Here is a 110667-nt window from a genome sequence, read left to right on the forward strand (position 1 = left end):
GATTCCTTCTTGATTTTTAATTGTAATTCTTTTAATTTTATATCAGAACAAGATACAATCATTAAAATCCAGATCATTAACATCCACCATTTCAAAGTCCCACCAAATACTGAACCAAAATATTCTTTATTTCTTGCTTTGTTAAAAATGCTTTCACTTCCGAAATATCATAATGTCTAGCAAACTCAAACAACTCGTCCTTTACAATAGAAAGTAGTTCCTTTATGAATGCAATATGAAGTTGCGCGCGAGTTCAGTATCGTAAAATGCTGAACGATTCTGACAATGCAAAGTTAACGGAGAAAAAAATGAGCATATAATAATTTACGATATTAAACACCTTCATATTGCACGCACGTTCACGACACGTGTGGCTAAAGATAGTATATTGTATTAGGAACTACTTTGTAAACAAACCATATACACTCGTATAGTAGACGCTTTAGGTTTTGGTTGATTAAATTTGTTTGTGAATGAACTAAAGCAGCTGTTTCGTCGGTTTGAAAGTATAGATGATAAAGTTAACGATGTAGACGAGTTCACTTAGTCAGAAACGAAACTTTCAAAGAAGCAAACGAATGAACGTAATATTCGCAATGTTAACAACAAACGTGAGAGACGCAGCAATTGAAAATACCGTTCAGATCATTTAAACAGATATTTAAGAGAATATTCATATCTTTTCGCAAATAGAATGGTTAAGACTATGACGAGTGTTTTCTAAGGTCTACAAACTGTAACATAGATAATCATATTGAGGCCAAGGACTATCGCATATCTATCAGAGACATACAGTTTTATGAGTCTGTCAAAATACTGGGGAAAAATACAAATGAAGGTTTTGGTAGGAAAGTAAGAGCCTCAGAGCCAATAATTCAAGACGACGAAAAAGTATCATTTCCGCTGGGTAAATGGAGTGTCACACAACAGCTGCTTTAAATTTTCCCAGTGTAACTATTTGGATACAATGTTAAGCTAGCGATAGAAGAAACGCTGTATGATACAGGTCATAGCTGGGGTCCCACCAACAGCGAGATGCAAGTGACAGGCCATAAGCATGTTTTCTTTAGCTGGTAATAAGAATGGTAATAAATATGCTTAGATGTATGCATCTTGAATTTCCTCAGATTGTACTTTTTTAGTTAGTTCTTCAAATCCGACAGACATGTCCTGCAAAACCTGATAGAAATAGAAGCTGTATTGGAGTTTCGAGAAGCCTTCATTTCCAGCTGTTTTTTGTTGCTGACTTGACCGAATAATTTAGCCCATCATAACAAGAAAAGCAGAATTGAGTTGGATCAACATAGAAGAAAATCCATGCGCATTCATTCGCAATATGACTCAAAATTTCGATTTTAAATAGACCAAAAGGAAAATCCTTTCTGAAACGGATGTAGAGCATGAGACTAAGTGAAAAGGTCGCTGGGCGGAGCTATGTGCGCATGAATACTGTTATTGTATAGTGATGAATCTACGGTTATGAATTTATTTTGGAATAAAGCATAAATTCAATTACATTGTTTCTTGTAATGTCTTTTATTGTTAAGCCTTAAGTAGTTAGACAAAATAAACATATAATAAAAAGATTACTGCATTTGTATGGGAAAATATGAACTTGTTTCTCTGCAAAATACTTCACTCCGCAAGGTCGTGCTAGGTACAGAAATAACTTAATAGGAGTAAATAAATTTAAATTTACAGTTTTTTAGATGCCTTGTTTTTCAATTTACCTCTAAACAAATTTCAGATAAATATATATATTTTTAAGCGGCTGTTCACAATAGTGCTGATCTTAACATATTTAATTGCAAACCCCGTAATGACTATCCATCGAACTTCTAGTACTTGAAATATACACATATTTTTAATTCCCAGAGACATAGACCTTTGGGAAGGTGACAAGCTAATACGCAAACAAGAACCTTTGTGTCATTTAAGTGACGAATATAGGCTCTCGCTGAGTTATTGGGGGTGGGGTGGGGTGGCAAACATGTAACGGTCAGCTATTAAGTTTTACGGATGTAGACCAAAACATGTCTAGAAGTGAAATCGAGGAAGGGGGGGGGGGGGGGCTATGTCCGGGCGCCCATTGACGAATACATTTACGCATCCACTGTAACTAGGTCAATCCAGCTGCCTCAGAATACTGAGATAGGACGTGTCATAGAATATTGTGAATATTACACGAATCTTACACCCCCGTACCAAAGTCTGGATTAGCTGAAATTTGAAAGAGATAAGGCATGCGGACAAGAAATAGGGTAGTGAACATATCTTATATTTGTCACAAACTTATAAACCTAAAATGTTGACCATATTAACAATAGCTGTTGTGTTTATCTGGACAGGTAGGTTTTAATATCTAACATTTTTCTACATGCACAGAAAGGATCTTTAAAGATCCCAGAAGGTTTTGAGTATATGATGGTTTTGTTAGGAGTTTTCTTTTGCTCCAGCTGTGACTATAATATGACTATATTTTGTTATTTCTTTCCTATATAGTATCTGTCATTTTGCTATTATTTGTTAATAGACGTGTATGATAATGCTAGAGCGCTTAGGAAATGATTGAGAAGAAAGAAAAAAAACACAACATAATACCCCCTCACCACTACCCCAAAAAAACACACACGAAATTAAAATCAACCTTATCTAATAATACATTATCTTTATTTTTCTTATTTGAATGTCAGAAATACTATCCCATAGATCATTTGGAAATTATATAAAGCATGTTGTTTATTTTGTTTGTTTGATTTTTTTTTAAAGCCAGACAAAGTTCGAGATTATACTGCAAGGTCACTTTGTTAAACCACATAATTTATACATTTTTTAAAAATATTTTTTAAAATTAAACATCACTGGAATAAAATACACGTACGAAACGTTTGTTTTTTGTTTGTTTAGTGCCATGTAGGGGCACCATATTCCTAATGGGTCATCGCTTATGTGATGAAGGCATAGGCTGTAAGGACATCTACACACCTGTGTGCGGGTCAGACGGTCAAACATACAGTAAGTAGAGTACAAAAATAATCCCATCAAAAGTGATCCACTGCGGATATGAAATTTAAGCCCATCGCTCGACGCGCTGTCTTTAACTGTTGATTAACTAAGTCGAGATACACTTATTAACTCTCGACCTCGACGTACTGATAGTTAACCAATGCCAATCAACACTAACTCGAAATAGTAATTTGAGAGCTTAAGATACCTTAAATGTCATGCACTAATTATGAAATATATCTGACACATCTTCTTTGACTATATCATATAAATAAATAAATAAATTACAGGTATACTAGAAACTTCTTTTTTCCATTCAAAGCTTGGATTCCTAGATGTGTTATGCTATTGATTATCTGTTATAAGGCAATGAAAATATCGTAACATTATCTGTACTGCAGCAACGTGCCTTAAGCAGTTCAATGCCGTGTATAACGTAGGCAAGAAGACATATTCAAGGGATACTTAAAAAGAAACGTATCTATCTATACTTTATTTCCCTCAAAAACGAAATCTATGTTGGTTTTGGCCCGTGTTGTTCAAGAGATTATTCGTTTGAAAATAACAAGTGAGGTTCGGCTCCATCTTTGCTAATCACGTGTCGTTGTTGGATGTGGAAACAATGTGAATCGATGACATTTGGCTTGAGAAGTTGTTTGAACCCAGGTTAATTCGTTCTTTTTTTTTATTTTATTGTTTGTTTAATTTCTGTGTTTTTGTTTAAAGAAATGCCTCTGTACACATTGAAACCTTAGTCGCATCTTCTGAGAATAATCACCCTGCTTAGAAAGCACAACATTTAAGAGCCGCTTTATATCAGCTTCCTTATATATTTCAGCTGAATATGCATTTACACATTGTCATAAATACACTGTAATTCAATGAGTGTCGTAAATACATTGTAATTCACTGAGTGTCATAAATACATTGTAATTCACTGAGTGTCGTAAATACATTGTAATTCACTGTCATAACTACATTGTAATTCACTGAGTGTCATAAATACAATGTAATTCACTGAGTATCCTTTACAAGATATGTATAAATATAGGTAACTTGTGATTTTATTTGCTAGTGTTAGACCAAAGATATCTTCGCGATCAAACTATTTCCTCTATTTCCACAGAAACAGTTTTGATTAGTAAACAAGGTGTGGTGATTATATAATATAGAATCAGATATGTCCTTCCATAGTGTGTGTGTGTGTGTGTGTGTGTGTGAAACCACTCTTTCATTCTTTTTTTGTATTTTTCAGGTAACTATTGTTACATTGGTATAGCCATGTGTAAGAACACCTCTCTACATATTGTGCACACAGGGCAATGTGAGTAAAGCACCGGTGACACGAAGCGTTAACCTGTAAATGGAAAGTGTCTAAAAATGGATTCTTCTGAAATTGAAAATTATAATTAATTTAAGACATTACGGTAGACGTACTCCTTTCTTCGTATATATCATATATTACCTGTATGTTGTTACATCAATTGAAATAACAATAAAGTTTTACAAATCTCCGTCACTTTTCGTATATTTTAAATACGTTTATGCGAACTTACAACTAAAATATAAAGTTGGATAGAAAAAAAAAATGCTCAACGCAAAGGTAGATGCAAATCAATGAATTACCTAAGTACAAAACAAGTACTATCCTAACTTTACCGAGAACAAATTGGCCATGTAGTAATAAGTAATTATAGGTGATCTGGAAGTATACAAAAAGTGAGCGAATATCGAGGGCATATTTGTATGAACAATATCTATATATGACAGACAAGATAACATACAAAGTTGATAAGATTTTGAACACCATTAGAATGAAAGATACTAGAGTAATGGAAAAGATACGATGAATCTGTTAAAATCTTTAGTCGGCAGATAGAAAGAAAAAGAAGAAAAAGAAAAAAAACCCAATAAAACACCGAAACAACTTATGCCTTTAAAATAAATGCTGCTTCAAAGACACACCTTGACTTCGGCCAAAGAAGTACATATATAGCAGTATGATGGCGCATGAAAAGTTCGTGCTGTTTTTTTTTTAAAAATATATTGAGTTTATTGAATGTGATATATGTGGAGAAAAAAAAACAGAGCAAAGCTTACACATGCATCTTTGCATTAATAAAAAAATCGAGGAGAAAAAGAAAGCACATTAAAAACATCACAGTTAAGACAACAAAATGGTACACATGATAAACGGGATAAGGCGACTACAGTGTAGGCAATGTCCTTGCTTTTTAGTAAATTACATAAAAAAAGAAACTTTAATAAAGTAAAATATGTGAAGTTAATTTTCAAAACATTTAAATCAGAAGACAAACAAATGCAACGTCAAAAATTACAAACTGGTCAATGATTCGTCTTTCGAGATGGCAGCTAACCATGATTTTACTAATTGTTTTGGAGTTTTGTGAGTGGCTGATCAGGCCAATTTGTGTTCTGAATTTTATGTGGCACATTGGACATGCGATGCCACTTGGACCTGCTTGATCAATAAAGGACATGCTGCAGTTCCAAGCTTTACCCCGCTCGCGCTTCTGCACTGTCTTTGCAAGTTTCTTTATCTCACAGAAATTGCGCCAGGTTAAATGATCATGTGCGACATCTTCGCAAGACTCAGGGTCAATAGTAAAGTGTTTTAGATTTGATGGAATATTTTAAGCATTTCACTTCCCTGATATCGATTTCCATCCTTCAAATCGCCATAGAAGTTCGTCTTTAGTAGTCGTTCGTCGGACGTCCTGGTAACGTAGCCTCCCCATCTCAATTATGATACTTTTAATGCCTGCCCGTGGGAGAACCTGTGTGTCTGGTATCTACCATCAATTTCCTCAAACAGCATATGTGAAGATGGCTAAGCTTTTTGTCATGTAATTTATACGCCATCCATATTTCGCACGCAAAAAGTTTGGTCGGCAGCACGGTGGCATTATATAATTTCATGTTTGTTCGCAGACTGATGCCTAGTGCCGATTTAAGGCCTTCCGGGGCCGTAAACTAAGAACTGAAAATATTATGGTGCCTTCCCCCATACAAAATGTGAAAGAACAAAAAAGAAGAAAAAAGACGATATTAAGAGCTAAAACAGTGTTGTCATCATTCCAAATCAAAATACTCGTACACGCAGATCGAAATGGTCATATCCAATTCATTAACTTTTATCATCAAATATTAATTTGAATTTTTTCTGATCGTCTGGTGCCCTAAGCACGTGCTTAGTGTGCTTAATGGGTAATCTTGCAGCCTCTGAACTTCCATTCATTTGCACTTTGTCTGCCAAAGGCCTCACTTAAATAGGCAATTCTGACGATAGTTTCGGCATGAATATACTGCCGAGGTAGGCGAAGTTGTCCACTGCCTGCAGTGTTTGTCCATTCACTGTGATCGTGGGCTCGTAAGACTTTCGTGGTGAAGGTCGATGTGCTAACATACCAACTGCGTTAGCGTGATAAAATTGATTACAATGAAAAATATATTGTCGCATACATCACACTTAAACATGGACTCCGTGAAAAATACAAGATCACAGTCTGACAAGTAAGTTGGCAGAATCAACTAAACCAGTCAGTGTGGATGGCAACATCTGATTACGGAATTTCCTTAATGTGTTTTATAGATGAAAACATACAGGATACAAATCTCATGCTTTCTTAAAAATTCAGACACTTCTGTCAGAATGTAAAATACAAATTTTTCGTGGTAACCAACTCTAATTAGTATATTGTTTTGTTTTGTCATATTGGTTTGTGGATGGGGATTAATATAAAAGAAACATTTGCCATCGATATATTGTATATATGATCATATAAATTATATAAACTATATATATATAACCAAAATAAATTATGATAGTTTATAAGATATATGGAAAAATTATTAACATATTTTATCAACTTATTAGGATATCTTTTAAACTTGTAACTTGTAAGATATCTTATAAAATGTATCATAAGACAGCTTATAAAGCTTAAAATATATATAGTTTGTGACATATCTTAATAAGAATATATGATGCCTAGTCCCTGGAATAAATTTATTTCAAAAGCTAGACATCTCATAAACTAATTAAGATATCTTACAAACTAAATATACAAAATGAATCAAGATATGACACAGTTTGTAAGATATCTTATATAATTTAAAGATATCTTATAAAATGTATATCTTTTAAAATTTGATGTTATTTGTGGACATCTCCAAGTCAATCCTCTGTGACCTTTGAGGTTTATTAGCTTTGTTATTAGTTTCTTTTTTGCTTTACACATTTATGTGCTGTTGTTACTGTTTTAGAAATAGGGCTTTATTAGACCAAATTTTCTGTTTTATATCTATTACTCTTGTTGTACTTTATAGTGTATGTCATATATTTACCCATTTCATTTTATCTCCTGAACAGCAATATATATATATATATATATATATATATATATATATATATATATATATATATATATATATATATATATATATATATATATATATATATATGTATGTATGTATGTATGTATGTATGTATGTCATGCTCTGTCATGGTCTCCAATCTGGGATTTGGCCTATATGTTAGCATTCTGCATGTCTGGTATTTCCCTCTGGTTCTAGCATCTGATGAATTCTGTATATTGTTGTATGGTAGATTTTCGCATGTTTGGCACTCATCTTCTGGATTTTCAAAGTGAGTGTATGATTAGGACTTTTAGCGTAGCTTTTAAAAAAATTCAGTCATATCGCCATGATGTCTGCAGTGTGGAAGTTTATAGTGATGTCTAGCACTGGGGCATCATGCTGCAGACACATAGTATGATGTCCCACCCAGTCACATTATCCTGACACCAGGCCGACCAGTCCTAACACTAACCTCTTAATGCTGCGTGCCTAGTGAGGCAGCTGTTAGTACCATTTTTGTAAGTTTTTGGTATGACTTGGCCAGGGTTTGAACCCATAACCTCCCACTTCTGAGGTGGATGCTCTAACCACTAGGCCACTGGAGCGGTTTTTCAAAGTATAATCTATAAAGCTATTTCTTTCTTTTTCTTTTTTGTTTGTTTCCTTTTTAAATTTTAAAAATGTTACATTTGATAACTCAATTAGCTTCATTTATAAGATGTATGATTTTTGGGGATAAGATATCTTATAAAATTCATATGGTATCTTAGAAACTTTCTGGGATATCTCATTAACTATATACTCTGTGGCTGAGTTAGTATGTAGTAAAAAAAAAAAAAATTATTTTAAATAAATATGAGTAAAATGACAGGCCAATAATACATGTATATATTTTCTGATAATGAAGCATAATATGTATTGAATTGTACAGCAAGCCACTAAAAACTGCAAGAGTATCACAAAATTCTTTATCAACTGTACCCAGGTGAAAGTCAAAAAGAGCAACAACGTATATAAAAACCATGGGAGCACAAATATTTGTCAATAAGTGCATTTTTAGATGATGACCATAAATATGTACCAAGATCAGTAAAAACTGCATCACAAGCTGCATTCTGAAAATTATGTCTTATACTGCATTCAGCTGCAGAACATAAAGGGCAATTGTGATAGCAAAGTGATTTGTCGATATGCACATCTTCCAATGATGACCATAACATGTACAAAGTTTTGAGGTGATCCAGTGAATACATGATACTAATTGTGTTCACAAGATTCTGTCATACAAATCATCAGTCTCCAAGTAAATGTTTTTCATCCTGTTATTTACCTGTAATGCTTCAATATAAAGATGCTGACACTAATCATGTATATTCTAAAACTTTCTAATATTCTAGATCTAAGGCCCTTTTTAAGCCAAATGATTACATAATAATAACAAAAAAAACATGCCACAAACTGTATTTTTTTCAAAATATTTAACTATGCTGCCACTTTATGTCTGCATTTCTGAGCTGTATAGTCTCCTCCAGTTCAAAGGCCAATAATTGCAGTTGCATCAGTTGATAAATGTAGGGACAATTTCCACTGGTCAGAACAAAATCATGTGATCAGACCCAGTTGCATTTATTTCAGTATAAACGGTACAGAGATAATACTATGTAGAAACTTCTATAAGTAGAGTCTTGCTCAAAATCTGCCCAGAAGGACGTCGGGGCTACAGCACTTTCACTGTGGCTCGTTACAAATGAATTTACAACTACAGAGAAATAGATATAGTAATTGGGATGGGTGTCAATAGACTAACATTAGAATGATTGGACTCACAGTCCTACAATGTAAGAAGCCGACCCTGACAGTTATGATGTGGGGGTGGGTGGGATATAGATCATGTTGCTCCCCATCATAACTGTCAGGGTTGATGTCTTGCACTGTTTGATTATTGAACTCCCATCACTATAACCAGTCACCAATAATCTAAATTTCAGTTTTCAAGTAGCCCCCATAATTAGCCTAAACTGATAATAAACACAAAAATAGATTAAAGGAAAGAAAATTGGTTACTCATATGTCTAGGCAATAACAATCAGGCCAAGTCACAATGAACTCAAGAAAGCATCAAATCCAAGAGTCATTTATATGTCACACAAAACAATACATCCTTTGCTATAAATAATGAATTTTACTCAGATCATTTATGCCAATTTAGATAAAATATTAAGACCATGCTGTGGAATGTTCAAAACCTAGATCACCTGCCATTGGAAGAATTTGTTTGATGCTGACATAGCTATTACATTACAGATGGAAAATCACGTTCTATAAATAGCTATATAGCAGATGCTCTCAACAAGAATTCAATAAGGCTGTATAACTGATAGAAAATATTTATAATAAAAAACAAAACAATGCCCTCCAGGCATTATTTGCTGTGTGATTCAGCAAATGGAAGTCTGAACCACAATAAAATAAATAAAAACTTTATTAAACTCTTAAATGTATTACAAAATCTGAGCCATTAACAAAATACCATATTAGTTGTGAGATTCTGATGTATCATCCATTACAAAGTGTGTGTGATTTGGATTTGTAAGGTAGCTTTAAAAAATGTCAGTCATATTGCTATGTCTGCAGAGTGGCAGTTTATAGTGATGTCTAGCACTGGGGCATCATGCTGCATTCTTGTGGCATCATGTCCCATCCAGTCAAATTATCCCAACACCAAGCCAACCAGTCCTCACACTAACCTCTTAATGCTGAACACCAAGCAAGGCAGTTGCTAGTACCATTTTTGTAAGTCTTTGGTATGACTCTGCCAGGGTTTGAACAAGCGACCACCCACATCCAAAGTGCCATTACAAAGTAAACCAAACATTTACAAATTCAGTTCCTTACAAAGATCACATATTCAGTCACTTATAAAATAATATTATGGAATAATGAATAGCAATGAATACATATTAGAAAGAGCAAAAGATGAATACAATTATAAATGTGTGAAGAGGAAACTGATCCACAAAACCAACATGGGTTCCAAATGAAATGGCAAATTTCCAAATGGAATATGGGGCCTAAAACTCAACTTTTTATGGAAAAGGTGAGAACAAAAGACACCTAGGTCTCCTTGATTATAGTCCAATTCTAAATTTGACTCCATATATATATATAAATTAGAGCTGTATTTTTTCTATCTATAAAACTTTGGGCTGGGGTGGTGGTGGTGCAAAAACAAAATGGAGCACTTTCTTTTTTTGGACCTTTTAAAACTGAATTGACTGAGTAATCTATAATTTACCATCTGTAAAAATACTGGTGTAACATCAACAAACATGATATATAATTTGCCTTTTAGACTGAGCGCACAATTAGTACATGATAGGCAGGTAGTGAGTGTATCCTACAGAGCTTTCTTGTGTCTACACTTACCAACACCCTGTGACACAGACTCTCTCAAAGACAAACAATTGCCCAAAACAAGATACCTGAACAAAATAATGGATTTAACACTGAACAGAAGCACTGCCTGCTAAGCATTGTAAAAAATCCTTCAAAAATTATCAAATGGAACATAAAAAAATACTCAGATAATGCAAAGACTGGGTTATAAAACACTCAACTGACACAAACAGGTTTAACACGGGTCAAAAAGATGCTTAAAAACACTAATGAGGGCAAATAATAATAAGCGATCTTGGCATGCATGAACTCATGTTACAGTCCAAAGAAAAAGAGTAAGGATCACAATGTACTGGTTCTGACTAGGGAATCAGACTGGGATTATGTTCTTTTAAATTCTGGGTCTCCAATTACTAACTGGAGGAGAGGAAATTTACTTTGGTCTGGGGACTTGACATCCTGGAAAAGGTAAGCAATGCAATAGTAGCAGGTAATGTATTATTGAATTTAAGTTGCCTTTTAGAGAATTCTGAAGCAAGGACTGAAAACAAGACATTACATGGCATTTTATGTGCCTTTTAAAATGACCTTGGACCCATAAAAGTTGCCTATAAATACATCCTTAAATACAAATACAAATATTCATTTGAACTTCATACTTATAACAGCATGCAAAATTGCCTCTGGCACACCAGGGCGATTCCAGCTAACTTCACAGCAGACTGGGGCAAAAGATGAGCAGCCAGTTAAATTTTTAGGAACAGTGAGTAAATTTAATCTAGAAATTATATATTTTTAAGCTATTAAAATAAATATTAAAAACCAAGTGAGAAATCAGTAATTGTGGATTGTTTCTTATTAACACTTGTGAATCTGGGTTGTATAAGATAATTAAAAATCAATGAGAAAAGAACTACCAAAAGGAATACAACACTATCAAATGAAAATTATGTACAAAAATACACCATGAACATGGAAACAGAATGCATGCTAAAACCATAACAATACTGTTCTAGTTCATTCAGCTCAGCATTGCAAATGATATCAGAGACTGTAGCTCACTGAATTTTCAAGTAACCATCTCATAATGTAGCTAAAGTGAACAAATTAGTTTCGCGCACAAATAATTTGAACACCATTTGTATTAACATTCTGAGCAACACTATTCATTATTTGATGCATCCTGAAAACGAGTGTTCTGCATACATGTAAATAATCATATTTGCCAATGGAGTTATGGAAGAGTTCATTTGTGATACAGGACCAAACAGTTATGGGAGCCATTGCATGCCACAGGTAATAAACAAATTATAAAATGCAATAAATAACTAGTACAAAGAAAACTGGACAATGCAGATGATGTTTTAATTAGGTAAATTTATCTACACTTCAAAATGCTGAGGTGAGAATTCACTGAGCTACAGACATGGATATCATTCATGACACTGAGCTTAAGAAACTATAATTGTTCAGTTACATTCTACTTATGTGGCTGAATTGTGTTCCAGTTCCAGCAACCACTTCTGGAGCTCGTCTTCCCACAGAACTAATCTCAAGAGCACTATATGCTGGACACTACAGACATATCTTTACAGACTGGGTATAGTTCTGATACCACAGACATATCTATATAGACTGGGCATAATTATGTCATTGATGAAAGTGAAAGGATGAAAATCCTGATTGTTATTCACTCTAATTCAGACTGTTCATCACTTGTTAGATTAAGGGTCTCAAACTCAAATCACCATGAGGGTCACAGGAAGACTAGTACATTGGCTCAAGGGCCGCATCATTGAAAGCTTTGCATACAGTGAAAGCAGCTCCTATAAAAGGTAGCCAGTTGAAATGTTGGAAACAAGAAGTAAACGATGTAACAATCAAATTTTATCAAAACTGGCTGGCTGTGGAGAAAAAAATTTGAATTATTATTTTACAAATTTCAGGTGTAGTTGTCAGCCAAAGGAAATGTGTGTGATTTTTAATTTTTAACGTAGCTTTAACAATGCTGAAGTCATATCGCTATGATGTCTGTAGTGTGGCAGTTTATAGTAATGTCTAGCACTAGGGCATCAAGCTGTGGACATTTAGCATGATGTCCCACCAAGTCACATTATTCTGACACCAGGCTGACGAGTCCTAACACTAATCTCCTAATGCTGAGTACCTAGCAAGGCAGCTGTTAGTACCATTTTGATAAATCTTTGGTATGACTCAGCTGGGGTTCGATCCCACAACCTCCTGCATCCGAGGTGAATGCTCTAACCACAAGGCCATGCCAAAGGAAATAACTCCATGGGATGCATGTTTGAGACCTCAGTGTTGATTATGACACCCAGCTTCTATATGACTTTTTTATGGATCTGAATCAGTTAGACCATGGGCATTATTTTCCTGGTCAGTAAACATTGGCTATATTATACCGAATTTAATACAACTTATTAACGTTGACATATGATTTAATTATCTCATTTTGTGTTTTACTTCATTTTCCATGTTTCATTATGAAAATAACTAATAACCTTAATACAGTCTGATGTTCATGTCTACCTGATTTTACCATCGAGTCACTGACTGCAGTTTGTCTTCTTGTATGATAAAATATAAGACGCAGTAGTATTTTCAGGTTAGGGTAGGCAAGTCATTGAGGAAAAAAAACCACCATATATTTAATGTGCTTTTTGCAAAAAAAAATTAACATACATTTTTTGTTTTTACCATGGGTAAAAAAGTGCTAGCATCAGCAATGAGAAACAGTCGGCTGACCAGAAACTCGCATGTTTTTGGGTTTGGCCTAACACAGCTTGTGCTGAATGAGTTCAAATGATAGGATGAGATATTTGGTATAAAAGAAATTTAGCCTTTCAAAACTTGCAGAAACACATGAGACATGTAACTTGTCCTCTGTTTTGGCAATCCAGATAGTTTTTGGGCCTTTTGCTCACCCTGAGAAGATGGCCAGTGAGTATATAAATCTATTAATTTTGTAGTACTGTTGATGATTGGAGAACAGCATAGAGGGTTGTATCACAAATAATCTATTATTTAACCACATACTACAGACCTAATCTCTAAAACAACTTGTAAATTTTAGACAGTTGTATCTCCTATACTATTATCATATAACTAATATTTTTAGGGTTGTATTTCCTATATGGTTATCATATAACTGTAAATTTTAGAGGGTTGTATCTCCTATACTATCATCACATAACTGTACATTTTTTAGGCTTGTATCTCTGATACTGTTATCACATAGGTGTACATTTGAGAGGGTTGTATCTTCTATATTAACATAACTATGCATTTTTGAGGGTTGAATTTCCTATACTTTTATGAAATAGCTACATTTTAGAGGGTTGTATCTTCTATATTAATAACTGTAAATTTTAGAGGGTTGTATCTCCTATGCTATCATCACATAACTGTACATTTTTTAGGCTTGTATCACTGTTGTCACATAGTTGTACATTTTAGAGGGCTGTATCTTCTATATTGTTAACATAACAGTACATTTTAGAGGGTTTAATTTCCTATACTGTTATGACATAGCTACATTTTAGAGGGTTGTATCTTCTATATTATTAATATAACTGTACATTTTAGAGGGTTGTATTTCCTATACTGTTATCATATAACCATAAATTTTAAATATACATGCATGCAAAAGGGTTCGTATTTAAATGTGGCCCCTTTCTCATAAGGCCATCATTCAGCAAAGAGAAGATGGCCCAGAAAATGACTTACATGAGAGTACAAATATGTTAATCATTCACCAATTTGGTGTTAATCAAAGCACCCTCTGATTAGGAGTGGTCTTGTTTTTAGAAAGGCCCCTCAAGCGGGGTCCACTGTAACATGCAACTTGTTGAGGGTTTGTATCTCTCTTACTCTATTTTGTAGCGAATGCTACAAACATAATCTGGACAGTAACATGTATAACATCAATTCCTGCAAAGTAATTAGGTCAGGTGTCACAGATGAGGTATACCACATTATGGTGAGATGATGTACAAGGATACCTTTCCTGTTGATCAAATATGTAACATTTGAAATTGAAATTTTTTGATTTTGAGTGAGGCTATATCTTGAGAGTTTATTATCTGATGGAAAATTAAACAAAAACAATTTCTACTTTTAGGTAAATGGAACTCCATGTCAAATTTCAAATGTCATTATGATTCTTCAAATGGATTAAATTTACTAATGACTTATTCTAACAAAAAGCAGCCTGAATGCTTTCTATACAAGACACTACAATGAAATTAAGCTTATGCAATAACATTTCTTAAGCTTCATGTATTAGATATATATTAAGGCAAAAAATAAATCACTAACAAGAAATATACAAAAATGCACATAACGCTGTCATAAATTGTTTGGTAAAACATAAGTTTGATGTCGGGTTGGATGGGTTGCATCTGGGCATATGAACATACAAACGAGGGTTCAAAACTGCTAATTTTATTATTTTTATTAAGATCATGTACAAATCAAACTTACTTGCTGTACAAATATACTAAAGGTGTTTTCTAAATACAGAAAACATAAAAAGAACAAGCAATTCCAGAAATTTATGTTCCACACTTGTTGTTGGCAGTAGGGAAATGCAGTTTTGTATAGGAAAGGGCTTGATAACAAGGGTAATACAGTAAATGACACAGAACATTAACATTCAAACCCACATGGGATCTCATCAATGTAAATCTTTAACTAAAAACATGATTAAAAGAGTTAATGTGCTGAGAAAATTATATGGGGTCAACATTTTACACCCACAATTCCACTAAATGAAAGCTGGTAATAAAATTTGTCTGAAGATGTATCAACATAAAGCTGCATATAATATTTGTTTGAAATACAACTATAATTGAGGAAATTATTGTGGAAACAAAAGCAGGTAGGTCTAAAATCAGGGTCCATAACTCTGCTAAGCAATGATGAAGATCACTCATTGAATGATGAAATTCAGTCCAGGGTGTCATCCACATCAAGTTACAATGGGAGTTACTGCATAGAAGGGGAAGTGGGCAAGCCCAACAATAAGGAGTCATAAAATATAATGATCCATGCTTAACGTGTAGCTAAGCAACAGAGTCTGCAAGACTTTATCAATATCATGAAGTCTTCTAAATTTGCTTGAAATCTAAAAAGAGAATTATTGTGCAGACACTGTAGAATATTGTATTTTATGAAGAAAAGAGACTAATAGTGACGAATTCATAGCCTATGAGAAGTACAATATCCCTGAGGATCTGGCACTATCGTATATATATGTACATTGTATAGAGACTGTTAAAACCTCAATTCACTATATTTTTGTACACTGAAAGCATATCTAAAGGCTACCGTAACTTGTAAAACCCTTGTATATGTACATCTGTATGTGCAATTAAATACATACAGAATGAAGGCTACTTACAGTCTTGTATATGCTGTATGTAAATATATATATATTTCATAGGCTTTAGAACTCTCACATTCAATGCCTGCAGCATAAAAGCAACTGAATTTGCTGGAAAGTGTAGGATGAATATCCCACTTATGTTGACCTCAGTGTTGAGGCAGGGAGCACATATCACAGGTTGTTTTTGTGGACTGGTTGATGAATGTACAGTGTGCGCAAGTCCATCGATCACTTGCAGATGCTGTTGCGGAAGATGAGGCACCAATGGGGGGGAGTGGAGGTGCACCAGGACCAACATATGATGTCTGTCTAGATGGAGGAGGTGCTGGACCTAATATAGAAACATTAAATTGTGTCAGAAAAACATACTTTCATCTGTAATACAAACATATAAGAAAAAATTATCTTGCCATAAAATTTTCAACAAAGGCCAATGTGGGCATGATATCACCCACATGGCATGTATAACAGTAAAGCACTTCACCAAGTATGGCAATATATTATTGTAAGAACACAATCCTATGTAAGAGATCTCCCCACCTTTACACCATTTCAATTTTACCAATTTTACTCAACCTATTTTACAATAATCTTATACAATCTTTTCAAAGCAAAAGGCATAATTAATATGCATAGATCTGCTAATAACTGAATACATCAAAGAGCTGATATAAAGCTATTTACCAAGTTTTTCAAAGTCAGATGAGGAAGCCAATTTTTAAGTAAATTATGTTTCTCCTAGAATACTTACCCAATCACATTACATTAGGAATATTAGCCTGCTACCTCGCGAATCCAGCCTTTTTAAAAAACAAAAATTGTCTTTTCCTGTCTATATCCATAGACAAAGGGCAATAATGCTTGCCCATTATCTCCCCTTGGCACTGTCAGCTGTCGCTAGTTTTTAACTGAGCAAGATACTAATGAGAATGCTCGCATGGCGGTGTGGTTGGGAGGGTTTTTAAGTAATGTAATTGGGTAAGTATCCTTGGAGAAACATAATTTACTTTAAATTTTCTTTCTACTTTGAATACATTCCTCAATCAAATTACGTTAGGAGAATAAATAATAGGAGGAGGGGATGCTAAGCATCCAACTTCTACCTCGGGTATCCTTATAAGGAAGAATCGCTGGATTCCATCTGTGAATGATAATCAAATTCTCAGAATTACATCAGCAATACAACCAGGGGTCACAAGACCTGTGACCCTAACAAACAGTTAAGAAGATGAAGTTTGAAATCTTCTTACATAAAAATTTCACTGGCAAATCCAGCAAAGCTAACAGGCTGTGTTGATTGATATAGTTGGTTCTAGTGGCAATCTGTGCTGCCACCACTGGACCTACCAGATTCAAGGTTTGCCTCTGTGGCATTAAGTCTCAGAAATGAAGGCTTGAGAAGGTTGACTCTGCATGCCAGCCAACAGCTATTAAATCTTGGATCAAAATGTTGTGTTTGAACATGAGGCTCACAGAGATGTCTTGAAGCTTCTGAGCAGTACTTTTTGTAAGGTAACTCTGATTTGGTTAGATGTCAGAGTACACCAAGCATACAACCCACTTTGGCCACCAAGCAAAGGTTTGATGGGTGGTATCCTGTTTTCCGTGTCACACCTGAATGAAGAGGCATTTCTGCATGCCATGACCTTGCATGGCTGCTGTTCTCAACCTATCTAAGGAAGAAAGCAAGCGAATGAGAACTCTCTGGTTAACGACAATCAGTAACTAATTTGGGATACAATGTCTGGTTGTCTCCAAAGAATAACCAAACCCTCTGATTTGAACTGAGGAGAGTTCGGTTTGACAAAAAGGGATTGCAGCTTGCTTACACTCTACGTGGAGCTAAGGCTATCAGGACTTATATGATAGTGACTTTAGTGGAGTGTGAGGTTTGAATGAATTTGAATCTCACTATGTTAAAACCCAGGATTAGTTCCATTTGGAAACAGAGTGAGAGATTATGGCTGATTGAGACCAAAAAGGTCTATATCCTGCCCAAAATGTCTGCTATGATGCTGGAATGTGTTCAGTATCATGGAGCAGTAACCTATGACAGAGATGGGCCCAACTGTTTCTCCTCAAAGAGCCAGAGAAAAAAAAAAGTTGAAGGATTGAGGCACATGGAGGGACAAAGTTGTTGGTATGGCGCCAGTCCCTGAAAACACACCACTTTACTTCTTAAGCTTTCAAAATGGAGTTCCTTCTTGCACTGGAGATTCTCTCCAAAATCGAAGGTTTGAATTTACTCACAGGGCTGTCCTGATAAGAGCCAAGCACATAAAAGAAGAAGATGGTTTGGGCATGGAAGAACTACCTGTGACTGTTGTTTTTGGTAATAAGATTCCGGTTGGCTGAAATGTTCACGGGCATATCTATTACTAGAATGAATTAGACTGGTAACCCTGGACTTATCTCATCTGAGAGGGGCTATTAGAACCCTCTTGCCACTCTGTCCCTGTAACTTCTGGATTATTTTCAGTGTCAGCACCATGGAAGGGTAGGCAAATGCCCCCAATGACAGTACAGCCATGGTCTGGAAATGGAGAGGCAGAAGTGGGTAGCTATGACTCCACAAAGAGGTCAAACATCGGATGACCCCACAGTGCACAAATCCAAGTGACGACTGATCAATGGAGAGACCATTCTGCATGAAGGACTTGACCACTTCTGGATAGGGTGTTGGCCAAGACTTTGAATCTGCCAGAATGTGTCTGATTTGTATGTTAACATGGAGACTGTTGCAACAATGTAGAAACTGTAAAATCAGAATACATAGGTCAAGTGATTTGGAGCCTCCCTGTTTGAGGAGGCTGATGGTAGTGAAGGTCAGCAACAGGTGGTCACCCCAACTGTATGCACTGGCATTGATAGATACTATTATTTCCGCTTGAGGCTTCTCCAGTGGCATTCCCATGGTCAGCCAACCTGGGTTGCACAACTGACACAGGAATAATCAAAGCTTAGGTGTGACCATAACTGTTTGAATAAAGGGACTTGAAAAGAGGGGCCATTGTGTTCTGCACGCAATGTCTGCATAAAAAAGACAGCAGAGCGGGATAAAGTATGCTGCTAAATTGAATAAACCAAAAACTCTCTAGCTGAGATCAACAAGCTTGACAATTCTGATTACGTGAACATGAAGTTGCACCAAATTATGGCTGCTTAAAAATTCCAGATGGACAAAATTATGGGATGGATGGAGGGCTGACATTTCCTGGATGTTCTATAAGAGATCATTCCTGCCTTGGGGTAGAATTGAACTTACCATATGTTTCAGGTGAATGTTGTACAAGTATGCTGCCATAAGTTATAGATGACATTGATCAGCACAGGATGAGAAGGTAATCCTTAATCTCAGTAAAGCCCAAGGGAGAACTTTGAACTGATCAGCTGTGTTACGGTAAGCAAAAATTAAGAAAAAATGTGTGACAAAGGGGTGGTTATGGATATGAAAGTAAGCGTTGATCAGATTGAGGCTAATGGTACACTTGTCCCATGGAACAGAAAGGCAGACTGAATTTGCTGTCTCCATCTTGAATTGCTTGAAGTGACTCCAGCCGATGATGGGTTTCAACTTGCTTTTGGAACAAGAAACAACCTTGAATAAGACCTTGGGGATCATGGTCTTTGCACAAGCGCCACCACCATTTTTTTTTGCTTTTAATTAGCAACTGTATCTCCTGTTGTAGAAATGCACCCTTCTCCTGATCTGACGGTGACTCTGTGAAGAGGGGTGAGAGGAGAGGGTTGTTGACTAACAAAGCCCAAAGCCCCTCCGAATGACCTGGATCACCACCCTCTTTCTGAGGGAATAGGGAGATCCAGTGAGCTCAAAAAGTGGTTTCTTACCATCTCTCTATGAATGCTTCATAGAGACTGATGTTGGTGCAAGTGACTAAGAAGATACCCTATCCTGAGGCCACTTAACCTCCCTTATCACTGGAGATTGTCGAGTGGTTCCAAACACCCGTGTGGATTAAGTAGCAAGGTGAAGTGGCAGTTCCTGATCTGACTGCCTCTAAACTTGCTCTATTCTTCCTCCAAAGCAATGATGATCTGAACAGCATCATTCAGAAAGGGAGGGTATGACAAGGTTTGAGAGATGTGGATTGCAGACATGCAACACATCATATCAGGAGTAAATTGGTCAAACCCAACAAAATCTGGCCATGGTATGGTGTGCAGCCCTCATCAATGGCCCTATCAATCCTGGCCGTCACCTCCAAAGCATGGCTACTGCCAGGTGTCTCTGTCGAGTCTGAAAGGTGCCAAAGAAGCCAAATCCAACAATGAAGAAGGGACATCTCAAACCAGCTCGATGGGCATGGAGCACACTTGTCTGCTATATAAAACAGAGAAGTGGACATATGAACAACTGCTATATTCTTTTCATGTGCAGGGAGATCAGTACTGAAGATATCTGTTGCCTTAAGCCCATCTCTTCCTCCTCGTCGAGATCTACCATTCTGCAGAGTAGCCATAGGTGGTGGAGGGCATTCTGAAGTAGTCAACACCCTATAAATTTCCCTGAAGGTGTCTTGAAAGCTAAACTTAAGTCTGTTCCATTGTCAGATCTGAGTAAGTAGGAGTTCCGTCGCACTCACTGTGCACTGAGGCCAAACTGGGTCTACTTGCAGCACTAGAGGAGACATACCAGGTGGTATGAAGACTGAATTCCATCCTTATGAAAATGTCACTAGCTCTCCCTAGTAGACAAGCAGAGAACATATGGAAGTCCGACCCAAGGAATCGTCAGACTGGAAGCTGGTGGTATAAAAGACGATTCTGTTATTACTGGTACCAGTCACTCCAAGGGCCTGGCTGGACAGACAGATTCTTTTTACTGAAACCTCTGTCATAAAAGGGGCATGTCACCAATGGTACAGTTAAATGGATGGATCTGTCACTCAGATCCCTGTAAATCATATTTGGCTGGACTGATCCAACAGTGATGGCTGGATGGCTGGCGACAGTCTGGTTTTATTACGCATTAGATCCATATATCTGGACTTGCAGGCCTGAAGATCATGCTTAAAAATGTGAGGGGGTCTTCTTTTGATCAGTGGCCTTGGCATTTGACCCTATTACCCTGAAATCAACAGGGTTCTTCTTTACCTCCAAGTGCATGTCATCTGCAAAGTTTGTCAACTGTAGATGATGGAATAACTCGAGTTATTGTGTGGAAATCAAATTGGTAATGGACAAAATGGAGAGATGACAGACAGACATATGGACAACATATAATATGCTCTGCCTTTTGGCAGGTGCATAAAAACAATGAAAATGATGATAATGGCATTATTATTATTATTATTAATTATTAGAATTTTAATTAATTCTCAAGAACTATTTGTCAGGGAAATGAGGCTCTCTTTAGGGAAATGAAAATCTGTCAATGTACTATTGTCCATGCAGAATTTGTTATATGGACAAGCGATTATATGCATTACTTGTTATTTGAACTCGCCAATAAAGATAATAGAGGGGTATATGGTTAAATAGATTTGCAATAAATTGTTAATTATATCCAAGTCAAAACAGAACAAACACTTAAAAGATAGTATATGTATATATACAAACTGATTTAACGGAGTCCGTGACTTTCAAATTTACGATAGAAAATGACAAAGTTTTTATATTTTACGCTTGTATGACTATAATGAAACAATAAGACTAGTTGATCAAGGGCCTGTGGTCTTTACTTTAGCATGTACTGAGATGTAGTTTTTGTTGGATAAGAAAATATCAAAGGGCTTCCAAATTCATCTGAAAATGCACATAGTGTTTTCTTATGGTGGCAGACTTCAAACTGAGAACTATTTAACGATAATATTTAAAGGTATCGTCTGTGAAGTCCTTTGTCCATTTGTTAATAATCACCAGTAGATATTGTAATGACAATAAGAGAGCTTATGCATCAATCACTGTATTTTCTCACCAACTATTAATTATTAATTTTTGTAAAAACAAATGGTATTGTCATGATAATGTTCAAGGCTTTACATCAATGGTATTGTCATTACAATGTTCAAGGCTTTACATCAATGGTATTGTCACTGTAATGTTCAAGGCTTTACATCAATGGTATTGTTATTGTAATGTTCAAAGCTTTACATCAATGGTATTGTCATTACAATGTTTAAGGCTTTACATCAATGGTATTGTCATTACAATGTTTAAGGCTTTACATCAATGGTATTGTCATTTTAATGTTCAAGGCTTTACATCAATGGTATTGTTATTGTAATGTTCAAAGCTTTACATCAATGGTATTGTCATTACAATGTTCAAGGCTTTACATCAATGGTATTGTTATTGTAATGTTCAAGGCTTTACATCAATGGTATTGTTATTGTAATGTTCAAAGCTTTACATCAATGGTATTGTCATTACAATGTTTAAGGCTTTACATCAATGGTATTGTCATTACAATGTTCAAGGCTTTACATCAATGGTAGTCACTGTAATGTTCAAGGCTTTACTTCAATGGTATTGTTATTGTAATGTTCAAAGCTTTACATCAATGGTATTGTCATTACAATGTTTAAGGCTTTACATCAATGGTATTGTCATTGCCATATTCAAAGCTTTACATCAATGGTATTGTCACTGTAATGTTCAAAGCTTTACTTCAATGGTATTGTCATTACAATGTTTAAGGCTTTACATCAATGGTATTGTTATTGTAATGTTCAAAGCTTTACATCAATGGTATTGTCACTGTAATGTTCAAGGCTTTACATCAATGGTATTGTCATTGCAATGTTCAAAGCTTTACATCAATGGTATGTCACTGTAATGTTCAAGGCTTTACATCAATGGTATTGTCATTGCAATGTTCAAAGCTTTACATCAATGGTATGTCACTGTAATGTTCAAGGCTTTACATCAATGGTATTGTCACTGTAATGTTCAAAGCTTTACATCAATGGTATTGTTATTGTAATGTTCAAAGCTTTACATCAATGGTATTGTCAATGCAATGTTCAAAGCTTTACATCAATGGTATGTCACTGTAATGTTCAAGGCTTTACATCAATGGTATTGTTATTGTAATGTTCAAAGCTTTACATCAATGGTATTGTCATTGCAATGTTCAAAGCTTTACATCAATGGTATGTCACTGTAATGTTCAAGGCTTTACATCAATGGTATTGTCACTGTAATGTTCAAAGCTTTACATCAATGGTATTGTTATTGTAATGTTCAAAGCTTTACATCAATGGTATTGTCATTGCAATGTTCAAAGCTTTACATCAATGGTATGTCACTGTAATGTTCAAGGCTTTACATCAATGGTATTGTCACTGTAATGTTCAAAGCTTTACATCAATGGTATTGTCATTGCAATGTTCATGGCTTTACATCAATGGTATGTCATTGTGATGTTCAAAGCTTTACATCAATGGTATTGTCATTGCAATGTTCAAGGCTTTACATCAATGGTATGTCATTGTGATGTTCAAAGCTTTACATCAATGGTATTGTCATTGCAATGTTCAAAGCTTTACATCAATGGTATGTCAATGCAATGTTCAAGGCTTTACATCAATGGTATGTCATTGTGATGTTCAAAGCTTTACATCAATGGTATTGTTATTGTAATGTTCAAAGCTTTACTTCAATGGTATTGTCATTGTAATGTTCAAGGCTTTACATCAATGGTATTGTCATTGCAATGTTCAAAGCTTTACATCAATGGTATGTCAATGCAATGTTCAAGGCTTTACATCAATGGTATGTCATTGTGATGTTCAAAGCTTTACATCAATGGTATTGTCATTGCAATGTTCAAAGCTTTACATCAATGGTATGTCAATGCAATGTTCAAGGCTTTACATCAATGGTATGTCATTGTGATGTTCAAAGCTTTACATCAATGGTATTGTCATTACAATGTTCAAAGCTTTACATCAATGGTATTGTTATTGTAATGTTCAAAGCTTTACATCAATGGTATTGTCATTGCAATGTTCAAAACTTTACATCAATGGTATTGTCATTACAATGTTCAAAGCTTTACATCAATGGTATTGTTATTGTAATGTTCAAAGCTTTACATCAATGGTATTGTCATTGCAATGTTCAAGGCTTTACATCAATGGTATTGTCACTGTAATGTTCAAGGCTTTACATCAATGGTATTGTCATTGCAATGTTCAAAGCTTTACATCAATGGTATGTCAATGCAATGTTCAAGGCTTTACATCAATGGTATGTCATTGTGATGTTCAAAGCTTTACATCAATGGTATTGTCATTACAATGTTCAAAGCTTTACATCAATGGTATTTCATTGCGATGTTCAAAGCTTTACATCAATGGTATGTCATTGCAATGTTCAAGGCTTTACATCAATGGTATTGTCATTGTAATGTTCAAAGCTTTACATCAATGGTATTGTCATTACAATGTTTAAGGCTTTACATCAATGGTATTGTCATTTTAATGTTCAAGGCTTTGCATCAATGGTATTGTCATTGCCATATTCAAAGCTTTACATCAATGGTATTGTCACTGTAATGTTCAAGGCTTTATATCAATGGTATATCATTGTAATGTTCAAAGCTTTACATCATTGGTATTGTCATTACAATGTTTAAGGCTTTACATCAATGGTATTGTCATTGCAATGTTTAAAGCTTTACATCAATGGTATTGTCATTGTAATGTTCAAAGCTTTACATCAATGGTATTGTCATTACAATGTTTAAGGCTTTACATCAATGGTATTGTCATTTTAATGTTCAAGGCTTTGCATCAATGGTATTGTCATTGCCATATTCAAAGCTTTACATCAATGGTATGTCAATGCAATGTTCAAGGCTTTACATCAATGGTATGTCATTGTGATGTTCAAAGCTTTACATCAATGGTATTGTCATTACAATGTTCAAAGCTTTACATCAATGGTATTTCATTGCAATGTTCAAAGCTTTACATCAATGGTATGTCAATGCAATGTTCAAGGCTTTACATCAATGGTATGTCATTGCAATGTTCAAAGCTTTACATCAATGGTATTGTCATTGTAATGTTCAAGGCTTTACATCAATGGTATTGTCATTGCAATGTTCAAAGCTTTACATCAATGGTATGTCAATGCAATGTTCAAGGCTTTACATCAATGGTATGTCATTGTGATGTTCAAAGCTTTACATCAATGGTATTGTCATTACAATGTTCAAAGCTTTACATCAATGGTATTTCATTGCAATGTTCAAAGCTTTACATCAATGGTATGTCATTGCAATGTTCAAGGCTTTACATCAATGGTATTGTTATTGTAATGTTCAAAGCTTTACATCAATGGTATTGTCATTACAATGTTTAAGGCTTTACATCAATGGTATTGTCATTGCCATATTCAAAGCTTTACATCAATGGTATTGTCATTGTAATGTTCAAAGCTTTACATCAATGGTATTGTTATTGTAATGTTCAAAGCTTTACATCAATGGTATTGTCATTACAATGTTTAAGGCTTTACATCAATGGTATTGTCATTGCCATATTCAAAGCTTTACATCAATGGTATTGTCATTGTAATGTTCAAAGCTTTACATCAATGGTATTGTCATTACAATGTTCAAGGCTTTACATCAATGGTATTGTCATTGTAATGTTCAAAGCTTTACATCAATGGTATTGTCATTACAATGTTCAAGGCTTTACATCAATGGTATTGTCATTGCAATGTTCAAAGCTTTACATCAATGGTATGTCACTGCAATGTTCAAGGCTTTACATCAATGGTATATCATTACAATGTTCAAGGCTTTACATCAATGGTATTGTCACTGCAATGTTCAAAGCTTTACATCAATGGTATGTCATTGCAATGTTCAAAGCTTTACATCAATGGTATGTCATTGCAATGTTCAAGGCTTTACATCAATGGTATATTACAATGTTTAAGGCTTCACATCAATGGTATTGTCATTGCAATGTTCAAAGCTTTACATCAATGGTATGTCATTGCAATGTTTAAGGCTTTACATCAATGGTATGTCATTGCAATGTTCAAGGCTTTACATCAATGGTATGTCATTACAATGTTTAAGGCTTTACATCAATGGTATTGTCACTGCAATGTTCAAAGCTTTACATCAATGGTATGTCACTGCAATGTTTAAGGCTTTACATCAATGGTATTGTCATTATAATGTTCAAGGCTTTATTAAAACGGGTATACCATATGCCTACTGCTTAAATATGCAACTCTGATATTGGATAGTAAACTAGAATAAATGATCATCCTTCATATAGAAAATTAAAAATATCTTATAAATCTTATAGTTTTTTTTGTATCTGCAAAGAAAGAGGATTTAAGAAGTGTCATATTAATAACAACTGGATATATGGTGTGTTGCTGATATACAGATATGAGTTTACCATGAGCTGCCATCATTTCCTCCACTGTTGCCCAGTTCTCTGTCTTCTTAAAGTCCAGAGCAAGACGCTTGTCCTGAAATCTTACTGCCTCTAGAAGGGTCTGCATTTTATCCTGAATGAAAATAGACAAATATTATACTTGCAAGTAAAACCTTAAGTGCTGATTACATTGCAAACAATTTTAATTTGGAAGAAAGTATGAAGGATTAGATCAACTGAAAAAATTAACTCTACAGTCAAGTTTACAAACTTAGACTAGCAATTGTGCCAAATACTAAGTGCTTCTAAATTGGTCCAAAAACTTAACAAATGTTGGAGCTGAAAAAGCACTTTGCTAATAATCAAAGAAAACATTAAATGGAGCATATGTAGGAACAGCTGTATAACAAGGATTTTGTGGAACACAGTATTTAATATGCATAGTGTACTATGACGTACTCCCAATGTATCTGAATTCCAAAAACTCTAAAGTAGTAAGTTTCTGAAAAAGCAATACCCAATGTGAGATTGAAATAACATTATCAAGTCATCAAGATGACATCACTTTATACAACTGTTTATCATAGTGATACGAACTGTGAAAGAGAATAAACACACACTTATGTGGATGCAGCATTTGTCTCTTATTTTATAATTAAAAAAATATTAATGTTTAAATAATTTTAATCTCCATAAAAGTCCTGTAAAAAAAACCTGCCAAATCAGTGCAAACTATGTTTACTAATTATCATAGTAATTTCTTTAACATCAAAGATTTTCTTTTAATGATTACAACACTTGCTTATAGCGTTAGGTTTTGTTCATAGTGAAAATTCCTTCAAAATTTGTTGAAAGATGAAGCTATAACAGTGTGAATCTGTACATGTTATATCATAGAATGGCCAATGTGACAGACCATCACTTATCCAGGCTTATTCCCAGTCTGTCTAGCTATAACAGTGTGAATCTGTACATGTTATATTGTAGAATGGCCAAGGTGACAGACCATCACCTATCCAGGCTTATTCCGAGTATGTCAAGCTATAACTAGGTATTCTAAACAATTTAGGATATTAGTAAAGACAATTAAAAGCACTAAGCTGTTGTTACCATCCCAAGACCTTAATATAAAAATAAATGCTGAAAAGATTCATGGAAATCAGTCAAATACTTTTCAAGATATGACCTTTCAAAGTTTACGAGGGACTTAGGAAATTTGTGATCTTCTACGAAAATGCAATTTTTGTCAAATTTGGATGGGTAGAAAAGACTTTTGAAGCTATACAACAGTGACATTTACTGCAGAGCTAGACAGGTTTCTTGTTATTCAAGGAATGCACACACTTCAATCATACACAAATATCCTTTATATTAGGTTCACTCTAAAATGGTCAGACTAAAGAGGATAGACTTACTGAAAAAGCCAAAAATTGAGCTTTTCCATGACTTTACAAAAATAAGATGGAGACATTTAAAAGCAAATTAAAGTACGTGCCTGAAAGAAAACCTTCTGAAGACAAAGCCCAATTTGTTTCTGGGCCAATGGGTATGAAACATTTGCTGAACCAGAACAAAGAAGTTAAGAAAAAGCCAAAATCTGAATGTCCCAAAAAATGTAATTATGACAATTTTCAGAAGCTCACAGTTTTAAAATTATTAACTGATTTTAATAATTCTTGTAGCAAAATGCAGGGTATTATATGAAAAATTCATGCGATATACAAAGAATGTCAACATTAGTGTGAAAATAGGTTTTGAAACTGAAGAAATAACTGAAAATAGGCAAAACTGGCAGAAACAACAATTTTCAAAAGTTTACAACTTTTTCAATTATGATCTGATTTTGAAAATTTTTGCAATAAAATGGAGCATTTTACAGCCATAATATAATTATGATAAGGCAAGATATATTACAAAGCAAGATCCATTGACAAAATATCACAATCTTTCACTATGACTACTGTTTTCAACAGATTTTCATAAAGTACACTGCAAACAGTACATCTAATTGAAAAATGTCATAAAGGACTCCTTTGTTAAAAATAATCAGAGAAGTAACAGCTTTTAAAAAACTTTAGCTTGAGATTTTGATTCTATGGTGTTGCTGGTCAATGTGTTGGATATTTTCAACTTTCCCAAAAATTTGCCCATCACTTGAGACTGGTCGAACCTTAAAGCTCCAATCAAATACAAACCTAGACTTAACCTTAGCAATGTCATCACTGGCTGGCCATTTGAAAAGATCACTTTTTGTTTTCATCTGGAATAAAAACTGAACAAGTGCCAGATTAGGTGGCTTACTTCCATCACTTGTCCAATGTAATATGGTCATCATAATATACAGCTGCCATTGATGTCTGAATGCAGAAGTTCACTTTCCATTTGAATGTCACTGTTGGCTTCAGTACAATTAATCTTCTGATTCAGACAGTGACAAGGAAAGCTTTCTCCTCTGATCACAATGGTTGTATTTGATATCAGAAGACTCTAAGGATGGATGGTTGCTCAGCTGTTTGATTAGCTGAGGAATGCCTCTGCTAATCATGATTGTCTTGAAGCCCATTATTGTTTTCTGCAGCCATAACTCATTCTGAAGAGCTTCTTTTAACTCTGATCTTGCTGATATGCATTTTATAAGTTTCTTCATATCTTCAGCGCAATGGCAAGGGTCTCAATGGGCCCTGACTGCTTGAAGCAGATTAGTTTATTTTGTTTCCAACTACTGCTTTTCTAATTTTTCTTTCATTTTCCAAAATTGTTTCCTTGATCTATAAGATAACAGTCTGTCTTGATTATTGTGCACTGCTCGCAGTTGTCTACAGTGTCCCATTACTGTTTTTAGCACTTTCTTGTTTTCATTTAATTGACAGTCAGTCCCCGGTGCTGTTTGTTTTAAGGATTTTAATGATGGTGTGGTGATGAAGGGAAGAGTGTCTCTGCTTATAGAAATCAAAGTCTAAATCACCCAAACAACTTTCTCCCAACAAACTGGTCAGAGGAAAGTAGGCTACTAAGGTGTCTGCTGGTTGATCAGGCTATGCATCTTCCATTCTCCAGAAAATCATTTAGTTGTCGTTCTGTGATTTTGACAACAGTTTTCAAACTGTTCCTGTAGAGCTGATTTCAAAGTTACAATGCGCTCCTCATTTAAACTTTGCAAATACCTGTATACAGAGTCTTGTACAGAGCTGTCCTGAAGAAGCTTGTCATTAAATTACCTGTATACAGAGTCTTGTACAGGGCAGTCCTGAAGAACCTTGACATTAAAATACCTGTAAACAGAGTCTTGTACAGGGCTGTCCTGAAGAACCTTGTCATTAAAATACCTGTATACAGAGTCTTGTACAGGGTTGTCCTGAAAAACCTGGTCATTAAAATACCTGGCAAATTTCTGAGGGATATTATTCAAGCTATCTTAAAATTGTGGCCATTTTTTGCATATATATACATGGAGGTCAGCATATTTTATGCTACTCTGCAATAACTCCCAACAAGGACCAGTGACATCATGAAATGTCAGAGAAACAACTAGTATGAGGGTCATGAGACAATCATCTTCTACATAAGCAGCCACACTTTCCAGTTTTAAATTTGGACAACTTAGACATTTTTCAGAAATGACACAATATCAGATTTGTGGTGAAATACAAAGCTGCCCCTTCAAAATAGTTGTTAACTCTGTTGTTGCAATAGCTTATCACCTTGCTTTTGATACCATGTCGAGAACAGAATGCAATCCATTCAACTCGAACACCATTTTCCTCATCACAAGTTGTTCTGACAAACCTGGAAGTTTCATTTTCTGTCTCCTTGCGGAATCTTGAAAATTTACTATCTTTGTCACAGTCAAGACTACCAACTTCTTTCTCTATGTCTTGAATTTGTTTGGCTCAGCTGCCCTGCTTAGTCCAAGAAGATAGTGGGCATTACTGAATAATAAATGTAAATGTTCATAACTGTTCAGTGCTGTTCATCAAAATTGCCATTGAATTTCTTCATCCCACTAGCATGATCTGACATTGCTTGTCAATTTCTTCAGAATTTCCCAAATAACATAGTCTTTGCTATCATGTGTTTCTGATAATTCATTCATTCTGTCAACAGTAACCTCTAGGACGGTAACAACATTTTCGGTAGCAACTAAGTAAATCCATTATCAAGGATTACTTGACGACCAAGCAGCTTTTGACCAATTTTTGTCCTGTCATCGGTATGGAGTCACAAGTTTTCATATTTAAGAATATGTTCTGTTGTCCGGACTCTGCCATATAACATGTACAAATTCACACTGTTATACTAAAAAAGTGGATTTGAACATGTTATATGGCAGAATGGCCAAGGTGACTAACCACTGCTTCTTTCTAGTCTGGGCAAGCTTACCACTCCTGACATTATTATGTAATAAATCCAACATAGCCCAAATTGTGAGTGGACAGTTGTGCATTGGAACTCTAAGTAAACAATGCCTGACTTGAAGTTTGTAATAGATCAGTGGAGATTGGGAATTTGTCAGTTAGTGTCAGGATACTAATTTCTGTCCCGATAATGAGAGGGGATATGATGTCTTACTGTTGTGATCAGGAATTAAACCTGGTTCATCTGTCTTACAGTGTGGCACATATACTACTGGGATAAACTGTCTGGACAGGTTAGGTTAGTTAGTAAGTGTTCTTTCATACCTGGGCTGCTATATTTCTCTTTAATTTGTTGCTCATCCTCCAATGTCACATGGATTCACTTCTCACAGTAGTTGTAATCCATTCTCAACCAGGCCTACCTGATACCAAGAATCCTGGACAAGCCCTCAAATGCAATGGATGGGGATACAAATTCTATCACAGTAAAGGATCAAACCAGGTTATTCTGTCTCAAAGTCAGGCACACATATCACTGGATTAAAAGGTACAGACCACCTAAGCTAGTTATTAAGTGGTCTCATATACCTAGACTGCTACAAATGTAATGACCATTACCAAGGGATGGATACTGAACTAAGAGTAAGGCAAGAAAATTAACACCGACTTGTATAGTTTCAGGTGAATTTGGATCCTTAGCTATGTAAAAATAAAAAATAAAACTCCAATATTTCAAACTGAAGTGATAATCTTTAACATAAACATTAGGCACAGAATCTTAATGCTGATGCAAGTGTTGGTGTATGCATCACCATTTGCTAATACTGGTGAAACAAATACTTGATGGTTAAAAAAAAGATGGTTCTTTGGCTCAGAATACAGGCAGAACTAGACTTACCTTGAGTGGCAACATATCATTTGTGGCAAGGAAGAGCAACAGATGGAAATCTGAGACAGCTTCTAGGAACTTCTCAGGTGGAAACTGTTCCATGTAGGAAATTAAATTATTGAAGTCCTATGGAAAAAAGTAAAATTGTTTATGAAATGGCAAAGCTTGTTTTCTTAAGGCTGCAAGGGCTGCTACTGGAAGTTCTTCTAGTCTTAAATTATAAATCTTAACTCCTTATAACTTGAACATAATCGGAATAAATGAATACTGCTTGATATCACAAGGATTATCTGCAGTTGTGCATCAAACGTGCAAAATGAAAGCTGCTTACAACCTTTCTAATACAGGACTCCTTGTATTCATACACAATAAAAGATAATGTTTTCATACTTAATCAAGAACTTGCTGTTTCACACTATGTCCTTAGGGTGATGTGTCATATCCTTTGAAGACTGCTGGGGTGGGAGAGCCAATTGTGCTAATTTGCATAAGTAAAGTTCATAAAGTGGGATAGCCCAATTCATTTTAAGTTGTGGGTAAATCATAGAGATGCCTGATGCATGTAGAAGAACAAAAGTTAAAAATACATCAATTGCCCTGAATGAAAATGCTTAAGCCATCTGTATTAAAGATTATTGGTAAGTTTGTGAACAGTGATGTTTCATTGAAGTTGGATTTTTATATAAAATGGAAAGCATGATTATTTCAGTTGTCAGAATAGTGCTCAAGTGTAATCTATTTTTTAAGGTGATTCAGGAAGCAATAAGCTATTTTCAAAGCAAGACCAACAAAAATAAATTTTATAACTCCAGACTCATGGAGTTTTTCTTTGTGAAGCACAGAGGCATTTATTACTGCCATATTACCTGTAAAGCCCCCATTAAACTTGAAAATATTATGTCACCTCCCCCATTCCTCCAATGAAATGCTCAGTCCCAAATGTGATATATATTCATTTTTCTGACTACATTGGAAACAGTTTGACAATGCTAACATTATGGCCACTGATAAAAACTCAGTTCTGACCAGAACTGGCTCAGATAATTCAGCAGGGAAGTTTGAACAACAGGGTCTAGCTTGTTTGTTCTACTGATTACTCCTAAGAACTGCACAGAAATCATGTAAGGATGGTATCTGTGTGGAAAATCTGCCAGGGCATTATATGATGGCAGATCTGGATCTGTGCAGTTTGCAGTTGGACTCATAAGTGAGTACATATGGTAGATAGATTAGCAATAGTTTGGTAGTATACTGATAAGTCAGTTTCTTTCATCGGAGATAAGTGATGGGGATGGACAAATGACAGATGGACAAAAGACACACAGTCATGGATGGACAAATGACAGGGACAACAGACACATGGTCATAAGTCTTATGGCCAGGTGAGCCTAAACTGATGAATAATAACATTATATACTGAAGACTGCTTGGTTTCTAAATTCAATAATACATTATATACTGAAGACTGCTTGGTTTCTAAATTCAATAATACATTATATACTGATGACTGCTTGGTTTCTAAATTCAATAATACATTATATACTGATGACTGCTTGGTTTCTAAATTCAATAATACATTATATGCTGATGACTGCTTGGTTTCTAAATTCAGTAATAATGGATGAAAATTTGACCATTAAACAACAACAGATGAAATTACAAATTTCAAATTAATGATGGAATGACTGAAACGAAACTATGCCTTTTGGTCCCTGGGCATAAAATTAAATTTTTGTCCATGACTTGTCAAATGTAACATATACCAACATATGCTTTAGAAATGTAGAGACAGAATATAGCTTGAAAGTAAATGCATTCTTAAAATTATTCACATCAACCAAAAATCATTCAGAAAGCATGTAAAGATGGTATCTGTATGGAAAATATAGGATATACAAGAGTAGGTAAGTATTTCTAATCATTGTACAACAGTTGAAAAATCTGTTGTCTGGCACCTGTCCCAGATACTTACAAGATTCATACAAAATAATGATTTCAGGCAAGTAGAAAATTGTCCAATATTGAGCCTTGATGATTTGAATGTTACTTACTTGTACCTCCCCAATATCAGCTCTATTCTCTATACTGAAGGTTTTCAGACCTTTATAATCAGTGAATGTGCTTTTAGGTTCCACGGGAAAGGCAGCTGTTATATCTACCAGCAAATACTCAACAGGTAGTGGACGTGCCAGTTGGGTTACTTCATTGCCATACTCATCTGTGTACTGTATTAGAAACATTGAACATAAATATATACATACATGTATACATATGCATGTGTGTGTGTGTGTGTGTGTGTGTGTGTTAACTTCTTAAAGATCATTTCTACCATTATAATTACATATAATGAAACTCAATCCATTTCTCTCTGCTAAATCTATCTGTGGACAATGAAATTAACATATGCTGTGATGTATATTGAAATACAGAATTTTAAGATTATTGAAAGAAGTATGATTTTTCTATGCAATGTTAGAACCATCTTCCACCCATCTGTTCCACCTCTCACTGCCCATTATTATCTATGACATTATTTCATGAGTCAAAGTTTTTCACATCTGCCACCAAATTAAACTCAACAAAAAGTGATGATTTCAGGCTATACAGTTGAGCAGTCGGCAGGAGGTGATAGTTCACTTTATTTTATAAAACCTTTCACTTGACTATGTACACACTCAAACAATTGGTGAAATACAATTTTAAATGCAGTTATTCCTTGAACACAGAAGACTTTTCATATGAAAATGCAAAACTAGATATGAGCTTAAAGTGTGAATAAATTACAGATTCAAATCTATTGACTGGAGCAAACAGATGCATATTTAGTCAATTTTTCCTCCTTAAATTAGGAATTAAAGCATTAATGTGATAAGGGCTGCTCCATTAAAATATACTTGTGACCCACGGAAGCAAATTTCAATGTGGAAGAGTCAACCATTGATGCAGTTTAGAACCATGTATTGTTTTCATATGAACTCTCTGAGTGATCAGAGTACCTTGGCATATATTTTGTTAAAATTGTCTTCTCATTGGAACATATTCGTGTAAATGGAACATCCCTCAAAGGAATGATTTAAGGAAGAAATACAAAACGTGCTTGAAAATAAAATGTATGTTTTTTGAACATTTGGATAATTTTTCACCATGATTTATATTTATAAATCAAAATTTTCAGTAAATTATGTTTCTCCAAGAATATTTACCCAATCACTTTACATTAGTAATACTAGCTTGCTACTTCATGAATCTAGCCCTACTAAAGGATGAAACTCTTCTTTTCCTATCTCATACAGACAAAGGGTAATAACTCTTGCCCAGTATCTCCGTTGCTGCCATCAGGTGCTGCTAGTTTGTAGCTGAGGCTGAGCAAATATATCATCAAGGATGCTCACATGGTGAGGTGACTGGGAGGATTTTTAAGTAATGTGATTTTGTAAGTATTCTTGGAGAAGCATAATTTACTGAAAAATCACATTAGGAGAACAGGTAACAGGAGGGAATGCTGAGCATCCAACCTCTACCTAGGGAAGGATGTCTGGACTCATTGTGCAAATGACAACCCCTTCTCCTAATTACACAAGCAACACAGCCTAGGGTCACTTCACCTGTGACCCTTATAATACGGTTAAGAACATAAATGCTGAAATCTTCTAACCTACAAAATTTCACTGGTGAATCCAATGAAGTTGATTGGCTGTGTTGTTTTGATTGGGTCTGGTGGCAATCTAAGCTGCCACCACTGGACCTGCCAGATTCAAGGTTTGCCTCTATGAAGATAAATCTCTGAGTTCAAAACTCGAGAAGCTTGACTGCTTGCTAGCCAACAGCTTCTATTATATCTCAAATCAAAACATCACGTTCAAATGCCAGGCTCGCAGAGATGGCTTGAATCACCTAAGCAGTAATCTTCATGAGGTGACTGACCTTGCGAGACGTCAAGAGTAGCATATAACCCATTTCAGCCATGAGGCATGGGCTTTAGGGGTGATACCCTGATTCCTGGCTTTCAACAGGAGAAAGAGGTGTATGTGCATGCCACGACTTGTCTCTGTGCATGTGCATTTTAAGTAGTGCCTCGGTGCACAAACAGGATCTTGCATGGCAGCTGCTCTTGACCTGTCTATGGAAGAGAGCAAGCGAATGAAGACTTTGATTACAGACAGATGGTAACCCATTTTTGACCACAAAGTTGTGTCAAGAAGACCACTGAACCATCCGATTTGAACTGAAGATAGTTTGGTTAGACACAAATGGCATGCAGCTCAATTAGCCTGTGTGTGAAAGCTAAAGCTATCAGGAAACATGTTTTGCATGATAGCAACCTTACAAAAGTGTGGGCTACAGGATCAAATTTATTTGAATTGCACCATGCTAAATCCCAGGAAAGACTCCATTTTGGAAACAGAGTGAGGGATTTTGGTCAACTGAGATCAAAATGGACTAAAAGATCCAAATGGTCTTTATCATGCCCAATATCACGCCTGCTGGAATGTGACCAATATCATGGAGTGGTAACTGTTGATAGTGATCGGGGCCAACTATTTCTCCTCAAAAAGCCAGAGAAAATAGTTAGCCATTTGACGGATTGCAACAATCAGAGGGATGATGTTAGTGGTATAGCACCAGTTCCTGAAAACATGCCACTTTCCCTCATAAGCCATCAGAGTGGAGGGCCCTGGATAAGTCATACCAGGTGGCATTGATCCTCTCTGAAACTGTCACTAGCTGTTCCTTGTGCATCTTCTCTGAAACTCACTAGCTGTCCCTTGTGCATAAGCAGTGAACATTCAGAAGTCTGGCATTGCTGGAACTGCCGGCTGGTTTGCCCAGTGTACAGCTGGCCTGGATGATGTTGGTTTAGAAGACAGTCTGGCTATCACCAGTACTTGCCATTCCAAGGACCTGGCTGAACGAAACAGATTTTTTCACTGAAATCTCTCTCATAATAAAGACATGTCACTGATGGTGCAGCTAGATGGACTGATCTGTCACAAAGATACCCGTAAATGCTTGTTGGCTGGATGGTTTCAACAAAAAGGTCCACATGTTGGGATGGCAATGTGATGATATAATGAGTTGGATCCAATGGATCCAGTACAAAACCCCATGTATCCAGAATTACAGGACCGAAGGCCATGCTTAGACATGTGGAGGAGGCCTTCTCTCCAATGAGCTGCCTAAAATTGGAGGTGGGGGGAAGAACACTCCCCCAATGAATTGGAATGGCATGCAATAAACTAGCTGGCTGGACTCTTTTTGCATAAGGTCCCCCATACTGGACAGCTGGTAATGGTGCGGTGATATAAGGAGTCAGTTCCAACAGATCCAATACAAACCCCATGCATCCTGACTTACAGGCCTGAAGGCCATCCTCAGAATTGAAGGGAGTGGAGGGACAGCCAAACATTGGTGGACACTCCTCCCTAAGGCACAGAATCATTAGTGACAAACTTTCACTTGTCTTCCTTGAATTATTCTGTCTTTCCTTCCCTAAGATGCCTTTAATATAGACTATTGCTTTGAACTTTGCATTTTAAGCATCTAGTAGACATTTCTCCTGAAATGACACAAGACGAGAAAACAAAGCATTAATTAGCAATTCAGTATTTTACTAACTAGCTAATACCGTAGCCCAGGCATCATATGACCAAGTATTACACACGCTGCATGTCACAGATGATATACACTTATTATATACAAAACAAGAGTCATGGTTGTCTTCTATGCTCTGAAGTTGCATATTACATTTATTTGACATTTCTGCTGAAATGACAAATGAACAGAAAACAAAGCATAAATGAGTAATTATCACGTTACTAACTCACAAATATATACATATTCCTATTACTAACAGAGTAATCAAAAATAGTGTTGCATTTGATGCTTTATAGACTATAAACTTATGCATTTCATGCATTTAGGTGATATTTCTACTGAAACAAGACAAGAATGGATAACAAAGCAGAAATTAACAGTGCAGCATGTAAAAAAAACTTGCTAAACCAACTCCATTACTACAGAGCAAGCAAAAATAGTATCACGTTAACTTGTAAATGACAACATCAGGTCAACGATAGCATGGTGTAACATGGTCTTAAATAGATAAAGTCCATAAAGGTGACAAAGTCACTCAAATGTGGCAGAAACTAAAAATAATGTATACAATCTGCAGCAGAATGACTGTCCCAAAATAAAACCAAACTGAAACTTGGATGGTCCAAATTGAACACTAAAATGGCTTGGATTGTCGGTCTTAAAATGCAAGCTGTTATCTGTACTGCAGCGAAGCTAAAAACTAGCAATACCTTGTGGCGGCAGGGGGATTTAATGGGCAAGAGTTATTGTCCTTAGTCTATATGAGACAGACAGGAAAAAAATGATTTTGTCTTTTAATAGGGCTGGATTTGCAAGGCAGCAGGCTAATATTCCTGATGTCATGTGACGGGGGAATGTATCTTAAGGAGAAATGAGCACAAATCTAACAATTGCACATCTTAGGACAGACCTTGATATCTGCCAATATATTTACTAAAGTATAAACTTTAAACTTCTGCTTCCCAAAGCAGATAAAAATCTGATTAACAAACTGAAAGTGCTGACCTGCATTTACTTCAAATGTGGAAGTTAGATATCCATCTTGACAATACCCACCTTATAGAAGACATCAGGTACATACTGTTCATTTGAAGACTCTTTGATGTAACCCAACTCAGGTGCATCTTTTGTAGGTATCAGGCAGTCATCCCTGACCAGTGCCATACACTGATTTGTCACCTGATAGCCCTCAAAATGAATCTGATTACTTGAATCACCTATAAAACAAAATATAACAAATGTAACTTTGATATCCCTTTTTTACAAACCTCACACATTAAACATCATGAATAATTTAACCAGTATGATTCTAGATCCTCTACTCTCTCTACATGGCTGCAATAAAAAAATTACATAAATTAATATTTTAAACATGTCATTATAATCAAAACTTTGGTAAATGTAACCTTTAGACACTCCATAGGGACCCCTGCGATGGGTGCCAGAATTAGTAACTCTTTGCATGTTGCTACCATATGGATAAGTACATTGTATGGTTTTATTAATTTCCACCCTGTGGTTTAAATGATAGGGTAATAAACTGATTGCAGACAGATAGAAAGCTAACACAAAGTGCATGCTTCTTACATAGTAAGAATAATATTAGTAATTCTCATTATGTAATATTCATCCACATGAATTGGTAAAAGACTCACTTTGTGTCAAGATATGTGGATGCTCACTGAGAAGTGTGAAGTTCAGATTATTCAGAATTCAAAATCTCCGGACTTTCTGCCAAACCTTTTCTGGTTTGGAATAAAGAGGACAAAAGGGATGAGGTTTGGCAAAACAAGAACCGAAATGCCTCTGAGACAATTTGGATCGCCCACTCTCTTGGCAGAAAGAGACGGATTCAATGCTGTTTAAAAAAAAAAAGAGTTAGGCACCTACTAGATACTTGTCTGCATGCAGTCAGGGACACAAGTCAACTGTATGAGAGTGGAGGTGCGAGTGTAGAGAAACTTTGTTTCCTATCTCCTTGATAAATCTCCTTGATAAGACTTCTGAGCAATTAACGATCATATATCTCCTTATCTCCATTCATCACGTCATTGATTGTGAATCAGAAATGATGTATAAGATAATGGTTGCTGTGAAATGGAGGGTCAGTTCTTTGTGTCTGCAAGTCCTCTATCTTGCAAACGAACAGCAGAGGCGATCCAAAGGGAGGTTTACAATGTCAGGGCAATAAGAGCATTGCTGGCCTGGTCTGTAAGCCTTCAGGAAAAGGAATGAAGGGATAACAACCCTGCTGTCGAAAACAACTGAGGCCTTGGCTTTGCATGCCAGTGTAGAAATGGAGGTGGTGGACGTTCTTAGTCTGGCAACAACCCATAAATTGTACTGCCACCTTAAAGATATACTTGGTTTGCTCTATGGTGGGATCTTAACATGAACTATCATCAGGTTTATCTCCATATTCAGTGTGTGGGTTGTCCTGGTCGGGTTAAGATCAATATCCATATAATACATTCTTGGAGGCACAGACGAGGCATGGTCATTGTCTCTAATACTGTCATGGTACTGTCCAAGAGGACAAACCATAAGTAAAAGGCTAGCAGTATCCACAGGATGTAGTCACCAAATCAGTACAGATGACTTGTTGAAAACTAAACCAGCCAGTATGGGTGTCAGGTGTATGGACAGCAGTGTAGATGGCTATGATGCTGGAATAATGGTTGTTGTTGTTGTTGTTATAGGGTTTAACGCCATTTTTCAGCACAAGATAGGTTATACATGACGGCCAGTTTTAATGGTGGAGGAAGAACCCGAGAAAACCCCGGAAAGAACCACCGACCCACGAGAAGCTACCGGCAAGCTTTCTCACATATCCACATTGGCCGAGCCTGAGACTCAAACCCATGCAGACTGAGGTGAGATGGCAGTGATCCGTGACGGAGAGCGCTTTAGACCACTCGGCCACTTGGGGCCCCCTGGAATAATGGTAATATTAGGTGGATGGACAGATCTATCAATAAAATCCCTGGTAATGTTAATGTTCCATGGCTCAACCTGACAAGGCGTATGATACAGACCTGTTTACCCTATCCAAGGCATGTCATTAACAAACAACTTAATGTCATTAATTATTGTGGTCTGTCAGTAACCCTTCCACCCGATAACTGCATAATCACAGTCTTGCACACAATATGTAAATACAAATTAATAAAAATTCATGCTAATATTGTTTATTGATACAAGAAAACTGCAATAAATCTGTATATTTGAATATATATATATATATATATATATATATATATATATATATATATATATATATATATATATATATATATATATATATAAGTTACAATATATGATAAAAAATTTTTTTATCAATATGCTATGATTGGTTTAGATGTCTAATGTACATAAAAACGAAAAAATATAGGTCAGTAAAGGCAGTTATCTTCATGTGATGAGTAAAAAAAATCCTTAATTTTTTTTGACACATTTAAATAAAATAAGCATTTTTATGTTTCTCCATAAAAGCTCAATAAGAATGCAAATTTCTGTTGAGTTATTTCTTCCACTAAAATATCACGTGTCCATGATATGGGAGGGAGATAAAGTATGATGTAATTAATAAGCAGATATAAAATCATTATCTGTGGCAATCTTTGAATCTGGCAACATATGTTTCACTGAAGATATCTGCTAAGACTAAAGGTAGATTATGTTTAATGATAAACCTAAAAATCACTGCTTCTGCATTTGAAATAGCTCAATGACTGGTGATTGCACTGTCTTACTTGATAAGGGTTTTTAATGAGGTAGTTTGCTTTTTCAATGCAATAAAGTCATTATGGCTTTTTAACTTTGGACTCTGTATGCCTTTTGCAATGGTTTCTACCACCATGGAGACATGAGATTTCCATGTTATATACTGTGCAACATGATACTTTGATACAATGAACTATTTTAAGAGTGGACACATGTAAGAATATTTTTCTTGAAAAGTTTTTTTTTCTTTCTCTCACTAGCTTGCTCTGTAAACTGTTATTGCATTTTCAATTTTTATTCCTTGCATGATTTAACAACACAGCAAAACAAAAAACATTTTTCCAAAATTAAAATACAATAACTAAAATGAAAAACTGGAAATATAACATGAAGTTTGGCAGGTACAAAATAGAGAGCCATACATGTGCACTACAATGGGAAATCAGGGGACAGCACTAAATATTATTGACTATTATTTCGGTTTCATATGTGACATCAAAAATGGCTCTCAAAGTTATGATAGTCTGTAAATTTTGATTACTGTTTGTAGTACCATAATATGAGTTGCTTCTCAGTAATAAGTATGATGAAACCATAACGGTAAACAGAACTGAGGATGATACTGAATAGAAGCCATATGGTAAATGAAAGGTATGGATTGAGAGCCAGATGAATGCACAGTACAGTTGGCAGCCAGTATGGCATCAAAACTGAGGTGTGGCTGGATGATATGGACAGTATGGTCTGCAACCATATGGACAGCTGGACAGTATGGTCTGCAACCATATGGACAGCTGGACAGTATGGTCTGCAACCAAGATGGCATTAAAACTGAGTTGTGGCTTGACAGCAAATCTCATTCATGTCATTTATAAACCCCATGTGACTGGACTTACACACCCAAATGCCATGCCTGGACATGCAGGGAGACTTAGGCCATCTAGGCTGCTTACAATATGGTGTAAACTCCCCCAAAGTATCGAAATTCTTGCCTAAAGCAGGAAGATGGAAGGACACAGAAATGGGGGTTCAAGTCATTAATAAACCCTATGCACCCCGACTTACTGGCCCAGGCCCATGCTCAGACATAGCAGGAGAGGACTTGCACCACCTGTGCTGCCCAGAATTTGGTGGAAACTCTCAAAAAGTATCTAAATTCTGCAGATATGACATAATCCCCCACCAGGATGACCAAAGTCTCAGTATATGGTGAATGTTCATAACATCAGTACTCTCTGTCCTTTGATTCTGAATGTCCAAAAATGTTAGTGCTCTTGTTCCTTTCATTTCCATGTCACTCCAAGTTTCTTCCAGTTTTCCTTAGAACTGTTGACTATGTATTCTCTAACTGGCTCACATGCTGCACATAGTCAATTATGTACACTTTGTATATGCGAAATATGAGTCAGGGATTTCTCGCTGGCAAACATTCTTGCATTTAACATACATAGTCATTGTAGTTGATTCTTAAACAATAAAGTAAGGAAAGCAAAAAAAGGTAATGCATAGTAACTGTGTTATAAATGCAAGAGACTGCAGCTATATCAGGGTGATAAATAGTGTGTGCAAATAACGAACTTCAAGACACATTCTATTACAATGTAGTCAGTAGAGACATGGGGGAAACTAAATCTGCAATTATGGTCAAAATTTTAAAAAATAATGTATACCACCTGTAGAATAATTATTAATACATCTGAAAAGAACAAAACCTTCAATGGACGGGATGAAAAGTAGCACAAATTTCCAATCAATTTTGGGAGGCGAAGTGAATGATGTCAGTTCACAAGCAAAAGCTTAAAACAAGCACCACCTGTAGGCAGCAAGGGGAGGTAGTGGATTGGAGTTATTGTCCTTTGTCTTTATAATATAGACCAGAAAGATGAATTTTCATCTTTGAGAGGGCTGGATTTGGGAGGTAGAAGGGCTTATATTTCCAATGTTAATGTGATCAGGGAATGTATCTGAAGGAAAAAATGGTTCAGGCTGTGAATCTGAAAATAACTTGAAAACAAACCTTACAGTGGCTGGCTGCAGGAGGTGGCTGGCGATGTGAGGTGACCATAAAGTGGGTTGGAATTTTATGAGCTTTCATATTTACCTGTTACTATAACTGTAACGAACTTTGATCCAAAGTGACCATCTGAAGAGAGCTTGCAGGGGTTTGTGTACTTATTCTGGAAGTCTGCGGCCATTATACACTCCTCGGCACTGAGAAAATGGGAGTCCTGAAAAATATTGGATATGTACTGGATATCAACACATACCTGACAAAGAAAGCAATGTATAGTTACTTTTGTAGTACTTTGGATTGTATCAATTATGTGATATAAAATTCCTACAAAATATGAATGAATATCAGTGAGACCTGAAGCAAGTATCATAAAGTTCACAGAAAGATTAATGTTAAGTCCTGACGATTAAATTAATGGATAGGACAGCATATGTTAAAATAAATTCAAAAGAGTGTAACTACTTCTGTCCATCAAAAATGAAACTGTGTTTCTTATTTGATTGGGTGTATTACTGACTGAATGTCAAGGTTAAAATGACATGGCATAAAAGAAAAGAATATTGCACAATTATGTAAATCAAAGTCAGGTTATCCATATTACCATCTATAACTATTTATAAGTCAGATCCAACGGCAAACAACATAGAACCTAATCTGCCATCACATAGTGTGCCAGCAGATCATGTTATTTGTTTTACTGATTATTCTTAACAAAATGCACAGATCCAGATCTGCTGGAACATTATGTGATGTCAGATCTTGGTTTGTGCAGTTTGTAGTTGGAGCTGCCTTACACACAAGTACAGATGGTTAATGTAAATTGCCTTGCACAAAACATAAAATACAACTGAACCTCCAAAACTCAAAAAGTAAATGTGCAGTTTTTGAGCTTGTAAGCATGAAAAATCTTTATGCTGCAACTCAGAGTCATTTGAGTAATGCCCAAAGCATGAGTGATTAAGATTTCACTGCAAATTTACAGCAAGCAAAAATACAAGCAAATGCACAATTACAAAATGAGATACATAGTTCAGTCTCAAGATCATTCAAGCTCCTCACAATGGGCTGGATTAATTGTGATCTTAAATTATTGAGATTCCACTTAAACATTCAATGTGACAAGCAAAAACACAAGTACCAAACAACACATAAAGTCTAGTCTCATGAATATCATTCAAACTCCTCCCAATGGGTTGAAATACTACTTTCTTTTTAATGCACTGTCAACAAATTATTCTTGACTGCTGTAACAAACTAAAGTGAATGTTAATATAGATAAATGTCTAATCCAATACTAGATCATATTTCAACCTCCTTAATTATAAGGTACATCATGCTTAAAACCCCCGGATAAAGATTAACATTCTTTTGACATCGTTTCTATTATAGGTTGGGAAACAAATAAGGTAAAGCTTTGTACTTACAATATTGCCTCTAAAGGTAAAGCTTTGTACTTACAATATTGCCTCTAAAGGTAAAGCTTTGTACTTACAATATTGCCTCTAAAGGTAAAGCTTTGTACTTACAATATTGTCTCTAAAGGTAAAGCTTTGTACTTACAATATTGCCTCTAAAGTTCTTCACTGTTCCAAGTTTTAGGTCCTCTGCAACAAGGTCTGTGAATATCCAACCTACTGGACGAATTCCTAACTGCTCAGCAACTCTATTTACAACTTCTTCATTGGGATCTGGCAGCAACTCAATTTTGTTCTTGCTATTTTTCTGCAGAAAAGTAAAAAACAAACAGAACAGATTAACTGTAAAGTTACTTAGTTTGAACAGGCATATATATTACATATTCTTTTCATTTTGTTATTTTTTTAAATGAAAAACTCAAACCTTTTGTTGTACTAAAATTTGAGGATATTTCTCTGCCTATCCTTTCATAATATTATGTTTAATAAACTATAACAAAGCTAAATATATGGTATAGACAACCAAAAGGTACAAACATTATCCAAAAAGGTGCATGCAAATATTTCTGAATAAATGGTCAGAGCTGAGGGCAAAATTTAGTTGTCTAAATGACAGTCATTTTCATTGTCATGGTGGAGACAAAACGTGAAGCCCTGTGCTCCTCCGATAATAATGCAGGAATAGAATTTACAAACTAAAAATATGTTCAAGAAACAAACTAGCCTAAATGTAAACAGAAGGGATTGAAGCTCTAATGCTCCGAAAGAATCTCCAGGATTTCAAGATAAGACTAATCTTTTCATTTTAACCACCAAGAGTTTCAGATTAATAAGATTTTCAAAATAGATGCTGTGGATGTCAGATTGGTACCAATTTCATTTAGGACCAACAAGACATTATAAGAAGTCCTCTGGTGAAAAACCCACGTTGATATGACTTTCCATTTCAGAGAAGTAACAATAATAAGATTTACCAGATGGTTTCCATGGCTGTTTCCATGGTGGCCATTCTGGATATCAGACTGGCACCATTTCCATTTAGGACCAACCATCTATTAACAAGAAGCCGTAACATGATTTTTCAAGATGGCCATTGTGGCAGTCATACCATACTGGAAGTCAGATTGGCACCATATTCATTTACTACCAACTAGAGATTATAAGAAATCTTGCATTGAAAACCCAATTCTGATATAACCATTCATTCAGGAGTGGTGATAAAAACATTTTCATAAATTTCCACTGCGGTGGTCATACTGGACATCAGACCAGCACCAATTTTATTTTTGACCAACATCATAAGAATTCTTCTGGTAAAAATTCCCAAGTGAATGCAACTTGCTGTTCATGAGTAGTGCTAAAAAGAAGATTCTTCACACTCACTGCATGAATATGCCTGATCACTGTCTGCTTCCATTTTGGGATATATTATTCCCTGTGGTAATGATGATGCAATGTCATGATCCCTAAATAATCCATTAAAAATACCTGTAGGTAGGGAGTGAAAACAGTAAAAGCTGACTGCACTGGGTGATTTTCTTGCACCTGGGCAGACAGTTGGTTAGCTATGAGAATGGTCACCCAGTTCTTGGATGTGCATAAGGTGGTCTGGTTAGCTTTAATATCAGTTGTGCAGGAAATATGACTGGGCAGATAAACTTGTCACTATTGTCCCCATCACAATATGCATGTGCAGTCACTGGCCTGATTATCTGCATGGATTTTTCACCAAGGTTCCCATATTTATACACAGAAGATACCGTATGCATAGCTAAATCACTAAGATCCCCATAACTGAGTCCAGGTTGGAATGACTGGGCTGGTTAGATGGCCAGTACAGTTCTAGACTATGCTATGGTACTGTTATGTTGGATCCACCAGATCTAAAAATACCACAAATACAAGGACTTTAAGGCCCAAAGCCAATGCTTATACATGCACAGGAACTTACATCCACTCTGAAGTTTAAAAATGGGGGAATGATTCCCCACTGTGTCCAAATTATATGCAGGAGTGAAATATGGAAAATAAGGCTTATCCAACTGTGACTTCAACATGTTTGCCCCCAAATCAGCTGATGTCATAGTGGCATACATCAACAATAGCATATTGTACCACACAGTCTAAACTGACCAAGTCCAAGAAAGTTCTATATTTCACAATTTCATATTCACCAAATTAAAATATAATGTATACCAACTGTTTATGAATGAACATTAATTCGAATAAATCTAAAATTTGGAATGAATGGACTGATCGTAACACAAAATGACTAAATGACTGATGTAACAGGAGGCTCATTCCATACTATGCTGTGTATGGAAGCAAAACTTAAAAACTGATAACACCTAGTGGTGGCAAGGGGAGGAAGTGGGCTTGAGTTACTGCCCTTTCTCTATATGAATTGTGTCTGAATTTTAGGACTAGAATTGGGAGGTAGCAGACTTATATCCTAATGTTAATGTAATTGGAGAATGTATTCAAAGGAGAAATCATGTTCAACACTAACCTGTGGTGGTTCATATATTGCAGCAACTGTTGCCTTGATTCCAAGAGGAACATCTTTGTGTGGTTCATAGCGTCCATATAGCATACCTAATCTCTGGTTGCCAGTACTCCGCCAATAATTCAAGAAGCGGTCACACAGACTAGGGTTCTCAAACAGAATATTATCAACATGACGATACCTCTGAAAAAGTCAATTATTCCAATAACTCAAAATATGTCACTGTTTGAGTGAAAGCATTATCATTTTTATCTGCATAAATAACACAAATATTTCATTGAATGCTGCACATTTATTTGATTGATCTATGATGATGTTGATGAGGATGAATCTGATAAAAATTCATGGGAAATTTACCAAAACTGGACAATGTTGGAAACAAACAGTTTGACTGATTTATGAAAATGGCCAGAAGTTTAATGTGACCAGTCTATGTGGCCAGTCTGCAGAAGAAGGCAGGATCAAAACTGGCCAGTTTGGAGAATTTTCACTAGATATTATTACTTAGCACATTAATAAAGTTTTTATTTTCACAAATGAAGAATGCAGAATGATGTGTATTCTGTGCAAACTTCTAAGCAAATATGAACTAAATATTTATTTGTTATGTATGTATGTATGTATGCATGAATGTATGTATGTATGCAGCATGCATGCATGTATGTATATATGTCTGTATGTATGCATGTATGTTTGTATGTATGTCTGGATAGATAGATGCATGCATACATGTATTTTGGTTTAATGGGAAGTTATTACAATACCGACTATATGGTGCTGATCAAAAGATTAAAAGTAAACTTTTAAAATGTAAATATAAAGCACTGCAAACACGTTTAAGGTAAACAAAAAATTTCAAATAAAAATAAACATGAAAAATACAAAGTAAAAAATAAAAAGTAAAGATTTTAAATTTTATAAAATGTATCTAAAATAAATGAGACAGGTAAAAAAACCCATAAAATACTTAAAATTTTAATGTTCAAAATAGAAACAAAATTATTATTCTCTATAAACAAATATACCATTAATCAAAATCTTCTTGATGAATGTTAAAAAGGAAATGATCCTCTTACTATAAATTAATATGACATACTGTAATAAGTATGCACATAACTAAGAACTAAATCATACCCTGATCTGTATTGTTTACAGATTTACAATCTGCAATCTGTTAAGGCATTGGTGAACCCAAAAACAACAATATCATAATAGTCTGTTAAAAAAAAAAAAAAATCATCATAAAGGTTCATTAAAAGCTTCTTAAAGAATAACTGAATATTGTTATTTGCATGTGTATTGTATAATCATATATCACAGAAACACTGCAAAGTCATTCCTAAGCCATATAGCATAGCTTCCAAAAAAAAAATAAAAAAAATAAATACATTTCAAAACAAAACAGGACAAAGAAGAGAAAGGAATTTTTTAAGTAAATTGTGTTTTTCAGAGAATACTTACCCAATCACATTACCCTAGGAATATCAGCCTGCTACCTCACAAATCCAACCCTACTAAAAAGACAAAAATCATCTTTTCCTGTCTATCTCAAATAGACAAGGGGCAATAACTCTAGCCCATTACCTCTCTTGCCAGTGCCAGATGTTGCTAGTTTTTAACTGAGCAATATACAAATGAGGATACTTGCATGGTGGGATGGTTGGGAGGCTTTTTAAGTAATGTGACTGAGTAAATATTCTCAGAGAAACACAATTTACTTAAAGATTTGCTTTCTCCTTCAAATACGTTCCCAAACACATTAACATTAGGAGGATACATAAAAGGAGGAATCACCATGCTAATGAACACCCCATTTTTCTAATTACATAAGCAACACAGCCTGTGTTCACTTGATCTGTGACAGCTACATATGGTTAAGAAGATAATTACTGAAATCTTCTAACCTACAAAATTTCACTGGTGAATCAAGTGAAGCTGATAGGCTGTGTTGACTGTTTAAATTTAGTCTGGTGGTCATCTGGGCTGCTGCCACCACACCTACCATATTCAAGGTTTGTCTCTGCAAAGATAAATCCTTGGGACTGAAACTCAAGAAGGTTGACTCTGCATGCCAGCCAACAGCTTCTACTATAACTGGGATTGAAATGTTACATTCAGGTGCAAGGCTCGTGGAGATCACTCTAAACTCCAGAGTGGTAATGTTCGTGAGGTGACTCGGATCTTGTGAGACCTCTGGGTATGCCACAAATCAAGAGCTTCTTAACTGTCACAGGAAGAAAGAGGCATATACATGTTCCATGACTTGTCTCAGAGCATTTCAAGTAGCGCTTGAGTGCGTCAACATGATCTTACATGGATGCTGTTCTTGATCTATCTAAGGAGAGTGAGCAAATGAGAATTCTTTCATTACTGAATGATGGTAACCTATTTTTTCTACAAAGCCTGGTTACATCAAGAGGATCACCAAACTATGCAATCTGAACTGAATCTAGTTCTGGTCGACAGAAAGGGCATGTAATTCAGTCTTGAAATCCAGTCTTGTTGGAAACGGACTCAAATTGTTTGATGATCCTGATTACACAAACATGAGAAAGCCATACCAGATTTAGGCTAATGATAAACTCCATACCCAAATGGACAAAATGCTGAAATGGATGGAGGTCAGACTTTTCCCAGCCTAGATGAGAGAAGATCATTTCTACCTTGAAGCAGATTACAACTTACCATGAACTGATTACTTTGTCACAGTAAGCAAAACAAGAATTTCTGTGATGCTGGATGGATAGGGATGTGAAAATATTCATCAGTTAGGTCAGGACTGATTACATACTCATCCCTATGGATGGAGAGACAGACTGATTTGTCTCCATCTTAAAAATTTCGGTGGTGAAATGAATTGGTTGAGGTGACTCAGGTTGATGATCTGCCTCAACTTGCTGTTCACCTTCTGAATAAGAAACAACCTAGAACAAAGCCCCAGAGATTGTGGTCTTTGCACAATCATTACTGCCTGTTGTTTGAAGAGTGATGTATCTCCTGTTGTAGAAAGGCATCCTTCCAATGATCTGACAGTATGTCTGTGATGAGGGGGGACAAGACTGTCCGAAATAAACTGGATCACCCAACTATTCTGAGGAAATAGGGAGATCCAGTGAGCCTAAAATTTAAAGGATGCAGCTGCTCACAGGTATACTGTCTGTGGCAGTGGGAAAGGTAGGTAAATTTTTAAAGTTAGGAGGCTTGAAGGCAGAGAAACTTGGTTTCTTGCCTCCACTGTATGCATGCCTCCTAGCTTGGTAAGACTGTTGTATCCTGTCATTGGTCTGAAATCTATATTGCAGATCTGATCTCCATACATTTAGCTGAGTGGGGAAGGAGCCTAAAGGATGGCATTTCTTCAACCTGGTTGAAATCTACCATGGTCTTGAGTAGCAGTAGGAGGTGAAGGTCAATCTGAAATGGCCACACCCATAAATGTCCTTGACTGTGACCTTGAGGCTAAATAAGTCCATTCCAATTTTGGATTTGAGTATGGCTGAATTGTAAGAGCTTTGTCATACTCACTGTGTGTTGAGTACTGACCTGATTTCACTGGCAGCTCTGGAGAAGCCATAACAGCTGGCTTCAATGACTTAATTCCATCCTCTTTGAAAATGTCACTAACTCTACCATGTAAATAAGTAGTGAACATATTCTAGCACTGCTGGAAGAGCTGGCTGGTTTGCCTGGCGTATTGTCAGCCTGGATGCAGGCAGTATATAGAAGACGTGCAGCTATCACTGGTACCGGCTGCTCTAAGGGCTTGGCTAGATGAAAAGATTTCTCATTGAAATCTCGGTTATAGTACAAATATGTCACAGACGGTATGGCTAAACATAGATCTGTCACCAAGATGCCTGTAAATCCTAGTTGGCCAGACCACATGATCAAAAAGGTCCCCATGCTGGAATGGTTGGTATCACTGGTACCAGCTGCTCCAAAGGCCTGACTGGACGGATATATTTCTTATTGAAATCTCCATCACATAAAAGCTATGTCACAGACAGTATGACTAAATGGATGTATCTGACACTAAGATCCCCATAAATTCTAGTTGGCTGGACTGTTTTCTCAAACAGTCAACTATCCCAGACTGCCAGTGACAGTGAGACTGTATTATGAAATGACTCAAGAAAAGAAAACAAAGCATAAATTAGCAATTCAGCATGTTACTAACTCACTATTGCTGTATCCCAGACTTCCTCTGTCCTCGTATTACACACACTTCATTGCTGCATGTCATAGACACTATACTTCAGTACATACAAAAGAAAAATCATGGCTGACTTCCTTTGCTCTGAACTTTGCATTGTATGTATTTAGTTCACATTTCTACTGAAACAACACAGAAGAGAAAACAAAGCATAAATTAGTATTCAGAAAGTTACTAACTTGCTAATATCAACTCCATTACTAACAGAGTAATTGGAAATAGCTAGTATTGTGTTTGTGCCTTCTAGACTATGCTCTGACCTTATGCATTTCATACATTTAGTTGACATTTCTACTGAAATGACACAAGAATGGAAAACAAAGCATAAATCAGCAATTAAGCATGTACTAAGCTGCTAAACCATCTCCATTACTAATGAAGTGAAAACAGTGTTGCAATAACTTGTAAATGCCAATATGAGGTCAACAAAAGTGTAAAGTATCATGGTCTTAAATAGATGAATTCCATAAAGGTGACAATATCACTCCAATTTGGCAGAAACTGTAAAAATAATGTACAAAACCTGTACAAGAATGATTGACCTACATAATAAATCCAAAATTCGGGTTGGATGGTCCAATATGAACACTATGATGGCTTGAATTACTGGAGGTAAACTATATGATGTTTTCAGTAAAGCAGCAATGCTGAAATACTAGTGACATATGGCGGATGCAAGGGGAGGTAATGGGCAAAAGTTATTGCCCTTTGTCTCTACAAGACAGACAGAAAAAGACGATTTTCATCTTCTAGTACAGTTGGATTCATGAGGTAGGAAGATAATATTCCTAATGTAACGTGACTAGGGAAGGTATCTGAAGGACACATGAGACACATCAATCTCTATATGGCATATGTTAACCATCTACCTACCTGTCTATTAAGTGTTACAGCATTAGGTTGACATTTGGTACAGATACCTCCTGGCCATGGTAAATGTTCTTTGCACCCTGGCTTTATCCTACAGCTGAGGTTTTCTAATGTGGCAAATTTTCCTCTGTTAATAAAATTTGACTAAATAATATTTTTTCTGCAAAAGATAATCTAAAGATGAATTGTAAGAATTTATCTCAATATATTTTTAATTTTGAACTTTTAATTGTTGTTTTCTTTCATCTAGCACAGACAGTTTAACAAGACAAAGGTTCCTGGCCATTACAACCCAGAAGTACTAACCTAAAGATATTCAAAGCAATATCTTTAGACCACAAGTGTTTCCTGCACTTGGGCTGAAACATCTTCCTGTAATAATTAAGTTGTGAAGAATAAAAAAAAGAATTATAGAGCCTACTTTCATTATTATAAGAAAGGACTCATGCTAAACTTTATACAGTGAAAAACTAGTTATTAATTTTACTTTAAACAACATATAATCTATCTCTGACACATACAATAGTCATCATGATTAGTTTTATGCAAAACTTATTTTATTTAGGAGAAAAGCATATTGTAAACCTACCTGGCAGAAAGTAATGTTGGTTTTTTATTACTCATACATTAAAGTAATTTACTTCTGTAAATTTCTGGTCATAAAAAATGTATTTTATTTCTAACGTATCATAACTTTCACAGTCATCAGGTCAGAACTTACTTATCTACCCCTCCAGTTAATTTTCGGATGTACGAGTGGAAGGACAGGTACTTGATGGGAGGATCACAAGTTGCCAAATACTGCTCATCATAGGGCTACAAAATTAAGCATGAATATAGAACATGGACAAAGATATATAATACAAGTCTATGTAATTATTCAGCATAAATAAAACATGGATAAAGATATACAATACTGGCATATACAATTATTCAGAATAACCAAAACATAAAGATTTTGTAATAATGATTCCTTTTCCAAACAAGTGACACCAATATTAAAGAAGGGTGAATAATCTGAGGCTTGAAACATAAGTTTAACATATTTAGATTTCATTTTTGATCTTGTGCTATATCATATTTATATTCATTTGGAAGAATTATCTTCCTGAATTTTTACAGTTTTCAAATTTACCTTTAGCTGGCACTACATAGCCTCCACTGTGCTGAGGTGGCATAAAACAGTACAACATGCATACACACAATCAAATACAAATGGTCAGTTCTCTGCAAAATTACCAACATGGTTTAAACATATGAATGACAACAGTGTTATTATGTACAATGTAAACAGTACCAATAGTTTAACGTTTTTGCTATTGGTCAATATGTATAAGTACTGACAAAAATACATAAAAATATCATTTGATTCTTTATGTAGTAAACATGTACTCTCAAACACTACTTTCAAACTTAACTGCCACCATGGCAGCAACATTGGAATAAAGGCATTCACAATGACCACCATTAGACAGAATATTTCTGGCTCATCTATTCATAATTGTATTTTCATTTTCACTGTTGTAGCGCATAATTGTTTCTTATGCCAATATTTCATCAAGATTTTTTGACTAGATGACATTCCATTCTTTTTAAAAAAACTAGTTTTGTGCCCTGCTGAATAAGAATCACCCCATGCATGCATGTGTTTCCACAGCAGTAGACTGTATTACTGTGTGGTTCATTCATGCAATGAAAGATGAGTAAATTGTGTTATTCATATAACATAACAGACCAAATTGCTTGTTTTGAAGTTTACAATATAAATGTATCTGGCCAAATAAATGTAAAAAAATATTAGGTCATCATTCATGTGGCATAGACTGCCCTTGCAAGCTTAGGCATTCTGTTCCACATGACCCTGTCTCCAATATTTTTCAATACTCTGTTAATAAACAATATTTATATCATTTAATTGTGGTTCCAAGATGATAGTGTCAGACCTGTTTAAAGTGTGTGTGTGTGATTTTGATTTTTAATGTAGATTTAACAATTTTTCAGTCATATCGTTATGTCTGCAGTGTGGACATTTATAGTGATGTTTACCACTGGGGCAACATGCTGCAGACATGTAGCATCATGTCCCACCCAGTCACATTATCCTGACACCAGGCCAACCAGTCCTAACACTAACCTCTTAATGCTAAGTGCCTAGTGAGGTAGCTGTTAATACCATTCTTATAAGTATGTGGTGTCACTTAGCTTGGGTTCAAATTAGCAACCTGCTGCATCTGAGGCAGACACTCTAACCACTATGCCACTGGAGTGGTCTCAGACCTGTCTAACTAGACAGATGTCTACAAGTAACCTGCTAATATTCAGTCCATAGTTTGATCTACCTGTCTATAGTTTGATATCCTTGTCCTGACAGCAGGTTCAACATCAATAAATTGCATCATAAAGCATCTAAATGGCTACTAGTGTCCTTAAGTCTCTGTTCAACTGACACCCTCCACCCTTTTATATCAACCGTAAGTTGAATGAACTGGACAATGCTTAGTTTATAGCTTCATTTCTATTAAGACAATGCCATCCATTGGTGGAAGTGATAAAAAAACACTACTTTAATTTTTATTCTCAACAGTTCATCATGACAAAATAATATTATGAGCTTCATGCGTGATGATCTTATTTATAATTACACAGATATCATAACATACTGAATTAATGAAATTGACAGCTTCCATAACAGCTTTAAAAAAAATACTAAAAAATACAGCTCTGGCATAAAAGTTCTAGGTCTGTAAATTCTATACCCTGAACAATAGGCCATATTTTCTTTTAAATTTCTGTACAAACTGGAGCGAAAAATCATAGCAATAAACTTTGCTGCAGTGCATTAATACTTGAAATTTGTATGTTTTGCAAGATTTTATGAAATTTCATCCAACAACCAAGGACAGGAAGAAAAGTAAATTGTATGACTGAAAATAACTCCAGGAGATGAAAGTAAAAACTATCTTGATGCTCAAGTTTCTTGAAACATACTGTTTCAAGTGCAAGGTTTCTTTGGAATAAAAATAAGATCTAATTCATGTTCCAAATTTACTTGACTACAATTCTGAAATGTGGTGCAACAAATTCAATCATCTAAGCAATAGACAGCTGCAATATTTTTACCTCTAAAGGAGAGCAGTGAAGGCATTTTCCTAAGGGTCCATGACGACAACTGAAACAAAATTAGTTAATGTCACAAATATTCTTCACATTACAGACTGGAAAGGAATCTGCATAATGGTAACACGGTAGCAAATACTTTTCACTGCATAATACAAACTTGTCATTAGCAAGATAGTAACTTTGCATGCATAACAAGCCCTTTTCATTGCACAGTAAGTACTTTTCATGGCATAATATGAACTTTTCATGGCATAATATGAACTTTTCATTGCATAATACAAACTTTTCATTTACGATATCAACTTTTCATTATATGAAATGACTTTTAATGTATTTTATGAACTTTTCATTGCATAATATGAACCTATCATTGCATGACAAGAACTTTTCATTACATGAAAAAAACTTTTCATTGCATAATATGAACTTTCATTACATGAATTTTTCATTCCATAATACTTTTCACTACATGATATGAACTTTTCACTGCATGATATGAACAATTCTTTTGCATAATAAGTATTTTTCATTGTACGATATGAACATTTCATCTGCATGATGATATGAACTTTTAAAGTTAGTAAACTGTAGCTCACAAGACAATTCCACTATGTAACAAGAATCTGTATCTTTTACACAATGTTCTTTAAAAAAATAGAAAGCAAATTTTTAAGTAAATTATGTTTCTTTGAGAATACTTACCTAATCACATTAAGTTAGGAATATTAGCTTGTTACCTTGTGAATCCAGCCCTACTAAAAGACTAAAAACATATTTTTCTAGCTCTTTCATACAAAAGGCAAAAACTCTTGCCCATTATTTCCCCATGCCACCACCAGCTGTCGCTAGTTTTTAGCTGAGCAGTATACTAATGAGGATGCTTGCATGGTGGAATGGCTGGGAGTATTTTTAAGCAATATGATTGGTTAAGTATTTTCAGAGAAACAAGGTACTTCAAAATTTGCTTTCTCCTTAAAATACATTCTCTAATCACATCACATTAAGAAAATCGGTAGGAGGAGGGAATGCTAAGCATCTGACCTCTACTTAAGGTATATTTCTAGAAAATGATGGCTGGATTCCCCATGCAATCTCCTATTCTTTTAGATCATTTATGCTTTCTAGTGAAATGGGAAAAATCCAGCCTCCGTCCATCCCAGAATTTTTCATCCATTTGGTTGGAGTGTTTCACCAACCTGAATCAGGTGTGGCTTCCTCATGTTTGTGCAATCAGAATTGTCAAACTTATTCAGTCTTTTTCCAACAAGACTTGGATTTCAGTGAGTGTCTGTGTGATTTTGATTTTTAATGTAGCTTTAACAATTTTTCAGTCATATCGCTATGATGTCTACAGTGAGACAGTTTATAGTGATGTCTAGCACTGAGGCATCATGCCGCAGACATGTAGCATGATGTCCCACCCAGTCGCATTATCCTGACACCAGGCCAACCAGTCCTAAGACTAACCTCTTAATGCTGAGCGCTAAGCGAAGCAGCTGTTAATACCATTTTCATAAGTCTTTGGTATCACTCGACCGAGGATTGAACCCACAACCTCCTGCATCTGAGGTGGACACTCAAACCACTAGGCCACCAAGCGGTTGGATTTCAGTGAGAGAGTTCTTGCAACTCCGTAGATTATTCACCGTGGTAGTGGACTTGACTAAGCCATCTTTTTATAAGCCCCTTAAAAATGACGTTGCTAGCACAATGGCACCCATTTCAAGTCCCTGCGATCTAATAACCAAAATCATGCCCAAGATATAATCTTACATTATTGGTCTAATCCAGGTTAGCTGATCATGGAGATCTTATTGGAGAAGCCCCAAGTGGTATTAATGATATGGTCTCCTGGCATTAGGTTGGGAATGATACTGGTACACATCTGACTATTGTTGTTGTATGGTTTAATGCCATTTTTCAGCTCAAGATAGGCTATACATGGCAGACACTAAAACTAGTGGAGTAAGAATCCTTGAAAACCGTGGGAAGAACTGCCAACACCTGAGAAGCTACTGGCAAGCTTTCTCATGTACCCACATTAGCCAAGCCTGAGACTCGAACCCATGCAGAAAGAGATGAGATAGTAGTGATCCAGAATGGTTAGAGCTTCAGACCACTCAGGGTCCCTTACATCTGACTGTAAAGATCCCTTGTCCTAAGGCTGTTTAATGTCCCTTCGCACTGGCAGGGTCTGAGTGTTTACAAACACCTGTGTGGGCTGAGAAGCGAGTAGGAGGGAAAGTTCCTGAGCTGCCTGCCTCAGAACTTCTTTTAACCTTCCTCCAAAAAGCAAGTTACCTAAATGGGGTCATCTGTAAAGCAAGGTTATGATGAGGTTTGAGCAACATAGACTGCAGACATGTGTCACAGTGTATCAGGGCCGAGTTGGCTGAAGCTATCAAAGCACTGGCCATGGTATGGTGAGCTGCCTGGCTAGTGACCCTAGCAATCCTAGCCGTCGCCTCCCAAGTGTGGCTATTGTCAGATTTCTCCATGAGTCTGAAGATTGCTAATGAAATCAAATCTAACATTGAGGATGTTGTGACGATGTTCCGAAATAGCTTGGACATGGCATGGAACACATTTTGATCCGCTTAATAATAGTGGAGTGGATATGTGAATGGCTGCTAAATTCTTATTGATGGCAGGAAGATCAGTACTGAAGGTGTCTGAGTGAGTTTAATACCAGCAAGAGGAGAACATCACTGGAACTTGACATTCTAAGAAGAAAGCCCTAGAATTTCCAAGGTTACCAATTCTACCTGAAAGCCAGTCATTGATCTCCTTGATTTCAGCCAATTTGGGGAAGGAGTTGGAAGGATGGCATCTCATCCGCCGTCACTTTAACGTTATAGTCTTGAGTAGCAGTAAGGGGTGTAGGGCATTCTGAAGTGACCAACACCCAATAAACTCAGTCTGTTCCAAAGCTGGATCTGGATATGGTTGATTTGATGGAGCTTTCACACACTCACAGTGTGTCAAGTACTGACCTGATTCCTGGTTGAGTCCCATTCTGGGTCCACTTGCAACTCAGTGACCAAGGCCGGTCAACTTTGAAGTTGTGACTAGCCCTCCCTTGTGGATAAGTAGTGAATGTTCCCAAATCTAGCATTCCCGGAACTGCTGGCTGGTTTGCCCAGCATATGGTTGGCCTGGATGCTAGCAGTAATGAAGACAGTCTAGCTATCACTGGTACTGACCACTTCAAAGGCCTGGCTGGATGGACAGATTTCTCACTGACATCTCTGGGATAGTAATGGTAAGTGGCCAATGGTGTGGTTAGATGGATGGATCTGTCACTAATATCTCCATATGTCTTAGTTGGCTGGTCCGTTTCAGCGAAAAGGTCACCATGCTTTAGTTAACATTTCTATCAAAACAACACCAAATAAGAAAAACCAAGCATAAATTAGCAGTGCAGCATATGTATAAACTCGCTAATATTACCTCTGTTACAAATGGGGTAAGTGAAAAAAGTCAAAGTCGTGCTAACTCATACATGACAAAATGAGGTCAACAATAGTGTGGTGTAGTGTGGTCTTAAATATTCAAGTCCATAAAGGTGATAAAATCACTCAGTTTGCAGAAATTGTAATAATAATGTATACAATCTGCAGTAGAATAATTATTCCACACAAAAAATTCAAAAGGAACACTGAATGGTCCAATTTGAATAGAAAACAATGTCTTGGATTATTAGAGGTAAACTGTGCGATGTTATCAGCATGATCACAAAGCTAACAACTAGCAATACCAAGCGGTGGCATGGGGAGGTAATAGGCACGAGATATTTCCCTTTGTCTATATGAGATAGTCAGAAAAGATGTTTTTTGTCTTTTAGCTGTAATGGACTCATGAGGTAGCAGGCTAATAATCCTAATGTAATGTGAATGGGAAACATATCTGAAGGAGAATATTGACAGCAACAACCAGCTTATGGTGCGAAATATATGTTCATACCAAGATGCACCCTCCATGCAAGTATGGTGGGAACAGACTACAAGGTACACCTCTCCCTCAATAAGTAACTCTGCTTATAATCCAGGGCCAGGTATGGATCCCATTTTGTCAACCAGAGAATATCAAAACAATAGGCCCCAATTTGTTGAACATAAAGAAAATTGTGATCAAAATTAGCACATGAAACTTTTATACATCACTTGTTTTGTCAAGAGCAGTGGTTGGTACCCAGAAATCTGATTCAGCATCATGAAATTCACAACTTTTTATAAGAAGTCATGTATTTTATTATGTTTTCTACATAACAATATTCTTAGTACACTAATTAATATCTGGCTATATTTTGATCTATGAACATATCAACAATTGCTTCTGATGGCAGCACTTGATGAAAAAATACCAATTAAATAAATTTTGTCAATGAAATTCATATTTAAGTTCAATTTTTGAATTTAGTTTCAGAATAATCATCATAAATGCTCTTTGCCCTCTTGTATTCAAATGCATAAAGCGTCAATCTCCATCACAGCTATATTTCAAGTGTTTATAAACACCTAATTAAGTGCCAACTACGCTGTGATCTTTGATTTGCAAAAGTGTTTGTTATATTGTCACCATTAATTAGTAGATATGTGTTGTTTTATGACATTAGTTACATTGTGTATCAAATCAATAAAGGGGGATGATTAATTAAAAAAAGGTTATACTGCATGCAAATCCTACCCCCTTAAGAGCCAGCAGTCAAAATAGTGCCAGGTCAACTCATTACAATTGACCAGTTGCACACTGTTATAACTATTATTATGTAGGTAACATAATTAAGTATTCAACATTAATCAGTGGTTTATCCTACTCATTCACAAATGAGATCAATGAAAGCAAGAGAAGCAAGTGAAAGGAGAACTCGGCAAACAAAGGCTTTTGTTTTACCAATATAGTTTGTTACGGAGAAGTCAGTTCCAACGTTTGTAGTGAACTTAAATTCCCAAGTTGGCACTAAGAGGTTTGCTCAAGGATGAGCAGAATCTTGACTATTACTTGATTTGAAATCACAGCACAATATAAAATAAAGGGTCCCAATTTTAGTTTATGAAACAGCTTCATCCATGGATACATCTTTGACACAAGTTTTAAGGTCTTGAAATTAAAACCTGGACATAAATTGTACACAATGTTTAATCAGTAGTAAAGAGTAGGTTACAGTCACCCAATTTTCGTATGCAACACAAATACACACCAAGATTCAATGACAGTACAAGTCTAGCACAAATATATACCAAGATTCACCAGCAGTACAATGTGTATGATTGGACAAAGATTATGCATCAACAGTTTCATGGACAAAGTGACTCTTATATACCATCTATGAAAAGGGAGTATTAAAAGTGGTCCATTCCTACAATTAGTCCTTAAGTGGTAAATGTCAAGATAACCCGATGGGCACTTTTCTTTGGTAGCAAAACATTTTAGCAGTGTAGGTTTTTTCAAATGTAAATAGGGAGATATCTTGTTCAAAAGTTACCTGAATACTCAAAAGAATCTCTCAAACACAAAATAAGATTGCAGCTACCACTGCTGTTGGAATAATAATAACCATGTTGCATTATCTGCTTTGGCAGGTGAGACAAAAAGGTGTTAATTACTATTGCTCATTTTTATTCCTGTAAATCTTGCCATCCTCCTTTGCCAAAATCTGATCAACTTCATCCTCTCCAACAGTGACAAATGGAGCAGCAGCCTCCATGGGACTCTCTGCCTCATTTGTATCAGTAAGCATGAGAAATAACATGTCACCATGTCTGAAAAAGAAGGAAAGAGTGATTACCTTCATATCACATAGATCCTTTTTAAGATTAATTTAGAGGTTTTACTCCACTCAAAACATCTGTCATGTTACCTATCATGTACAAAAATAACCATGCATTTTCAGGTGGAAATATGAGGAGAGAACAGAATATTTTCCAGATATCACTTTACATTCAGGTGGAATTGCAATAAGATTTTCAAGATGGCTGTGGTAGTGGTCATATTGGATGTCAAATCAGCACCATTTCATTTAAGACCAACTAGACATCATAAGAAGTCTTTTGGTGAAAATCCCAGGTCAGCATAACATTTTGTTGTCACAAGTTTTACAGCTGGTCAGTGTCACCATATTTATTTAGGAACAATACCATATTTATTTAGGAACAATGTGACATTATAAAAATTCTTTTAGTGAAAACCCATGTCGATATGTTGATATGACCATCCGTGTATCAGGAGTAGTGATAACAAAGATTTTCAAGATAGCCACTGTGGTGGCCATATTGGACAACAGATCAGCACCATTTTCATTTAGGGCCAACCAGACATCAGGGCCCAGAGTGGCCGAGTGGTCTAAAGTGCTCTCCATTACAGATCACTGCCATCTCATCTCTGTCTGCGAGGGTTCGAGTCTCGGATTCGGCTAATGTGGGTATGTGAGAAAGCTTGCCATTAGCTTCTCGTGGCTCAGTGGTTCTTTCCGGGGTTTTCCCGGGTTCTTCCTCCACCATTAATACTGGCTGCCATGCATAGCAATACAACTGGTTCATCACTTCATATAAGGGATATATTGGGATAAATTACACCAAATTAAAATCTAAGTACACAAATTTGGAAATGTACCAAAAATGCTGTCAAAAGATGAATTACGCCTTGTCGTCTCTTAGTAGCAGTACCTCTTAAATCACCATACCTAATGCTGCCCAGCATCTGGTTGATGTTACTGTAGGTGCTAGCCAATCAATGTTAGGGTTTGCTCTTGCTTTGACTCTCACGTGTTCATAAATGTTTCTAGTTGTAAAGTGGTGATGGCTGAATGTAATGGACAACAAAAGTACTGTATGTCTTGTAATCTTTTCCCAACTAATGATCTTGACCTTTGAGTTTGGGACTTGCCAATGGTATGTTAAAATGAGGCCATACAAATGTTTGAAGTCATTTTTCCAAGGGTATAAAATAATGAAACAAAAAAGAAAAATAACTTGCATGTGCATGAACAATGTATAAGAGATTACTGAGAATTCATACTCAATATTCAGAGATTGTGACTTCTTAAACTATGTATATTAAATAATATTTTCACATCAAAGCAGTTACTTTATTTTGTAAGAATCCACAGTTTTAGCTCTAGTTGTTCTGATCCAGTCTTTCTTTTCCCGTGTCTTATACACCTTCCAACCAATGTCTCCCAGATTGAATTCTTTCTGAACCTGTAATTTGAATACAACATTAAACAATCAATTAACTAGTGCATCAATAGCATTATTCTTCATTGAGAGAATACAAATACATGTGAAACATGATAAAAAAATACCAAAGGGACAATATATAAGATGACTTAACAAAAATGTGATGTGCATCAACAAAATCTATTTTTATGGATGACTTTGGCCATGTAAAGAATCAAAGTAGATTCTATTGTGAATCATGTGAGTGTTTGTGGTCAGAACATGTCAGAATTTGACTGCAAGCCAGATATTACCTTCTTGCAGTCTAACTTATCCCTTCTGTTAAGTCTTATTGTGTCCCTTTACTGTAATAGGAGCTAACTTCTTGTATTCAAAGAGAAAGAAAAAGGAATTTGCCTTTGGGAATGGAAGCTGAGAATGGTGTCATTTCACTGATGTGATCCAAGTCATTGACAACACATGATTTCCTCTTGCAAGTCCTCTATGTGGAGGATCTTCAGCTGTTGTGATCCTCTCCAGGATTGAAGCTCCCAACTCCTCTACAATCAAAACATCCCTAAAGAGAGTTAGGAATGAAGGAAGAGTTTGGATGTGGAAAGATTAGCAGCAATCTCAACTGCTATAGTGGAGTTCAGGTTTCTCATCTGGGTAAGCTGGTCATTAAACTAGCTGATCATTGATCAAGGGTGTTTGATCTTAGTGGGGCAATCAGAGCTATTGCAGTCTGTGCCACCCATTTTTTAACTGTTTCTGCAATCAAAATTGACGGAGGAAAGGCATGCCCACATGAACTCCCAGCTAATTAAAGGAGCATGTACTGCCCATACTTCTGGGCACATGTAACAATTAAAAAGAAACATCAAGCATCAGATTATCCCAAAGGGCACAGACTTGATGGAAGGTTCTTGGAGGGACAACTCTGCATGAAGCTGTTGTCCTCCCTTTATAATGAGTAGGCCTAGACACTAAGCCAGGCAGGAATGTGTCTGATCTTGAATATTACCTGATAAGACATGATCATTGATGTTTTCCATTACTATGAGGCAAAGGTCTGGTGACTGCCTGCTTACTCCTTTGTTATGTATATTTGATTTAATTTAATTGTTTGTTAGTTTAAATTTTTATACATATTCCAGTACATGCTATTGCAATGTAACTTTATTTACTGATTTTACATTTTCCAGAAATTCAGTTCAGTTCTGTTTGACCCGACTACTATTTTTTTGTGTTGATAAACAACTAATAATAGAAACACTGTATCTAGTTTCTGACCTTGATTCAGAACCAGTGAAGTTTTGGTAAACAAGTTTTTTAAAAATAATTTATAAAAAAAAATCTTTCTCAAAGATTCATTATGTGGAATCAAGGCCATACCTGGATTATGTGACAAATAACATGTATCAATTGTTACAAACTTCTAAATTTTCTAGAAGACTGACCCACATCCAAGAATCTGTTTTGCGTCTTAATGAGCATATAACTGTTGTTTTTTTCATAGAAGTTTGTCAATCGGGCTCCAAACATATGTTGTGACCAGTCTGAGTTGAAATTTTATTTTATTGAGTTTCAAGTGATTCTTTCCCTGGAAATATACAAATGCTCCTAAAAAATTCTTAAATAAAAACATTTATTGTAAGTTATACTGAATTCAATACTGGAATAATGTTTTCTGTGATTCAAAAAGAAACTGTTGACACAACAGCACTTCACAGGTCACAACAGACATCTTCCATTTTGGATTTCATCAGGACTTCAACTCAGTCTCATGCAGGACATTTTATTACTAGGACTTCAATTTTTTAATTCCTGGACTATTTTTGGATTTAATCGAAATACCTTAAGATATTTTTCTCATTTATTCACTTTTATTCCAGGAAAATAAATTATTTGTTAAATTTTACAAAGCTTTGTCTTCACTCTTTTCTGTTACTTTTTGTAAGAGACTAGACTCGTAACACCTTGCTGAGGTATATCACCATAAAAAATCTAACCATCATTATCAGGACCATGTTTCATGGATACATTCCACCCAACCAGATAATGGCTTTCATTTCCAAGAGGTTCATATGAAGAGCCTTCCCCTGAAGATCCATATGCCATTGACCATCTAAGGCCATCCCTCAATGAGTAGGCCAAAGAGCTGTAAGAAACTTTCTCACCTAAACAACGTCTTGTTTGAAGCCTTTTCCACTACATGAGCTATACTTTTGACATGTTTTGGAGAAAGACACCTAGTTATAATGTATTAAGAGTTCCATATCCTGATGAGCAGAATGCTGAAGAAGAAAAAAGGCTTGATTTCTATAAAATGATTATCCACCCTGAATTGTTATGAACAAAAAAACATACTCACCAAATGAATGCCATCTCTGTTGAGGAAGTTGTGAACTGGGATAAGACTTGGTCTAACTTCATACTTAGGTACAATTTCAACATCTTGGTTGATGCCTTCTCCAATGCACAAATGATTCTTTCAATGTATTTTGCAGAAAGATGCCAAGTTGACATGTGTTACAGGTTCCATACCTAGATGAACCAATTTTTTTTAGAAGGTACAAGGGTCAAATTCTCTCCATTTGTTTGTGTGACTATCCACCACACAATGGGAGTAATAAAGCTGTTTATGTTGTGAACCAAAAACCAAAATTACAATGAATTTGGAGTGTGTTGTGAAGGAACATCACCATCTCTACGCTGGATGTCCTGAACTCTAAATGAAAGCAAAAGGGCTTAGAGTGGGGCCATATGAATCGGTATATGGAAGTATACATTGGATACGCAGAGATCGGAGACTGCACTGAAAGTTAAAGGGCAGCTCTTGCGCTTCTTGCTTTCTCACCTCCTCAATTCATTGCCCTAACAGAAGTGGAGAACCAAAAGAGAGGAAGCTTATAGAAAAACAGTAACGATCATTAATGATTTTTGTTCAGCTGGATGACAAAGAAAAATAATAGATGCAAGTAGGGCGGAAGTCAATGCAATATTCATGACTAACTCTGACCTGGCATTTAAAGACTTGTATCTGCACTTTATTATCATCATTTAGACAAGGCACATGTTGTGAAAATATCCCTGAACATGACATAAAGTTGCATGCAATGACTTACCATAAGTAAGCTCTTGCATTACCAGAATCATGAATGCTCCAAAAGATGCCTGGTAAGTTTTACAATCTTTAACAACTGTAGCAAGATTCTGGATGAAAATACTACAGATTTCCTCTATTGCTGCTTTGAACTATATTCTATCTGTTCTACTGTTGGACAGGCATGCTCCAGTATTTCCATTCCACCACCTTTATCAATGGGAAATGATGATGGAGTATCGTCAGCTGCTGGTTTGGTTTGGTTGGATGGCTTCATAAGTAATACCAGTTTGCTATGAATTTCATAGGTATGGTTGGTCCAGTCAATTGCTCTGCTGGCTTGCCAGAACAGAACAATGACCACTCTAAACATACAAGGTTTCATCATGCAGATGGACTGGCTGGCTGGCAGTTAGAAAATCACTATTACTGCACACAGTTCATTCGTACAGCTGGACAGTTTGGTCAGCAGTTGGAACAACATACCAATGACAATATATTGTTTTTGGTCTATCCAGCTGCAGTATAGTCAGTATGGATCATCTATATACCCTGTATCAGTACAGACCATCTGTCCATGCTGCATTGGTCATATTGCAAGTCTTCACATCCTGCTGACTTTCTTAATATTGTCATGCACAAATGCAAGCCCTCATGCCTCATGGGTGTGGTCATATTTGTTTGTGAGCCATCATGTCCCACTGGCAAGGTTAGAGGCTTATCCCCAGTGAGATTAAAATATATCAACTTTATGTCTACTCACTGACATATCAAATATAAAACCTATTCAGTCATACAGATCATATGCAATTCCACAATGTATACATGCATACAGTATGTTTTGGTGCTGTTTTTCCATCTGCAAGTTAAGGGCATTTCAAAATCACTCATGAGACTAATCAACAGATCAAACTGTTCTCAGATACAGTATATTCTGGTACTATTTTGCATCTTCACTGGGGGTGGAGAGAGTGTCACAATGTCACCCATGAGACTAATCAATGATTCTACCATATTCACGGATACAGTATATTCTAGTGCTGTTTCTGCATCTGCATGAGGGATAGAGAATGCATCTTGAAATACCCAGCGGAACTAACGAATGATTCATAAATGAGAGGTATGTATTGGAGAACTTTCATTTTTGTAGCCCTTCAGCTGCTTTTCCAAAATGTTGGACCAAGTGTTCTTGTACCAAAGTGCATACACATTACATGTGTGCCAACGAGCAATTATATATGTGGACATGCTTTGTGTCCATCCTCCACATCCAATAATCTTGTCATCTCTGTAATGAATAAGGGGAACAAGTGTGTATGATTTGGAATTTTAACATAGCTTTAAAAAAATTTCAGTCATATCTCTACGATGTCTGCAGTGTGGCAGTTTATAGTGATGCCTAGCACTTGGGCATCATGTCGTGGACATGTTGCACAATGTCCCACCCAGTCACATTATCCTGACACCAGGCCGACCAGTCCTAACACTAACCTCTTAATGCTAAGCGACAAGCGAGGCAGCTGTTAGTACCATTTTTGTAAGTCTTTGGTATGACTTGGCTGGGGATCAAACCCATGACCTTCTGTATCTGAGGCGGATGCTCTAACCACTAGGCAACCGGAACGGTCGGGAACAAGTAAGGGCATACAACAAATATGTAAACCGAGTTAATGAAACAACTTAGAAGTGTACTGGTACAGTGAAAATTTCTCTAGTGAAATTGAATGTTACTGATTGAAATCACATGTGACAATAATGAACATTATGATAACTGCAAAAATATGAATAAATTCACTAGAATTCATACAAATTTTAAATGCACTTTTAAAAACAACATTCTGACATACTGTGTCACTGAAAAAGAAATGTCAATGATCAAATTTATGTTATATAATTTAACTGGATTGGCTGGACGACATATTTATAGCATGGCAATGAAAAGCAAAAACTGGTTTAAACCAGGTATAAAGGTTGCCACCTAGTGGGTAGAAAGGGGAGTTGATGTGTATGAGTTGCTTCCCTTCATTAATACAATATATATATATATATATATATATATATATATATATATATATATATATACACATATACATACACACACACACAGAAAAATATATTTTTCTATCTATCCAGGAAGGCTGGATTTGGATGTAACAAAGAAAGTTAACATAGTGTAATGAGATAAAGTAATGTATTTGACAGAGAAATATGGGAATCTTATCTGATAAACCCTTTAAGTTTCAGAGAGTAAACAATATGCATAAATTAAAATTATTACACGTATATCTCAATGATAGATATAAAAAATGCTGATTAAAAGGACATACATCTTGCATCAGGATGCAATACAGACGAATTCCTTGATTGGCATAGTTCTTCAAATTCACTCTTCAATACCTAAATAGTGTCATGTACCTTGTTTAGAAAATCAGCAATGCTCTCTGAACCCTGAGTTTCAACCCTCTTTGTCCCATATTCTGGGGACTGGATACGAATGGTCTAAAACAAAAAAGAAAAGTTTATTTCAGAAAACCAGATATACATATGAATTACTAATTTCTGCCACTAATGAGATCCAGCAAAACAAGAATCTGGACTGTAAATCAGAAAGTGTGTCAGAACCTATTATCAATGTCCAGATATGATCAGTTATTGTGGATTGTGGTAATTCCATGTGAACTCTGCTTTAGTTGGTACTTAACTGAATATTCACTTTAGTTGGTTTTTAACTGAAGTCACTTTAGTTGATATTTAACTGAATATTCACTTTAGTTGGCTTTTAACTGAATATTTACTTTAGTTGATATTTAACTGAATATTCACTTTAGTTGGCATTTAACTGAATATTCACTTTAGTTGGCATTTAACTGAGTATTTACTTTAGTAGGTATTAACTAAATATTTACTTTAGTTGGTATTTAACTGAATATTCACTTTAGTTGGTTTTTAACTGAAGTCACTTTAGTTGATATTTAACTGAATATCCATTTTAGTTGTCTTTTAACTGAATATTTACTTTAGTTGGTACAGAACTAAATATTTACTTTAGTTGCAATTTAACTGAACATTCACTTTAGTTGGTATTTAAATGAATATTTGCTTTAGTTGCTATTTAACTGAATATTCACAATGTCACAGTAGTGTTACGGTTACTTTACTAGGTAGCAGGTAACACTATTCATTCTAAAATTTAAGTTGCTTTTTAACTGTAGATTTATCATGTCATGGTAACTCTAGCTGATATTAAACTGGATATCACCAAGTCATGGTAATGTCATGAATACTCTACTTAGTGGGTATTTAACTATATTTATCATGCCATGGTAACTCTAGCTGGTATTAAACTTGATGTTTATGATGTCATGGTAATGTCATGATAACTTTGACTGGTATTCAACTGGATGCTCATCAAGTCATGATAACTTTGACTGGTATTCAACTAGATGCTCATCAAGTCATGATAACTCCAACTGGTATTTAACCAGGTGCTCATCAGGTCATGATAATATCATGATTGCTCTACTTTAAGTTGCTTTTAAACTGGCTGATTTCTTGATATGGGTTAATAATATGAACCTTCACTTCCAAAATCTTCATTAAAAAATATATGTTTAGGAGGTAAGTATTGAATGACTTGCTCCTAGCTGATTTGAAATACCATACACATTCTAACTGACTGGTGTGGCAATATTGAATAACAGACAAGCCTTATAATTTTTCTACAGTGGTACAAAGCTTAAAGATTTTTTTAAAGACACAGGCCCAGGGGTGGTGACTTAAAAAAAATCACAAGACCTTACTTGAATTCCACAAGCCCTGACTCAAATTTCCATGTGCCCAAAATTTTCCAAGTTTTCAATATTATGTCACCTGACACCACAGTTGCTACACTTCAAATATGAATTCAATAGGGTTCAGTGAAGGGTTTAAAGTAAATGGCATTAGTGTTAATCATTACACTCACTAGATATATGGACAGTACTCATGTTCATACTTCTCTGCTTGATTCACTGAGAGAAACCTGGTCAGAACCGAGTTGTTCTAGATGACCATTTCGGGGGGGGGGGGGGATAATATTTTTATGTTTAATGGAGGCTTTACAGGTAATGCAGCAGTAATAAATGCCTCTGTCCAATATGGGTGGCAATGGTTTATCAACAAACATGAGTGTGTGCTTATTATAGTCTTTCCATCAATCTATTGGATGGCTAAAATCATCCTGAAAAGCAGGGGTCATGCAATGGTATTTTAACAAGATTAAGAAGATGAATGATAATAAATAGAACTAATCTGAATATTCAATTGAGCAAGGTCAAAAATGTTACAGGTGGTGCATTTTGCCAGATATCATAAATACAGGAAAGACATATGTTAATATGTTGTTTGCAGTATGTACAAAGAAATAAAGCCCCCACCCACCAATTTTTGCTGGTGTGCTTCACAAAATAAAGCTCTGTTAGTCAGGAGAAATAAAAATTATTTTGCAAGGCTTTGCTGATAGCCAGCTGCTTCCTAAGACACCTTCAAAAATGAGTTGCACCCAAACAATATTGCGACAAATGAAATAATCATGCTTTGCATTCTATACATGGAGTAAAATCTGACTTTGAAGAAACTCTGCCTCTGTTCATGTTCGTAAACTTGTAAATGATCTTTAACACAGATGGCGTAAACATTCTCATTCAAGGCAATGATAGCTAATAACTTTTGTTCTCCTACATGCATACAGAATCTCTTTGATTTACCCATTTTGGGTTGATCCACTTCATGATCTTTACCTATACAGCTTAGAAGAATGTGTTTACCTACTGCAGTCTTCAAATGCATCACACTAGCTATTGTCAACCAATTAATACGCAAGTTTATACCTGACCTCTTTGTTTTTAATTGCTGCCATTTAAACTATCCAAAGGAAAGTTTTATACCAGCTCCAGTCATGACTGTTTGCTGTTTATGCATGCTACATGTAATGGTCATATAGTAAAGTGGTCATTTTCTTTTTTCTACCTTCAAAAATTACTGAAAATCTTGTATTTCAAAATAGGACCATGTAAGGGTATCTGGGATTCAAAATTCATGTTTTTTGCATGACACTGTGTTATAACAGGTATGTCTACATTGTGCCTGGCATCTTTTCAGGTGAACTAAAAACATTACAAGCCCAATGGGCACCTTACATAGAATACAGGAGAGTCTTAAATTAGAGGGGCTATCAGATTTTTTGAGCACCAGGTGGTAGATGTCTAAAATGCTAAAAATCTGCTGCTCATTTCGAGAATGGCTTCTATGAATGCCTTTTCTATAACAATCTTGGAACTAAATCAAGTGACTTATTCGAACAAGCTGTTTCTAAATCTGGCCCATCACCCTAACTGAACCAATGCAAGAGTGAACAGTCACACATGGAATAATCTGCGTCAGACATCAAGTTTCTGCATTTTTCACCTTTCCTGGCACAAAATTTATGTATTAGCAGTTAATGCAGGGGTCTCAAACTCAAATCACCAATAAGGCTACACGAGGATTAGTATATTAGCCTGAGGATGCAGTTGTGAAGAAAAACTCATTAATTAATGCATTATTAACTATTTTACAAATGCTGGGTGTTGTTGCAGGCCACAGGAAATAACTCCATGGGGTGCATGTTTGAGAACACTGATATAATGGCACTTCAGCACAATAATGACTATATGGTGCCAATTAAAAGTAAAGTTCTAAAAATGTAAAAAAAATAAGGCATGCACAAAAACTATTGGAAAATAAACTCTTTTAAACAAACATAAATATGAAGTACTACAAGATAAAATGTAAAGCAGGTATGCATGAGGCATGTATATATGACCTATATGCAATCTGCACAATACAATCTCATCAGTTTTAACCATGTGACAGTACTGAACCAATCACAATTGGCAGATTGAATTAGATGTGGCAAACTGGCAAACCTCAGTCTAGCGGAATTCTTGCGATATCAACCACATATGAATATGGTTTGATATATTTCAGTGTATAAAACATTCTCACATCTTATATCTTACTCTGTATAAACTCTGAGACAAAAACACTATATCCTAATTTGTCTATATAGTTTTCAGTAGCAGAACAACAGTTCTCGAATGGATAAACTGTGACAAACCAATGACAGGGTATAATGGTACTAAAAGAACTGAGGAATATTTTGTCTAATTCTCAACATGTCTTGATTCCGAGGTCACATGCACTGCTTATTCCGCTATGCTCAGAAATTAACACAATAATAAAATATAAATTTGTTATATGCTGCACTCTTATAAATGACCACATGTACATCTCTGGGTCTTTGTGCCTCTGAATTCAATCACAGTAAATATCAATACATTGTCCCACCCAGCCGCCAGTCAAAGCCTTTGAACCTGCTGTCCAGCTATTGCATTATGTTCTTCTGATGTACTCTTATTATGGCAACATGTACATCAATGGGTATTTCAGCCACTAAATTATGTCATTGTAAATATCAGCACAGCTAATTAATCAAAACATTTTCCCACTAAGCAGGTGGCTGAAGCAGGATGGGCAAGTCTTTGAATTTTGCTGCCCACCTATTACATGCATACGGTGGTCTCCCACCTAAGTGATTTTCGAAATCCAAGATAAAACACTGGCGCCCAGATACGCGTGATTAAGCATTTTCGAGACCTCTGTAATATAATGATCAGCATGGTAATAGCTAAAACTTATTGACAGAGATTTCCTACAGGTATAATAAATATGGAATCAGCCAACTAGTAATTTTGTATAATTTGATTCCATGGTCTGCAGGAAGTCTGAGAACATGCCTATGAAGTGTACATTATCAAAAATAGGGATAAGCTATAAGTTAAAATTCATGTAACCATGGAGCAACTAATTTGCTACAATTACATGTTCTTGCACTGCCCAAGGTCCAATGAGTTAAACATGTAACAATAATATCTTTAAAAAAAAACATCTCTATTAACATATGGAGATTTCATATGCAGTAGCAAATATCCACCCCAACCCCATTATGGTGCACTGCTGCTTAATCCTGAGTCTATGACAATATTATTTCACTTTTCAAAATAAAATTTTTGAATAATTAATTACTTACAGATAAAGATAAGTTTACCTCATTATTTAAAAACAACTACTGCATAAATAATTATACCACAAATATCTACCGATTAAGAAAAATAATTTAAATAAGAGTAGATGTCCTACAGAAATGGATTTCACCATCCACTTTTATGGTCATTTATTCCAGTGAGTACACTTCCTTTCAAACGTAAAGTAAAAGTTATACATGTCATGTATGTGCTCAAAACTATTTCAATGGGTGACATTTGTTAGAATTCGATTACACATACCTTTAAATGGCAATTATTGACTTTATATTTTGGTCCACATACATCCATATTCCTTTGGAAAGTCATTATTTCCCTCCCCCATGAGAAATATGTACGGCAAAATGTTAAATTAAGTGGACATTTTTGGATGTGGTCCAACTAAAGGTGTGATCCAGTATAAACTGGACTGAATGTTGCACACTGTGATGTCATAATGAAAGCAGTGCTGTGCTGAAAACAAATTTGTACTACCCTGTTATTTGTTATGACATCCTCTTTACTTGACCCAGTTTAGTACCTGGCTATCACTGTAAATGTCCACTGTGATCAACAGTTTTCATCTGAATTTTTTTATGACATTTAAGGCGTATTCAACAATCTGATAAGGCCTTGGTTACACAATTTTAGTAGTAAAATATACAAATGATCTGTTGATGACATTTCTATGTAGTAAAATAAATGTTTATTATTTCCCAATGTTTGTCTTTCATTGATAGTTGTTTTTTTGTGGGTTTAATGCTATTTTTCAGGAAATGATAAGCTATATATGATGGCCAAATAACTGGTTGTGGAATACCAGCTGGAAAACACTGGCAAGAACCTGCAACACATAGGAAGCTACTAGCAAGCATTCTCACATGGCCAAGCCTGTGACTTGAATGCCATGCATTTATGGTCTAATATTGTATATATGCAAATTTAGCATGGTTTCTTCTATAAACAATTTTAGTTTACTCCAAATCAGGTCTGATTTTAAATAAACACACTTACAAATAGATCATTTCTTATCAAACTTATTATGAAAGGCACTATAGTTCATTCTGCACAGCATTGCAAATGATATCCACATCTGCTGCTCAGTGAATTTTCAAGTTAGCATTATTAAATATAGCTAAAAGTAACTAATTCGTTTTGTACGTATAGTATTTCAACACCATTCAAACTGACACATAGCAAAAAACATCTGATTTAATGCATTCAAAATCAAGGTGGTCTATTTACATAAAACGTTCTGATGCTGCAATGACCTGTGGATGAGTCAATTTGTTTATTTAAGCATATCTGCTTCTTATCTACTTATTCGGCCATAATGTAGCTGCCTCCCTTAAATTTCTTTGCAGTCTCAAAAACTGACTCTTCCAGTACTTGGGACGAACATGGCTTGACAGATTACATGTACACAGACTAGTCTTCTTTTTTTTTATCATGTATTGAATGAATGGTGTTCTGCTGTATGTCAGTAGGAATTATTTCTGAATTATTCGTGTACGAAACGAATTCAGTAATTTTAGGTACATTTCGAGACGGTGACGTTAAAATTAAATGAGAAACAGATGCGGAAAGACACTTTAAAATCTGTACTTTACTAAAGTCTTTAGTAAACATGACAAGAACTAAAAGGACGCAAGTATATTATGTAATTTACACGGTTATTTTGCCTAAATCGCACTGATTCTAACCTGCTGTGTATCGTCAGACTAAAAACACAGAGGTCTATGTCTGAACCATACACGTAGTCCAAATACCGTTATGGCCAGTAACAACTTAACATAACAAAATCTGGCAACTGCTTATTGTCCTACTCAGTGTGAGTGAAATCGAAATCCATAATCGAAAAGAGCAAGAGGGACAGAGAGAGAGAGAGATTTCACTCGTACAGCTATCTTTGATCTGGACATGTCTCTAGATATTAACAACCAACGTTCGGGATATCATCTGCAAAGTCATGCAATAACAAAATTCGGTGATGACAAATTCTGCTGGATAATAGCTGTACTGTACTTCAACGGCAAAAAACAAATATATCCGAATCAAGAAACCGTTTGTGTAGCATGGTTCTTGGCGATGATGTAACAATTATCCATATTTATTTGAAACATAGGGAACCAAGTCTACGGTTTGAGTAGACTGGTTAACTCTCACTATTTGTTAGGGGGTGCTCACAAATTATGATTTACTTTTGAGAGAGTGACGTATACAAGGTAAGGTGTTTGCATTTAAAACATGCACAGTGGAGAATATATTGGCATACCTCTATGCTATATTAATGTAATGTGGATGATATTTCTTTGGATATTGTACTTTTGGAAATTGTACATGATGTAAACCCACTACTAACTAAAATGACTGCTCCCTTGTGCTAAAAAAAAAATTCAGCATGGATAATTCTAAAGCACACTATCCATAACAGTTATTAAAATATGCGAAATGAATTTTGCCAGACGAAACAATAACAGCTTCAGAAAGTGCAATGAATGAATTACCAAATATATATAATGTACAGAAAGTTATCGGCTATTTTTTTATATATACAATTTACCTCTGACGTTCAGGAAGTGAAAATGACCAAGTGGAGCTAGCACTTTTTGGAAAGATGCACATCTGGAATAAGGCCAAGCTGTATACTCTATAACCTATTACACCCATCAATCATACGCCAAAATAAAGGGAATTAAAGGTTCTTTGAACTATACCTATTAAAAGATATACAATTTTGTTTTAAATAGCCAGTATGACCAATGAGGAAAGCCAGGAAAATGCTTTTTCTTTAAAATTCTAATACGAAACTGTAGAGCGCCACCCAAGTTGGCATCAGAGTATAACCGAAAACATTCGCACAAAATAATATCAAGCGATCTCAATAACCATGACTATTTCCGCATCTTAAAATATGCATCAGGCATTGGCTCAGTAATTTACCTAAAATAATACATTTTGTTCTCCGAAGATTTCTTCGCAGAAAAAGCTTAATCCATTGGGACCATCCAGGCTACATATAAAATTGGGTCGGATGATGTGGGATTGATCGAGATGATTCAATTGAAAACAATTAGTTCCAGGCATTCGTAATTTCGCGGCTGATCCAAATCGTGATTGCGACTAGTCTGGTTCCCTGCTTAATATGCTCCATGTGTTGCACTCCGCTCTATTTATACAGCGGAGTGCAACGCAGGGTGCAAACTATGCAGGGAACCACACTTGATTGCGATAGACTGGTTCCATGACCGCTCTAAACTCCGTTACCCTTGGTTGGACTTGTCCAAACAATTCGTTATCAGTTAGGAAGAGAGTTAGGAAGAGTAACGAAACAGAGATCGTTAGGGAACCAAAATAAAGAACATAAATATAAAAAAAACTACGCACATCAGAGACAGAATATTGAACAACTATAGTGCTCTAAGAAACATAGTCAAATTTACGTTTTGCTAAAGCACATATTAACACATTTTATTTACGAAAAATTGAACTTACTTTAAAGCTCAATTCTAAAAATATATTGGATTAACATGAGCAAGTCGTGAAAATAAACAAAGTAATTAGGAGAAATGTTTGGAACTATTTTGTTACTCCTAACATAAAGACGTGACCACAGAGTTGTTTGGTGTAGGGGTAACATCCAAAACTGGTTAGTAAATTGCAAGATTGCAGAGGCGCTTACTTAGCGGCGATAGTACATAGTGCTGTTCTTGAATAAGCACTTGAATGATTTTGAATGCTTCTCTAACGTAAACAACTATGGCCGCTGTCAAGTTGTTGGACTTGTCCCAACAAATATTTAATACAACAGGTTTCCATTTTAATTGTTATCCTTCGTTTCTTCATGGTAGAGTAAAAATTGAAATATAAAATTTACAAACTGAGAACATGTTCTAGTTATTGGAAAGAAGGACTTAGTTCATATCGAGCATCGCCCAAGTCGTCATCAGTAGATCACCATTTTTTGTTATTACTACGACCACCGCCCTCATTGTTGGCATCTACAACAATAAACAAATAAGACTACACAAGCAAAAACAGTAGCATCATTCCCATCATGAGTGATAACGTGTTCTTGTTGTTTTGCTAATAGACATGGTTTCGTCACATATTAATGGGTCAACGTCCAGTTTTAAATTACTGGGGTAGACTTATCTTTAAATTGGAGGATTTGGTAGAACATAATTATTTAAAGACGTTGTTCTGCCAAATCCTTTACTCCATATAGAAAATGAACAGAATAAATAATTTCCAGTTTATTTGTAGATGTAAAACAGAAAGTTAAAAGAGACACTCTTATTTAAGGACAGATGCACTCATTTGTGTGTTGTATACAGTTTTAAAAATATGCATCTTTTTGTAAATGAAGATAATATACGCAAACATTAATTTCTGACCAAATTCCTGGAAAATTTGGAGATACACATTTATATAAGTTAGGGAAGATTAAATTGGAAAAGATTTTAAAATACATTTTGTTGTGATATTGTTTATCCTGTATCATGATGATAAAATTTACCATCTGCTGTTAATAATCTTTATCCCAAGATAGGATGAACATAGCTAATAATGATATGTCAACCATACATAAGATGGAGAACAACTGGTTATTCTTATTCAGCATCTCCATTTAGATTTCTTCATAGAAATATTGCCACAAACCAGTTTTTGACAAAAATTCATTTATGTGATACTGATAAATGCACGTTTTATGAGGAGGGATAATTTATTCTATGATTATTTTCTTATTGTAAAATTTGTGAACATTTTTGGAAATTATTTATGGAATGTATTTGAACTTATAAAGAGAATTATAGAATTATATGAAAAGATATTTTTATAGGAAATAACACTTTTGGAAAATCTTACTAATTACATGTACTTACTTTTGTTTGCAAAATATTTTATATACAGAGCATATTGTGCATTAAGTATCTGAAATATCACCTATTATATTAAATTTGTTGAATTATATAAAAGACTGGAAAAATATATAGCTCCCTTCCCCCCAAAGAAAAACCTAACATAACTGATGACTGGGGGAAATAGTGGATGTTATTGTCAGTTTTTGGTATGTGATTTTGTTTTCCCTTTTTTCGTTTGTCCTGAAGATTTTTGCACGTTCATATTTTTTTGTGTGCAAAGGAAACAATATAACATTTTATGAAAACTGGCAGTTTAATAATACCTTAGATTTGAATGTGATTTTGTGTCATTTGTGTCCAGTATGTGTGTTTTAAGTAAACAGGTGAAGGTCAGGGTCAAAACAGTTTAAGGTATTCCCATGTACATCAGGTCAGATGGTGGTTAGGAAATATTTAAAATCCTCACAACTTACGGTGATCAAGAAAAAAATTAATTATATTGTTAGCCACAAATGTGAGCAGTGTATTTTATTATAGATGCTGATTTTTGTGCATCATTATTGCAATTTTGTTTAAATGATTAAAATAGCATGCTGTCAATAATCAAATCACATAGCATATTTATGTGTTTAGATTTATTCATGACTTGTCCCTGAATATTGAAAAAAAACTTTATATTGATTTCTGACTCCATTTCATATAATATATGATCATTGAACTTTTTCACTGTTCCTATAGTTCTGTCTAACACATGAACATATCTATTTAGCAAATTGTTAAGTTGAAATGCTCATTTTCATCAATCTTTCTTCATCAATCAATCACACACACATACACACACACACGCACACAAGTATTTTTTCAAATTATTCTAATTCATTCTCTATAAATGTGTTATTTATTTAACAGTAGCAAATTAAATATAAATGTAATTAATAATTACAAATTCAGTAACCAGATAGTCATATATGAAAATATCAGATTTCCCATCATGCCATTAGTTGCTAACTTGTGTGTGCTTACAAAAGTTGTACCTGCAACAACAATTTTTTTAGCTAGATTAAATAAATAAAAACTGCCCTATATTTCAGACAAGGAAATTAATCTTTGATAAAGTAATTTGACAAGAGGCTGTTTGCATATCTTTGAAGTTATTTCCCCTTGCTTCATTGACAACAACAACAAACCCACTGAGATGCATTGCAGAATTGGATTTGCGTTGTTTTTAGATATGGTCAAATAGTATACAAAATGACAAAAATATAATTTACTGCAATGGATTAGGTCAATCCAATCCTACTCCTTTCTTAAGTCACCTATATTTATGTAATCAGGCTATAAAAGTGAGGTGAATTTATCAAAATGGGATGGGAGTTAGCATGTACCAAAGAGTAAGTTTACTCTTCTAAACTTTGATTCTGGAGTAAGTTCATTATATAATAAAAAGAAAATTTTCCTTTCCTACATTAATACCAGATTTGTGGTACTCAAAACAATATATATTTTAAGTAGTGGTTTTTCCACTTGTTAAAATTTGTTGATTTTGTTACCACATAATGAAATATATCCAGTATTAACATAGGAAAATAAAGTATCCTCTATGTTACAATAATCATAATATCATCAGTAGAAGCAGTGGCAGCATCAGTCTTTATAAACTTCTTGTTAATTTTGGACCTTTTGGAAGTTATTACTTAGTGAATATTTAACACTGAACACAAATGCATTGTCTTGGAAACATTAAAAATTAGCGAAATAGTAAAGTATTTGTCTGAGTCAGAGTTTAACTCAACTGGTATAAGAAATTAGGTTTTTTTTCCAATCTGCTTTTTACTTTTCGTTTCTGAGATGCCATGTATATATTTGTAAATGCTCAATAAAATATGAAAATGTAGATCATATTGTAATGAAACTAAATTACACACAGTTAAATTATTTAATATTTAATGGAAATTCAGTCCAAATGTGACTCATTTTCAATTTTCAGATAAGCCCCCCATTCCTGTGAAATCAAGACCATCCTCAGGAAATTTCCATTACAGGGGCAGTTTATTTACATCCACTTACAACAATAAACTTTTTCAGTCACCTGACGTGACTGTAGACAAGGATACTCAAGGAAGGACCAGTGAACCTGAAGCAAGCAGATGCAATACAAGCTTTGAATTAAAGTCTTTTACTTCCCAGAAAGATTCATGTGTTTCTTCACATAGCAGACGAGTACAAAGTGCCAAAGGAAGGTTAACAGAAAAAAATAAAAATTCAACTGCACACACTGTATCTAGAACTAAATATAGACAGAGACCATTTAGTGCTAATGATAAATATAGGCTTCAGAATGAAGATGGCGACTTCAAGGACCTGTTGCAGAGAAATGAGTCAAATGATCCTAGTCAAAATATGCTTTCAGGGAAGAGAGAAGTAGCTATAATTAATATCTGTGATAAAGTATCATCAGATTTATTTGAGATACAGCGGAAAAAATTCAGTGATTGTCAAGGTCATGATGGTCAAACATTTAATCCAGATAATCAGACCCAGAAACCTTGGCGGCCAGCCTCCGCCAAGTCTGATCTATCTCAGTCTTTTCTTTGCCAAAATGAAGTTGAAACAAAGGAAAAAGAGGCAGATCTGAAACCGTCAGTGTATGGATTGAAAAATCAGAGACAGGTGTATGGTAGCACACCAAATCTCCAGGATGCCAATGTCACATACCAGAGCTTCCCTTACAAACTTGCAGATGACAACGATCAGCATTCATCTAACATGCAGCTTGTGGTTCAAAGGTTAAGAAATAATGAATGATACAGAACATAATTTTATTTTACACATACAATGAGACCCATCTAATGAAACATTTTAATTTTGTGTGTAAATTTCCTGTTTGTTGACAGGAGTCCTTAATAGATGAATTAACTGTAGCATTTAAAGCACAAGCTTATGTGTTTTCATTCCACAGTAGGCAGTTCTACATTATATAAAGGATTAATTATATGAGTATTTTCATTGCATATTCTTTATATTGAGTATCTCAAATAAAAGGTATCTTTTAAGGCATCTTTCACTGTAATCTTAATAGTGCAAATCAACACAGGAGCACATATACCTGTAGTCATTACAGTAGATAGTACATCAATATTTTAGGATAGGTAACCATATCTGTCTCTTTGAGATCATTTTCAAAGATTGCTAAATGTAACATATCCTGCTGCAGAAACAGTTCATATTCTTCATATATTGTATCTTAAAGAAAACTATATGCACACATATACATTGTAAGATTTTTCCTTTCCAGATCATTCTTTTGGAAAATAAAAAAAATATGTTGATTATTTAATAATTTAGAGACCCTAAGTTTACCTGTTATGTGTCAAATAGTCTCCATTCCTTCAGCAATTTATAGTAAATTCTGTCCTCATGGATAACTGGTCAACTGTTATGGGTCCCTTTTCTAAATATTGTGATCAGCTTCAAGCACAAAGCATACAATGGGGCATCAACAGTAATTGAAGGTACAGTACTCATGTACAATGAGGCATGCAGCAATTAATGGTATGATACTCCTGTACAATGGGGCATCAACAGCAATTGATGGTACAGTACTCCTGTACAATGTGGCATCAACTGCGATTGATGGTACAGTACTCTTGTACAATGGCACATGCAGCAGTTGATGGTACAGTACTCCTGTACAATGGGGCATCGACCACTCTGGTGGCCTAGTGGTTAGAGCATTTGTCTCAGATGCAGGAGATCACATGTTCAAACCCCAGCCAAGTCATACTAAAGACTTATAAACAGGGTACTAACAGCTGCCTTGCTAGGCATTCAACATTAAGAGATTAGTGTTAGGACTGGTCAGCCTGGTGACAAGAGAATGTGTCTTGGTGGGACATGATGCTACATGTCTGTGGCATGATGTCCCAGTGTTAAACATCGCTATAAACTGCCACACTGCAGATATCATAGCGAAATGACTGAAACATTGTTAAAGCTATGTTAAAAATCCAAATATCACATAGACACAGAGGCACACACATGCTTACACACACAATGAGGCATCGACAGCAGTTGATGGTACAAAACACTCCTGTGCAATGGGGCATTAGCAGCAGTTAATGGTACAGTACTCCTGTACAATGGGGCATCAACAGCAACTGATGGTATGGTACTCCTGTACAATGGGGCATGCAGAAATTGATGGTACAGTACTCATATACAGTGGGGCAGCAACAGCAGTTGATGGTACAGTACTCATGTACAATAGGGCATCTGCAGCAATTGATGGTACAATACGTGTACTCCTGTACAATGGGACATCCATCTGTTTTAGGTTCAAAACTTGAAAACCACTGACAGCTAGTTGACTGCAGCAAGAGAAATTTAATTTGGTCTTGTTCATGAGTCAGCCAAGATATTGCATGTAGCTTTTCGTGTGTCAGTGGTTATTTCCGAAGCTTTTCTGGGTTCTTCCTCCACCATTAATACTGGCCGCCATGTATAGCCTGTCGTGTGCTGAAAAATGGCGTTAAACCCTACAACAACAACAACAACAGAAAGCATGTAGCATGCAAGATGGCAATACAATTATTGATAATTTAAGATCATGATACTGATTATATGCTTTTTATTCCTTTTAACTGTCCTACTCCAAAGGTACCCAGTGAATTTCTTCTGCATTTTGCATCATGTTTTTACTTCACTCAGTACAGCAGTAAGTAATCTGCTTGGTATTGTATTTAATATGAATTGTCAAGACTTTGTAAGTAATCACTTGGTATTATGTTTAATTTGAATCATCAAGACTTTGTAAGTAATCACTTGGTATTATGTTTAATTTGAATCATCAACACTTTGTAAGTAATCACTTGGTATTATGTTCAATTTGAATCATCAAGACTGTGTATTATATTTAATTTGAATCATCAAGACTTTGTAAGTAATCACATACTGTGTGTAATCACTTGGTGTTATATTTAATTTGAATCATCAAGACCTAATGCATGAAATTAAATATAATGATATTCATTTATATCATTACAAGTTCTCAAAGATTACATATTGCAGGAGTGCTTTATCATTCTTCATTTGGCTGATGAAGTCAGGTGGACCAAGAAGTTGTTCACAACATTTTAAGAATTATTTTCCGACATAACTGGTCATGGCAGAGAAAAATCATACAAGCTGCAATTTGGTTGTGGACTGTCCACATATACATATTAACAGTTTGCACGAGTTCAACAGTTGCTTGACCAAGACATGGTCAGTTCACACTGAGATTTTCTAATAAACAATGAAAGTCAGGACAGACTCAGTTAAAATCAGTTGATAGAAAAATGATTTAGATTACTGTGTGGGTGCAAGGTCAGTTCACCTTTCTGAATTCAGCAGTTTCAAGCCACTTAAAATATAGAATTTCTAAGGAGTAGACCACTGCATCCAAGAAAAGATAGATAAGTAGTGGTAAAGAACAATGCTTTAGACTAGAAGTTTAGGTGATCACTACGAAAAGTGCATGTGAAACAAATCAAGAAATATAAGTCCTTTTATGGATTTATTTCCTAAAACCAAAACTTTATAATGGTAACTGAGAACATGACTTTTATTTCTCTTGAAGGCCAATACCACAAACTTTGGTACCTCTGCAGCCATGGTTGACAGAGAGTGATGGGCGGTTGGAGGAAGTTATTGGCATGGATCCTACACAATGCTTGGTGTTTTTACCTCTCCTTCCTGATGATATTGATGACCTGCCTGAAGTTCCAGAGCCCCACACCATGGAAGAAGATTTACCTTTTACAGATGATTTGACTTCACCAGGGCCATGGGTAGAATAAATATAACAAAAACATCAGTCTTTCTCTCTCTTAATTTATTGCTGATCTATAATGAAAGGCCCAATAAGAAGGGTGACCTCTTATGAATTGGATAAAATAATAAAGTTACATTATTGTAAAGGAGAATAAGATGGCCTCCTCTTACCATGGTGTGACTCTGGCAATGGGCTTCATTAAAAAGGGACCACTGTACTTCAGATTTCTTTACATGCTCAAAGTACAGCAAGTGCCACAGCTATAAAACATTTTCATTCTGATGTTCAAAAACTCGGATTTCTGACATTTGATTTGCTAATGAAAATTCACCGACTAATCAGACGTCAGAAAGTTTGGGTGAGTCTGAGAATTTTTTTGTATAACCTTGAGGTCTGGTATTTTACTCATCACTGCTGAGTGGTGAACTCTCTCTCATATTAAAGGTAATTCTCACAAACTTGAACTTACTAGTTTCCTAAACAGCTTTCTACTTGGAGTAACTTATTATTATTTGCAAAGTTGAATGGTAAAAGGCAACTGAAACTATTACTTTAAAAGTTCAGAAATTTTAAATCTTTGTTTATGATAACAGTATGAAGGTTAATGAAGCTTGTTTCTTAACACATTAACCCCTAGCAACGACTTTACGGGGCAGGAGGTAGTAGCCTACTGCCGAGCTCTATAGCGTCATGGTCATGCATGATACACTAAAGTGGGTGGTATTATAGAAAGGTAGACAGATATAGCTCTACAATGATGCCAAATAATCTGAAATATCTAGTTGCACTACAAAATACAGATAGAAAAACCTCATGTTTTGGACCCGACTTTTTTTAAACCAAAATTCGCCCGTGGTCAGAATCCGATTTTGTGTCATGATTTTAGACTTTTTGGTCTAACACAGTTAGGCAGTATGTTATTGAAAGATGACCGGGGATTTGGTGTTTTCGAGTCTATTCAAAAATAGCTTTCAAAATGTGTTTCCTACTTGATTTTCAGGCAAAAATGACAAAAACCTCCAGGGGTTAATGTGTTAAGACACTTTAGTATATAGAATATAACATACACTATTTTAGGGAACAATCACATCTTCTGAAGTCAAAGAAAAAACAAAATTACAGTGAAACATGTGCTAGCTTATATTTTCATATAAAAGACACCTTCTCATTATAAAAATCAGAGAGTAATCAGAATTAGAGTGAAACGTGTCTTAGCATATATTTTCATATAAAGCACACCTTCTCATTTAGACAAACTTTATAAGCTCCATTTCCTAATATGTCATTATCATTTTTAGCCTGGATGTAAAATACACTGCACATAATGGTCAAATTTATGTGGCTCCTCTGGTGTCTTTACACAGATTTACTTCACTATTTAAATATTAACTGAGATTGGATCTAATCAGTGGTCATTTATTGCACAATCAATCAATAATCTTTCTGAGTGATGAATGTCTATAATAATAATAATAATAATAATAATAATAATAATAATAATAAAAACAATAATAATAATAATAATAATAATAATAAAGACTTATTTAAAGAAGTAGCTCATTTGGTCAACTGACCAATCTTCCATGAGGCCTTCTACAATCTACAATGATATTGTACAAATATATATATATATATATATATATATATATATATATATATATATATATATATATATATATATATATATATATATAATGCACAATTTTTACAAAATAAGTTGTCTTTAGATACAAATGCTATTAAAGACTAGACAGTTTATCTATTGCTACAACAAAATATGTACAGTGAATAATAATTTGAATAAATAAATCCACCAAAGGGGAAAAACTGAACACAACAATAAGACTGATTCTGCTTCAAATTTTAAGGCAAGAATGAGCATTTCCTTGGCAAATAAGATTTTATATCCCTCTACTCGAACTAGGTCTCAATTACCATTTTCTACAAATAATCTGTCAACTTAATGGAATGTTTACTACTAATAATGATCAGAAATATTAATCCACAGTCATAGAGAAATATTTAGCTTTGTATTATGTTGTTTACCAAATAATGGTACTGGTCAGTTGCACAATTAACCTGATTTTGGACAAGGTCAAGTACAAAATACCGATGCACATAACATAATCACTATGAAAAGTCAACAAATAATACAAATTAAATATACATAACAATATGTATATATGTATGTGTGTGTGTGTGGTTGTGTGTTCCATTTTTTAAGAGTTTTTCAGAAAATATAAGAAAAAGTATATGGATGGTGTGCATTTGTAACTTAGGGGATTGTGAAAATTGTAAAATATTGTGCCAAAATCAGCAAATTTTGACACATTTTTGATCAACAGTTATTTGACCACATCATTGATGGTACTGGCATGAAATATATGTTGCAATTTTGTTGATTGATTTATTTCTCTTTCAGAATCCAAAGAAATATCCACATCCCTTTGTAAGTATCTTACTATAGATAATCTGTAAGAACTTTGTTTGCTATTAAATAATAGCTGAAATAGTGTTTTTATTAAATTATGTTTAAAATTTTATGCATGTACTTTTTATTTTATTGATAACAAGTTATACAGTGAATATGGCTTCTTGGCTGTGATAATTAAAATGGTATGCACTTGTTTTTGAAGTCTTATTTATACCATTAGGCATTTAAAATTATTTTATTTCCTCCAAGATGAGAGTAAAGTTTGTTAAATTCCTATGGAGGTTTTATTTCTTTTTCTTGTCAAAGTATGAGAACAGAGAACCAGTGGAAGAGTGGATTTGTAAACACAGGGGAAAAAGCTTGGATGATCTTTATGATGAGGAAAATTGGATGGGGTAAGTTATTACTTGCAGTGAAGCATATCTATAATGTTGGAACACTTTTGTATGTTTTTTTCTCTTGAAATTGCCATTTCTGAAGTGAAGCAGTCAGAATCCTAGCTTATTGCAATTCCAATAAAATGTCCTGCAAAGGACAGTATGGCTGCTTTATTTGTTTGACCTTGACATCAGTAAATATCTAGCTATTTACAACAGTTACACACAGTAAATGTTTAAGAATTATTTGCACATATGACTTTTTCCAAGAAATACCCAAAGTTTCCAGCAATACTTGTCATTTTATTTTGATTATTATTTTTGTCAAGGTGAGAATGAAACTGCTGTCACACACAAGTGATGCAGTAAATACTTGAAAATATGTAGGCTTTTCCTGACAAATTTCATCTGTTGTAACCGTATGTAAATATGTCTCATACTATTATTAAGTAAATGCGACGCTTCAGAATGTTCTTGCATTTCCAATGAAATTCTTTATTTGTGGTAAAAAGTAAAGCATTGTGGATACCAAATACATGCTTAAAAATTGCAGCTTCTGGAAAAAATAGTTATTTCTATACCATGATACAAGTAGAGTCATTGCTTTTTTAAAGTAATTTTAGTATTGGATGAATTTACATTGCTTCAGGTAGATATAAATAAAGGGGCACCAACTCAGTTTGCCACATTCTCCAGCACATCTAACTACTGTTTTTTTTAAATATATTTTGTTGGCTAAATCCATATTATTTCATTTATGAAAACAAAGTTAATGTTATGTTCATCTTTTAAAATAATTAATCCTAAGATATGTCATTAAACAGCTTGTCATTTTGTCATGAACAATTGTTTCATCATGATGAATAATGTCTTTATTGGAAAAAGTACTGAATGCATGCAGTATTACTAAATGTTGCTAAATACTTTGGAATGTGCAATTAATATTATTTTAATTTGTCTTGTAGAATCATCACAAGATGCTACTTCATACATGCTTATAGTTATATGCAACTTGTAACATGGCCATCTGCATACATTTCTTCAAAGTCATTGTAACTATACTGCTGTAATACCAGATGCAATGCCTGCCATTGTGATTATACTCTATAATACCAGATGCAATGCTTGCCATTGTGATTATACTCTATAATACCAGATGCAATGCTTGCCATTGTGATTATACTCTATAATACCAGATGCAATGCCTGCCATAGTGATTATACTCTATAATACCAGATGCAATGCTTGCCATTGTGATTATACTCTATAATACCAGATGCAATGCCTGCCATTGTGATTATACTCTATAATACCAAATACAGTGCCTGCCATTGTGATTATACTCTATAATACCAGATGCAATGTCTGCCATTGTGATTATACTCTATAATACCAGATGCAATGCCTGCCATTGTGATTATACTCTATAATACCAAATACAGTGCCTGCCATTGTGATTATACTCTACAATACCAGATGCAATGCCTGCCATTGTGATTATACTCTGTAATACCAGATGCATTGCCTGCCGTTGTGATTATATTCTGTAATACCAGATGCAATGTCTGCCATTGTGATTATACTCTACAATACCAGATGCAATGCCTGCCATAGTGATTATACTCTATAATACCAGATGCAATGCCTGCCATTGTGATTATACTCTATAATACCAGATACAATGCCTGCCATAGTGATTATACTCTATAATACCAGATACAATGCCTGCCATAGTGATTATACTCTATAATACCAGATACAATGCCTGCCATTGTGATTATACTCTATAATACCAGATACAATGCCTGCCATTGTGATTATACTCTATAATACCAGATGCAATGCCTGCCATAGTGATTATACTCTATAATACCAGATGCAATGCTTGCCATTGTGATTATACTCTATAATACCAGATGCAATGCCTGCCATTGTGATTATACTCTATAATACCAGATGCAATGTCTGCCATTGTGATTATACTCTATAATACCAGATGCAATGCCTGCCATTGTGATTATACTCTATAATACCAAATACAGTGCCTGCCATTGTGATTATACTCTACAATACCAGATGCAATGCCTGCCATTGTGATTATACTCTGTAATACCAGATGCATTGCCTGCCGTTGTGATTATATTCTGTAATACCAGATGCAATGTCTGCCATTGTGATTATACTCTACAATACCAGATGCAATGCATGCCATTGTAATTATACTCTGTAATACCAGATACAATGCCTGCCATTGTGATTATACTCTACAATACCAGATACAATGCCTGCCATAGTGATTATACTCTGTAATACCAGATGCAATGCCTGCCATTGTGATTATACTCTATAATACCAGATACAATGCCTGCCATAGTGATTATACTCTATAATACCAGATGCAATGCCTGCCATTGTGATTATACTCTATAATACCAGATGCAATGCCTGCCATTGTGATTATACTCTATAATACCAGATGCAATGCCTGCCATTATGATTATACTCTATAATACCAGATGCAATGCCTGCCGTTGTGATTATACTCTATAATACCAGATACAATGCCTGCCATTATGATTATACTCTATAATACCAGATACAATGCCTGCCATAGTGATTATACTCTATAATACCAGATACAATGCCTGCCATAGTGATTATACTCTATAATACCAGATACAATGCCTGCCATAGTGATTATACTCTATAATACCAGATGCAATGCCTGTCATTATGATTATACTCTATAATACCAGATGCAATGCCTGCCGTTGTGATTATACTCTATAATACCAGATGCATTGCCTGCCATTGTGATTATATTCTATAATAGCAGTTACAATGCCTGCCATTGTGATTATACTCTATAATACCAGATGCAGTACCTGTCGTTGTGATTATACTCTTTAATACCATTATCCAAACTGATCAAAGTGTGTTTTCAGTGGAATAATATGGAAAAGAATCAGTTGGAAATCAGAGTAAACCTGAATTATGGAAATTTAACACAGACTGGGTGTGTTTTTGGTGTAACAAATTTGCAAATGACTTCAGTGGAAAATAATTTGAGAAAGTCTGTGGATTTTCTGTACAAATGTCAAGTCTCTTCCAGATGTTTTGTGTCTATGTAATGTCATGCTCAAAATGGCTGACTCAGGATCATAGCTTGTGTAAAAATTTTAACTAATCAAAACATAGAACAGTGTCTCCTTACATGCTAAAGCATGATTGAAGCACTGCTGAAATTCTAGAAGCATTTAGCAACTTCATAGCAAAAAGTGAGTTTGGGCAGCACTAACCCATTTATCAGAAGTAAATTACAGGTAGTTAAAATCAAAAATAATGTGACTGTCTACAGTACTTCAATCATAATTAATTTTTCAGTTGATGATAAGAGTCATGAATTGTGGTGAAAAAGTATGTCTAATCAAAATTTTTGTATTAAAGAAATTAGCATATTGTATTTATCTTGAGATATACTGTATATACTTACTTGTCAGCTGAGTCAAACTGCAAACAACAAAGATCCTAATCTGCCATAGTATAATGTGCCTGGAGATCAGGGTCTATGTTGTTTGTTCTACTGACTACTCCTTACTCCTGACAAACTGCACAGACCCAGATCTGCCAGTGCATTATACAATGGCAGATCTGGTTATGTGCCTTTTGCAGTTGGATCATAAGTGAGTATATATGGTATATTACATTTTGACCTCTCAGTAGTGATACAGTTATTATATCACAACACCAGACATAGACCTGGACCCACAGTGATTTATATTACATAAAATCCTGTACCAATCAAACCAAACATTGTTCCTTCCATCCATCTTAACTAATCAGTTAAGGAAATGCTATTAAACTATGGTTGACTGACATAGTAGAACTGTTATGCATAAATACAGGTGTTGGATTCTTTTGAATGATTTTAACTATGCAGGTCATTGAGAGTCAAAGGTTGCACTGTTGCCATTGTTGTTTTGGTTCCTGGAGCTCAGTTTTTAAATATTGTCCTAGGTAAAGAACATGTCTCCCTTGATCAGGCACAAATAAGAGCTGGAGATCTTTTATCATAAAGTGACCCCACCAGTGTAATGCATATATAATATTTTTTCTTGATTACCACTCATACAAAACTGCATGGCTTATTGTTTTCTCGAGTGAACACCAGTTACTTTATGGTAATGAAATTTTAGAATTTTATATCTTTGCATATCTAATTAATTCATAATAATTTTGCAGCAAATTTAAAAAATGGAAAAGGTAATTTGTTCGTATTCCTTCTCTTTCCAAAGCTGCCTATATTTAAAATTAGATTTTTGACTTCTTTTCCACATCTTCTTTTCGCCACTACACATTTTTTCCACTATACACATATTCTTCTCAACCTTTCATAGTAGTCTTATAGTAGTTTATTAGTAAGTGATATAGTACTGATTAATCTCTCTCTCTCTCCATACAGAATTTCCATGATTTCAACCTTGGTAATGCTAATATTTTGAGATTGCCATTTAGTTATATTAACTCTGTTTGCTTAAATCTGTCCTACACTTCTTTCATTTTATATTTCTTTTCATGAAGATGTTGATAATCTATTTGTATTAATGTAAGCTGCTATAGACCCCTTTTCAGAAAGACCAATGGCGTCTATATTGGATTACAGATGATATATTTTACCATTGATTTTATTGGGATTGGAAATTGAAATAATGATGAATTCTTTCAGTCTCAAAAAAAGGTAATATACATCAATAGAACAAACAAAAGCAGGCTTTATGCTAGTGTCTGTACTACCATCACCAGAATATTTTTTCTGGTCTAGATCACTATATACATGTATTCAGATAAAAGTAATTTTCAGTTAGAGAATAGTCTGGTTATCTGGTATTGGTCAAGGTAGTGTGTAGTGTATTTTGTAAATCTGTTTGTAGATATTTTCCCAGTATGATATGTTAAAAAGTTTCAGTTTTGGTCAACTTATAATGGATCAAAATTAGCTGTGTTCACAACGGTAAATTTGTAAATCCTTAGTAAATCTTAAAACCATCTGCTTGTAACTTTAGCAGAATGAGATATGTAATTTTGGAGATTTCAGCATGCTTTTTATCTCAGTCAGCTTGAATTAAATTATGGCCAGACAGTATATTTGGTGAAGGATGAACCCAGGAAACCCTGGGAAGAACCAAAGACCCATAGCAAGCTACTAGTAAGCTTTTTCACCCACCCACATTGGTCAAGCCGAGTCTCAGACCCATGTGGATAGAAGTGGGTTGTACAAGTGATCTGTAAAAGGCAAGCACCTTAGACCACTCTGCGACATGGGGGCCCAATATACTTACTTAATAACGGGGACTATGAAGGACCTTACAGTGAGAAAGTGCTGTATCTGGATTCTTTGCTTGTATGGATCCCCATCATTTTTTCCCCAAATTTAAATCTCAGTGATTAAAATTGCTAGTCTGGATGACGAATGTTCTTTACATTATTATTATCATAAATTATTATTATTATTATTTATTGAGGGTACCTCAGTTAATGCAATGACTATTGTCCAATGAGACACCTTTTTGGTGAAAAGGTAACCAAGATAAATCAAAATAAAGTTAAACTTACAACATCATTTTTTCATTTTAAAAAATCAGCATAGAGGAATATAATTTAGATATACAAAAGACAAGGATGGTTTACACAGCAGATTGGTTATTGTTTTTATAAAAAGTTAGTCATGCATCACCTATTTTCACAGAATATAACACATGACTGGATAATTTATTGCAATTCCTTCGGACATGTATGTTTTCAGAACCTCGTTTATGAATTCTTTGTATTTTCAGCTGTTTTTACATGTGGATGGAGGAAGTGAATTCCATAGGAATGCACCTGATTACTGGACATTGTTATTTTGATTTTCAGTTTTAATTTTTGGGGTAACATGAACAAAGTTTACCGTTTTTAGCTGTTTTAAGTTGATGCTGCATGGAAGCAAATTGTTCTTTGAGATACATGTATTTTGGTGTAATTCCATTTAGGCACTTGTATACTAAGTCTGTCTTGTGAAGATCAATCCTTTGGGGAGCTGTTTGCCGTTTTTAAGTTCTGCAAATAGGCATCAGATGAATGAACAGGGGATGTATATAAACTTATAAACTTAAATGTACCACATATTTTAGGGATCTACAGTTCCTGTCTTGTAGTGATTCTGTACATTTTCTCCACTACTGAAGAACAGCAATCCTTGTTTGGGACCATATAAGTATTATAATATAAGATCCCATAAGTGGGACTACAGAAGTATTATAATATAAGATCCCACAATTGGGACTATATAAGTATTATAATTATAAGATCCCATGATTTGGACTATATAAGTATTATAAGATTTCATGATTGGGACTGTATAACTATAATTATAATATTAGAGCCCATGATTGGGACTATATATATATCATAATCCATGATTGGGACTGTATGAGTATTATAGTATAAGATTCTAATATATATTGCTATTAGTTCTGAGATATAATTGAAAGTTTCTCACCATTTTCAATACATTGCCTATTTCAAATGAGAAAGTTTGGGATTGCCAAGTTTTTGAAGTCTTTGTTTCCAATTAATACACTTAGTTTTTCTATCAAGTAAATTATAATTTTGCTTTGCTCTGACCAACACTTAACCATTTAAGGTCAGTATTTACTTTCACTGCAAAGAAATCAGTTTTTGCAAAGTTGGTGCTCAAAGAAAGGTAATTAGTTTATTATTATTATTATTTTTATTATTATTATTATTTTTGTTGTTTTGTTGTTGTTTCATGCTGACTCCAGAACTCTGAGAAATGACTTTATGGACTTTCCAGCTTCAACAAAGTTATCATCCTTCCCATTTTGCAATGCACATGATAAAATATGAGAACTAAATTACACATGACAAAATATGAGAACAAAATGCAACTAATATAGTTTATATTTATGACACTTGTATGTACTACCAGTTTATTGTCTGGAATTTTTTACACTTTTTATATACCCACATAAGATATTGTATATTAAGTTATGATGTTTATCATCCATGTTTTACTTTGGTTTCCTGACAATAACCCAAGTTCTCACTTTCTACAGTTATCAAACTTCATGGATGACCTGCACTTGGAGTATGGAAGAACCTTATTATTTTGGGGTTGCAATGATCAATAGTCTAGGTCACTATGAATGAATGAATTAATATGCTTTCTACTCAGTTAATCCAGCTATCACATGCAGTTACCAAAAAATTGTCAATAGTTTGCAATTGGGGTAGGGAAAAACCCTTTCAACTATGGGTTCAGTAGTCAAACATCGTGGATGGAAGGCATTTAGAGTAAGGAATAAGCCTATATCATTTTTGGGTCAAAAGATCAAAGGTCTATATCACTGTGACAGAAAGAACAATAGTATCTGCATGATAATATTTCTACATAATAGACTTGGAAAATCTTTCTGGCTAGTTTGCACTTGGGGTAATGAAGAAGTCTTTTGAGTCAAAATTTCACTTTCTGCATGGGAAGTATTTTTTTAATATATTATATGCAAATGATGCACATCTCAGTGTGTACTTTTTCTGCTTCGGTGCTAATATTAATTTGTGTGAATGTGAGATGTAAATCAAAAATGCATAAATTAGACACACACACACACACACACACACACACACACATTCTAAAGCAGTGCTGTAAAGAGCATTCAGCATTAATTATTAGAATTTATAGTACAGCTAATGAATAAATTGTCAAATTCTCTGGTGCTGTTATTAAATAGTGCTACAATTTTTATGCTGTTAATGGAGTTAATACAATTTTTTTAATGCATTGTGGAAGTGTTTTTGTATGCATGTGATTCATTTTTTGCATGGGTATCAATTTTATTGGTTTACCAAATTGCATTTTTATGATCAAAGTCATGTCATGGTTGTGTATCTCATTAAGGAAGGAATCCTCTGTTCCTCACTGAAGGATATTTGTAAATGGGGTATTTAAATGTGTGATTGTTTAGCTCATAATGGAAGGGGTCCTCTTTTCCCCACTGAAGGATATTTGCTTATGAGGTATTTAACAGCATCCTCAAAATTCACAAAAATTAGACCTCCAGGAATAAAACAAGAGAATTCATAGTTTCACAAAAGGAATTATTGTGTGCTATTGTTTATTTAATGATTTATATTTTTATTTATTAATATTGCAAAATATGCAGATTTTTCACATTTTTCTGCTAGCAATAAAATTACCAACATATATTTAATAATCATGTGTCACCTCTTATCAAGAAAATTATAGTTCTTCCTCACTATATTACTCTAAATGCAGTCCATAATTGTCTTCCTCATTATAATACTTTCAATGTGGTCCATAATTACCTCTCTCATTACAGTACTTTCAATGTGGTCCATAATTACCTCTCATTATAGTACTTTCAATGTGGTCCATAATTACCTGTCTGTTTATAGTACTGTCAATGTGGTTCACAATTACCTCTCTCATTATAGTACTTTCACTGTGGTCCATAATTACCTTTCTCATCATAGTACTTTCAATGTGGTCCATAATTACCTCCCTCACTATAGTGCTTTTAATGTGGTCCATAATTACCTCTCTCATTATAGTAATTTTAATGTGGTACATAATTGCCAACAGTGTTATAGAGTGAACTGCTGTATAACACAAAAGATTATAAACTCTATAAAATGTATGTTTATGGAGACAGGTGAGGAGGAAGGCACATATTAAGAAAACACAAAACCAGCATAGGAAATAACTACAGTAATACAAATAAAGTTAAGAATTGTCACATAGCTGATCAAATAATTACACATATCAAAATACAGATATCGTATTTAAACTTTCATTTGTTTTTTTAAATCCATACAAATCTATAAAAAAAACGTTTCTTTGGTCCATCCACATCTCAAGAAAATCCTTAAACAAAAGGCCAAGGTGGGCCTGAGTTTGCTCACCTGCTTGACATCTGCCTAGTAACCAAATGCAAGAGCAGTTGACCAAGAAATCTGGGTCAGTAGAATACTTCCTGTTGAGATTTTCTTGAATCTCTAGTTTTGCGTCTTCAGCCATACTTGATGGCACACAAGCATCATCTGTACAATACTGAAAGGCCACTGGCACTTTGTGTCAGAGTTTGTTTAGAATTCTGTTCAGCATTTGTTTTAGATAAAGTTTTGTACACGATATACTTGCTTATAAGTCAACTTATACTGCAGACAACAAAGATCCTGATCTGCCATTATAGCATACTGTGCCTGAAGAATAGTGTATTTGTTGTTTGTTCCACTGATTACTCCTAAAAAGCTGGACAGACCCAGATCTGTTAGCACATTATGCAAAGGCAGATCTGGGTCTTGGACTTGACTTAAAAGTGAATATATATGTTACATGTTTTCTACTTTTAAATCTTTAAGTGTTTAAATGTTTTATTATTTTAATATTTATTAATGGCAGCTATATTTGATGGATCAGCATCATCTATATAAATACTATTATGAAAGGTTTTCATTCCAGGATGCTTTCTGTCGAATTTTTCTTGAATTTATTCATTAGTTTTGTACAAGTCATGTAAACATTTTTCTGTTTTTAGTAACAGTGGCTACATATAATGGCAGATAACATTTTTTTTTAATACAAATTTGAAAGGTCTTACTGTCAGATACTTTGTGTCAAATTTTATCAAATCCTTTTCAGGAGATTTTCTTCAAGAAATAATTCAGATTTTTTATATTTTAAGTCATGGTATCTACATTTAAAGGTCAATTGGCATCATTTAATGGTTGATTGGCATCATTTGATGGTTGATTAACATCATTTAATGGTTGATTAGTATCATTTAATGGTTGATTAGTATCATTTAATGGTTGATTGTCATCATTTAATGGTTGATTAGTATCATTTAGTGGTTGATTAGTAGGGCATAACCGACTTTTGATCCGGAAATCGGATTCCACCGGATAGTATGAACTTCCGATTAATCGGAGTCGGACAAGGCAGGAACGACCGATTCAGATAATAAAAATAATAAAGTTGAATTTCTATAGCACCGTGTCTAACACTGCGTGTCATTCGATAGTGCATTAATAAAGTTAAATAAGAAGTCAGAAAAGTCCAATATGGTCAACACAACGGGGTGAAATGATAATACTTGAGTTAGACCGAAAGATTTAAATTTATTAAAATATATAATACAGTCCTACCCGTTTATGTCAACATCCTCAATAATGAAGGCATAATATGGAATACATTGACACATGCTAATGAGGTATTAAAAGAAAATGATTCTTACAATCGTAAATATAAATAAAGTTAATAAGGAAACTTTCACAGCACAATAAACTTGTTTCAATCACCGATCACTTTGGAAAATGCAAGAATCGATCAGATTTCATTGCTTTTATTTAAGTCGCCGCAAGAGGCCAACTTTATAGGACCAAACAAAAGCCTGTTTTATTTTTATTTGACCGCGACATTAAAGCATGGCGGCAAGATCAACTAATTGTTGAATAAAGTACAGGATGGAACTGGCTGCTTGCCGACATAAATGATTAAGGCGGGAAAATTAAAGCCTGGCGGCAAGATCAACTAATTGTTGAACAAAGAATGAGTCGGCACTGTGGCTTTGAACTTCGTTGCATTTTGCTATAGTCCTGCCATATCCTTCCCCTTGTGACATCGGTGTGATATGCAAAACGTGTGTAACACGGTTTAAAAAGTTAATTTGAAAAACCTTTTAATTTAGCATTTCCGATTAATTGAATCATATCCGGAATCGGAAAAATTTCATGCCCAAAATCCAGAATCGGAAATCAGTAGAAAAATGCTAATCGGTTATGCCCTATTGATTAGTATCATTTAATGGTTGATTAGTATCATTTAATGGTGCATTGTCATCATTTAATGGTGCATTGGCATCATCTGATGGTGGATTGTCATAATTTGATGGTGGATTGGCATAATTTGATGGTTGATTGGCATCATTTGATGGTTGACTGGCATCATTTAATGGTGGCTTGACATCATTTGATGGTGGAGTGGCACCATTGGGTACAAAAATTGATAGGCTTTTTTGCAGATTGTTAGAAGATATTTAATGGCAAATTGGCACTGTTTATACAAGCATGAAATGCCATTATGCCAGAATGCTATGCCTGGTTAGAATGAAGTTGGTTTGGAGGTTTGTGAGAATATCCAGAATCATGTTATAGTGAAAAGTGTAAAAATGAGGGAGATATAAGTATAGGGTCCATACTACAGTTTGACAACTACATCTTTTAATTCTGTATGACCAAATTCTATCTTTTCCCAGCCAATGTGCCTCACAGTATCAGACTGACGCTTCTGGTGGCGGTCAACGAAAACTGGAAACAGTACGCAAGGAGATACAGGATCTAGAGAACCTTATGAGAGGTAGATATAAGTATCATGCATCTGAACTAGGTGAAACGATGTTTTAAGCAAGTGTTAATGCTCGAAACACATCCCACAACTCCCTGCTCCTGACTGTTATATACAGTTTTTGATGTTATTTTAGGCTGTTGCTTTTTACTTTTGCTAAATTATTTTTTCATATTTAGGATTTTTACTAAAAGACTTGTTATTGCTACTCCTCCTGAATGGATGGTCATATCAACATACATGTAAGATTTTCACAAAAAGACTTCTTATGATGTCTAGTTGGTCCTAAATGACAATGGATCCTATCTGATGCCCAATATGGCCACCACAACAGCAGTCTTGAAAATCTTGTTATTGCTGTTCCTCCTGAATGGATGGTTAAATCATCATAGGATTTTTAGTGAAAGATTTTGTATGATGTCTAGCTGGTTTTAAATAGAATGATGCCAAACTAACACCAATATGGCCACCATGGCAGCCATCTTAAATATCTTGCTATCAAAACTCTACTTGAATAGAAAGTCATAATGATGTAGGGGGTTTCAGCAGAAGACTTCTTATGATATCCAGATGAAAATGATGCTGAATTGAGGTCCAGTATGTCCACCTCTAAAGCCTTCTTGTAAATATTGTTCATGCTGCTGAATGGAAAGTTGTATCTTGAAAACATTGTTATATCTCTAGTTCTGTCCAAACAGATGGATATAACAACATGGAGTGTTCACCAATAGACTTCTTATGATATCTAGTTGGCCCTAAATGAAAATGGTGCCAAATGTAAATCTAATATGGCTGCCATGATGATTGTCTTAAAATACTAGTTCTTACTACTCTCCTGAATTGATGATCATTTGACATGAGGTTTTCACCAAAAGACTTCTAATGAGGTCTGCTTTGTCCTAAATGAAAATAGTCCCACAGCAGCTAATTTGCAAATTTTATTGCTACAGACTATCAGAGATGGTGTGAACACTAAAAAGTTAAAAGGAAGAATTTCCTTTCACCCAGTAGAGCATCATTCTCTTCAAGGGACTCTTGTTTATAAATTAATGATGAAATCTATTTTTGTATTATATGTTCAGATGGATAGAACATATAATGAATCAGCATTTTCTAGAAATAGCTGCATTTAAATGGAAAGCCATGTTGCTGTACTATATGAACATTTTGTTTTCTGTTTAGACTTTAATGCTGCTTTCTGTTCATGTAACTGACACTATTCACTGGTCAGCAAATCTCCATGAAAAAATCAGAGAAATAATTTGAATGATCTTGGTGACTACAGTGGGATGCAATAAGAGCTAATTGGAGTACTTGATTAAGATTTCTGAACATTTGAGATGAAATAATGTCTTGTTTTTAATTTTTCATACCCTCAGTGATTTAATTGTACGTTGTATTCTATTTTTTAAGCATTAAAATATTTAAGCAGAATAATAATCATTAAAAAATAATTTCTTATACAAAAAGTGTACAGAACATTACAGACAAATTTTTAAATAAAAAAATTGAAGACAGAGTTTTAAATATAAATAGCTTTGCAAAAATTACAAAAAATACAGTAAATAAAATTTGAAAGTAAAATTGTATATTTGTTTTTCTGTACCAGGTCTGGGTACTGCAGACAGTGACTGCATGATAGTCAGATATCAAGCAGAGATTACTAAACTGCAGAATGATCTGGTTTTGGCATTTGAGATGTGTCCACAAGAGTAAGTTATAGAATAATATTATTGCTGAAAGGAATTTTTTTACCGGGTTTTAATATAAATCATATTATTTTAAGTCTGGTCTGGTCAAGATTGATAATACTGTTAAATTCTGTTTAACACATATGTGAAAAATATACTGTGTATACTCACGATTCCAAATGCAAACTGCACAGACCAAGATCTGCTGTTGCATAATGTGCTGTCCGATCTGGTCTGTGCAGTTTGTTAGGGATAATTAGTAGAACAAACAACATAGACCCTGATCTGCATGTGCATTATACTACGGCAGATCAGGATGTTTTTGTTGTTTGCAGTTTGCCTTGACTTATAAATGAGGATATACAGTAATTTTTAAAAGTCCCTTGATAGAGATAACATACCTTAGCATGATTAGTATCCTTGATAATATAATATTCTTGCTATATTTCCAAATACAATTTATGCTAATAAAAATGTTGTGGTTTACAATTCTTATTTAAAATTACTTTTATGACCTACAAAAGAAGTAGGTACTCTCATGGCTAGATTGTGTTGCATTCCAAAATTGGAGCCAAAATTTTCTAGTACAAGATAGGAAGTGGAATGTTATTAATAATATAAATCCAACTTTATCATACACACATGTACTTGCATCATTTGTGCAATGCGGATTTCACTGAATATTTTTTCTATATAAGACAGTTATTTTTAACGGTTGATGCAGATTGCACTGAATATTTTTTCTATAACTGACATAATTTTTAATGGTAGAATTACATGTGTGCCACATATTCTTTTCTCTTCAATTTCAGTTTGCTTCATCCAAAAGAACCTGTAGATACAGTAAGTTTTGACAGGACAGTTTATGTATGGTTCATGAGGTTCCAGGGTCTATGAATGGTGTCTGTATAAATTTCTTACTGCTAAAATTTTATTATATGTGTTTCCATGTACCTTTATCCATTGTAACTTTCCAATAATTAACACTTGTACGCCTATTCATTTGAATGACTACAGCAAGAATAACTAACAAACAACACATGCTTTCAGTGTGCATATAACTTTTACTTCAGATTTTGTGAATATTGAAAGAAACATGTGAAAAATACTTTTATAAAGATTTTTAAGCTGAACACATGTATAATTTCATACCCTTTCAATTTCCAGTTAATAAAGTGGACATTATTTACTGGTCAACTGATTGTGTCTAATAACACTGCCAAGCCCAGCAAACATGTTGGCAACTTGTGGTTTTTGATGTTTATTAAATTGTGAGAATCTTTTATCAATCAACACATTGTCTACTGCTTGCTTGTGTATGCAGTTAAAGAAGAAACACATGTCAGCTATTGTTTGAGCAGCGATTGTATACAGAATGAATTGAAGACAACCACAAAGATGACTCACTGGCTTTACTCATGGATCAGTAATAAGTAACATTTCTGATAATGTTTATTTTGGCATAACACTTCAAGAACCTGGTGAAATTGTTTAATTTCAGAAGCCACACTACGATCGTATTACATTCAAATTCATACATGAACTCTTCCCTCAAATGATAATAAATATTTTACACACTTATTCTCGTTCTTGTTAAAAAAATATTTGTCTGGGTATGAGAAAAATACATGTACATGTATTTAAAATTTCAGGAACCATGCCACGGTCATATTATATTAGAATTCATACACAATCTTTTCCCCAAAAAGATAATACGTTTTTTATACACTATTTCACATACTTTGAAAAAAATTGTTTCATATGTGGATGAATATATGAAATTCCATGAGTCACACCACAACCACATTATATTCGAATTCACTTATCGCAGGGCACGGTATATCGGGGCCACACTGTACTGTAAATTTTATAGTGTAATAAAGACATAACCACACAGTATTGTAAACTTTATATTGTAATAAAGACATAACCACACAGTGTTGTAAACTTTATATTGTAAATAGACATAACCATACAGTATTGTAAACTTTATGTTGCAATAAAGACATAACCACACAGTGTTGTTAACTTTATATTGTAATAAAGACATAACGACAATGTCGTAAACTTTATATTGTAATAGACATAACCATTGTTGTAAACTTTATATTGTAATAGACATAACCACACCGTAAACTTTATATTGTAATAAAGACATAATCAGTGTTGTAAACTTTATATTGTAATAGACATAACCAGTGTTGTAAACTTTATAGTGTAATAGACATAACCACAGTGTTGTAAACTTTATATTGTAATAGTCATAACCACAGTGTTGTAAACTTTATATTGTAATAAACATAACCACACTGTTGTAAACTTTATATTGTAATAGATATAACCACAGTATTGTAAGCTTTATATTGTAATAAAGACCCACACAGTATTGTAAACTTTATAGTGTAATAGACATAACCACACAGTGTTGTAAACTTTATAGTGTAATAAAGACATAACCACACAGTGTTGTAAACTTTATATTGTAAAGATCTGAGGTACAAGATTTTATTTTATTTTTATTTTCATTAACCATTAACTTGTAATCAATACCTTTCAGTTTGGACTGAGGAAGTTCTACAAGGAACATGATGAAATTCTAAGTGAAATCCGTGAAAGGCATGCACATTGCTTGAAGGAGCTGGCAATTCTTGAGAAAGAGGCTGGTATTGAAACTGATAGACAACATTTCAATAACAGAGGACATATGGCTAAAAGTAAATCTGATTCTAAGCCTGAGGGAAAGAAAAGTGGGGAAGAAACACTACAAGACAAAATGAGTAGTGAAGACACAATGCATGGCAAAATTTGCAATGATCCTGTTTGTGAAGATGGCCTAGTTGTCAACCCCAAAAGAAGACCTGCTAGTGCTTCACTGGACATAAGATAAGAATTAAAGGGCAGGAGAGGACTAACTCTGGATTAAAAAATGTTCAAATCTGCCAAGAAACCAAAGTCTGCAAAGACTAATTCTCAACCAATTTTTCAGTTATGCGTTTGCAGGTTGATGGGACACAAGTAAAGCATATGAAGGAAGAGTGCAAAAGAAATATTATGAATTAGCAACAATCAAATGATTCATTGTTATATCACAGTTTAGTAGCGTGAATAAACATAATTTATGTGATAGATGATGACAGTATTATGTGAAAATGAAGTTTTTCAAATTGCCAAATCATATTTAGTTTGTTTTTATGTGTTAGTTGCATATAGTTTGTTATATATAGGCATGCATTTATGAATATTTAAAACAAAGGTATGTGTATTTAAAATCTTTAACTAATTAGTTAGCAGATAGTACTGCTAGTGCTGTAATTAATTACTGTTTATGCAGGATTTACTTTTCTCATTTTGCAAAGCTAGTGACAATTATGGACAGGGGCAGGATTGCATTGGCCATATGATGAAAAGTACAGGGTGAGAATTATTATTAAACAATATGTTCATAGATAAATATTGACCAAAATTTGGTAACATTTTGCCACCTGGTCAAATTATAGTAACACAGACCTATGCTGGAAGCTAGAAGCTTCCAAGAAATCAATACAAATGCAAACTGAATGCTATTAGATGTATTTACCATAGTTCTCCTATGAAACAGTCATACCTTATGAACACTCCAAACATGATTTATTAATGAAAAAATAAATTAAGACTAAAATGATCTTGATAATGAAATGTTGGTCACTCTGACAGAGTATACAATATAAAACTATGAAGAAAAAACAGCATTTTATATAATATCAGAGACAAGTTGATAAAAAACTTGATTTAATTTTGTAAAATGTCATTCTTAAATACTACTTTAAAAGCTTTTATCACTGTCCACTCCTAGAAGTCATGTTTTACTGAGTGATAATCACAGGCCTTGGAGTGATAGCCAATATGATCACTATTAGAGGCATAGTTCATGCATCAATAAGTACCTTAATTAGCCACAACTGCAGTGACATCACATGAACTGCTTGGAGTCCCAATTTCCATACCCATTCACATGTACTATACACATTTAACCTGTTCAAGGTTACATATCTCAGTTGACAATTAAATAAACATATATATTCCTACTTCAAACATCACTAGTCATAAACAGAATTATGTGTACCCCCAAGATATAGGTAGCATGGAAAAATTCTGTGTGGTCATGACTGTCAAGGAATTGTGTAAGAGTTATATCAATATGTATATGTGATCAAAAATGTACTCAGGTTTCGTTGCCGCATACAGCGTCACCTGAGGTATATTTTTTCGGCTCAGGTTATTTCGAAATACTGAGCAAAACTCAACCCATGCTGCATGTGCAAATTGCCTGCAGTAAAATCCTAAGTACCTAGCTGCGCATATCTGTCACAGCTAGTATACATATAGAGCAAATTCTCTATAAACGAATTACATTATGACGAGTCTTGTCAGGAAGCTTACCTCTTTATGGGAGCAAATCTCCAGCTGTAGAGCTGCCTTATACATGGTTTGATGTGGAGTCACAGAACTCTGTGGTTTCTTATGACGTGTATGCTGAGTCTGGTGACGTTGGCTTGGAGGAGTGTACTGGTGTTCTCTATGCGAGGGACCAAGGCTTTGCAACCATCTGTGTTAAATATGAGTGCTCTCGAGGGATCCTTCAACAGACTGAGAGGGGCAGACCATGCATTGGCACTTCTCTGACCATTGACTAGAGTGAGTGGAACCGGAGAAACATCTTGGATGTCAAATGGAAGCCATGATAGTTATATATATTATATGTTCCATGTTGTTATTTTCACTAATGCTATCTGAGCAAATTTACATGCATTCCCATTTCAATATCGCTATATGAATGACAAATTCATAATTACATGCATTCCTATTTCAATATCGTTATATGAGCGAAAGATTCATAAATTTATACATATCCCTATATCCCTTGGTGTTTAATAAGACCTTGTTTATATTGGGGTGTAGATCATATACTTTTATTTTGTTGATCGATTATAGGACTTAATTCACGTTTGTTTGAAATTCCATTCATTAAATTCATGTTTGAGTTTTCTCATTGAGTTACTTGTTGTTGATAGTTCCATGTTAGGAACTTTATCATTTTCCTTATCTTTTTTGTTATAATGGTGTCAGATTTGTTAATATTTAATTTGTGTTTATAAATAAACATCTTATTAACACAGTTGCTTTGGGTGTCTTCACTAATCCAGTCCCAACCCGGCTTCATTTTGTGATAATGACGAGAACACAAATACTTCAGCAGTGTTAGTAGTGCATAAAATAAAGGTGGCAGTGACCTTTTTTGGTTGTGAGCGTCTAATACTACCAAGATATACAACTTTAAATTTTAATGATTCTAACATTAATAGTAGCTAATAAATGAATTGTAATTTTCTTAATTTAAAAAATCACTGGTGGATGAAATATAGGTCACAAAGACCTCTTATGCAATAAGGGGTTAATACCTATCAGATACATCCACTAACCAAGCTTTGCGATTTAAGGTAGGATAACATGTATTTGGCAGGACAAAATCTTGTGTGATAATGAGATAAAAGCAAAAATGTAACAAAATTCCTGTCAAAATGAGATCCATATCATTATTAAATTCACAATTCATGCATGAACAGTGCATGAAAAATGAAGATCAAACAAATTTTTTTTAACCCAAAGCACAAAATATGGGCCATGATGACTTACTTCTGCAGTGAGAGTTGTGCTTATCAAGATGCATTTCCTCACAAAATTTTACAATTCCTAGATAGGATGGTATGTACATAGCATGCAGATATGAATGTGGTCTTGATTTTGTTGTTGTATGGTTTAACGCCATTTTTCAGCACAAGATAGGCTACACATGGCGGCCAGTATAATTGGTGGAGGAAGAACCCTGGAAAGCCCCGGAAAGAACCACCGACCCACGAGAAGCTACTGGCAGGCTTTCTCACGTACCCACGTTAGCCGAGCCTGAGACTCAAACTCACGCAGACAGAGGTGAGATGGCAGTGATCCATAACGGTGAGCGCTTTAGACCACTCGGCCACTCAGGGCCCCATGTGGTCTTGAACAAAGTGCAAAATCTAACTCAAGCCACTAAAATGTAGATGACACTAGCCTTCCTTTTTTTGTATAGGCATGGTGCTAAAAGTACAAGCATTGAGCATTACTAAACCAATATATACAGAAATAGGTCACTGTGATGTACTTTTCTGACTCCAGTGATCATGTGCACTTATGTTTAGGTCAGTTTCTGCAACACTGTTGCTTGTACCATTATGAAACAATATGTATATGCATTCTAAGGAGTACTATATCACAAATCAAAAGTTGGTCATGAACCAATGACAATGTACATACTTTTTGTATATGTCAGTTTCCTTGTACAATCATGAAACTTACTATGTTACATATTCTTGTGGTGCATGGCAGCAGTCTGAGTGGATTTCATAGCCTATCCCATGGGTTAAGAGGTCTGACCTGGTATATATTTTTATATTCATTTAGCTATTACTTTATGGACAATTAGTGATGGTACCTTTCCCATACATATCTCTTTAATTACCCATACTTGCAAATATTCAAGTAAAATTAGTGCAAGAAAATGCAAACCAACCTATAATTTTGGGGATTTTTTTTATCACATGAGCACTAAGCTATATAAAACTAAATATTTTTCCAAAACTTAAACACTACTACAATTCAAATGTTTCAATATACCTGGAGTTTATCCAAATCTTTAGATGTTTATTAGTTTTATTCTGGAGTCAAAGATTACCTAATAATACTGGCCTAACAGTACCTAACAGGATTGGGCAGAAAGTGTTTTAATTATTTACTATATTTCATCTGTAAACAAATCCAATCTCTATAGAAATTTCTAACAGTTATCACCTCATTTCTGTGATCGGATTGCAATATCCAGGTTTGTTTAAATCAAAAATACTACATTATCTCAGTCCATTTCAAATCCTCAGTGATTCCTCTCATAAATGAGATTCAAATGGGCCTGACATCACTCACCTGCGTGGTTGACAAATGTTGGTATGTGAAAGCAAATTCACATGTAATGAAACTGTTGAGGGGAAAGAAAAGCTTTGAGCACACAGTTGCTACATTAATACTGAAGCGATTTATCTTCCTTCAAAATTATACAGATCGGATCAGAATCTTGGCACAAACACGATCTGTCGTTTATACAACACGCATTATCCCCTGGATTTCTCAGAGTCCCTGGGCAATTGGCCCTAATTAACAACTTGGTAACTGTTCATATCCCTCCCCTTCAAGTATATACACTTAAACTGGCTCTTTGTGATATTAATGTTGCAGTCAGCATGGATGACCTGGTCTGTCCTAATCCCTTTGGGGCCCTAATCATGGAACCATGACTTGTACAGCATGGAGATCTGCACACAATGAACTGCAGTGGCTCAATGTTTTAATGCATTGGACACATGACATGAAGGTTGAAGGTTTGAATTCCACCATCTGATTAGCTTCAATCAATGACCAAATTTCTTGATTATAAAAGTCATATTTTTTAAATTCTTTTTAGTTCTAAGTTATTTAATTTGTAACTATACTAGGTTATTATCTCTCTTTTAAAAGTTAAAAAAACCCATACTATTAATGTAAAATAATCTGCAGGCAATAGCAATGGACATAAGCAATGCCTTTAAGTAATGCTCAATACACGTGATAACATATGAAAACAAATGTTTCTGGTTCATTAATATGGCTATACAAGCAACTGTAAAACTAAATTTAACCCAACTTATAAAATTTGCTTCCAGATATTAAAGACTGAGAAACATGCTAAAGTTTTAAGCAAATGTGAAAAAAATTTAACATCTGGGACACATTTTTTTTTACAGAAAATGTTTAAAATATTTTCTTCACACATAATTAAATATGTAAAGAAATACATGTATCAGACAATTTTAATACTAAAGCCTTGATGCTGCACTGCATCATTACTAAATTTCCACACCTCTTTTTTTCCTTAGTAAAATATCTCCTGGTATGCATCAGAGATATAACGCTAAGCACACCTTAAGGTTTTCTGCATGGTGTCTTTAGTTTGTTTTGTTTTGCAATGAGATTGTACCCTGCCCAAACATATAACATAGTGGCCAATCCAACATTTCAGGAAAACAAACCCAGTACTCCTATGTAGATGTCCAGTATGTTAACCACTGCTGTTTTTGCAAACTAGTCTCATAAATATAATCATATAACGAGTATCAAATAAATATCAACTTAGAGTGTTACTTTTTATATCAACATTTTTACACATTTCTTCATTTAATTTATAAAACATTCATTACAATCTTAAACATGTTTCATTATTTTTAAAACTTTTTCTTTTGAAATTTATGCAGATTGTATTCCAAAAATAGCTTTTCTGCAATCGGAATAATTCTGTAACCCCAAACTCAAGATTCTAAATAGTCCTCATTATAGGTTGCTTCCCATACTTTAACAACAAATCTGGTTCTATATCAGCATGCAAAATCACCACATGCCCATCAGTCTGATGCCAGCCAATTTCATGGCAGACAGGGGCTTGTTGGCTTTGTAGGCAAGCTGAGTAAATTTAATCATGAAATTGTTTATTTTTATAATATTGGAAACCAACTGAAAAATAAATAACAGTGAATTGTTTCTCATGATAACTTGTGAATCTGGACCAGAAGATAAGTTGTGTTTAATCTGTTCATTAGATGCTGGTAACTCCAATTCAAGACTCTTCTGTGTATTTGCAACATATGACAATGTGCTACTTCCAATTCCCAACATCATGTGGAAGAATTGGTTGCCTGGAAGCCATGAGGCTAAAAGAACCAAACAGAGCCAAGGAAAAAGATCTACTGAAAAGCAACACTACTTGTTTGATATATCCTGAAAAAGAGTGGTCTGTGTATATGTAATCAGTCATGATGGCCCATGAGTTACTATGGAGTTTATTGTTTATACAGGACTAAGCAGTTTATGGGAGCCATCACATGCCACATGTAAACAAACATGGTCTACTCATTAAACAAATTATATCACCAACATACAATCAATAATTTTTTTAATTCATTCAGCTGATAATGATGCATTGGATCCAGTTCCATGGATCAACTGATGGGACTAATCTTTCCAGAGAACTGATTTCATGAGGAGCTGTGTGTTGCATACCACAGCCTCATTTTTAAAGTCTACATCTGATACTGTCATCAGTGACGAGTCAATGGATAAAGATTCTGCTTCTAATTTAAACTGAAATTCAGACTGGTCATCAGTGCTTAAATTAGGAATTATGTATGGATCTGGATCAGCTGGACAGCAAGCTTTATTGTCATGGTCAGTATATAGTGGCCATGTTATGCTGAATTTAACAATAAATAAGATGTATGATATATATATCTTATTTTGTGTTTTTTTTATGTTCCATTATATAAGGAACCTTATTAAGAGCTGATATTTATGGAATTACTATTGAGTCAGTGACTACATTTTCTCTTGTATCATGAAATATAGGAACAGTTGGTTATGGACAGGACCAGTAGCATTTTCATGTTACTGGTCCTGCAGGCTCGCACAAATTTTTGGCGAGTTTCACACACTGTCTGTATGATGCTTTATGTAAAAATTTCTGAGCTGTTGATTGAATCTGTTATGAAAATGTACTGTGTGTTAATTGTTATGCTTATAGACTGCAAGGGTTATTCTTAGACACATTACGTAGTTTAAAGATAGTGACTTGTACTTTTAATTGGAGTAAACATGCTGATATGGCCTTTTGACCTTTGGAAGGTGTAGAAGAAAATCTTGCTGAAGAATTTGATGGGATTAGAAAATCAGGTAACCTGATTTCTTAATAGTTAGCTGCTCAAGGATCTGACCTTGTTGACAAAGTCAGAATGATCTGGAATTGAACATTCAACCTTTATCCAGTTTCTGATATTTCATCTTCATTTTTGTTTATAAGGGATGTTTAAATGAAAATTGATTATTCCTGTCTTTAACATCAGTCTTAGTGGAGTCATTTCATTGTGTTCAGTTGAGAGGATTTAACTTATTTCAATTATTCATTAGAATTACAAGGTGCTCATAAACTTTAAGACTAAGTAATTATTTTGTATTTTACTGTGGATTCATTTAAAGATATTTTGGATTATATCATTGTGATACATAAAGACAGCAAGCAACACAAACTATTCCAGACTATTGGCACAACAGCACAATAGATTGGACTTCATTCGGAACATCACTGGAACTTGTTTGGAATACTCTATACTACTGGACTTGTAATAAAAATGTTAAGACTATTTAGGATTTCATTCACCATACTAAGTTATTTTTTTATTTTTCACTTTGTAATTATTGGAAATAAATTATTTGTTGAATTTAAAAACAAAACAAGGGAAATAAATGATTTTTTTCATTTTACAAAACTTGTTGATTCTCACTCTGTTCTGTTGCTTAGTTTAAGACAATTGAGTCATAACAAATGAATGCTTTAAGGTTTCTATTGATTTTTATCATATACCATGGTGCTCACCTTTACAGATAAACATCCTCCCGTTTGCATGGGTTCGACTCTTGACTAACCCAACGTCGTTATGTGATTAAACTTGCTAGTAGCTTCCCGTGGGTTCTGGTTCTTCTGGGGTCTTTCTGAGATTTTCCTCAACCAAATGTGCTGGCTGCTACGCATAGCACATCAAGTGCTGAAAACTGGCTTTAGACCCCATAAAAAGAAACCAGATCAGTTAACCATACTTGATGGCATACCAGCACAATCTATTCAATATTTATAGGCACAGTATAAGGGTGCTATGTCTCAAAAGTTGTGCAAATATTTTTCTAGTTTAAGATTGGCATCATTTGTACAAATCTGAAAGTACTTTATGCCAGTATGCTATGTGTAAAGTTTCATCAAATTCTGCTCAGCAATTTGTCTCCATAAGTTGTTTAAATAACTCTCTATTTACAGCAACAGTGGCCATATTTGATAGATTCACATCATTTGTAAAATAAATTGAAAGCCTTCTTCGTTGTGGTGCTGTATATTTAAGTTAGTCAAGTTATGTTGAAAAGGTTTTTAGTATTTTTAGTAATACTGGCCATACTTGATAAGGGTCATAATCAGTTGTATAGAATTATAATCAGTCTTTGTTGGGATGCTTTGTCAAATTTGATAAAAATTACGCAGATTTTGTGATAGCATGATTATTAAGCCAGCCATCATGAAGCCCATATTCGATGTCAGAGTGGCACCATTTTCATTTAGGATCAACATCATAAGAAGTGAAAACCCCTACGTATATACAAACATCTATTATGAAGAATATTGGACATCCGAAAGGCACCATTTTCATCTGAGGCCAAGTAGACCTCATAAGAAGTCTCTCAATGTGCCAGCAGAATCATCCACTTTAGAAGAACAGTAACAAGATTTTCAAGATGTCCCTTGT

General features: G+C 34.9%; 2 protein-coding genes across 3 annotated transcripts; one reads left to right on the forward strand and one right to left on the reverse strand.

Annotated features, from left to right (window-relative positions):
• Positions 1-15240: 15240 nt before the first annotated feature.
• On the reverse strand, positions 15241-74663 carry LOC149803497 (nuclear protein localization protein 4 homolog). Its single transcript, XM_089953227.1, has 15 exons — positions 74527-74663; positions 67941-68024; positions 62349-62461; positions 60869-61024; positions 55263-55311; positions 52864-52958; positions 52146-52269; positions 47063-47242; positions 44699-44860; positions 43226-43352; positions 38458-38618; positions 33858-34031; positions 31816-31932; positions 26584-26695; positions 15241-16520 (listed from the first exon to the last, which is right to left on the reverse strand). The coding sequence occupies exons 1-15, from the start codon at positions 74545-74547 to the stop codon at positions 16336-16338; spliced, it is 1860 nt and encodes a 619-aa protein (XP_089809353.1). The 5' UTR covers positions 74548-74663; the 3' UTR covers positions 15241-16335.
• A 1638-nt stretch (positions 74664-76301) lies between these two features.
• On the forward strand, positions 76302-104384 carry LOC149803498 (uncharacterized). 2 transcript variants are annotated; one of them, XM_089953228.1, is made up of 10 exons: positions 76302-76436; positions 79478-80276; positions 83108-83318; positions 85725-85751; positions 86043-86131; positions 90356-90376; positions 97450-97550; positions 99148-99250; positions 100042-100072; positions 101787-104384. In XM_089953228.1, exons 1-10 carry the CDS (start codon positions 76385-76387, stop codon positions 102114-102116), a joined length of 1764 nt encoding a protein of 587 aa, XP_089809354.1. In that variant the 5' UTR covers positions 76302-76384; the 3' UTR covers positions 102117-104384. The 2 variants fall into 2 exon arrangements, with proteins under 2 accessions (XP_089809354.1, XP_089809355.1); XM_089953229.1 differs by lacking the exon at positions 90356-90376.
• Positions 104385-110667: the final 6283 nt, after the last annotated feature.

The sequence above is a fragment of the Sinohyriopsis cumingii genome, chromosome 3, assembly GCF_028554795.1.
Source record: "Sinohyriopsis cumingii isolate HCF-2022 chromosome 3, ASM2855479v2, whole genome shotgun sequence".
In the NCBI taxonomy this organism is placed as follows: Eukaryota; Metazoa; Mollusca; class Bivalvia; order Unionida; family Unionidae; genus Sinohyriopsis; species Sinohyriopsis cumingii.

Coding starts and splice junctions, on each gene's coding strand:
- LOC149803497 (XM_089953227.1), bottom strand. CDS start 74,547: ATGTCCAGATCAAAGATAGCT. Junction 62,462..67,940: donor TTGCTGATTTTCTAAACAAG/GTACATGACACT, acceptor TTCAAATTACAG/GTTCAGAAAGAATTCAATCT. Junction 34,032..38,457: donor TACCTGATGTCTTCTATAAG/GTGGGTATTGTC, acceptor TTTCTAATACAG/TACACAGATGAGTATGGCAA.
- LOC149803498 (XM_089953228.1), top strand. CDS start 76,385: ATGGCCGCTGTCAAGTTGTTGGACTTGTCCCAACAAATATTTAATACA. Junction 99,251..100,041: donor TTTGAGATGTGTCCACAAGA/GTAAGTTATAGA, acceptor CTTCAATTTCAG/TTTGCTTCATCCAAAAGAAC. Junction 100,073..101,786: donor CAAAAGAACCTGTAGATACA/GTAAGTTTTGAC, acceptor AATACCTTTCAG/TTTGGACTGAGGAAGTTCTA.